Here is a 143,532-nt window from a genome sequence, read left to right as displayed (position 1 = left end):
TGATGCTGGAGACAGGACGAGGAAGAGGTTTATCTGGACGAAAAGAAACTTCATCACCCACTGCTTTCTTCTCCTCTTTACGTAATCAAAATTCACGAGTTCACATACAATTTGAGGGGGTAAAGTTTAATGCGTATTTGGCGTGCTGTCTGGAGGGAGGACTCCGAGCTAGGAGTTCGGCCCGACTGCTGAGTGTATATATACCTCTTACCATTGATTGCTGGGTGCTCTCCACTTGTGTTAATTATCTGAACGTGCTCCTCCCAAACTTTGTTAATAAAACCTCATTATGAGAGAGTATGCTAGTCAACATTCAACAAGCCGTCTCTGTCATCCACTATGGTCATTTAATATGTGACAATAAGTTTACAATACTATAATAAATTTAAAACTGCTAAGACAAAACTCATCCTGCAATAAAGCCATAAAATGCACCCTGGACAGAAGATAGCAAAGACAGAGCACAGGACATTGCCCTGTCCACACTTATCTCCTTGTCAACTTGTTTGACTTCAACTCAACTTCATTAAGAATGTCTATATATCACATGTGATGTATCTTGTCACTTAGAGAGACTGTGATCAAGAACTGAGTTTCAGATATGATAATGAGCGTTTGCTTTCTGACCAATCACAGCAGAGCAGCTCTCAGAGAGGCGGGGTTTAGAGAGTGTGATCAAGAGCTGAGATTCAGATATGATAATGAGCGTTTGCTTTCTGACCAATCACAGCAGAGCAGCTCTCAGAGAGGCGGGGCTTAGAGAGTGTGATCAAGAGCTGAGATTCAGATATGATAATGAGCGTTTGCTTTCTGACCAATCACTGCAGAGCAGCTCTTAGAGAGGCGGAGCTTAAAGAGACTGTGATCAAGAACTGAAATTCAGATATGATATTGAGCGTTTGCTTTCTGACCAATCACAGCAGAGCAGCTCTCAGAGAGGCGAGGCTTAGAGAGACTGAATCCTTGATGGAAGCGTTTCAGAAACTGAGAGAAAAGAGCTGACGCTGCAGTGCAGATTGTGAGAGAATTAAAGTGTTTTTGACTTTTGATGCATGTGAACCTGTTGTAGGAGAATCTGTTAAAATAGCATAACAGGCGCACTTTGATGCATAATGATAAACTCACATTCAGTCTGTGATACTGGTCTCTGTGTTAATCTACTAAAACATTATTGGATTTTTTTCTGTGACGCACCTAAAATATCTTTATTTCGACATTTTCGGCCATTATTATAATGCATTATAATACACGCTCGGTGGGCGTGGTCTTCAGATTATGACGCGTTGCGCTCCAGAAATCAGGAAGTGTTCTTCCTATGGCATCAAGTCAAGTCACCTTAATTTATATAGCACTTTATACAATACAGATGGTTTCAAAGCAGTTTTACAGCGAAAAACAGGGAAATAATGATCAATGATACAAACAGAGTTCAATTCAGCGGTTAAAAGCAGCTTAAAAAACAATAGTGTCATTATTTAGCTCAAGTATGTTCACTGTTGATTCAGTTTGTCAATTATGAAATAAAGCCAAATTAATATTCAAATCAGTATGACTGAAAATAAATTGTCCCCAACTAAGCAAGCCAAAGACGACATGGTCCAATCCAAACACCATCAGTGACAGAAATGGAGAATTCAATTTTTGTGTGTGTGGAAGAAACCAGGCTACATGGGGCCATTTCTCATCTAAATGAATGAACAGGGTCTGATCAGGTGACGTTAAGTGTTATGTTTATGATATCAGATGCATTGCTTAACAATGACTTTTGAACCTTATTGCATATCAGACATTACTGTGTCCTGAGCAGCTTAAGACATAATACAGCACAGAACTGTGGATAAATCATATATTGATACTTACAAATTTATAATATTGAGAACTGAACAAGATAGTAATTTATTAAAATTTCAGGTTTAGCTTTAGAACAAAATAAGATTTTGCCATGCTTAACAGTGTCTGCAGCGGTTGTATCCTCCTGACTGCCATGGAGTTCTATATCAGACACACCTGGGACAGCTTACCTGTGGATCATGAGCCGGTAAAGATTCGTTTCTCACCTGGCGAGGAAGGTTTGTTAATGCAGGTGAATGCTCCATTCTTCAATGACCCCCCTGCACCAGCCGGACCACCTGGAGAGCCATTCCCTGGTCTCTGGGACTATGAGGGTATGTTCATAAATACTATTAATAAAGGCTCAAATCTGGTTTAGAGATTCAGTTTCTTTCTTTCATATGATTATATAACAGATTTTTGGAATCAACTGATCGTTTTGCATATACGCATGCAACCCTTGACTGTATAGCCAAATACCAGATAAATAAAAGTCTGATTTAACTTTGGTGAGAACTTGAATTAGAAGAAAGGTTTATGAAACACTAAGTTAAAGGAGAACTCCGGTCAATTTTAACATTGAGCTCTTTTTTTTGTACATTTGGAGTGCTGTCAATACAGAGAACAACGACAAAAGTCGGTGTTGCCTACACCGTGTTATCCTCTTTTTAAAATTTGCACCCTGTTGACTTCAATGGGGCAAGTTTTAAACCTGCTTTTAGCCTCTTAACATCCTTGATGTGTCATTACAAGTGCACAGCCAATGTGAGTGATTCCTTCAGAGTGAACACGAGTGAATCTGACTGCAGTAGATGTGAAAGATATGTATAAAAATGATGTTATTTCAGCCAGCGCACATACCTGTATTTTCTTCCTGTTTTCGGTCGAAGTCAAAAGTAGTCGATTGTCGAGTTCACGTGCGTGATCATAGGTAACTAAACCTATGTGTGTGAACTCGACAATCGATTACTGTGGACTTCGACCGAAAACAGGAAGAAAATACAGGTATGTGCGCTGGCTGAAATAACATCATTTTTATTCATATCTTTCACATCTACTGCTGTCAGATTCACTCGTGTTCACTCTGAAGGAATCACTCACATGACCTGTGCACTTGTAATGGCACATCAAGGATGTTAAGAGGCTAAAAGCAGGTTTAAAACTTGCCCCATTGAAGTCAACAGGGTGCAAATATTAAAAAGAGGATAACACGGTGTAGGCAACACCGATTTTTGTCCTTGTTCTCTGTATTGACAGCACTCCAAATGTACAAAAAAATGAGCTCAATGTTAAAATTGACCGGAGTTCTTTAAGATGTTTATCTTTTCCTATATCTTTTTACACAATATTTACAGTTTGTGCTATTGACTTATTTTTCAGTGGTAGAATCCTTCTTCTTGAACAGCAACACTGAGCAATATCTAGAGGTGGAAGTCTGCCCGTAAGTTAAGCCTACTCTGTTTTTCAGGCCGCTGAAAGTTTTGTCATTGCTAATGTGTAACTGAAATAATATTTTGATATCATATTACAGACATGGACAACACCTTATTCTGCTACTGAATGGAAAACATAATGCGTTCATGGTACGCAAATTCACTGTACATCAGTTTATTAAAGGGGTCCCACTTTTTCAACTTTAGTAAGTGTGTAATATTGCTGTCTGAGCATTAAAAAGATCTGCAAAGTTACAAAGCTCAAAGTCCACTCCAAAGGTAGATATTTTATTTTTGTTTTATTGTTCACCACCCTTTAGGAAAATGAACCTTGATTTTGTCGATTATTTTTTGTATTACCATGGTTTTCCAACAAATATCACGATTAAATGGTGGATAACATCATATATAATGTATAAGAAAAAAAAAACATACCACTGTGAAATCCGTGCTTGCAAAGTCCGTGCACGAAATCTGTTCTGCACAGTTCTCCTGTTTGTTAAAGGGGTCATCGGATGCCCATTTTCCACAAGTTGGTATGATACTTTAGGGTCTTCATGTAAAGTTTGTAACATAGTTTGGTTAAAATTCCTCAATGGTTGTGTAAAACAACACCAAGCACGGCGCTACACCGGGGCTAGGGGGCGCTAAAGCCCCGTCAAAAATCTGTGTAGCCCCAGTTAAGCCCACGCAACCAGGGGGCAAAAGACCCGCGCTCTTAGTTCGTACCGGAGTAGGCTACATCTGACCTCAACACGCAAAAATCCGGTGCAGCATCAAAGTATTTGACGAGCTGCACATGACCACATAGCACGTAGCCTAGTTGTATGCATCAAGGGATTTGTACGCTCTAATCATTTCTCTTGTATACACACTTGGTGTCTGAATTAGATAATATATCAGGCCATACAATTGCTGGCCACTTCTTGTCATCCACAATCCAAAGATCGTCAGGTATTATTGTATAGGGATCCGGCAAGATCTCACCATTGCTGAGAGTAAGTTTTTTAATATAATCGCCACGGTCAGAGGTAGGCTACTAAGGCTTCCCACATAATCCATCGTCAAATCTTTGATTTACAGTAAAGTAACGTTATATGTGTGCAGTCATGATATGTTGCAGGTCGTAAAGTAACGTAAACAAGGTTAACTTATATAAAGCAAATTCGGGCTCTATAGTGGCTATTACATTACTAACTTAGTCTAACATGATAATTCATACATGCATCACAGTATGTCCGGATTTTGATTCGTAAACAGTTGGACGTTTTACATAATGTAATATTAATATGAAACACAAACAAACAGATCCAACTCTGAAATGGCAGTTTATTATTGAGTCAACAAGAATAAATTACAAACAATGCGAAATTACGTTAATTACAATGTTCTTTTACAGAACTCGGAATAACAGATAGCTGTTTTTTGCCCAGTTACAGGTACAGGGTGTTTGTTTTTCTTGCTGTGGTGTTGTATATTATTAATTCTATTTTTGACGTTGTGATCCGAATCATTAGACACCGATGCGCGGGTCAATGTATAAACAACACCCGACCGACGTTTTCAAATAACCCGCCCGCAACTCGGGCCGCAGAAAAAGAAAATATTGTAGGTTACCCGACCCGCTTCCTGACCCGCATTTTTTAAAAGTAGGCTAGTAAATGCTCATCGTTGCGTCGTTGAAAAAAAAAAAAAAAAGAATTCAAATTTTGTCAAGAATTATAAAAAATCGTAAATAAGCTCATAATTTGTACTAAAATAGTCTAAATTTTTGGTTTTAACAACAATTTTAAAAAGCTGGCTATGTCTATTTTGATGTTTCTGCGCAAGTTCAGCAGACAGTGAGGTTCGGGTTTGTTCCAATCAGAGCTCGTGAGCGGAGAGCGCATTTCTGAATATTCCGCTCCTCTCACGGTCGCTCCCCCAACACACCTCCGACTAATTTTTTTTTTCTAGTCGACTAGTAGTTGTTCATTTAAGCCATTCGTGGACAAATCGCCCCTTTATATTAATTTAATTACATAGGCTAGCCTACAGGATAATAAGCCGCACGCATAAAACTTGCCACAAAGAACCGGTTAAAGTAATGATTATGAATGTGTCTAAATTAGCAAGGAGACATTTAATTGTTTAGTAATAAACTGGTGTTTTCTGTGTCGCTGCAAAGATGAAGTTGACGATGCGGACTCACCATGAACGCCAGAGAGAAATGCACATTTCATTTGGATTACATAATCAGAGAGTTGCCTATTTATTTGGGTTTGAATATTTTCGTTTAAAAGTAGACATTTCAAACTTTCTGTAATATATAGCCTATATTTCTCAAATCTGTGAGGCACAAGCTGAGTTTCGGCGCCCTCCATTCACGTGCAATGCAAGTGATCGTGCCGGCTCCTTATTACATTGTCTGCTATATATTTGATTCTTATTCATTAAATACGGGCAATTGATTGATAAAACATTGATCAAAATTAAGATAAAATTTATACAAAACGAAAATCTTTTAAAAAGAGTTTTCTATAAAACAAAACTTAATGAAGTGGTCAAAATCATGTTTTACCAAAAACAGCGCCGTAGAAGGGCGCCAGCGGCTCTGCCTCGCGAGTGAATGATAGCCCTGAAGACACCTAGCAATGATATACCTTTAGTGGTAGTATACCTTTAGTTAAGTTATACCTTAAGAGTCTTCGTAGCGCGCTAAGAGACAATGTTATCGGAAAATGCAGCACAGGTATGATGCGTAATGGAGATTCCAAAGCGCTCTTCTTTGCAGAACCATGGAGAGCGATCGCGGATAGGTCCGTCCTATGCACCGAAACTTTTAATAATGTAACAAAATATTTAAAGAGCATCAAGCTATTAAAATCTATATTATGTATACGCACAGTTAATATAACAGTAGGCTATATTAGTCAGTATTTTTTAAGCAGTGATTGGATAACGTTTTTTATTTAACGTTTTTAATTTTAGGCTTAGTTATTTTGTTGACTATTCTTTGGCCAAATCCAATTAAAGTGCTGTGTATCATAGCTGCTTTTATTGAAAAAACGAGAACCTCTATATTATAGAGTAACTTAAGTAATGAAAATCAATTGTTTTCTTAGCACCCCCACGTATCGGTCTAGCTCCCCATTAGCACCAGTAGAGAAAAAATCCTGGCGCCGTGCCTGAACAACACCCTTTTTATCTCCTCAAAAACAGCTCTGTTCACAGCGACCCGTTTCGGTGCACGTCTCTTTAAATGATAATGAACAACTGCTCACCCCACCCCTCTCTTCCATGGGGGTGTCCAGGGGGGCAGGGTTTCATAAAATACTGAAGCTTCTCCGGGCGCCGCCATTGATTAGCAGTTACCATTCCATTGACTCCCATTCATTTTGGCGTCACTTTGACAGCGAATAACTTTACATCTGAGGCGTTTAAAGACTCCATTTGTCCATTATTTATTTCTAAAGAAACATGAAAATTTGTAAAAGGCTCTATTACCTTGTATCTTACGTTATGGCCCCGTAGATGCAGTTTTTGTAAAAATAGGCTAACGATTGCATCATAACCACGTGACTCTCTGTCGCACAGTAGAGAAATTACCGTATGGACAGGAGGAGAAGCTCGCGGGCAATCGGGGGGACGAGGAGGCAAAATGACAAAGTAATTAATCAGAATACTTAGCAAAAGTTGCTCCTGCTCCTTGCTCATGGACAGCTCCTACTCACACTCTCCGTCTCTGCACGTTTCGGAAGGGAATGATTCAGATTTCTCTTGGCACAGCTTCTAGAAGACAGACGGGTTGCTCACGTCACATCTATGTCGTCGAGCTCAGTTTGAGTCTGCGCAGTCGCTCAGCCATCAGGAAGTGAGTGCTTCTAATTGACTTCACTTTTCTCCGTTGAAACCTATGGGGTCGCTGTGTCCAGTTTATATACTGTCTATGGGGGTGTCACACAAGACACATAAAGTGCTGCCGTCGCAGACGATATACAAATGGCTAAGGGGGAAATATGCTAATACGGGACAGTCCGTTAGCGGTGGTTGGTGGAGCATGAGAAATATGACATCTTATTGCTCTGAAAATCCAAACGGCTTGATTATTGTTTAGGCTTTTTGAGGATAAAAAAAAGGAGCGAATGGATTTTTTTCATTGTATGGTGGTTGTGTCCACACATGGCAAAGACAAATTTATATGCAAACACCATATAAAAGTGAATTTTGCATCCGATGACCCATTTAACATTCCTGAGTCTGAATCAGGCTTGAATTGGTTTGAAATTGACACCAACATCTGAGTAGAGCTCGTGGTTATGGTAAGGGCTGTGTCATTTATTTCCCGAACACGCGCAAATCACAACACATCCAATCACAGTACATTTCGGAAGCAGGGTCTTCAGCGAAACCGGAATTATACAGGGCGTTCAAGACAGATGGGGGACAGAGGTGCTGTAATAGTGTAAAATATGTGAAAAATAATGAATTTTTTGAACAATCAAGCATGAAGGCATATTTTAGTACAGCCCAAAAACAAAATCAAGACTGGGTAAAAGGGCATAATAGGACCACTTTAATGTTTTCAGTTTTTAATAAACATTTACAGTCCCATTCAAAATTTTGGGTGGCGGTAAGTTTTTTTAATGATTTTGAAAGAAGTCTCTAATCCTCACCAAGGCTGCATTTTCTCAAAAATACACAAAAAAAGTAGTGTGTGTGTGTGTATGTATGCATGTATACACACACACACACACACACACACACACACACACACACACACACATATACTTTCTTATAAAAACAGTAAATGTCTTAATATTAAAACTTCAGAAATGCTTAACAAAATAAAATAGTACAGGAGCAAAAAATATATAGAGTATTATAAAAATGTCCTGATATCTTTTTTAACCATTAACTTGTTACCTGTTACAGCAACAACTCCCTATATCATTCAGAGCCAATATAACGAACAAAATATGGGAGGGAGAAGCACTTCTGCCTTGGAGGTATTTCCCTCAGGGCATTAATAAGATGAACTCCTACGCCATCCATGGCTCGGGTGCAGGAAGGACTTACGAGTCTCTGTATCCTGTTCCTAGAGAAGACCTACAAGAAGGACAGGGACCAGACTTGTACGTTTAGATATCTTAACATTATTTTGGTTTCATTGTATTGCATAATTACATCACCATGATCTTAACATTTCTTCTCTCATCCGAACAGTCATCGACTTGAGTATTTTCAAAACTTCACTCTGCAAAGCATCATGGGAGAAGACTGGGTTCAGCCAGAATCTGACCTGTGGAATTTAGCAAGCAAATGGCCATCTGAAAATCACAAACTAAGTCAAGCCTGTCTCATAACCAGCTTTTTAATACAGCAATTACTTGTAATTTGCTTCCATGGCTAAGTTAGAGCATAAACTCCACTGCAGTCTAATCAAAGTTAATGATGTGGCTTGTTTTAATGTGGGTGTAATGGCAATATAATAGCTTTTATTATCACAATTTAATAAATCTTCTATCAGTAATGCAGCACTAATCTCAGCAATTAAGTATTCCATCCAGCACCAGGCTATACAATATGTAGCAGATGGGAAATATGTAAAAAAAAAAATTATACTGAAATTAAATGAATTATTTAAAAATGGAAATGTTAAATGTGGAAATAGAACATTAAATAAACAAATGATAACATTCAACTGTTTTGTAGCTTGGAAACAACAGGTTGCATTGACGATCGCATATTGCTATATGAAATATGGTGAAGATTCTTCCTAGCCTGGTTAAAACCAGACCATTCTCAGTAGTAACTGAGTTATGGTCTGGCAAAGCTGCATTAATAACTCATTTCCAAAGGGGCGTCACCAACGGACGTCGCTCAAATGCCTTTGGGCGCAATTGGATAGACCTAAAACCAATCAGAGCGATCGTCATCGTGTAAAGCACGCCTCAACGTTTCTGATTTGTGCCGCGATTTCGACGGATTAGAAATGGGCTTGAATGAGCTCTTTGCCAGACTACTTGTAGAGCAAATCTAAATTTGCCGGAAGTTGTCTGGGTTTTCCCAGGCTAGATTCTTCCACAAGTTGTATGGAAAAATGTGTAGCTATAACTATCAGTTTTACGTGCCTAACCCTACCATAAGATGATCCTTTTTATCTTTTAGTTGGTCTGTTGCAATATTAAAATAGGTTTCGTGCAACTCTGAATATCTGACAGACTTGACAGTATCTGGAGTAGCTTAAAACATATAGCAATGATAGCCCATAAAACCTCTTCAAAAAACAGCCGAGCTGTAAACTCTCTCAGCAAACCCATGCGTATAATCAATAGGCGCTGCGTAAACTACAAATTAGCGGCTAATAAGACGGAACACGGGTTTATAATTACAGCCGCTGTCTGTTAAATGAATATCAACAGTGAATAATTACCGAGCCGCTGCTCTCGCGCTGCCTTAAAGGAACACTCCACCGCTTTTTTAAATAGGGCTTATTCACATTCTTTCCTACATTTAGATAGGTGGGTAAATGCATTTTTGTCTCAGTGCATGCATTGTTTTAGTTTGACAGGGTCGGCGCTAGGTTAGCTTAGCATAATGAATGGAATCCTTTGTTGCCAGCTAGCATGTCCTGAGTAAAAGTGATAAAAAAAAAAAAAAAAAACACGTAATTACTTCTTGCGGCCTGCGTATTCACAACGAGTTCAAATAGCGATGCAGATTAACACTAGGCGATTTTCTAGGCAGATATTGACCTGGGACTATATTATGGGGAAGCACAGGCGAAGCACAGCTACTTAGGCGAAGCACTGCTACTTGGGCGCAGAGATATCACGCAACACATGAAATCCCACGACTTCCGTCAACATACCGGCGTGAATAGTAGCTGCCTGGCTATTGGGAGAATATGCCGACTGAAATAGAGTGTCGGTGCTGTGGCGAGTGGGACAAGTTGCTGCCATCGATGACGAGGCTCAACGCGTCAGATCAAGATGAGCGTGCCCGCAGTTGTGTCACAGCTACCGAGGATTTCAAGGCGCTGATCCATCCTGCAGTACTCGATTTTTTTTTCCGGTGTGATAAAGTGAAAAAACGCCCCACGCCGAATGGACCAAATGGACAGCTGTCCACACAGAGTGAGTGATTATTTTAAACATGACACATGTATAGTAAACTGCTTGTAGCCTTGTAGCCTAACTCGGTGAGAGAAATATAGCTAACTTAGCCCTCAGTCATTTCATTTTACAGGTAACAATAACAGCAATTTTTATTTTAGTTTGGTTGTTCATGCTAAACAGGTTGAATTCAACAAGAGGTTATACTAGAGGAGGCTAACGTTATTTGAACCGTAGTCTATATACAGCTTCTCAGCATCTATCTTACAACCGAATAAAGACACAGATTAACATAAGGAAGAGTAATAAAAGACAACTTACATGTGCACTTTGTTCTGCCTGTGCTTTGAAAATAGATGGGATGGGACGGCCGTATGTTTCAGACGTAGTACCGTCTTTCTGGACCCATACTCCATTTTTTCAAAGTAACTTAGTCCTCCGGTGCAAAATGCTCTTCGCAAACACAATACTGTTTGATTTTGTAGAGAGGCGTTGAAGTACATATCTCCAGAGCAGCTAGTCATTTATTTCTCAATTCCACATTTTATGGAATTCTGTGAAACATTACATTCGTGTATGTCCTTTGCTTGTTCTCACAACCTTTTGCTACGCAGGTAATTACCATGCTGTAACTATAGCTGTAACTTCTCAAAATAAACAATCCAAAAGCGTAGACACTCGGTGCAGGTCACGCTTGTTCTTCTTCTTCTTCAGTGTTTTGACTCGTTTGAATGCCGGTATGTTGACGGAAGTCGTGGGATTTCATGTGTTGCGTGATATCTCTGCGCCCAAGTAGCAGTGCTTCGCTTAAGTAGCTGTGCTTCGCCTGTGCTTCCCCCTAATATAGTCCCAAGTCAATATCTGCCTAGGAAATCACCTAGTGTTAATCTGCATCGCTATTTGTACTCGTTGTGAATACGCAGGCCACAAGAAGTAATTACGTGGGTTTCTTTTTTTTTAATCACTTTTACTCAGGACATGCTAGCTGGCAACAAAGGATTCCATTCATTGTGCTGTGCTAAGCTAAGCAAGCACCGACCCTGTCAAACTAAAACAATGCATGCACTGAGACAAAAATGCATTTACCCACCAATCTAAATGTATGAAAGAATGTGAATAAGCCCTATTTAAAAAAACAGTGGAGTGTTCCTTTAAGAACAAGGACCATGACGCCGCCCGGCATGGCGCAGCCGGGGCCCCACCCTGGAGCCAGGCCCGGGGTTGGGGCTCGCATGCGAGCGCCTGGTGGCCGGGCCTCCCCCCATGGGGCCCGGCCGGGCTCAGCTCGAAAGAGTGACGTGGGGCCGCCCTCCTGTGGGCTCACCACCTGCAGGAGGGATCATAGCTTAGTGGATCGGGCGGCAGTCGAAGGCGGGGCCCCGACGACCCGATCTCTGGACACGGAAACTGGCTCTAGGGATGTGGAACGTCACCTCGTTGGTGGGGAAGGAGCCTAAGCTTGAGTCGGGCTCATCTCCACGCACAGCTTGGGATCTGGAACCATACTTCTTGAGAGAGGCTGGAGAGAGGCTGGACTCTCTACCACTCTGGAGTTGCCTATGGTGAGAGGCCATATCGGGCGAAGTCATGGTCCTTGTTCTTAAATCGATCATAAACAGTTTATGAACCGCTCTTAGTCTGACCCGTCACCTAGAACCTGTTTGCCTTGGGATACCCTACCAGGGGCATATAGCCTCAGACAACATAGCTGGTGTGGATTTGCTTATAGCCCCCCAGCTTAGCCGCCAAGTGTTGGAGTTCACCCCGGTGAACGAGAGGGTCGCTTCCTTGCACCTTCGGGTCGGGGATAGGTCTCTAACTGTCGTGTGCACCTACAGGCCGAATGGCAGTACAGAGTACCAGGCCCTCTTGGGGTCCCTGGGAGGGGTGCTGAATAGTACTCTGACTGGGGACTCCGTCATTCTACTGGGGAACTTCAATGCTAGGGCTGGGCGATATGGGCAAAAAAAAATATCACGATAATTTTTTTATATCAGTCGATATCGATAATTATCACGATAAAAGTCAAATCTTTATTTCTTTCAAGTTTAAAGGCATATTTTTGCTCCTAAGTAAAAGTTGTAGAAACCAAAGCGTTAACTGTGGTTTTAAACTATTCTTTATTGTCAGAACATATTAGGGCTGCACAATATATTGAATTTATCGAAATATCGCAAATGTATATATCATGATATGCATATCGCAACGACTTGCAATAACTGGGGTCATGAACAAAAGAGAAAATCACTCACTGCTCTTGGCTGAATGACTTTTGTAGCTTTAATAAGAATCAGTATATATTTAATTCATACAGTGAAAACTAAGCGTTTTATTTTTACATTTGATTATTCAGTTTCTGTTGTTAAATAAACCTAATGTAGGATAACCTGAAACCCTAAAGCCCGTGGTTTACACTGATGTTAAAATAACACTTCTTATGCTACAGTAAAACACTGCTGTTCACTTTCAGAAGCAGTAGGGATGTTTTCTTGTCACAAAAAGAATGTGAAACACGTACAGTAATGTAGGTTACATCATTTTAAATATATTTTAAAGATAATTTAAGTTTACTTTACACACTTTTTAAGCATTATCGTATCATATCGAATATCGCATTATTTAATGAGTTATCGCATATCACATTTTTCTTCAATATCGTGCAGCCCTAGAACATATCATGACAAACACTTGCCAAACAGGTGAACATTGCACAAATCTGAGGTAGAACATTCAAACATTTGTCATTTTTCCTTAACAAAATAAATATATTTATTGGACAATTTCTTAGTTTCTGCATGTGCTAATTTTTTTTTTTTTTTTTTTTTTGGTAAAATGTAACATTCTGAATGTTTGAGTTTTATTAAACTTAACTATTGGTCCTCCAGTATCATGCATTTAGATCATGACAACCACAGATGAAACCAGGCACAGCCTGTAGCACCTCACTATCATGGCAAAGTGTAACCAGTGTTGGGGAAGCTACTCTGAAACTGTAGTTTGACAAGCTACAAGCTACTCGTAAGTTAAAGTAGTTAAACTACAGTCAAGCTACCCTTTTGGAAATGTAGTTAGCTACACTACAAGTTACTATCAAAAAGTAGCTAGCTACATTGAAACTACTTTTGATTTTTTTGAACAACGTATATTATAAATAACTGAATAAGTGTCTGATATTTTTAAGTAAAATACTTAGTGTTTAAAACAATGCAATACAATTATGATTTCAAAGAGTATTATTTTATTACACACAACACTCAAATATCTCAGACTGTTTGTCAAAAGTGCAAAATTGCAACAAATACAACATTGCAGAAAATACATTGAACAACCGCTCACATGTGGCACTGGCAGGGAAAGAACTATCTGGTGTAGTTGCAGTAGACAGTCTCTTTGAGATACATGAACTTGGACAAATAAGGCCATGGGTAATTAACGTTAGTTGTTTCTCCATCTCCATCCTCCAAATCTGCCGCCACGTCTTGCTCCATCATGGATAATATGGGTGTGTCAACCCGAACCCACTTGACTTCTGTACGTCAGTGAACCGTTAGCCGCAAGATGCGTGATTAAACAACAGGTGGCGGTAATGGCAAAAAATTAGTTTGTAATCTAACAAGAAGATGAATATCCTTGCATCGCGCTGATTCGCGCAGGCTCGACAAAACGCAATGTAGCTTTTGCTCGCGCTACACCACTACTTGCTGCAAAAAGTAGTTAGCTACTGGAAAAGCTACACTGTATAAAAAGCAACTGAGCTACTGCCAAGCTACTGAAAAATGTAGTTAAGTTATGCCGAGTTCAGACTGCATGATTTTAGCCCCGATTTTGGCTCGCCGACAGGTTTTGAGAAATCGCCGACAAATGCCCGAAATCACAGGCAAATCGGTGCTCGTTCACGCGAGTGACAATCACGCAGTGTGAATGAGCAAAGACACGATCTGAGAGAATCACCGACGAGTCGCCGACGCCCGTGAGATATTTGGCATGCTAAATATCTGGACCTGTCGGCGATTCAAAATCCTCCTGTGTGAAAAGTGTTCTGACTGAAAACTACATCGGCGATGACCGACAGCCAATGAGAGAGCAAGATACAGAGCAGCGGGGAGTTCGGGGAGGAGTTATAGACCACAATATCAGTATTTTAATAGATATATTTACAATTATATCAAACAGAAACAAAGCACAAATATTTGCTTGACCAGCAGCAACAGCAGCACATTGCAACATTATTTATTTACCCCAAACTCTCTTTGCAGAACACACAGTCCTTGCTCCCCCTTCCCAGCCATTTCCTCACGCATAATGTTTTTCTTTTTCTCCTTTTCGCTGCAAATCAGTGCACAGACAATTTGGATCGCAAGCTTCTTGTAGGCTATCATTTTTAATAACAATTTCAAACTCGCGCGAGAACTGCGGTCTTACGCACGCGGGATTTTGCGTTATTTCCTTATCACTTCTCGCGTGTGTTTGGTTGCAAAACGTAGTTTGCGGGCCAGACAGGAGTTGTCTGAGATTCTTCCTCCTGAAAGTCATGCAGTGTGAAACCTCCTGTCGCCGATGCATCGTGCAGTGTGAACACACCAGCAACTGAATTTTACCCTGGATAGTCACGCAGCAGTGTGAAAAGAACAGTGACCCGACTACTTTGAAAATCGTGCAGTCTGAACTCGGCATTAGTAGCGTCGCTACTTGTAGTTAACTACTCCCCAACACTGAGTGTAACTTTATGGTTTCTATGGTATTTGTATGAAAAACAGTAGCCTAAATACATTATTAAATACTGTAATTTAGGGGTGTGCGATATGACGATTTTTGATCATGGACGATTAAAATGTCTCCACGATCTGCTTTTGAAGAAATATCGTAGAATCGTGCAGTCTAGTTGCTGTTCTGGCGCCTCTGTCCCAACATACTGAACAACGCGACGTATATTCACATGAAATGTTAACGCAGCGGAACGGGACTGCAGTTCACAAAAGTTCATAATTTGCATGTGCTTTAATGCCTTGTCGGTTAAACATTTAATTTGCGCGCTGATGCGCTGTTCTAACGTGTGCGTTTCTCAGCGCGTACATGTGAAGCTCACATGCACTAAAAGCCTGTCTACCAGCGCCTGGATACTGGACTAAGTTATCTTTCGAGTCTTATTGTACTGTTAAATACACACAAGGTTTACATAAACAAAGTCGGTTATGTCTAAAGTGAAAGCAAACTTGAGAAAATTGAGAGAAAATCTGCTTGTCAAATGCGTGTACATTAGACGTGTCGCGCTCAGCTCTTAAAGAGACAGTAGCAATAGTAAACACGCTGCCGCTTGTCCTTAAAGGGATAGTTCACCCAAAAATAAAAATTATCTCATTATTTACGCACTCCAATGTTGTTCCAAAACTGTATTAATTTCCTTCTAATATTTTCTAATATTAATAATTTGAAGAATGTGGGTAACCAAACAGTAGCTGGTCCCCATTGACTTCCAAAGGAGAAAAATATACTATGGAAGTCACTGTGGACATCAACTGTTTGGTTACCCACATTCGTCAAAATAACTTTTATTTTCAACAGAAAAAAATTATTCAACTTGAGAGAGTAATGACAATTTGAATTTTTAGAACTATCCCTTTAATGTTAATGAAACAACAAAATGCAAAGAGAAAATTACTCACTGCTCTTGACTGATAACTTTAATAGTAGCTTTGATAAGTATCAATTTATAATTTATACAGTGAAGTCTGTTTTGTTTTATTTTCATATTTGTTAATTTAATTACTTCAATGCTACTGTTAAATACACCTACTGTAGCTGAAAACAAAACAATCTTTATTTCATTTGTATATTAAGTTGTGTATGTGTAATGTTTATTATCTTTGATCGGAATTTGTAGACGGAAAAGCCTTCAGACTGTATCGCTGCGCACAGTGTTTCTCCTGTTTGTCAGCGCTGTTTCATCTGCCTTTAAACTGGTTTAAATCACGGAGACATTTGTGTTCTTCGCTGAACTCAAGCGCTTCTCACTGGATTTCGTGACCGAGACCGATCAGTAAACGCATCTGCTCTAGTGAGCTCGCGCTCGCGCTGCCGTTTGGACTTTGAGCCGAGCGGATAAATGGTCCGTGTGGCGCGCGGTTCAAATGAGTTTCGGTCCGCTTTTGGCGCATAAACATTATCGAACATTTATCGACCTCTTGATATCGTTTTATTGAGAAAAATTATATCGCGATAATTATCGTTATCGTTTTATCGCCCAGCCCTATTCAACGCCCACGTGGGCAGTGACAGTGATACTTGGAGGGGCGGCCCCCCTGATCTGAACCCGAGCAGTGTTCTGTTATTGGACTTCTGTGCTAGCCACGGCTTGTCCATAACGAACACCATGCTCAAGCATAAGGGTGTCCACCAGTGCACGTGGCACCAGGATACTCTAGGCCGGAGATTGATGATCGACTTTGTGATCGTTTCATCCAAACTCCGGTCATATGTCATAAGCGCAGGTCTGCAGAGCGAAGGCAAAAATATTCCCTAACCCTAACCCTAAAACTAACATTTTCAGCCTCTAACATTAATTGGTGAGTTGGAGTTTTATAGAAAGGTCACAGTTGAAGATTTCGAGACACTGTGTCCACAGAAGAAAAGTTTCCCATGGCTGAATGACGACGTTAGAATTTTAAATTGATAACATTTTTGAGACATATTTGTAATAGCTCTAATTAGTCCCGGTTTCCAGAAAACGTTCAAACAAAAAGCTGCAAAAAGGGCCAAATTTTATCCCAAAATTTCACTGTCTGCGAGTCTCTATTTGCCCCAATGGAATAAATGCTTTAGTGGGATCTCCATATCTCAGCTCTGGAAGGCTCTAGAGTCTCCAATCATGCACTCCTGTCTGTGCCTCAGCACCCTCTATCTGAATCCAGAGTTTCAAGAAGATCAGATAAACTTTATTTTGCGACCCAAAATATCTATAAGGGGTACGCACACCTTATAGTTTTTTTGGGTCGAAAAATAAAGTTTCTCGGATATTCTCGAAACCGTGGATTCTGTTAGAGGGTGCTGAGGCGCAGACAGGAGTGCATGATTGGAGACTCTAGAGCCTTCCAGAGCTGAGATATGGAGATCCCACAAAGCATTTATTCCATTGGGGCAAATAGAGATAATTTGCTATATTACTATACACAATAATACTATATTAATTAGGGATGAGTCACGATTTTCGAATATTCGATTAGCTGATTTTATTATAGAATAGGATGTGCGGGATGATTGTCTTTAAAAAATCCCCATGTTTTAGTTGTGGTTATAAGTTGCAATCCTAAATTCACATAATTTTTTTTTATACATTTAATAAATATATTCTTAATATTTGATGTTTTTGTTTCTATGTTTAAGCGTATATATCTCAATATTAATAACAGTCTGGTTAATTTTGAGTCTTGAAATGTAAACTCTCAAGGGTTGGATTTCTAAATATATGTTGGTTATGTGTCTATTCAGAATGACTTCTGAGCAGCAACCTTTTTAATGTGGGTATGTCATGTATGCAGCACTTGCCAAAATTGGGGCTGACTAGTAAGGGGTTAAACGTATATAAATGAAAGGTTTGTTTAAGTTTTTTTAACTTATATTTAAGCGTCACACCGCTTCGCTTTACTCACATGCTCTGGGGCCTCATTTACAAAACGGTGCGTAGGATCCTTACTAAAAGTATACATTTTTATAAATCACAAATAAAGCCAAAAATGTCATCAGCGTAAGATTGTGCGCACATTCGTCTCCTCCCCGAAATAACCATATATGGAGTTTACAACGCCTAGTTTTACTATGCATATCCTCATCTGAATATCATTATTCACGTGAAAACATGTTTAAAGGGTAACTAAACCCTAAACCAATTTTTTTTAGTTAATGATCTGTAAGAATGGGGCTTTATTAGTGCTGTTCATTGATTCGAGTAACTTTTTTGACATTTGGGTATAAAGCAGGGGTGGGCAAACTACAGCCCGCGGGCCACATGCGGCCCGTTAGGCTGTTTAATCCGGCCCGCCGAGTATTTAAAAAAATTGTCTTAAAGGGGAAATGAAGCAGTCAATCAAGTTTACATGATTTACAAGATGGATTTCCACTTTAATCAACAATTATATAAGAAACATGACAAATGAAAACATATAAAAGAAAAAAAAGAAAAACCGCTATATCTTTTGCTGCCAGGGCGCTGCCATTGTGTGCAGTATTCTAAAGTGTGACGTCACGGGGTTGGTTGGCTTTAATAAACCCGGCTGAATGTATTAATATCACGACGTCAAACTGTCTACACCACGGAGTTTTGACCGCGATTCGCGAACAACTAATGAAGTCTAACATATGTTATATACAGCAGATGGACTCTGACACGGTGGGCATCGCATTACAACAGCCACACGCGCTGCAACTTACCAACCCGCTCTTCGCCCAAAACCACCACCGGCTGTTCGACATAACAACGTAACTTACCACTGCTCGGTTCCCACGCCGTATCGGCTCAAATGCATATATTAATACATGCTAACTTACATGGTGTTGTTGACAAGAGACATGAATATGATGGCAGACATCGCGAACAATGTTTCCATGTGCAGTTTGTTAACATAACGTTAACGTTAGACGTCGTCTTTTTGTCTGGTACTAATAAACTCCACTAAAGTTAGCTAAACACTAAGTTAGTGTTAGCTAGTTCATGCTTACAGCTGTTAGCTAATAATGACTGTACCTAACGTTAGTTGTTCGCGGTCAAAACTCCGTGGTGTAGACAGTTTGACGTCGTGATATTAATACATTCAGCCAGGTTTATTAAAGCCAACCAACCCCGTGACGTCACACTTTAGAATACTGCACACAATGGCAGCGCCCTGGCAGCAAAATATATAGCGGTTTTTCTTTTTTTTCTTTTATATGTTTACATTTTTCATGTTTCTTATATAATTGTTGATTAAAGTGGAAATCCATCTTGTAAATCATGTAAACTTGATTGACTGCTTCATTTCCCCTTTAAGATCGCATTAATTTTGCCTTTTTTCTTGCAATACTTTGCGTTATATATATATATATATATATATATATATATATATATATATATATATATATATATATATATATATATTGCGTTGCATATATTTGACAATCGGAATATCAGATATTGCATGCCATAGCTAACAAATGTAAAAAAGGAAAAATGACATAAAAGCAGATCATCATTCATTCAGCGCTGTTGTGGCTGCGGTGTGTCACGTAACAAGCAATGACGCGTCACCATGGAAACCAAACAGACAGCGACTTAAGCGCATAGACTTGTTGCACGTTAATGTTTTTTCCTTTTTTGGAAACTCAATGAGAAAAAAAATGTTTGGTAACCGCTTGCACACCTTACGCCCGTTTCACACATACTCCGTGTGCAGTGCGTATGCGGTGCGTGTTGCAGTGCGTATGCAGTGCAGGAGCAGCACGCGCAATAGTGCTTTCACATATGCTGCGTTTGCAGTGCGTAACTGATCCGCTGCTGTAGGCTATACCACAAATACATACTCACTATTTGTATTTCAAATCCAGAAGTTATCAGCAACTTTTATTTAAAAAAAGTTTTTTTTCAGCATTGTGATTCTCTTTGTACACATTGTACACGTACATTTAGTGGACGTATTCACGTTTAAACACAATTTAAACAACATATTATTAAATGCATTAGGCTACTTCTATATAATTATATATTAAGTTGCTCAAGCAAGTGGTAAAATATTTTACCATGTACTTCGCATAGCCTACATTTTAAATTAAAACTTAAAATTGACAAAAACAGCAGACTCATATCCTTTCTTTTGCATAATTTAAATCTTTATACAATAAATCTTACATGTCACAAAGAACTTGTTTTTCCACTTCCACGAATGAGACGAGTGTTGTTCATTATGTTGCCTTCTTGAAGTAAATGGTATTTTCCCTTGATTTACCCCGGTCTTAACGTCTCAGCATTGCGATTCTCTTTGTACACACTCTTTAGACGTAGGCACGTTCAAACACAATACGTCAGCCTATTATTCAATGCATTACTTCTACTTATATTAAGTTGCTCAAGCAGGTGGTCAAATACTTAACCATGTAGTTATATTAAATCGCAAACATTTTAAATTAAAACTTAAAATTGACAAAAACAGCCGACTCTCATGCATTTTCTTTTTCATTAAAATTTTAATAGGCTACAATAAATCTTGCATGTCACAAAGAAAGAACTTGTTTTTCCACCTCCACGAATGAGTTGTTCATTATGTCGCCTTGTTGAGGTAAATTGTAGCTTTCCTGGCTTTACCCCGGTCTTAAAGTGAAAAAAGTAGTATCTATTATGGTGCGATTACTACATTTTATTTAATTAATCGCGTTTATGGTGAAATTACTACATTGTCAGGTCAATCTGTGTTCATTTTGACCACGAAACATGCGCTGTCACTTTAATTCAGCGCATGCAGCACAGCAAAAATAGACTCGGTGCGGAAACGATCTCTGCACTGCTGTACACGCACCGCAACTGGAACGGATCGACGGACTGCAACCGCGTGCAGTGTGAAAGCTCTAACCTGTTAACATGGGTACGGAAAAAAATACGCACCGCATACGCACTGCAAACGGTTACGGAGTATGTGTGAAACGGGCGTTAGTTTTTCCTTTCATTTGTCTGCTATTTAGTTTCTTTGCTCCTCTGGATTTGTGGATGTATCCTGCCCGATTCCGTTTACCGACCTTTATCTTCCGGCTTTCGACTACGCTCCCCTGTCTGCCATGTACAGAACCCTTTTTTTTTCATTAAATGTTCTGATCTCCCTTTGCCTTTTATGTTTTATTTTATTATTCTTAAAATAAATTTGTATATTCGTTTATTTCCACAAATGTATGACTTTTGGAAGTGCAAATTGCCATTCAGTTTTAATAAAGTTGAATTAACGTAACCTGTAAATTTTACTCTTCTAAGTGTACACTTGCAGATGTTTTGTTTCTAATTTACTGTTAGGCCATTAAATAATAATAAGGATAAACAATATTTAAAAAGTATAGGCTATAATTATCTAACATCTTTAAAAATTAACATCAAAACATAACATGCTAAATGGGGGATATCTAGCATAAAAAAATTATTGTCAGAATGTCGTCTCTCAGTTGTTGAATTTCGCAGACATTGCCACAACATTGTCTGTTTGCTCAGCCCGATCTTATGAAAGTGCGAATACCACAAATTGTATTTGTAGTGCATAATATGTTTTCGCGTGCATATGATATGCACTTTATGGCGTGTAATAGGCACGCACTCCACACCACTAATCCTAACCAAGGGGTTTACAGTGTGTAGCATGCACGCAAAAAAAAAAAAAAAAAAAAAAAAACATTTTTGGCATATAAATGGCACGAGAAATAAAATTTGTGGTATAGATACGCACTTTCATGAGATCGTGCTTCATAATCTGCTACTGGGCCGGCCCTCTGTCAAATTTTTAAAACCCAGTGTGGCCCTTGAGCCAAAAAGTTTGCCCACCCCTGGTATAAAGTGTTTTAATTCTACAATAAATGGTGTAAAAACGTCTGAGTGCTGCCCTCTTCAGGTTGAACGGTGGCTACTGCAGTCGAATTTTCCTATTGGATGTTGTGGTACTGCGTGACGTAAGCGGTACTGCGTGACGTAGGCAGGTTCCAGGCTCACCACGCCCTCCCTTGGTACGAGCTACCACGCCCTTGGATGAGCTAGCGTAGACAGTGTTGCCAACTTAGCAATTTTGTTGCTAGATTTAGCAACTTTTCAGACTACCCTAGCAACTTTTTATTCAAAAAGCACCTAGCAACAAATTTAGCAATTTTTTTAATTTATTTGGCAACTTTTGGAAAGTGATTCTAATCCAAACAACACACGTACAAGCTAGCTAAATAGACAGAGCAGTTCATTCATAATTCCTTAAGATCGCTGTGGAAATGTGGAAATCGCCAATTCGCCATAGACAGTATAAGAAATCGCTGTGAAAACCGGAAAACAAAAGACAATGAGCGCAGGGGTGGGGCTACAGGCACAGAGGCTGCTGGCGGCAGCAGTAGCACGCATTTCACATTTTTGGCAAAATAATTTAAACACATTTCATGTTTCACTGGTTGATAAGAAAATAGCCTACGTTAAATGTAATTGTAAAGTGTTTAACTGTACAACATCAATGTTGTATTTAAAAATGAAAAAATCTGATCATGAAAAAGTGTTGTTTGTATTACTTTTACAAATACTGTAGCCTATGCATGTATGTATACATAATATATTTTTGTATTTTTTTATTTTTTTTTACAAACAAATCTAAATTAGCATTTCAAATAATATCTACGTATTACATAATGGCGTAGTGTTGCATTGCGATTACGTAATGACGTCATAGCACAATGACGTCACAACATCATTTAGCAACTTTTAGCAACAAATTGATCTGCCTTTAGCAACTTCCCCTGAAAATTAGTTGGCAACACTGATTTATCTGTATTTAGTACAGTGGTAGGTGTAGTACAGTCTATGGTGTAGTGTTGCTGGGTGCAACAGCACTGCTAGACTGCATAGCTTTCCAGCTGACTTGGAAATTAGGCGCCAGTGTTTGCATGCACTTGGCCTGGAAGACCGTGAGTGTAAAACCTGCATTTTACGCGGAATTGCTTTTCCAACGCAATAGAGGTGGAAATGGGCTTCTCCACACAGCTCACGCTGAACAGCGACGCAGTGCCAAACGCTGCTCCTCGATCCTGCATGGACTCCACCACCGCAGCGGCGTCTTGATGCATGTGTGAGTGATCATATATATTTTAATCACAATTTATGGTTAAGCTAAAGTTAATCCTCTGGGGTCGACAAACGTGTCGGCGCATTTTGATGGATTTTTTCACATAGCAGCGGCAAAATATGAATATGCATATAAGCGCGCGCTATTGACATCAACTCGATAAACCTCATCAGATGCATATTTACGTCGTCTAGCGACCCTGTGAGCAAACTCTCCATTTTAGACAGTCTGACAGCAGGACTCTCAGGTGCACGCCCCCCCGCTCACGGTTCGTCCCCTGTATCTCCGCTGGGGTCTGCCCACTTTTCTCAGTAGCACCTCAATGCAGTACACAAGATCCGAGGGGAGGAGTCGGATCTTATATAAGGGGTGGAGATTGGTAGGTTTAGGGATGGAGATGGGTAGGTTTAGGGGTGGGTTTAGGGATCAGGGGGTGGAGACGGGAAGGTTTAGGTATATGTAAGGTGGGAGGAGTTGGATTTTATCCAACTCCTCCCCCTGGATTTTATGCTCTGCATTGAGGACCATCTCACTTTTCTAGCATTTTTCAAATATTGCCAGTGGGTGGAGGCTCTGACTAGGGGTTTAGTTACCCTTTAACGGTACCAGACATTAGGAAAATAAGACATACGGATGTGCCGTTACAGTACATTTCATTAATAAAAATAATTTGTGTGTACATTGAACAGGCTTTGCCCAACTTGTCTGGGAAAAGGGAGTTACATGGCTTTTTACATTTGAGGCTAAATGGATAAAACACCTAATTTTTACCTCAGTATTACTGAACTACATTACTAAAATTACATTTTTAATGATTAAAGCAAAATTTTAATTTCAAGAACGCAGCTTCCTGGTAACTGACAAAGATTAGCCTCCGCTGTACAGTTAGAATCTGTGTTCATTATTTACATTGGTTGTCAAGGAAACGGGAGGTTTTCTAACGTTATGATTAGTACTCCTGCTTATTTGCCGGTTTAAAAAGTAAGACATTTTGCGTCAAATGTGCAAACAACAAAGTTGGAAACAATGTCTGTAGTACTTATACGATTTTATTACATGACCTCAGCAAAAAAAAAAAAAAAAAAACGTACACAGCTGAGAGGTAAGTATTAAATTTGTAATTTCGAGGTCCGGCCCACCGCCTAAATGCAAGGCGTTTTCACAAACTTCCTCTGTTCTTACCTTACACACCACGCCGGTGTGTGTCTCTGTCTCGATGTCTCGAAGACAAGTGAATAAAGTGTAGGCTACTTTTTCTAACAAAAATGTCACTTCAACTCTTGACGTTGATCTCCGTCGTTGTGTTCTTAACCACAGGAGCTGTTTCAGGTGAGTTATTAAAGTGTTCATGGAAATAACACGCCGTTCATGGCAAACCTAAACAGTGTCAGTTTTACTAACAGCTTCCTCCAGTGCAAACTCTCTTTTGGCGTTAAAAAAAAAAACTACTGTCATGATTTAATAAAGACACGCTGTGAAAAATTAGCTCTAAAAAGGATGGACAGGGATATTTTGCGGTGGACCTTCATTATTGCATGAGTTTTCCTTTTAGGCGCAACATTTATGACGGGAGGAGATTATTTAAATGAATCACACAAGGTGATTTACTGGTAGATTGTGTTGGTCATTATGGAAATGATCTGTTCTTTCATTTGCACGTCGTCAGTAGATCACTCGCTAAACTTTACACACTCATCGGCGCTGTTTTGGGATTGCGCGCTCACGCTAATTTCCACTGTTTAGTAAATCTGCCCCTATAAGTTAGTTATATAACTATTATAATAGTATTGTATTTAATTATCTAATGACGGAAGAGACTGAAGAGTTTCTGTATTGACCTTATTTTTATTTTCTAATTTAATTTACCATCAAGCAAGGGCTATATATGTTCACTTCCTGGAAATTACCCAGCTAGACTAGACTTTCTTGTTGAATGTTGACTAACATACTCTCTCATATTTTAATTATTAGGTACAGAGGTGGTGAAAGCAGTGGGTGGTGAAGTTTCCTTTGGTCCAGATAAACCTCTTCCTCCTTCTGTCTCCAGCATCACATGGAAACACATTAAACATGGTGAAACTGTTAAGGCGATTGAATGGGAAGACAGAGAGATTACAGCCCCGAATCCGAGATTCACAGGCATCACGACTCTTAATACAGAGACCGGACAAATCACGATTACTAATCTAAAAGTCGAACATAGTGGAGATTATACCATTGACATCAGCGGTAAAGAGCAGGCACAAAGATTCACATTGACTGTTATGGGTGAGTGGATGCTGATTATTCATTAATATTAATATTATAAATGCATCATATTATTATTATTATTATTATTATTATGGTTGTTTTTTACTTGGCCTCACATACAGAAAAACAAAAAAACAATGTAACTGTACAATAATGGCATCAGATTGTAATACCATGATACTTTGATTAATACCGTGGTATTTACGTGGTACTCCAAGATACTTTCAAGAATACCACCTGTTAAAAAATCACTGTAGTATTATAGTACTTTTTCTGTAAGTTATGGTTTTGTGTAGTAACTGGATTTTACCCTCTAATACCATCTTTGTACTATGGTACTGTCACAGTACTTTTTGCAATGCTAGTGTAGTTGTGATTTCATTGTGTTTCTTTATAGACTGAATGTTCATATGTTTTCTTTCACAGAACGGGTCCCCAAACCTGTGATAATAACAGTGAAGACTGATAACCCTGATGTTGTGTATTTGAGATGTGAGTACAGTGAAACAATCATCTGGAAGAATTCTGCTGGAGAAACACTGAAGGGTTTGACAATCACCCCGAAAGGAGAGTCCATTAATGTCACAAAAGGAGGAAATCCAGAAATCTTCTACACCTGTACACTCCAGAACGCAGTGAGTGAGGAGACCAGTGATCGGGTCTATGAGAGAGATATGTTTAAAGGTGAGACGCTGTACGGACACTAAACACAACCTGTATGCAAGAGGAATGTACTTTAGATTATGCAATCATTCAATAATGCAAGATGCATAAAGCAACACTAAAGATAATTTTTAACCTTAAAATAACGTTTCCAAAATCGTTTCAGTGGTTCATCAAGTCATAACAGGGTTCTGCATTCGCTTTGCGGCCCTCTATCAGCTATCAGGGTTTCCGGGGGATCTTAAAAAGTCTAAAATTCTGAACTTTAAATTTAAGGCCTTAAAAAGTCTTAAAAACTGACAGATTTCCATCCTAAGTCTTAAATTTCATTTAGTCAGGTCTAAAAAAGTGTTTACCCTCGTTCATTTCCAGAAACGCTGGCCGCAGAAAGTTATTACAAAGTAACAAAAAAGTAGCGAGTTGTAGCCTACAAAGCGGAGCCCTAGAGCAGGGTCTCCAACACGTCGCTCGCGTGCTCCGCGCTATTTTTTTTACCAGCCGCAACGAGAAAAATCTAAACTTTTCAGAATATCGCAAACGCACCGCTGGTCATGTGACAAGAACCAACCAATCACCCCTTTCCATAACATTGAAAGCTCAGTCAACATGAAGGATGGGGGTGTACCCAAACACTACTAATAAATATAAGCTAATGTGTAAATGTCAGTCATTTTTCTTTTTTGACTCATTCTTTTTATAAAAACATTATTTAAAGGCTGAAATATGAGGTTTATCTTTGTATAAAACCTTTTTTGTCAAAACTTTATTTGAACTTGTACATATTAGTAGATAACATGTTGCAAGACACTCTTTTAAAATCTGGCCATCATTTTTAATGGTATTTTAATGTTTACGTAAACAAAAAGTGCATATTGATGCTAATCAATTTGTTATTTGCTGTTTTTTGACATAAAACTTGTTGAATTGACTTCATTCTTTAGTATTAGTACTTTTTGTACAGGATTCTGTGATAACCGTGATAGTTCTGGTCACTTTAATCATCTCATCATTTCCTTTCTAGTTAAGATCAACTATGATTAGCTAAAATTTATAGCGCTTTTCACAATACATATTGTTTCAAAGCAGCCTAATGGACAATTCCACTTCCAACCTGTAGGGGGACCGAAGAGGGAAATTTCTTTGGTTTTGCTTTAATAATGCAAGATATCATTTAATAAACTTACTATGATAATTTAAATATGCTTCCCTGGAATTGGTTTTATAACATATTTTTCCCCCACATTAGCATCAAACAAAGGATGTGTCGTCGCAGCTGTCGTTCCTTCACTCACTATGATGATCATTATAATCCTTTTCCTATCATAGCTTTTCAAGGTAAGACAACTGTTGTGTTTAATCTTTTAAAAATAGTCAAATATGTTTCCATTCTTTCATCTGTGCTTATCATTTGCTCAAAAAAAAGTGTATGTAATAAATGTATTAATAAATATTCACGTCGACTGTAAATTGTAACGGCCACCTGATTTGTGATATACCTTTAATGCGGGAGACAAAAGATTAATCTTATTTAATTTATATGTGGAAAATCATTGCTATATGTTTTATAATATAAATAAAACACCTGTTTTCCCCCAGAAACAGCATCTGTGAGTGTGTGTGATGCCACACACTTCTGCTCATCATGGACTCTCTGAATCCCAGCTTCACTGAGTCGACTGCAGCTCTGAACCGTCTGTCTTCAGAACTGTGTCTGTTTCTCAGCTTTCACTGTTGCTCTTTGACCTCTCTGTCTGCTGGTGTTGGAGTTCATCCTCAGGTTATGAATATATGAATGTACTGTTAAATATGCAGATATTTAATTTATTTATTACTCACTGTCACCAACGTAAACAGTTTTGCAGGTGAGATTGTGTAGAAATAAATTTGCTTCTAAAAATTTATATTGTTCAGGAAAACATTGAAAAAAATACATGACAATACATTTTTTACAGTAAATGTTCTGCTTCCTTTTTCTTTTGTGGAGGAAAGTAGAGAAGGCTTTTTATTCTATTTTATTTAGCTACCAAATCAAAGGGATTGTTTTGCACTAGTGCCAATGTGAAGAGTTTGATGCAGGGCAATGTAAACACAGAATGCACTGTAAATCACTTTAAATAAAATCCTCTGTCAAATGTTAAATGTGAATGTATTCAGTCAAGACTTATATTTGAAAACAACTATTTAAATTCAGAAGGAGATTTGTGCCAGTAGTGAAGTATTTTATTTTTATTATTATTATTATTATTATTATTTATTGAGTTGAATCAATTACAAATTGTGTCCATCACAGTTTTGTTTGTATAATTTAATTACATATTTACAATAAATAAAAATATTGGTGTCAGGCTATATCCTACTGTAAGTCAGATATTATAAAACAGATACTGTTTTTGGGAGCACACTCCAAATATTCACTCTAAAATTAATGTCTGGGCAAAAAAGATCCAGAACACAGATAGTTAACTTGTGTTATTATAGTAGTTTATGCAGTGCACTTTTGTTATGCAGTGGTTATTTTTCATGTGTGTTATGTATGTAGTGGTCAGGGTTGGTCGTCTTGCTGGATAGACACACACTTGTGCCAGACACTGATATCAAACATTTTTTTGTGTGTGTGTGTGACAAATGCATTATGCTGTCACAAAGACCCCAGATCCATCAATTAAGCAAAACAGAAAGAATGGGTCACCGATGTTTTATGAGATGTTTAATCGGCCCAAAAAGCATGTCAGTCTTCCAGATGACCATGCAGTCCACTCCATCCATAGTATTTTCTTTACTGTAGAAGTCAATGGGGTCCATCAACTGTCTGGTTCTGACATTCTTCAAAATATCTTCTTTTGTGTTCAACAGAAGAGAGAAACTCTTACAGGTTTGTAAGTAAGTTTACTGAGTAAATGATGACAACATTTTCATTTTTGGGTGAACTATCCCTTTAACCGACATCTTCAGTTTATGATTCTGTCAGTAAACCGCCAACTCTCTGGTCGCAAACAGGACATTATTAGTTTCCTCGAGACAGAACCATGGACAGAACCACTTCAACCACAGCCACAGAACCGGAAGTGAGGGGCGGGGCTTAAACAGACATAGTTGCGCTAGACACTTAATCTTCAAATGGATTTTGATCGGATCCATGTCTACAATATTTAACAACAATACTTCTAAATAAAACCACTTTTCCATTATACGATATCATGATGTTGAGCAAAATTTTAAAACATAGCCTGTTGATCGTGCTTAATGTCAATGAATGGATACAAACACAGTAGTTTATACTTCAAGGATAGGCTACAACTATACACCGTTATTAGCCTATTTCAAATAATATTAATAAATGAGTAACATGTTGTAAAGTGTTTCCCATTTGACTGTATGTTTGATCATATTATTTCTTTCATGTTCATGATGATACAAATAATACTTAAACAGCGACATATTTAATGTCAAATAAAAAGAACCATTTAATACAACGCCAGAACAAGTGAAACCTGACTCTGTATGAAAACAAATAGGATTTGAAAAAATAAAAATCTAAAATAATAGGTTTAAAACATATCTTTTGAAAACTGCAAAGATGTGAACAGATTCAATATTTTTAGCAGATTAACACTCAGTATTTGTAACGGTCACCAGCTGGAGTGCCCTTGAGAGCCACCAGAGGGCATGCCACACCAGACTATCATGTTTCACTACCCCTGCCTGTTTTGTTTTGTTTGTTTTTTTTGTTTGTTTAGACACAAACAAAACTTCGCCGTGAGTGTTGTTAATGAATGCTGATGAGTCCAGGCAGAGAATGATGGGAGATGTAGTTTGTGAGTGAAACATGAGAGTCGGGTGTGGAGTGCCCTCTGGTGGCTCTCAAGGTGGCTCTCAGCTGGTGACGTTACAGTATTATCCATTAACCTGGTAATTTAAAAATAAAATACTCATTGTAGCCTACATCATGCTATCTAATGCATATATGAACAGAAAAGTGACTTTATTTTATATTGTAGACATCCGATCAAAATCCATGTGAAAACAGCTTAGCCTATATTTAACAGAAGAAAATGAAGCCCCGCCCATCACTTCTCATTCTGAAACTGCGGTTCTGCTGATACTATTGGATTTCCTTAATAGGCTACTTTTATATCCACCAAACTCTCTAAACGCAAAATCTTGTTCTCCAGTTGATTGTGAAAAAGTTTCTTGAACATTTGCTGTGTTCAGAAGAGCAATGAGCTGCCAATACAATCTCTTGTTTTTATTCCTCTGTGGCTTCGCTGCACTCTCTGGTAGGTTCTGACTTCATTTTGTATAGATATGTTAATAGACTAAAGTGGAGTAACAGTTTTTCTATATTTTGTAAATATATATTTTATAGTTATATAAGATTTTAAGAATAGTAATCCATATTAACATTTGTTTTCATGCAAACTGCATTATAATAACTCTAAAATTCATCTAACATCTAAATTGTCAGAAAAAAATATAGTTAAGGCCATTTAGTGTCAGATCAAGAAAAATATGTCCTTAAAGCAACACATGCACTTTATAGTGACCACTTGAACAAATGCACTTATACATATGCAATGAGTGTTTGTTCGTGTCGGTCTTTAATAGAAGACACTCACAGAAAGTCGAACATTTAGATATGTAGTCAAATTATAGAGTTACAATAAAGGTTCTTTATTGGACTTTATGTTTCTGTGAAGAAGATTTAAACATCGATGGAATATCTTGGAAACGATGGAAAGTGGAAAAATGTTCTTTAGATTATTAACATTTTCTTCGAAATAAGAAAGAAATGCTTTTTAGAGCTTTTGACTGAAATGTTCTTTGCTCACTTTTCATAGTTCAGCACAAAGTCTGTATTTCAGGAACTATTTTGAGTCTTGTTTTATCAAGCACTGATTTGTTGGTTTCAAACATCTAGTTCAAAACAGTCTGAAATTATAAGAATTTGTGAAGTTTCAGTATCATATTATTTTTTGTCATTATATAACAAATGCAGATTTTAACTCAGAACGGTTTCTTTATAGATATATAAATATCAGGTCAGGGCATATGTGTTGTAATTTTACACAGATTTAAGTTCTGTTGACCATAACAATGGTTTGGTATTTTTAAGTTACCGTTTACCTTTCAGCTGTTTTTATAATAATTTAACTAGTTCTGATTTAATAGGCTGTCTTATGCAAATCCCTGTTTGTGACAACTTACCCCGTACAGTGTGACGACAGATCCTGTTGTTGTTAGGAGTCAGTGTGTGTTAAAGTAACTTTTTTATGGCGGGAATATAATATTGAACTGTGTTGTCTAAAGTTAGTGTCTGAACCGACAATGACTTTTAAAAAGAAACTCACCCTGAGAATTATTCATTCTCTGTTTTTACGCTTTTTTCTCAGAGTGAACCAAATATGAGCAGTTGAACCCTGTTGAGTTTTATTTAATACTAATCTAATTTTTATTTACTATAGTCCTAACAGAGACATGTGGAAAAGATCTACTAGAGGGAACGTCCTGCATCATTAAGCTGACAACAAGAAACAATGAGAAACCTTCTGAGATTAGATGGTTCCATGACACACACGGCATCATTCTTCGCTGGAAAGGTGGGAAAATCAGAGAAATATCTGAAGGTGTATCTATGGAAGAAGATGGATCATTGAGATTTTCAAGTGTTAGTCTGAAGGACACGGGCAAATATACATTCAACGCATATAATGCTGATGGTACAGAGATTGGTAGAGGAGAAGTGGAAATTAAAGTATATGGTAAGATGACAAACACTTCTACCCTTCCAGCACAATAATAATAACAAAATCAGACTGTATATTTCTATAGTAGTTACAGTATTAGGAAATAACCTAATAATTAGGAAAAAAAAAATATTAGGAAAAAAAATTTGTGAAGAAAAGACTATCGTCATAGTTTGGTGCACATACAAGTAGTTGGGAAAGTTAAGAACTACTATGACATAGCGACCTGTAGAGTCTGCTTCAACCATCAAAATCTCAATTGTTTTTTTTTTTTTCAAGAATAATAAGTGTGCAGATTATGTTATTTCAACACCTAAATAAAACGTCTCACAAAAGTTGCAGTTTGGTCTGGTTTTGTATTGACCACTTTAAGAAAACATACCAGGTTGATATTTTGACAACGTTTCTAAAATGTTTTATATTTGTAAGACAAAACTCTCATCCTGACTTTTCTGTCTCTGTTTCTGCCTGTTTTCTCTTCCTCTGGTCTTTAAGGCTGCGAGGGTTGGCAGGGAGTGAAGTATTTGCTTCTCTACACACATCTGTTATAAAGTATTCTCCATGTGTGTGTCTTGGAAACCGACCCAGATAAGACACGGATTTGGTCAGATGCACTTCTTCGAAATGGACTTGTTTTTCTCTTTGTCTTGCATTTTATATGATGTAATGTATATTCTTATTGGTTGGTTGCTACATCATCCCAGGACATGTATAAAAGCCAAGTACAGAAGGAAAAGCTGAGGATGTTTTGTGAACAGATTGGCTTCATGATCATGTCTCTCTTTCCAGGCATGCAAACTCTTTTCAGTGAGTAAAAAAAAAAGGGAAAAACACTGAGAATGAGGCACAGGAAAAAATAAATAGAGATAAAATAATCTAACAATACTTTATTTTTAAATTTTAGGTGTGGTTTCTAAAAAAGTTTGTTGTTGTTTTTTAAACATGGTATTGCAAAATTACCTAATTGCAACCAAAATACAACGATGTGAAAAATGTTTTGTTTGCTTGGTAGATATTCTCGTGATACCTTGTCACATTAAAATACCAAGCATTACTTTCCTAATTTACAGCTCATTCAGTCAAACTCACGGATAATGATTATTTGTAGTGCAAGCTTATGATTAGAAATGATTTGGTTCAGTCTTTTTGAATGGAAGTTCCCCAAACAGGAAGTGTTGCACATAGTTCAAAACACAGTACGCTCGTCAGGAAAAAGTTGGATACTCTGTCCCCCGCCGACTCCGACACCGAACACACTTCCTATCATGTATGCCTATGAAAGACGACCAAGCCAATCAGATTAGGGATAATAGCTATCGATATAGCTGTGGTAATACCAACACTATATGTTTAATGATTACAGTATTCATGTAACGTATAGGCCTATGATACTCCAAGGTTTTAGTTATAATGAAAATAATGTTGTACTATGTCGAAATTCCATGGGTTGTTGGAAGTGATGCTGCCTGGAAATGACCCAGCTAGCCCAGACATGTTGAATGTTGACTAACATACTCTCTCATATATTATTCTTTAGGTGATGAGGTGAAGAAAGCAGTGGGTGATGAAGTTTCTTTTCGTCCTGTCACCAGCATCATATGGAAACACAGTAGTAGTGATACTATTGTCAAGGTGATTGAATGGGATGATCACGGTGCTCGTATCCCAAATCCAAGATTCAAAGACATCACAACTCTTGATACAGAGACGGGACAAATCACTATTACTAATCTAACAGTCGAACATAGTGGAGTTTATACCATTGATATCAATGGTAAAGAGCAGGAACAAAGATTCATCTTGTCTGTTATGGGTGAGTGCATATGATATTTCCTTCTTGTTCTATACTGTTGTGTATGTGCATGCACATAGTGACGTCATTGGTTACTGTGGGTGTCACCGGGGGTGTGGTGCTAGTGTAGTTGTGTTTGATTTAATTTTGTTTTGACTGAATGTTCTTACTTTTTCTCTGTTTCTTTCACAGAGCCCAAACCTGAGAAGAGCGCTGTTAACCCTAATGTTGTGTATTTAAGATGCGAGAACAGTGATAAAGTCATTGGGAAGTGTTCAGCATTCCACCTGAAAGGAGAGTCCATCACAGACAAAAACGAAGGAAATCCAGAAAACTTCTACACCTGTACACCCGATAACAGTGCAAGTCTGTCTGAGACCAGTGATCCGGTCTGAGAGAGAGATCTGTTTGTTTAAAGGCTAGACAGCAGAGAGTCTCTTAACAAAATATAAAAGTAACTATATGAATATGCTTATGTTTTTTTCTTTATATGCAATAATTCAATGCAAAATGTAATTTACTAACCTAATTCTGATCATTTAAAGCTACACTGTAATTTTTTAAGTTGATTCTTAGCAAAAAACACTTTGTTCTTTCAAAATGATATGTGCTCATTAATGTGTAATCACTTCTACCAACTAATCAAGTATTCTTGTAAGCATAGAATCTGCTATTCAGAATACATACGAGCGAGTCGCTTGAATGGCGGCAGCCATGTTGCGCCTCCATCTTGAAAATACATTAGCCAAAGAGGGACATACCTGGAAATTCAAGCTTTGCCTTTCGCATTTTACCACTCAGTGCATGGCGGCGTGACAAATGCGAGGGGGAGATTACTCGCGACTGCCGGCAGATTTGAAATAATACGGCGACCGTAGGAGTTAAAACGCCCTCGGAATGGGAGGGGCTAGAAAGTAATATTCATAAACAATTTCACCGCTAGATGGGAGAAAATCCTACACAGTGTAGCTTTAAATGTGTGTCTCAGGACTGAATTTTTGTTTTGTTTCTTCATTAAATTCAAGCATGGATTTGTTGTTGCATTCCTTCAGTCACTGTGATTTTTATCATCCTTTTCCTGATTATAATTCCTTTTCACTGTAAGACGTATTTAAACATTTGAAATGTGTGTTGGTTTCTTTCATCTGTGCTTATCATTTGCTCAAAATCCAAAACAAACAATCTAACCATTTATGCTGAATGTATCTATTGTTACATATGCAGATAGTTTATTTTCAAGGAAGAACAAGATGGGACTATCTTAGGCACCAAACAGAATTGCATATAAATAAATAGCTACTAAAATTTAGTATTATATTAAGAAAAAGAAAAAAAAACCTGTCACAGCACAAGGGAAGTGTCGTATGTGTTCCGTTAAGTTAATTTTCTGTGTCGTCTGTATTAATTCTCATTAGTTGGCATAGTCTCTGATTTAGTCCAGCTGTTGCTGTTAAGCGTCCTCGCATGTGTGTATATACACTCCATTTTCTGTTCAGTCCCTTGTCGGTTCTTGTTTGCGTGGTTATCATCTTCTGAGTGTGTAACTTGAATGAAAACGTTATTCTCACCATTTCCTTCGTTGTGCGCCTTACTCAACCACCGAACCGTTACAGAAGAACTGACCTCTCGAAAATAGAGATGGGAAACCGATGCTTTCACTCCGTGCATAATAGCACCAAATTAATAAAAAAACACAATATATTGACTCGCGTTCTGTTTTCTATCATGTGCCGTGCACGTTTGCGATGACGTAAGATGCACACAAACGCACCACCAGGGGCCGGTTTCACAAAGCTATTTTAGACTGGTCTATAGTGTTAGACTAGTCTAAAATTTGCTCATAGATTAGTCTAATGCAAGTTAGACTGTTTCACAAAAATAAAGACTGACTTAATTTAGACCAAAAAAATGAGACACCTTACCCCCAGGCCAACTTAGGTCTAAAGGCCCTTTCACACTGGACGCGATTTTTACGCACGAATAATTCGCGCGATGGTTTTATTTTTTGATCAGCCGTTTGTGTAATGAGTGCTTTCACACCGAACGCGAATGTGCTGCGGTGAAAAAAATACTTTTTTTTTTCCGTTTCGATGTCGATTTTTTTTTCCTTTTGCGGCGACAGAAAAGACTTCAGCCAATCATATACTACAAGGACAATGATTGTGTGGCGTAGCATTGCCAACCAACTCGGTTATCACGACTGTGAGTATGTTGTGTGATAGTTTTAGTTGTTGTTTAGTCCTGTGCTGTGTAGGCTAGCAGGCTAAACTACATTTGGGATAGAAAGCTAATCGTCAAAGATAGAGATAGAGACCGTGTTTGCGCGGCTCATGTGATGGGTTTTGACGCGAACTATTCGCACACGAACTATTCGCTTTTTCGTTACGCATCCGGTGTGAAAGGGCCTTAAGACTCTATGTTACCTTGGCAACCAGCAGTAACAATCAGTTACATTACAAACTGTCAAAAGAAAAGGGAAAATGGCTCATAATTTAAACATTTCTTCTTACTACATTCCCAAGTAAAATGTCTAGCGTCCGATCAATTTTTGTTCCGACGGAACGCCTGAGACGTTTTCGCTGCTTGGGGGAATGTACTTTAAATATGAAACCATAGCAACGCCCATACACAAATTCTCGCCGCCGAGTTTCCATTGGTTGCTGCCCCGCGTTTTGACGCTCTCATTTGCATAAAGTATCCACCGAGATACTTTTTTGCAGCGACGCTGTTGACCAAATCGACGCGACGCGACCCATCATGCTTTGACCCATCTATGAAAATGAACTAGACGCGATAGACGCGAATTTGACGTTCTATTCGCGTTTGGTGTGAATGCTGCATAATAACAGGCTGCGATGTCAAGATCGCAATGCTGGAATGTGTGTGTGTGTCAGAGAGAGAGAGAGGCATGGGCGCGATCAAACAGTGGAAACATAAAAACATACTCCGTCATTTATACTCCTCCAACAAACACATATTTTCCGCTGGGGTAAACTGCACTGAGCGGTTGAATGCGCTTACTCGATCCACCATGTTTTGAAAAGTGTCTTATTTTACCCAGAATGCATTGCTGTGTAGTCCTACTTAAGATAGTCAGAGTCTTCAGTGCTTTGTGCAACGGTCTGATTTAGATGTCTATCTGAAGTCTGACTATCTACTATATCTAAGCCACAGTCAAAGTCTATCTTTGAGAAACCGGCCCCTGGGTTCGATAGAATCAAGAGTGTGAAACCAGGGGCACGTTCAAGTTCAAAACGGTGCGCAACGTTTTGCTACGGTTTCCGGGTTGAACGTCATGTTTCCTGGAAACGGCGTGCACCGGTGTGCAACGGGGTTTGAGATACATTTTCTCTTGTTTGGTGGGTGTGTCAGAACTGCAGTCCAATCATGGTATATAAAGCACGCGGTATTAAAGTGCACTCGCACAATGGGTTCAAGGAAAGTAATTTACAAATGTGTTCGATGCAACAACTGAGGATATTAGAAGACATGTTTGTTATAAGTTTTATTGTAAAAATATAGGATATCAACATAATGATGTAGTTGTTTATATTTTTTGCTTCATTGCAAGTGTATGACATTTGGTATAGAAATAAACAATGGTAGCCTAATTAAGTGCTTTTCCTAAAAATGAGAAAGAAAATACAGGGTATTAAAACAGTATGAAACAAAATAAAGTCAGTATGTGAGGCTAAATAGGCGTGTTTTAGTCTGAATTAAGTAAGATGTGTGCTTCCATTTCAGTTTCCACAAATCCCTTCACTCGATTGGGATGTTCTCTTCTGGGCGGCAAGTGCAGTAACTGTAACATCAGTCATCAGGCATATTTTGTAGTATTAAACACATATTTATACCGACTTCAACAGGCTCCGAAAATTCTTCACAAAGAACACAAAGAATGGCCTTCTCAGCTGCCATAGTTGCAACTCTTGCGTCATCAGAACAGTGTGTTCAACGCATCACCGTTTCTTTTTAAAAAACGTTATGCAACGTTTTGTCGGGGCTGAACGCAGCCCAGACCAACGCTGCGGGGGACGCCGGGAACAAACGCGCTCGGACCGCAGCAAAAAGCAGCCTAGGGTGCTTTCACACCTACCTCATTGAACCGAACATGTCACCGTAGAAAACATCTTATATTTAGTAAAAGAAACTGAAGCCCCGCCCTGTGGCTGTGGTTCTGAAACTGCGGTTCTGCTAATACTAGTTGATTGTGAAAAAGTTTCTGGAACATTTGCTGTGTTCAGAAGAGCAATGAGCTGCCAATACAATCTCTTGTTTTTATTCCTCTGTGGCTTCGCTGCACTCTCTGGTAGGTTCTGACTTAATTTTGTAAAGGAATGTTAATAGACTGAAGTGAAGAAACAGTTTATCTTATATATTTTGTAAATATATATTTTATAGTTGAGATCAAAAGTTGCGATCAATGGATATTAAGAATAGTAATCCATATTATTTTTTTTTCATGCATAGGCTACTGCTTTATTTTATAGTCTACCAACTCAATATTCTAAATCATATTAGAACATCTAAATTGTCAGAAAAAAATATAGTTAAGGCCATTTTAGACATTTCAGTGTCAGATCAAGAAAAAATATGTCCTTAAAGCACTTATAGGCTACTGTAATTTTTGGACACTTTTAAATGCAAATCTATGATGTTTACATGCAAACGGCTGCAATGAGTGTTTGTTTGTGTCGGCCTTTAATAGAAGACACTCACAGAAAGTCGAACATTTAGATACGTAGTCAAATTATAGAGTTACAATAAAGGTTTAATGGCATTTGTTTCTGTGAAGAACATTTAAACAATGATGGAATCTTTCCATTTCACAAAAAGTTTTTTGAAGTGGAAAAATGTTATTTAGATAATAGCAAATCCCCATTTGTGACAACTTACCCGTACAGTGTGATGAAAGATCCTGTTGTTTTTAGGAGTCCGTGTGTGTTAAATTAACTTTTTTATGGCGGGAATATACCGTAATATTGAACTGTTGTCTAAAGTTACACTGTAAAAAATTTGCTGTAGTTTTGCAGCTGTTTGCCAGTAACTTACTGTAGATTTAAATTTATGTTATTTACTGGCAACAGTTTGTTCAAAGTTAAATGAACATTAAACATTAACAAGTCTTTGTCTTTAAAGAATAAAATAATAAAATAACAATCTAATGCAAAGCATTCTGGGAACCAGAAATCTTCATCAACCTTTTTCTGTTTTTTTCCTTCAGATTTTGGTTCCAGAATGCTTTGCATGAGAATGTTATTTTAGTTTTATTCTGTAAAGATAAAGACTTGTTAATGTTTAATGTTCATTTAATTTTGAACAAATTGTTGCCAGTAAATAACATCAATTTAAATCTACAGTAAGTTACTGGCAAGTAGCTGCCAGTAATACTGTAATTTCTACAGATTTTTCTAACAGTGTAGTGTCTGAACCGAAATTGACTTTTAAAAAGAGATCACCTTGAGAATTATTCATTCTCTGTTTTTATGCTTTTTCCTCATAGTGAACCAAACATGAGCAGATGTTTGGTTCACTATGAGGAAATTAAATCTGTAGAAATTACAGTATTACTGGTATTACAGTATTATTTTAATAAATATTAATATGATTTTATTTATTATAGTCTCAACAGAGACATGTGGAAAAGATCTACTAGAGGGAACGTCCTGCATCATTAAGCTGCCAACAAAAAACAATGAGAAACCTCCTGAGATTAGATGGGTCCATGACACACACGGCACCATTCTTCGCTGGAAAGGTGGGATTATCAGAGAAATATCTGAAGGTGTATCTATGGAAGGAGATGGATCATTGAGATTTTTAAGTGTTAGTCTGAAGGACACGGGCAAATATACATTCAACGCATATAATGCTGCTGGTACAGAGATTGGTAGAGGAGAAGTGGAAATTAAAGTATATGGTAAGATGACAAACACTTCTACCCTTCCAACACAATAATAATAACAAAATCAGACTGTATATTTCTATAGAAAATATCCACCATGTTTCTGTTACAGAAAAGGCCCCTAAACCTGCTGTGAAGATCAACTGCACAAAAGATGGGAATGCGACTCTCACCTGTGACATCGGAGAAAGAAAAGATCTGACTCTATCCTGGTATAAAAAAGACACAATTATCAAGAATGAAAATAAACCTCAAGTGTTCTTGTCATCTACTCAAGTACAGGAGAATAAACCGTACTCATGCGAGGCACACAATCCTGTCAGCAAAGGCAAAAGTGAGAGTGTTACAGTGTCATGTAAGTATTTCTCATTTCACATGCTTTTTATTCTTAATGTTCTGATTTTGTGCTATTATTACTTAATCTTTATCTTTTAAAATACTAAAATAAATGTGTGTGTTGTCTCAAAGACAAGATAAAACGTACTCGGTTACTAACGTAACCTCGGTTCTCTCTAGAAGAGGGAACGAGTACTGCGTAAGATATCTTACGCTAGGGGAAAATCCTTTTCCGCGAGATATTGAAGCCAAAAATTATCCTTAATTTTGTAATAATGCAAAACGCGTTGCAGCAGCAATGCAGACATAGGCGAGACAGCTCGCGCGCCTATTGGCTGCTCTGCGGCAACTGCAGCAGCCTATCGAGCGAGGCCTGGCGTGACGTCAGACCCAATCAGGGACTTCGCGCCCGCTGCGTCACGTCCCACCGAAACGGGCGTGGTCTAGGCCTATAAATATCGCTCGCAGGCAGCTATTATCTGGTTTTTCATCATCGAAGCAACCAGAGCGTGTGCATGCACGGCAAGATACGCAGTACTCGTTCCCTCTTCTAGAGAGAACCGAGGTTACGTCAGTAACCGAGTACGTTCTCTTACGAGAGGTCTCTCGTACTGCGTAAGATATCTTACGCTAGGGGACCCAATGTAAAACGCCGTGTATGCTGAGATCTGACACCAAAGACCCAAGGGCGAAAGCCCGGGGTACATATAGTGCACAATCACTCAGTGAACTCACAGGGAGTCCGGGAAGAAGGAGGGGTGCAGCCTCACTTTTCCACATAAAGTAGCGTCGATGGGACGCGAATTTCATCATACAGACAGGGCGGGGTACGGCCTGAACTGATGGGGAAAAATGTGGGTCTTACACAGTTTGCCCAGCTTTATACTGTCGAACGCTGAGCTGTGCTCAGCAAACGCAGCATTCTGAGCTGAACGCATCAGGTCAGATAATACTGGTAGTTTAGACCGACAGCAGCCTGGCCTGCAGGGCGGGAACCTCTAGGTTATAAAACCTTATAAATGTAGACGGGGAGGCCCAGCCTGCCGCCATACAAATATCTTGCAAGGCAATCCCACTTGACCAGGCCCATGAAGAGGCCATGCCTCTCGTGGAGTGCGTTCTGACACCCAAAGGGCACTGCATGCCCTTGGAGGCGTATGCCAGCGCTAAAGCATCAACTATCCATCTGGATAGGCTCTGTTTCGACGCGGCTAGTCCCTTAGAACGCCCGCTAAACGAAACAAAGAGCTGTTCCGTCTGTCTGAAAACAGACGAGCGAGACACATAAGCTCGTAATGCCCTGACTGGGCAAAGGAGGCTCGCGTCTCTTTCCTCATCAGGGACCGGCAGGGCTGACAGAGAGATAATCTGCGCCCTAAACGGTGTGTTGAGGGATTTTGGAACATAACCGTGCTTAGGTTTGAGTATAACTTTTGAGTCATTGGGCCCAAACTCCATGCACGCCGCGCTCACAGAGAGCGCGTGCAGATCCCCTATGCGCTTCACTGAAGCGAGAGCCTGCAAAAACACCGTTTTGAAAGACAGGTGTTTCAAATCGATTGACTGTAAAGGCTCAAATGGCGCACCTTTCATGGCTTCCAGAACCGTAGAAAGGTCCCATACGGGGACTGAGGGAGGTCTGGGAGGATTCAGTCTCTTAGCTCCTCTAAGGAAGCGGATGACTAAATCGTTCCTTCCTATTGACTGACCAAGCGTTGTTTCTGAGAACGCTGCTATAGCCGCCACATAAACTTTGAGCGTGGAGGGGGCCCTGCCCCCATCCAACAGCTCTTGTAGGAAGGAAAGCACCTCCGTCACATCACAGTTTGTGGGTGACACACCACGGGCTGTGCACCAGCCCGAAAACACTGACCATTTCGAAGAATAGAGTCGCCTTGTAGACGGAGCTCTAGCCTGCGTGATCGTGTTTAATACTCCTTTAGGGAGTCCAACATGTACCCGTTGATGGCCCAGACATGAAGGGACCATAGCTCCGGGTGAGGATGCCAGATCGAGCCGCGGGCCTGTGAGAGGAGATCTCTCATCACTGGTACTGGCCACGGGGCAGTACTTGCTAACTGCATCACGGCTGGAAACCAAGGTTGGTTTTTCCAGAACGGTGCTACCAGCAGTACTGAGCATCCTTCTTCCCTGATCCGTTCTATCACCTGAGGCAGGAGAGAGACGGGGGGAAAAGCGTAGAGCGGGCGGTGGGGCCACACATGGGCCAGCGCGCTCATGCTCTTGGAGAAAAATTCTTGACAGTGAGCGTTTTCTTGAGACGCAAACAGGTCCACTTCCGCTCTGCCGAATTTCTTCCACAGCAGTTGGACTGTCTGTGGGTGTAGAGACCATTCGCCAGCCGGAACATTGTTCCTGGACAGTCTGTCCGGTCCTAAATTCAAGATCCCTGGCACGTGCGCCGCTCTGAGCGAGCGCAGGTTGCACTGAGCCCATACCAGGAGGCGTTCTGCCAGCCTGTACAGTTTCTCGGATCTGATGCCGCCCTGGCGATTTATGTAGGACACCACAGACATGTTGTCCGAACGGACCAAGACGTGGTGACCTTTTATTTGGGGACAAAAACGCGTCAGCGCGTTGTCTACTGCCAGCATTTCGAGGCAGTTTATGTGCAGGAGCTTCTCCCGTTCTGACCACTGGCCAAAGAACGGTCTGCCCTCGAGCAGCGCTCCCCATCCCGAGGTGGACGCGTCCGTGGACACCACTTCCACCCTCGAGGAAGTCCCCAGGCTTACACCTGATTGGTACCAGTCGTTCGCTTTCCAGGGTTTCAGAGCTGTGACGCATTTCTGATTGACCCTGAGGCGAAGCAAACCGGGTGCCCACGCTTCGCGTGGGACTCGCGCTTTCAGCCAAAACTGCAGCGGGCGCATGCGGAGCAGACCCAGCTGGAGCACTGACGATGCTGAGGCCATGAGACCTAGCATCTTCTGAAATTTTTTGAGCGGGACAAACGCGCCGCAGCGAAAAGAGTTCGCTGTGCGTCGAATGTCTACCGCGCGCTGTTGTGATAGTCGCGCTATCATGGATAGTGAGTCCAGTTCTGCGCCCAGGAAAGATATTTTCTGACTGGGTGACAGGGAGCTCTTTGCCCAATTGACACTCAGACCTAAATCCTCGAGGTGATCGAGTAAAATGGTCGTGTGTTCTATGAGCACTGCGCGAGATTGCGCTAGAATCAGCCAATCGTCCAAATAGTTCAGCACTCGTATGCCTCTCATTCTGAGGGGTGCGAGCGCCTCATCCATGCACTTCGTAAATGTACGGGGTGCTAGGGACAAACCGAACGGCAGGACTGTGTACTGATATGCCTGGCCCTCGAAGGCGAATCTCAAATATCGCCTGTGACGTGACGCTATCTGTATTTGAAAATACGCATCTTTCAGATCTATTGACACAAACCAATCTCCTTGGCGAATCTGCACAAGGATTTGCCTGGTCGTGAGCATCCTGAACTGCCGCTTCACAAGCACTTTGTTCAGTTGCCTTAGATCTAGTATGGGTCTGAGACCCCCGTCTTTTTTCGGTACCAGGAAGTATCTGCTGTATAGCCCTCCCTCGCTCTGGTCTTGAGAGAGAGAGGTTCTATGGCCCCTTTGCTGAATAGTTTCGTCACTTCGGGTCGAAGTAGATGTGCTACTTCTGTTTTCACCGTGGTCTCGACGCGCGCCACATAGCGGCGAGGGCGTCGGCGAAACTGCAGCGAATAGCCTCTTTCTACAATGTTCAGCACCCACTTCGAGACCCCGGGTAGCTTTGCCCATGCGTCTGCATGGATAGCTAGGGGTCGAATACGAAGCACGCTCCGCTCACTCAGCGATGGAGAAGCTTCGGTGTGCTGTAACACTAGCGTGTCGCTCGTGACATTTGAGGCATGGGGCGCGCTGATGACAGCGGGCAGATTGCCTGCGCTCGACTCCTCTGCGGTGGTTAACCGCGAGGGGGAGGGCTGGGCGGTTCCCGTGGGAACTGTCATGTCTATGTGTGGATGTGGGCGCGGGACAGCGGGCACATTTATCACACCGAAAACATCGTTCGCTTGCGTGAAGCGAGTGCACGTTGGTTTCGTTTTTACAGAAACCGTGAGACATGCATAACGTGGTGTTAGTGGGCACTGGGTAGTGGGCACGTTCACCATGTTTGAAGCGCAACCGATCTGAGTCGGTTTTATGTGCGCGAGCCCTGGGTGACAGGCTGTGCTTATGTGTAGGGATGGGCACTGGGCAGTGGGCATTCTTACTACACACGAAACACCATCGGCCGTGGCCGGGACACCAGAAAATACACTCTCTTGGGGATTTATCTGGGTAGCCGTGAAAACGGCATTTGTGTGCAGGCAAGCGGGTGACAGAACCGACTTGTTGGCTGCAGAAAACACTGGAACAGTCACATTTTCTGGAACTGGACGAGCGAATAGCTTTGGTGTGAGTCCGGCCGCAGCGGGACTGGAACACCGTCGTTTTCCTAGCTGTGCTAGGACGACTTCGGGGCCTCGGGCTTCACCGTGATCCTAGGTCGCGGGCCGCGTCCTACGGGGCGGCGACCGGATGAGCGGGAGCGCGGTCTCGCGCTTCTGGCCTGGCGGCGCTGTGAAGTGGAGGCAGTGGACGGTGGCTGTGAGCTCTGAGCCGACGTTTCGCACGGCCTGCTGCAGAGCTGGAGCGCTTCGGGAGGAAGTGCTTCATAGCCTGAGACGCTTTCTGTACCTCTGCGAATCTCTCCGCGAAATCCTTGACGGAGGATCCAAAGAGGCCTGTAGCGGAAAGCGGGGCGTCGAGGAACGCGGTGCGTTCAGACTCGGCCATTTCCGAGAGCGTCAGCCAGAGGTGTCTCTCAGACACGGTGAGAGAAGCCATAGTCCGTCCAATGGCTTGTGCTGCGGACTTAGTAGCACGAAGAGCGAGGTCCGTGGCACTCCTTAAGTCCGGCACGCAGATCGCGTCAGGTCCTTCCTCGTCCAGCTTACGGAGGAGATCGGCCTGGAAGATCTGGAGCGTTGCCATGGTGTGCAACGCTGACGCAGCTTGCCCGGCGGCGGAGAAAGCGCGGTGGAGCAAGCTTGACGTCGTGCGGCAAGCTTTAGAGGGTAGGGCCGGCTTAGCGCGCCGTCCAGCGGAGGGCGGGCATAAGTGGGCCGCTATCGCCTCTTCAACCGGCGGCAGCGAGAGGTATCCTTTGTTATCCTCGCGAACCGGCGAGCTTTGGCGGCTGGGGGAGGGTTCCGGGGCCCGCTGGGCACGGCGCTTTTTACGGCGCGACGCCGCGGCGGGCGGGGGAGCAGTCTCGGTGAAGAAGGCTAGGCGAGTCCTCAGAGTCGCCATTGCCATCAGCTCGCAGTGAGGGCATCCGCCGTCAGCGAGCGCGAGAGCTGCATGTTCCTTACCCAGGCAGGAAACGCAGATCAAGTGGCGGTCCCCGTCGCTGAGTGTGGCTCTGCACGAGCCGCAGGAAGGCATCTTAAAAAAGACGCTAGCTCTTTTAGAAATGCGTGTCGCGGCGGCGACACACACACACAGAAATACAGTGTAATAAAGAGAAAGGATATGAGCGCCGGAAAGCGCAGCAGGAAGGCAGGAAGGCGGCGCGGCCAGCGACTTCAGTGACTCGTCCCGCTGAAGGTGCTCTCTCTCGACGGCGCGGCTTCTAATCCAGCTCCAGCGATGCGTGTGCTTCGCTTGAAGGATGAAAAATGAAGGATGAAATATCGCCTGCGAGCGATATTTATAGGCCTAGACCACGCCCGTTTCGGCGGGACGTGACGCAGCGGGCGCGAAGTGCCCTGATTGGGTCTGACGTCACGCCAGGCCTCGCTCGATAGGCTGCTGCAGTTGCCGCAGAGCAGCCAATAGGCGCGCGAGCTGTCTCGCCTATGTCTGCATTGCTGCTGCAACGCGTTTTGCATTATTACAAAATTAAGGATAATTTTTGGCTTCAATATCTCGCGGAAAAGGATTTTCCCGTAGCGTAAGATATCTTACGCAGTACGAGAGACCTCTCGTAAGAGAACATCTAAACCATGACCTTTAAGAGTTTTGAACATATCTGAAATTAAATATTGATGTTAAACATAAACATGTCTGTAAACTGTCTGTGTGACTTTTCGTGGTTTCACTTTAGTCTCATAGTATATGCACTGGTTTCTGGGCCATTTCCTGTTTTTGTTGCTGACCTTTAATCATGAATCTATGACAGTAAAATAACCATATTTTGGTGCTTAACCGCAAAAAGGTGGTAAACTGTGAACTTACTGAATCAAAAGTGTGGACACATTTATTTATTCACAATTAGCTTTTACAACTTAAAATTTACCATTAGAACAACTTCCCTAGAATGAACTTGCTGAGATAACTCAAATATCCAAGTTGTCACTTAAAGGGGGGGTGAAATGCTATTTCATGCATACTGAGTCACTCGTTTTTTTCCGGAAAGACTCGGTACAGCCATCTTTCTTTTAAAAATGTAATAAAACAAAATACTTTTTGGAGATATGAAGGATGCAATATTACTCTATAGGTACTCAAGATTAACAGGAGATTGAGTGAAAATGAGTATTTCACCCACCCCCCTTTAATACAGTTTCACAATTCAAGTTGAATAACTTAAAATTAAGGCAGCACAAACACTTAATAATGTTTTTTATTAAATTTCAAAGTCATGGAAACTATGAAATGACACAAGTCTGGGAATTATGTAGTCACCAAAAAAAAGTTAACAGATAAAATGAATAGAAGAAAATGTTTCCTTTATGTTGATGTCAAAGGTTATGTTCATTCAGAATCAATGGCATTTGATTTTGCCAACATGCTTGACGTTCCCTCATCTTTACAAGGAAAAAGACTATGCAAAGTAAGAGAAAATACAACCCAGATAAGGTTAACTTGGTACTGTATTGGGTCGCACTGTAGATTCCAGCCTTTTAAGCATTATTGAACGAGGAACATGCATGTTGCATCTAAGTTTTCTTCAATACCTGTTTGAGTCTGCCCATGTCTCGACCTGTTTGAACACTATCACTTGGGAATAAGGTCTCTAGTGCTCCACTAAACACTATCACTTGAGATCTCTAGTGTCTAGCCTGAGCAATAATCAAACAGACTCCAGACAATGCCTTCGAATGTGCTTTAATCACGGCCGGAGAACCTCAGGCCAATCCCTGAGAGAGAATCCCTCCACCAAAAAGATTACCACAGTTTTTATAGATTAGAAGCATGGCAAAGGTGACATGATTCATTACATAATTTTTCTACAATATGATTGGTTCTTCATGTATAATTCAGAAAAGCCTTCTGTTACAGCAAATCTGTATTTCTTAATTACATGTTATTCATAGTCATGAGTATATATATTTAGACATCAGTTTAATTTCCCCTTTTGTTATATTCAGATTTGATTCAGACACACTTTGGCCAAGTTTTGGGGATATTTAGTTTTCAAAAGCATATAAATGTTAATCCTGCAAGAAAAATAAATGTTAGTTATGATTAATTAAAAAAATCCATCACAGTATACATTCACACATCAAGTTTTCAGCTCAAATTGTTTTTAAAGTTAATTAAGAGCAAATTCAATGAAGTGTGTCCAAACATTTGACCCCCTCATGAAATAATGTTGGATCTTACAGTATGTGATAGATTTTTAATAGAAAAGATAGTAACCTAGTTTTTGGAACTAATTATGTTACTAACTATACAAATCTGACTTTAGATTTCTTTAACCTAATTATAAACTTTCACCTGACTTCCCATTTGGGTCTAATGTTATGACTATCTTTTACCTGACTTCCCATTCTAGATCTAACAATATAACAAAATAAATCTTACTTCCTTTTTTAGATCTAACCTTCTGACAATTTTTTGACACAATGTAACCTTGGATAATGTAACCTTGGAATTTTATCAATTTAACCAATCATATTGATAGAATGTGACATGCTAGTCATGCTGATTCTATTTTGATGTGTCTGTCTTTATCCTATAAAACCTGATGTATGTTTCTTTTTGGGTGAGGTGCTTTGGAGAACTTCTCTGAGATCTCCCGGCCGTGATTAAAGCATTTAAAGGACATTTACTGAAGTCTGTCTGTTATTATTGCTGCAGCAAGTTAGTTAGCACCTTAGCGGAACAAGGTACAGGTTAGACACTGAAGACCTTTTTCCCAAGTGATATTGTCAATAGGGAGCGAGACGTCGTTCGACTCTTTGTGAGGCTCTTAGGCGGGGTTGGATTGCGGCTTATAGGCGTCAACCCGTGCGTTCAGAGGTAACTTAACTGAGTATAATATTTTCAGGTGTCAAGGACACCCGGTTCAACCTAAGTCAGGTACGTAGGGGAAAATCTACCACAAGTATTACCCATGATGCAAATTGTAGGATTTTAAGCAGCTAAAAATAGATGTTTTTTTAATGATCCACTTGTCTGTTATTGATTTCATGGCCATGTCTTACAGGTTCAGATCCAGGTCTCAGTAAAGTTATTTGCATTGATTTCTGGGTCATGGTAAGCATCCTAGCCGGCGGAGGAGCCCTTCTGCTTCTGCTGATCTGTGTTCTCATCATCTGTGCGTATCGAAACTGTCGGCAACGTATGAAGCACCGATAAGGTTAGCAACGTCTTCATCACCTCTAAAATAAATCAATGAGCATTTGTGTTTTCAACAAAAGATCAAACTGAAGCTGTAGTTGTCCTTGTTGAGCTTGAAAAGTTCCCGGCACAATCATCAACGTATTTCAATGCCAACTCTTAAATACAGTAATTTAAATAAAATTAAACATATCTGAATGTTCCAGGTTTCTTTGTCTTCAGAGACCGCATTGTGTGTGTGTGTGTGTGTGTGTGTGTGTGTGTGTGTGTGTGTGTGTGTGTGTGTGTGTGTGTGTGTGTGTGTGTGTGTGCTACACTGTCTGTCCACTTTGGGAGTTGGAATTCCAGTTGTCAGTGTGGAGAAAGTTTCTCAGAGTGAGAAAGAGAGAAAAAAAGACATCATGTCGCAAACAATCAGGAGATGCGTGCCTCTCGAGATGTGTGTTTACGGCCCATCGCTGTTAATTATATACATGAGTTCTGCTTTGATTGTATGGGGGAAGAGCATGGCAAGTGCGAGCACTGTGAGTTTTTCTCCATTAAAGTTCAGGCAGAGGACGCTGCATCACTTTGTTGCTGGTGCTGCCTCCGAGCATTCCTCCCAGCTAGAAATCCGCACTCATTCAAGGATGTGCATGTATTGCATGGACGGAGAGAAAGCACTGACACCTGCAGGATTTCATCTGACAGTACGTTTTATTTAACACTAAAAAGTTAAATAAGCATATACTGTATAGTCTTGTCCGTGAGAGCAACGTTAACGCAGAAAGAGTGTAGCTTCTATATCTATAGACTTTTTAAAATCTGAACTCCAAAAAGCAACGGAATTGTCAGACATCCATTAGTTCACAGAGGAAAACAACTGAAAAACAGCGCTGGTTGTTCTCTCGATACTCGACAATGAAGTAGGTACTCGAAGGTATAATGCTGATGTGTTTATTTATAAGTATGAAATAATCCCGAAAAAAGCACAAACACGGCAGAGATGCCAAGTTCAGCAGCTGAGATTAGCTGAGGTAGTAACGTGATGCTAACAGACAGCAGACAAACGGCTAGCAGTGACAGCAGCGGCAATCCACCTGTCACTCAAGTGACCACTTTAATTATGCAGAACTTTAAGGCTTAATATAATTTAAACGGATGAGTTATAAAAAAATTCACCCCTCTCACAGTTGTCATGAAGGGCAAAATTAGGTAGATAGACCAAAACCACTTTTTGCACCAGGCTGTAAAACACATTTTTTTCTGCTGTAAAGTTTGACATTTAACATGGGGGAGATACAGATTTGACTCACTTTTGCATCCAGCCTCCAGCGGTCAGTCGATGAATTGCAGTTTAAGTCACTTCCTTGTTGGTTTCAAGAGAGTGACAGGGAGGTTGCCACTCGGTTACAACTGTAGTGGCCACAGGAACAAGATACCCCCAAACGCTTAAAGTTAGCCTACATGACGAGTTAACTCGTTCATAAAAAATATATGACCTCAACATCAACCTATTCGGCTATTGTAGGTGCTAAGGCCTGCGGTTGTATGATGTTGCCTCAGATCGAAGAGACGATCGTGGGCTATCTCTCCCCTCATCATAAAAAGAAAAAAGAAAAAAAAGAAGCATTTCAGTCAGCGAGTCAGGCTGGTACTACGCTGCACACCATGGCAGTGTTACAGGCATACCAGGCTGATCTACTGAAAGATTTAATTATGGCCTTTCATCTAGACCATGTTTACTTGTCTGGTTGATATTTGGCTGCATTTAATGCTGAGGTATTAAATGATAAATACTCATCTGATTTGAAGTTAGATGCTTGTATTAATATCTTGTCTTGCTGTTCTCTGGCTACATTTCATTATGAGGAATTAAATAGTGAAATAGCCATCTAAAAAAAGGCCTTTGAGAGCGCCACCTCCGAGTGCTCTTCCTGCAATTATAAAGTGCATGAGAAGTTACTCGACAGATTACAGCTCGACTGACCCTTCTTTGAGGACCTCCATGATGTTAACTCGCTCAAGGGGGGAACCTTATTCTTCGTATGCGGTCGTAGATGGCCATTCAGCCCAAGGGAGGTCATCATCTCAATTGCCTCGAATTGATGGCTGTATTTCTGGCCCTGAAGTACTTCCTCCAGCAGTTAAGGGGCTACCATGTCCAAGTGCCTGTTGACAACACCACAGTAGTCACCTACATAAATTGCCACGGCAGACTGTGTTCGTGCCATCTGAAAAGGCTAGCACAGCAGGTTCTGGTTTAGGACAAATTCCTGTCCTTTAGGATGATTTACACCCCTCTGCATTTTAATGTGGGAGCAGATTTGGGAAAGATTTTACGAAGTAGAGCTGACCTCTTCGCCTCTCAAGGGACTTTGCAATATCCCCTCTGCTTCTCTCTGAATTACCCAGCCTGTATCAGAAAGAATATTCTGAGTGCTAGGGCTCCCTCCACAAGAAGAATCTATGCCCTTAAATGGGGTGTCTTTGGAAGGTGGTGCACTGCATGCCGTGCAGACCCAGTTCTCTCTAGCTTCACTTCTAGGAGTTAGTGCTCATTTTACCAGGGGCGTTGCTTCCTCCAAAGCTTTGGCATGGGGCGTCCCCTTGCAAAAAGTATGTGATGTGACAGGCTGGTCCTCTCCGCATACATTCATCAGATTTTATAGTTTGGATGTTCATGTGACTCAAGGCTCACATGTCCTTGAGTCTCACATCCCAAGCTCATCCGTCCTTCGGATGAGACGTTAAACCGAGGTCCTGACTCTCTGTGGTCATTAAAAATCCCAGGATGCCCTTCGAAAAGAGTAGGGGTGTAACCCCGGCATCCTTTGCCCCTTGGCCTCTATCCATCATGGCCTCCTAACCATCCCCATATACTAATTGTTTTCATCACTGTCTCCTCTCCACCAGTAAGCTGGTGTGTGGTGGGCGTTCTGGCGCAATATGGCTGCCGTCGCATCATCCAGGTGGATGCTGCACATCGGTGGTTGTTGAGGAGATTTCCGCCTTCTATGTAAAGCGCTTTGAGGTCTCAGATGAAGCGCTATATAAATGTAACAAATTGTTATTATTATTATGTCTGAGAACTTTCATGTGCTTGTGAGCACACTCTACATAACGGTGAGGGGTCCAGACACTTCCAGTCTGGCGCTGTTGGTATTCTCATTCCCATAGCGCTAGCAGCGCAGCATTTAGAGAAGCTTTTGAAAGGGTACGTCTCTGGTTACTTGACTGTACTTGACCCTGCTCCCTGAAAAAGTAGGAACGAGATGCTGCATTACATTGTCGCACTGAGGGTTTGTCCAGACGTCTCTTCGGACAAAGTGATACCTGAAGGCGCACCTGTTTCACATCTATTTATAGCCTCTAAAAAAAACAATTCCAGTGACGTCATCGTCAGATGTTATCTGAGGCCAAGTTCCTTGGCATGTTTGCACACATGCTTCACAACCAGTCACACACAAAGGTGTTCCCAAAGCGCAATCAAGTAACCCGAGACATTTTCTAAGAATCCACACTTTCAAAAATTATTAGAATATCTGATCATCAAATATATCATATTCACTGTCTACTGTATGTAGATTTAGTATTACTTGGTATTAATTTGAGAAAATATAATTCCCAGTGCACGCAAACTTACCAGATTACTAAACACTCTGTTGATATTTTCCAGATAAAAAGGAGTTCAGGCTAGCAGAACTTACCCCAGGTCATACCAGTACAAACAACTCCAAATAGACCACTAGAGGGCAACCGGCGCCCCCATCCTGTAAGAAGACCCCATGCCCTGCAGCCCATCTCCGCAAACCCCTCCTCGAACCCAGACTCAACCCAAAGCCCAGATCCATGCTCATTTCTTTTTTTCGTCTTAGGCAGAATGTCCAAGCTGTTCTTGTCCATAGAAAGAAAGTAGTTGGTGATTTATAAGCTTAACTTTAATACAAAAAAAGTCTTTACAACTTGTGCGTTGTACTCCAAGTGTTCTGAAGTCAATTTTTCATGATTTACAATACCACTAGTGGGCACATATCTTTCACTTTACTGATACCCATTTCCCTTTAAGACCATGCGCTTCATACACCGCACATGCTTGGTCAGGATAAGCATCTAAACTTTAAAGCTGTGTGCGTTCATGCAGAGTTTATTTCACAAAACAGAATTAAGTCCCAGCACTGCATTAAGCAGAAGGAGATGGAGCTGGAGAAAGCGTGCCTCATTGCATCAGTTCTTCGAGAATCAGAGACTGAAAATACAACAGCTGTTCCCACAAACCAGAAGTGAACTTGACCCAGGGCAGATAGAGACTGATATACTCTGTTCACAGAAGGTAGAGTTTGCTCACATACATACACATACAGCTTTTTTCACAATGCACATCATTTCAAAGCAGCTTTACAGAATATGAGTCCACATTACAATTTAGAGTGATCTGTAATCAGAGGAAACTGTCTAAGTTATGTATTTCAGAAATGACATATACAAAATCACAGTTAGCAAAAAAGGTATTAATTTAAACAGTGTAATAATTTAATGCAGAAACAATGAGCTAATTGAAGTAATGAATACTTGTTTGTTAACAAATGATCATGACATTTAGAAAAATGTAGCATTGGTGCATGTTGATTCATGTTGACACTAGAGCAGGGGTGCCCAACCCTGCTCCTGCCGATCGACTGTCCTGCACAGTTCATCTCCAACCCTAATCAAACACACCTGCCTTTAATTTTCAGAGTTGGATTCCCATGCTAAACATGGATAAAGTTTCAAAAACTAAGTTGTACGTTTGAATGAGTATTTTTGTTCCAAAAATACTCCTTCCGGTTTGTCACAAGTTTCGGAAAGTTTTTTTCGAGTATGGCTCTGTCTTACGTAAGATAAAGCGGAATTTCCTTATATGGGTCCTAAGGGCACTTCTCCGGGAGGACGCGGGCGCGCGCGCACTCGCAGACCAGAGCAAGAGAGCGAAAGCAGTTCGCCATCAAAGCACCCTGCCCGGCTTTTGGGAAGTCAATGTCACCAAAGAAGTGTGTTTTTGGTTGCCAGGGCAAGACAACCCTGCACAGATTCCCAAAGAACCCAGCGTTAAGGGACCAGTGGATGGAGTTTGTTTTCCTGAGCATAAACGGAGTTGTGTAAGACTGTTGTTCCCTGCATTTCGACGATGATTGTTTTATAAACAAAGCCCAGATCGTCGGATTTGCAGATCGTCAAATGCTTAAGGATCGAGCAGTCACAATGATAAAGGTTCGCGGTCGTGCGTTGGAACGGTGAGTAAAACTGTTGAACAAATGTATCTGTGTGTTGTCACTAGCTAAGCTTCGCCCACACGGCCCGCCCCCAGCCGCTCGTTTTTTTCCCGGAAAGACTCGGTACACCCTATCTTTCAATTAAAAATATAATAAAACAAAAGACTTTTTGGAGATATGAAGGATGCAATAATACTCTATAGGTACTCAAGATTAACAGGAGATTGAGTGTAAATGAGCATTTCACCCCCCCTTTAATTGGTTGCTTCAGGTGTGTTTGATTAGGGTTGGAGATAAACTGTGCAGGACAGTCGATTGGCAGGAGCAGGGTTGGGCACCCCTGCACTAGAGGCATATGCTTTGCTGGATGATGGTTCCAAGCCGACTATTCTCCTTTCTTCCGCTGCACAATATCTCCAGCTACTGAAAGAACCAGAAACACTCTCACTGAGAACTGTACGGCATGAGGTCGTTCACCTGAAAGGGGCATCCGTTTCTTTCGAAATTTCCCCAACTGACAACTCTAGACGTAGATACAAGATCCATCATGCATTCACTAATGATGAACTGGGTCTTTCCTTTTGGGACAACCTGCAGTCCTTGTTGTGCCACATAGAACAACAGCGAAGGCTGCGAAGAAGTTCAAAGGTCTATAGAACAGCCATTCTATGTTGACAATGGTTTGCAAAGTCTTGACTCTACAGAGAAGGCTCGTTAGCCTGGGAAAACCCAGACGAACTTTCGGCAAATTTAGATTTGCTCTGCAAGTCAGTCTGGCCAAGAACCAATTCAAGCCCATTTCCACTCTTTCCAAATCTTGGCACCAATCACAAACGTTGAGGCGGGCTTTACACGATGACGATCGCTCTGATTGGTTTTAAGTCTATCCAATTGTGCCTAGAGGCATTTGAGCGACGTCCATTGGTGACGCCCCTTTGGAAATGGGATGTGAATGAAGCCTCCCCAGACCCACTCTCAGTTACGACTGGGAAGGGTCTGGTGTAAACCAGGCTTGTAACCTCATCGACAGTATGCATAGTCTTTTGTCTTCAGGGGCCTCATTTATAAACGTTGCGTACGCACAAAAGAAGGTGTACGCTGCTCTCTACGCAATAATTGGTATTTATAAAAAGCAAACTTGACGGGAAAATGTGCGGTCCTTCACGCATACTCTGACCAGGGCGTACGTACAAAAACGGGTGAAATGAGAAATGGCAGATGGAAGAAACACGTGAAAGTGTGTGAAACTGTAGATCGTTGTGTAAAAGAAATGGCAATACTGCCTCTCATAAATAACATGAAGACTTCACAAAGCAAGTCTTACAATTAACAGCCTACACAAACACCCGTTTGATCGATCTGCAGTGTAAAACAAACAAAATCCAATGAAGATTACAACAGAAATGCAAATTAACACATATTTGCAAAAAGATATAAATATGTTCTACAATAATATTAGCATATTATGCACATCTGTAGCTTGTCAGATGCAATCAAATGGACGGTAATAAAATGCCATGATGCCATCACAAAGCGTAATGACGCACAATGGCTGATCATGCGCTTCACGCTTGCGCGTGAGTGAAGTTACATTTCTTGGTTTTCCTCTGTGTTTGCCATGATTTCGCAAACTATGAATATTAACTTGTGGGCGTTTCATGGACTATTTATGGGCAACTATGGGCGTGACATGAAGCCGCAAAAGCTGTGCTACATTTAGAATTGATTGTGATTTATTAAGGGAAAACTGCATAGGATGTGCGTGCGCACGGTTTTATAAATCCGAATATTTCTGTGCGTACGCACATCCTATGTTTCATCCGTACGCCACTTCTGACGCAAATCCTACGCAAAGTTTTATAAATGAGGCCCCTGGAGTCTTTGAAATCCACCAGTGGGCCAGTAATGTACCTTCTGTAGTAGAACACCTCCCAGTTGAAGCCTGAGCAGCCAGGACAGAATTGTGGCGTACTGAGCATAGTTCAGATCCACAAGAGCTCTAGGTCTTCGTTGGAATTGTCTCATTGACCATCTTGGATTCAAACATCACCAAGTTGTCTACTCCGAACCCACGTTATGAAATGTGTTCCCAGAAGAGGTGGACACGCTGATGTATTTAAGATGCGAGAACAGTGATAATCATCTGCAAGGAGAACGGATCAGCATTCCACCTGAAAGGAGAGTCCATCACAGACAAAAACGAAGGAAATCCAGAAAACTTCTACACCTGTACACCCGATAACAGTGCAAGTAAAGAGACCAGTGATCCGCTCTGAGAGAGAGATCTGTTTAAAGGCTAGACATCAGAGAATCTCTTAACAACATAGATATAAAAGTACAACTAGATAAACATGTTTATGGTTTTTATCTACATAATGCAATAATTCAGTAATGCAATATGTAATTTACTAACCTAATTCTGTTCATTTAAATGTGTCTCAGGACTGAATTTTTGTTTTGTTTCTTTCTAGGATTTGTTGTTGCAACTGTCATTCCTTCAGTCACTGTGATTTTTATCATCCTTTTTTAATTATTATTATTATAATTCCTTTTTTACCGTAACACTGCTATTAAATTTAATCTTTTAAAACATTTCAAATGTATGTTGGTTTCTTTCATTTGTGCTTATCTTTTGCTCAAAACCCAAAACAAGCATTCTAACCATTTATGAATAACATAAATGTTCTGAGTATATCTAATGTTACATATGCAGATAGTTTATTTTCAAGGAATAACAAGATGAAAATATCTTACTGACACCAAGCAGAGAGTTATGTATAAATAAATAAATATATATAAAACATAAGTGTCACGTATATGTTCCGTTTAGTTACTTTTCTGTCTCATCTGTATAAATTCTCATTAGGTGCCATGGTCTCTGATTTAGTCCAGCTGTTGCTGTTTAGTGTCCTCATTTACCATGTGTGTGTATATACTCCATTTTCTGTTCAGTCCCTTGTCGGTTCTTGTTTGTGTGAAAGTGGTTATCATCTTCTGAGTGTGTTACTTGATTAAAAACACTGTAATTCTCACCATTTCCTTCATTGTGCGCCTAGTGGTGGGAACAGGTGAAACAGGTGATAACATGCATAAAAACACCTTTTACAAATCTATTGCACAATTTTAATTGAGAGTCAAATCTTTCAAGTTCAATTATCTAATCATCTTATAAGATTATCAAGTGTCTATATGTTCTTTTATCAATTGTCAGGGTTTGTTTTGTTTGTTCTATGAATGGCTCAGCTAAACGGGCCAATAAGAGACTATTAACAATCATTATTCATTTTAATTATAGGCTATTAATGTCTAATTAAAATGTCTACAAATGTATAAAACAGATATCAGGTAACACCCACAGACACTTGTTCATTTACAGAGTAGGCTATGGCTATTTGATGCCAAATATACGTTTTATTTTATAATTTAAGATAAACATTTAAAAAAAAAAAAAAAAAGTGCAACATGTACAATGTGACAGATGGGGAATAGTGCCAGTAAAGGTTACAAGCATTTTGGTACTTTTATAACAAGGTATTCCCAAAGTATATTGAAAGATTACGAGTAAACGTCTTTCTATGAGTGTTGATAAAGTAAAATAATGCAAAATGTAACATATTTGCACATAAGAAATGCTCTTCTTTTATATAGTAATGATAAAGAATCAGGACATTACATTACATGGAAATATAAGAGTTTTTTAGCCAAATATGTCAACCACCCATATATATATATACACACACACACACACACACACACACACACACACACACACACACATAGAAATCATAGTTAATTGTGACACTTAACAATAAGGTTATCTTAACATTAGTTAATGCAGGCCTACCTAACATGAACTAACAATGAATCTTTGTTAATCTTTGTAGCAGCACATAAAAACTATCTAAAAACCACTAAGGAGCTGAGTGCAGGAATAACTTCTGTGACACACTTATCCTTAAAGCTTGCATGTGGTTTTCTTTTGTACAGGTTGCACGGTCAACAAAATATGTGGTCACATGACTTTCCCATTACATGGCTCCTACAATCTTAGTTAATAAAAATCCAGCTGTTCATTGTTTGTTCATGTTAGTTCACGGTGCATTAACTAATGTTAACAAATAGGCCTACAACTTTTGATTTCCATATTAGTAAAAGTTGAAATTAACATTAACAAAGTGAAGTGAAGTGACCAATAGTGTCTGGCTGCAGACTTGCACTCTCTGCACTTCCTCTGCAAGGGGAAGCAGAGAGTTTTTTTTTTTTTTTTGCACAGTAAGTGCTGGTGTCTGAGAGTGCAAGTCTGCAGCCAGACGCTATTGGAGAGGTCAGTCCATCTCAGAGCCAGGAGCGGACCTGGACCTGATAAATCTGTGGTCCACGGACCCAGTTCCCACCCTTGAGTCTTCATCTTCCTCGCCGCTGTTGTGTCGAATTTCAACTTGAGTCAGTACCTGATTGCCTAATCCCCACCCCTAATCATAACCCCTTCCCCACAACTAATCCTAAACTTCCCAATACTAGGAGGGTAATAATTTGGCGGGGGTCAGAATTCGGCAGAACACCGGACCCGTCCGGAAATAATCTTCTTCAGCCTGTATCCCTGCCTCATCACTTCCGGGGCCCGAATAAAATTGAATTGAATGAAATCATCTGTCAAATGTAAAATTTCTTAAGGCATTTTTTACATTTTTAAAACAAAATTTCAAATTCAGATGGAGATTGATGTGTCTTTAGGAAGTATGAACATCCAAACATGCAGTTTAAAAGTGTTTCCTTCATTAGATCAACTCAATACCACATGTTTGTGGTCTCTGTTTTTGCACGTCCTCAGTATTTCCTGTTCTTACACTTTGTCTCAGGAGTGTAAAAGACATTCTGAGCTAAATATAGAAGTGCATTAATGTATACTTTGTCTAACAGAAATGTCACATCGATGCTTGCTGGTCGCCATCATTGTGTTCATCACCACAGAAGCTCTTTCAGGTAAGTGAAGTTTATAATGATTTATTGAAGATGACGCAGCATCTCTTTTTTTTTTTTTTTTTTACCTAAAGCAGTTTAGTTTTACAGTGTTGTTGAGGGTAACGCAGTATTGCAAGTTAAGTATTCAGATTAACTAGCAGCACATTACGTTTAAAATTTACAACAAAATGTCTGAGTTACTTTTTCAAATAAGTAACACAAGTTCCTGTTTTCCCATTGACTGACAGCTCTCCTGTCCTCATGCTGAGAGAAATTGGGAGTAAAGGCTGAGGTGTTGTGTGCGCTGTGTGATATTAAAGTTTTTCATTTTTCATTTTTATTTCGTTTTGACTTTTTGTTTTCAAATTCAGTTTAGCTTTAATCAGTTTTTAAAGTGGTTTTACAATTTAGTTTAGTTTTTATTTTATGAAAATGCTTAGTTTTAGTTTAGTTTTTATTAGTTTTAGTGTTAGTTTTAGTCTTTTTTTTTTTGTAATTTGGGTTATTTGTCAGGGGCCAGATTAAAAAAGGCCATAAAATGTATTGTGTAATAATAACTCAACAAAAACATCATACAATTTTAGAAATATGTATTCAACAATAACACCAGTTCATAAAATGTGTGTGCCTACATATGGGCACAAGTAACCCGTCTACCCAAGACTCCACAGTAAGTGCAAAATGTGTAAGTGACGTGTGCCAGGAAGAAACCTAAATAGCCAACAGACTAAAGAAGACATACATGAACAGCATGTATTCAACCCATTTTTGAGCCACACAAGACCTTGCTGTCAGTGTCAGGGAGCTCAATCTGAGAAAATAACATGAAAAATGAAAATAAACTCTAGTGTCAACACATTTATATGAACCATCTCAAAATGAATAGGCTACTCAATGAATCGGACTGCCCAGCATTAGATGCATGTGCTGCAGCTCTATGGCAAATCATTGCAGTGAGCAATACAATACTGCATATACTTGACATCATTAATTAACAGTGAATATTTTGAACACTTTATATATTTATTGTATTAAAATTTAAATGCAAAAGAAAAGGCATGAGAGTCTGCTGTTTTTGTCAATTTTAAGTTTTAGTTTAAAATGTTTGTGATTTTAATATAAGTACATGGTTAAATATTTCACCACTTGCTTGAGCAACTTAATATATAAATCTATTTAGAAGTAATGCATTGAATAATACGTTGTTTAAATTGTGTTAATGTAAATACGTCTATTAAAGAGTGTATAAGTGTATAAAGAGAATCGCAATGCTGACAAAACTTTTTTTTTTTTTTTATAAAAGTTGCTAATAACTTCTGGATTTCTAATAAAAATAGTGAGTATGTGTTTGTGGTACAGCCGTGGATCAGTTACGCACTGCAAACGTATCATGTGAAAGCACTATAGCGTGCTGCTCCTGCACCGCATACACACTGCACTCCGTGTATGTGAGAAACGGGCGTTAACCGCTTTCTCGTCTTACACATCACACTCCACTGTTATGGTGGCCATTTCAGTAGATTTACTCACTAACATTGTTGTGGAAACATAATAAGCATGGAAACTAAAATATGGTAGTATCGTGCACAGCGCACATTCTGCCGTTCTGGCGCCTCAGTCCCAATACTGTAAAACTCGACGTACATTCACATCACATGTTAATGCAGCGGTAGAGTTACACTCACAGGACACTGCACTTATTCACAATCACAAAAGTTCATTATATGCTTGTGCTTTAAAGCTTTGCCAGGTAAACATTTCATTGGCGTTCTGTTCTGACATGATGCCCTTTTTCTGAGCGCGTACGCCCCGAAGCGCGTACTGTCAAAAACAAGTCACTTTGAAACGTTGTTGTTTTCATGAATACAAAAGTTGGGTGACCCTCCCCTAGACTAAAAAAAGTGGGATGACCCTCCCCTCAACAAAGAATAAAAAGACATGACCCTCCCCTATTTTCCTCCGGTGGTCCATTCCATAAATACCGAACAGTCCCTTAGTTAGTTTTTGCCAAACACACATTACAGTTTTAGTTAGTTATCGTTTTTTGTAATGCCTCATTTTTATTTTTATTTCAGTTAATGACAATGTTTTTCCCACCTAGTTTTCGTTTTTTCGTTCGTTTTCGTCAACGATTATAACCTTGGTGTGAACATGATGCTAATTGTCAGCCTGATGTAATGAAATGCGTCTCTATAACACACATTGTTTATAGTGCAATTTATACGTTTCTTAAGTTATAAAATGTGTATCATATGCACGTGAAAACTGCGTGTCAAAACCATATACTGACAAAAAAAAAAAAGACTTTTTTTAAAGTCAATGGTTTTGACACGCAGTTCTCGCATGCATATAATACGCATTTTATTACGTGTAATACGCACGTTCCCCACTACTCAAACGTATAATACGCACGTAGGCCTACCTCACACACAAGGGCTTTACAGTGTGTATCATAACTAGTTTTTGCGTATACATTGCACGATATACACAATGCGTGCTATAGAGACGCATCTAATGAGAACGCATTGTTATGGACTAAATGTGAGCATGCATTTTCTCATCTCACATGTACAAAACAAATGAACTATTCCTCAAAATGAATAAAAACAGTGAAATGCAAACGCAACATTGTAACGCATTTCTTTTAAAAGTAACTTTCCCCAACACTGTAGTTTTAAATTTTATTATAATATTGTAACCTAATTGTCAAATATGAAATGACTGTAGTGGATGACAGAGACTTTCTTGTTGAATGTTGACTAACAAACTCTCACATAATTTAATTATTAGGTACAGAGGAGAAGAAAGCAGTGGGTGATGAAGTTTCCTTTGGTCCAGATAAACCTCTTCCTCCTTCTGTCTCCAGCATCACATGGAAACACATTAAAGATGGTGACACTGTTAAGGCTATTGAATGGGAAGACGGAGAAACTCAAAGCCCGAATCCGAGATTCGACGGCATCACAACTCTTGATACGAAGACTGGAAAAATCACGATTGAGGAACTAAAAATCGAACATAGTGGAGTTTATACCATTGACATCAGCGGTAAAGAGCAGGCACAGAGATACACATTGACTGTAATGGGTGAGTGAATATTGATTATTATATTAATATTATTACAGTAAAAGCATCATATTGTTATTATGATTTTTACTTAACTATATAGCTAGTAATTCTTTCAACTTTTTTTAATCTATATTTGTGAAATAAAATGTATTATATAAATGTTAATATATGTAATTGAACTGTTATTACACACACAAAATCTACCACACTATCATCATGTGTTTTGAACAGTACTGCAGTGTTCTTTGACATACCTTGAACTACAGTAAATACCATGATATGTGGTAATCATTTAGTACCAGGTATACTGTATACTTACCATCACTGTATTTTGGCAGTACTATGGTACACTGATGATATCAGATTTTGAAACCATGGTGCTTTATAAGTACTTTCAAGAATACCGTGATACATGTCCAAAAACATGAAGTACAATGGTTCTTTTTTTAACGTTATGGTTCGTATTAAAATTGTAGTGAATATGCCATCTGATACCAACATGTAAATGTTTTCTTTGTTTATTTCTTTCACAGAACGGGTCTCCAAACCTGTGATTAAAAAAGAGAGTGATAACCTTGATGTTGTGTATTTAATATGTGAGTACAGTGAAACAATCATCTGGAAGAATTCTGCTAGAGAAACACTGACGGGTTCAGCACACCAACCGAAAGGAAAGTTCATTACTGTCACAAAAGGAGGAAATCCAGAAATCTTCTACACCTGTACACTCCAGAACGCAGTGAGTGAGGAGACCAGTGAACGGGTCTATGAGAGAGATCTGTTTAAAGGTGAGACAGCGCTTTAATCACTGATTATTATTTAAAATTGATTTTTAATACTCTCAGTTGCTCTCTTCCACCCAAGGACTTATCTTGATGTTTGTTGGTTTGAGAGACAGTAAGCAGGTTTACAGTAATTTGAAGAAGAGATGGAGCTCGAGATCTGATCCGCCATCATCTGCCGTGGTCATTTTTCATGCATTATGGTCGTGGTTAATATTCTTGCTGGACTCAGACATTGATATCAAACATTTGCAATGAACGTAAACAAGATGGCAGCTGTAAATCTTGCTTATGTAAAACCAACACATTAATGCTGTTTGTTTGCGGTTTCTGTTTGTCCTGATGTCTGTGATGAAATGTGTCTCTATAACACGCATTGTGTTTATCGAGCAATTTATACGCTAAAATGAGTTTAAGTAATATAATTCGCACGTAGGCCTACCTCACACACAAGGGGCTTTACAGTGCGTATCATAACAAATTTTCGCATATACATTGCACGATATACACAATGCGTGCTATAGAGACGCATCTAATGAGAATGCGTAGTTATTGTAGTTCTGGACTAAATGTGAGCATGCATTTTCTCATCTCACATGTACAAAACAAATTAACTATTCCTCAAAATGAATAAAAACAATGAAATGCAAACGCAAAATTGTAACGCATTTATTTTAAAAGTAACTTTCCCCAACACTGTAGTTTTAAATTATATTCCCAGCCAGCACAGCCATGTGGGGCCCAAATGGGTTTGACCTGGGCTATCTAACTGGGGCCCAGCCAGTTTTGTCCTCGGTTTCCATGTAGGCCCCACATGGGTTTGCCCAGATGAAATGAACACTGCTTAGTGTGCACAGTACAGGCTGTTAAATGTAACACTGAATCAGTGTTGGAGGTAATGAGATAATTAAGTGATTGAATAATGATAGTGCATTAATGATGAACACCTGCTGTTAACAAGCAGAATCACTGAAGGAAAGAGAAACACAAGAACTACTTCCAGCCACAACCTTGGGTGAAATCAACTGAAGATAAAATACATTACATCTCTCAAGATCTGATTAAACAACTCCACAAACAGCATTACCAGCTTCACTTATTAGTAACCAGACTGACTTTATTTCTGTCAGACATCTAGAGAAGTTCTTATTGAGAATTAACAAAGGTTTAGATGTTGATTATTTATTTGAAAGTAAGTAGTTTGATTTGATGTTACCATTGTGGCGATCAGTGTGTGCTTTAGTCGGGCTCTTGACTTTTTAACATTTGTTTTTCTCAGGCAGCTGTGTCTGTTTGTTATGGTGAGAACAGCAAGAGAAAAGATATTCAGATGCTGTAAGCTGATTGATGATAAGAATATAGGAATCGTCATGTAGTGGCTTAACTCACTGATATTACGTGTAAGGTTTGTACGGGTAGTATGTCATTCATTTTGTTTTATTGTTGTGATTCTACAGCAAGAGATCCAGCAGAGTTTAGTCAGAACATCAAATGATTTTTAAAACCCCATTTGGACTACTGAAAGTTCTACTTGCACACAGACATCAAGAATCAGCATATGAATCTCAACAATGGTGACATGCTTCATGCTGCAATGCATTCTGAGAGCATCATACGAAACTTATCCATGGCTCCCAGAATGCATTGCACCATGAAGCATGTCACCATTGTTGAGATTCATATGCTGATTCTTGATGTCTGTGTGCGAGTAAATCTCACAGGAGCCCAAAATATGTAAATGGTGTGTTAAAAATCATTTGACGTTCTGATGAAATTCTATTATTTTTTTGCTGTAGAATCACAACAATAAAACAAAATGAATAACATACTACCTGTATAAACCTCACACATAATCAATGAGCTAAGCCACTATATGATGATTATACTCTTATCATCAATCAGCTTACAGCATCTGATTATATTTTCTCTTGCTGTTCTCGCCATAACAGACACAGCTGCCTGAGAAAAACTAATGTTAAAAAGTCAAGAGCCTGACTAAAGCACACACTGATCGCCACAGTGGTAACATCAAATCAAACTATTACTTTCAAATAAGTAATCAACATCTAAACCTCTTCTTAATTCTTTTCTGTAGATGTCTGACATAAATAAAGTCAGTCTGGTTAGTAATAAGTGAAGCTGGTAATGCTGTTTGTGGAGTTGTTTAATCAGATCTTGAGAGATGTAATGTATTTTATCTTCAGTTGATTTCATCCAAGGTTGTGGCTGGAAGTAGTTCTTGTGTTTCTCTTTCCTTCAGTGATTCTGCTTGTTAACATCAGGTGTTCGTCAATAATGCACAATCATTATTCAATCACTTAATTATCTCATTACCTCCAACACTGATTCAGTGTTACATTTAACAGCCTGTACTGTGCACACTAAGCAGTGTTCATTTCATCTGGGCAAACCCATGTGGGGCCTACATGGAAACCGAGGACAAAACTGTCTGCGTCCCAGTTAGATAGCCCAGGTCAAACCCATTTGGGCCCCACATGGCTGTGCTGGCTGGGTTATAATATTGTAACCTAATTGTCAAATATGAAATGACTGTAGTGGATGACAGAGACTTTCTTGTTGAATGTTGACTAACAAACTGTCTCCTATTTTAATTTAGAGGTGAAGAAAGCAGTGGGTGAGGAAGTTTCCTTTGGTCCAGATCAACCTCTTCCTGCTCCTGTCTCCAGCATCACATGGAAACACATTAAAGATGGTGAAACTGTGAAGGCGATTGAATGGGAAGACGGAGAAACTCAAAGCCCACAGCCGAGATTCAACGGCATCACGACTCTTAATACAGCGACCGGACAAATCACAATTACTAATCTAACAGTCAAACATAGTGGAGTTTATACCATTGATATCAGCGGTAAAGAGCAAGCACAGAGATTCATATTGACTGTTATTGGTGAGTGAATATTGATTATTATATTAATATTATTACAGTAAAAGCATCATATTGTTATTATGATTTTTACTTAACTAAATAGCTAGTAATAACTGTTTTTAATCTATATTTGTGAAATAAAATGTAGGCCTATTATATAAATGTGAATGTATGTAATTTAACTTATTACACAAACAAAATCTACCACATTATGGTCGTGGTTAATATTCTTGCTGGACTCAGACACTGATATCAAAGATTTGCAATGAACGTAAACAAAATGGCAGCAGTAAATCTTGCTTATGAAAGACCAACACATTAATGCTGTTTGTTTGCGGTTTCTGGTTTCCAACTTCCTCTATAATCTCTGTTTTTACACTGTTCTTACACTATCACAGTTTATTTTTAAAAATGTAATTCTGATTATTTAAAATGTGTTTCTCAGGGTTGAATTTGTTTATAACCATAATATATGTTTTTTTTTTTTTTTTGCCTTAGGTTTTGAAAAACACATTTTGAAAAACAAGTTTGTCATTTGGATTTCCATTGTTTTGGTCTGCTTGGTTTTTATCCTCCTTTTCCTGTTTATACCAACTTTACATGGTAAGAATATTGTGTTTTAATCTTTTAAAACATTTGAAACATATATCTGTGCTTATCATTTGCTTAAAACTCAAAACAAACATTCTAACCACTGGGTAATCTGCCATTTGCAACCTGTTTACTTCCATAATATGACATTGTTCTGCAAAATCAGATATTCAGAAGAAAAACAAATTAATTTTATTGTTTATTGTTTTAAAACAAAATCTAGAATGGAGTAAATTTTGCAACAGGTTAACATTAAAAAAAGGAAGAAAGAAACAAAGAAAGGCAGGCCGTTTATTTACTTATTTTTGCGGTTGGATCCCGTTAGCGCTATATTCTCTACTGCATGCTTATGCTTCTCTTTAATGGACAGTCTGTTCAATATTTGTGGGAATGATTGGGCATGATGTTTCAGGCCTATAATAAAAGTTTACCTTTTAGTAGTGTGTGACGTGCGTGTGTTTGCGTGTAGCAGAGACAGCGCGCATCAGAGAGCGCACGTCAGAGAGAGCTTAAAGTGATTTTGATATTGGTCTCGGGTCGTGTCGGGTTCGGGCTGAAAAATTGCAGCCGTTGTCGGGCTGAGGCCAGGTAGGGCTTGAACACCACGGGCCAGGGCCGGGTTAGGGCTGGAGTTTTTGGCCCGTGCAGGGCTCTAGGGTGTGGCCGCTGATTACCACTCATCTGATCATCAGCGCCAGCCGGCGACTGATCAACCTTGTCTATTTATACTCATGTCTACTGTCCTGTTGTCAGATCGTTGTTTGGATTCCCCTGTGTCGTGTTTATTGTCTTCTGACTCCTGAGTGGTCGCATCCTCGTGTTTGGCGTCAAGTTGCTTTTCTGCACGTTTCGTCCTGGTTTATTCTCTCGTCTGGAGACCTGTGGACCACGCCCGATTCCTGGATTCTGTTCTCCGCGTCATCCAGAGAGATTGGGTTGTCCTTTGAACATCCCTGCACCACCCAGATTGACTGTTACTTGCACCATATATATTCTGACTTGTTTATCTCACTTTGCGGTTAATAAACCTACTGTTTATTCGCAATTGCATCTCCTGCTTATCTCCATTGTGACAGAATGGTATATCTGACCATCAGCATGGATGCAGGGAATCCAACCGAGTTTTTGTCCCGGAGCGTGGCCCGTATTGATCAACAGGAGGAACATCTAGCAAACACGGGCCGCGCAGTACAAGCTCTGGTGGCACAGGTGTCCGAGCTCACCAAACAGATTCAACAACTTCAGAGTCCCACTGTGCCACTCACACCACCTGTTCAACTCACTCCTCCGGAGCCCAGTCGTCAAGCTTGAGCCACGTTTGCCCACCCCAGAGGCATATTCAGGAGAACCAAACTTCTGTAGAGCATTTCTTACAAAATGCTCAATGTTTTTTTCACTGCAACCTCACATATTCAACAAAGAACAAGTCCAGATTACCGTAAGGCCCTACAGAGGTTTCTGCTGTTTTATTCGCAATTTCAGTCAACTAGCCACTCCTCTGACTGCCTTGACCTCCCCCAGAATGATGTTCAGGTGGTCTGATGCAGCTGAAACTGTATTTTCCAAACTGAAAAGCCGCTATGTTTCGGCTCCCATCCTGATAGCCCCTGATCCTTCACGTCAGTTCATGGTGGAGGTCGACGCGTCAGAAGTGGGGGTAGGTGCGGTTCTTTCCCAACGCTCTTCCACAGATGACAAGATGCACCCTTGCCTGTTTTTCTCCCATCGTCTATCACCCGTCGAACGTAATTATGACATTGGTAACAGAGAGATGTTGGCAGTCAAGTTAGCATTGGAAGAGTGGCGTCATTGGTTAGAAGGGTCGGGGGTAACTTTTATCGTTTGGACCGATCACAAGAACTTGGAATACATTAGATCTGCCAAAAGACTCAACTCCAGGCAGGCTTGGTGGGCACTTTTTATCGGTCATTTTGACTTTTCTCTCTCGTACCACCCGGGCTCTATAAACTTTCAAATTTGAATTTGTCTCCACACTCACATGGGAGATCGAGTCAAGGGTCAAGACGGCCCTAGAAGGGTAATGCCTCCGCCCGGTTGCCCACCGAGTCGGCTATTTGTGCCGGAGGAATTACGGTCCGACGTCATTAGATGGGGGCATTGTTCCAACAAAGCGTGCCATCCAGGAATAAACCGTACCAGTTTTTTGGTAAAACAACGATTCTGGTGGCCATTGACATTCGCAATTTTGTTTTGGCTTGCTCGGTTTGTGCCACTGGTAAGACTTCTAATCAACCCCCAGATGGGCTACTCCAACCGCTGTCTGTCCCTTCGAGACCCTGGTCCCACATAGCACTAGATTTTATCACCACCCTCCCACCCTCTCAAGGCAAGACGGTCGTTCTGACCGTAGTGGACCGGTTCTCGAAGGCTGCACATTTTATTCCCTTGCCCAAATTGCCTTCAGCCAAGGAGACGGTGGTGACTGTCGTAGATCAAGTCTTTCGCTTACATGGCCTCCCGATGGATGTGGTTTCCGACAGGAGAAAGAGTTTTGTAGATTACTGGGAGCGACTGTCAGTCTGTCTTCAGGGTTTCATCCCCAAAGCAATGGCCAAGCGGAGAGAGCCAACCAAGATTTGGAGAGAGTGTTGCAATGTTTGGTATCCAAGAATCCTTCCTCTTGGAGTCAGCAACTCTCAATGGTTGAGTACGCACATAACGCATTACCAGTGTCATCCACGGGCCTGTCTCCATTTGAGTGTAGCTTAGGGTACCAGCCACCAATTTTTCCTAGCCTGGAATCCGAAGTCGCGGTCCCCTCCGCCCGGAAGCAGATTTCAGTACCTGGTGGACTGGGAAGGGTACGATCCAGAGGAGAGAAATTGGGTACCTGCTAGAGACATTCTCTTATTGATTATTACAATAAACAGGTAAGTTCCTCTGGGAGCACCAGGAGGTGCTCCTAGGGGGAGGGGAACTGTCACGGTTTAGGAATTCACTGACTCTTCCTGTGTGTATGTGTGGGTGTGGCCGCTGATTACCACTCATCTGATCATCAGCGCCAGCTGCGACTGATCAGCCTTGTCTATTTATACTCATGTCCTTTGTCCTGTTGTCAGATCGTTGTTTGGATTCCCCTGTGTCGTGTTTATTGTCTTCTGACTCCTGAGTGGTCACATCCTCGTGCTTGGCATCAAGTTCCTGCTTTTCTGCACATTTCGTCCTGGTTTATTCTCTCGTCTGGAGACCTGTGGACCGCGCCCGATTCCTGGATTCTGTTCTCCGCCTCATCCAGAGAGATGTCCTTCGAACATCCCTGCACCACCCAGATTGACTGTTACCTGCACCATATATATTCTGACTTGTTTATCTCACTTTGCGGTTAATAAACCTACTGTTTATTCGCAACTGCATCTCCTGCTTATTTCCATTGTGACAATAATGCACTCGTTAATTGTTAATTGTAATTGTTGTGTATTAATAGAGTAAATAGGCTTGATTGTGTTTTCATATTGACTGTATTTGACTGATCTTGTCCCTGTTGTTCTTTAAGGCTCTTGTGCTGCTCGCTGTGGGAGACAAAAGACTTCCAGAGTAAGTTTATTTAATAAGTTTATTTATATAAGTTTGATTCCTTGTGGGAAATCATTAATATGTGCAATATTACAAATCAAATTAATCTGATCAACCTGAACTGTTTTAAAATATACATTAAAAATGAGTATTTTTCCCATCAGAAATGACATGCATGAGTGAATGACTGATGCTCATCATGAACCTCCAGACTCTTCAAATGCAAAGCCACATGTGGATCTTCTCGACACGTTCACCTGATCATCGGCTCTGAATCCCAGCTTTACTAAAGCCTCTGCTCTTAACCGTCTGTGCTTCATAACTGTATTCATAACTGTCTGTGCTTCATGATCTTTCTGTCTACTAGGCCACACTGAGACTTTTGAAGAAACATCCTTAGGTTATGAATATATGAACCTGCTGTAACACATATTATAGATGAGAATCCCTTTACTAAACTTTCTGCTTAGTTTTTATCTACTGCTTAAAGGCTGTATCAGCGATTGTGGGTGATGTCACTTACATTTACATTTATGCATTTGGCAGACGCTTTTATCCAAAGCGACTTACATTGCATTTTTAAGTACACATTTACATTCTTATCAGTTTTTCACTTCTGTTTGTGTTTGAAGCGAGATCCCAAACAAACCAAGTTAGCTCGCCCCTCCCTCCCGTTTCGTGCATAATGTCGCCTACGTTAGCTAGATCTACCCAAGTTTACTCGAGCTTCGCTCATATTTTTTCAAGAAGGATATTTTCCACACAGAGTTCACTTCCAAACAAGTCAGCACTAGCAGCTTCTCACCTGTCCAGAAGAAACAGTGGCGTCCGATTTAAAATTCAGTTCTTTAAGTTCTCTCCACCTTTCAAAAGCCTTCTCAATAACGTACTCGGTTACTAATGTAACCTCGGTTCTCTCTAGAAGAGGGAACGAGTATTGCGTAAGGTTAGCTTACGCATCGGGAAAGTCTTCTTTCTTCGAGATCTGAAGCCAAAAAATTATCCTTAATTTTGTATTCATTGTCAACGCAGTGCAGCAGCCGACAGACCTAGGCAGGCTGTATAAGCGTGCTCATTGGCTGCTCGGTGGCAACTGCTTAAGCCTATCGGTGAGCGCTCTGAACGCGGCAACCAATGAGCACACCCTTCTAACCGTCAGAATGGGTGTGGCCAGCGTGTATATATTCAGCGCTCACAGGCTAAAATTCTGGTTTTCGCAGTCTGAAGCGCAAAAGCTCGTGGCGCGACACGGCAGGTTACGCAATACTCGTTCCCTCTTCTAGAGAGAACCGAGGTTACATTAGTAACCGAGTTCGTTCTCTTACGAGAGGTCTCTCGTATTGCGTAAGGTTAGCTTACGCATCGGGAACCCTTTGTCAACGCCGTGTGCGCCGAGCATCCAGCCCATGAATCCCAGGGAAACCGGGGAAAACACTCTGCTGGGAAATGTGGCCGGTCAGAGAGACGGGCCAGCGCAGTACAAGCACTTCATGCAGCATATGAAATAGAGCGGCGCGGCCAGTTTATAAACATATAACAGTACAAACAGTAGGGCCGGCAGAGCGAGCCCATACAGTACATAAGCACTCATAAGGGTAGGAGAAAAACGACATAGTCGGTCTCACATGAAGGGAAAAATTCCCACGCGACAGAGAATAATACGGGTGGCCAGCAGCGCGGGTCAGCACCGACAACAGCGCGTAACGGGAAATAGGAAACAGAGCGGATCAGCCGGTCTGAGTCAAACACTTCACCCAGAATAGCGCCAGCATATGAACGCCAGCATATGAGCGCCAGCATATGATACTATAATAATAGTATAGTACCAGAATAGCGCCAGCATATGAACGTAGTCTGCACACGAGAAATGGGCAGAGCATACATGTCACTTATGCTGACAGTATTTTTGCCTGTAGGGCAGGAACTTCCAGGTTATAAAACCTCACGAATGTTGACGGGGAGGCCCAGCCCGCCGCCATACAAATACCGTGATTAGGAATTCCGCTGGACCAGGCCCACGACGAGGCCATGCCTCTAGTGGAGTGGGCTCTGATGCCCAGAGGGCACTGCAGGTGTCTGGAGGCACAATATCCACCTGGACAAGCTCTGCTTCGAGGCGGCAAGACCCTTGGTGCGTCCGCCGAAGGAAACAAAGAGCTGCTCTGAACGCCTGAAAGCGGTGGAGCGCGTGATGTAAACTCTCAGCGCCCGGACAGGGCATAGGAGGTTATCACTGTCCCCACTATCGGATGCTGGCAGAGCCGAGAGGGAAATGACTTGTGCCCTAAACGGGGTTCCAATCGCTTTGGGGATGTAACCGTGTCTCGGTCTGAGAATGACTTTCGAGTCATTCGGCCCGAACTCAAGACATGCAGGGCTAACAGATAGCGCGTGCAAATCACCCACTCGTTTGACTGAAGACAGAGCTATCAGAAAAACGGTTTTAAGCGACAGATACTTTAGATCCGCGGATTCAAGCGGTTCAAAGGGAAAAGCCTCTAGGGCCGCTAGGACCAAGGACAGATCGCACGAGGGAGCCGAGGGGGGCTGCGGGGGATTCATCCGTCTAGCTCCTCTGAGGAAGCGGATAATGAGCTCATTCCTTCCCATTGCCCGGCCGCGCGTCGTCTCAGCGAACGCTGCAATAGCGGCCACATATACTTTGAGCGTGGAAGGGGATCTGCCCTTTTCCAACAGCTCTTGTAAGAAGGAGAGCACCCGCGGGACCCCACATGCGCGCAGATCCAAATTTTTAGTAGCGCACCATTTAGAAAACACCGACCATTTAGACGCGTAGAGCCGTCTCGTGGAGGGGGCTCTCGACTGTGTGATCGTGTTCACGACCCCTTCTGACAGGTCAACAGGTATATGTTGATCACCCATGCATGCAGCGACCAGCGCTCTGGATGGGGATGCCAGATCGATCCACGGGCTTGGGAGAGGAGATCCTTTCTCACCGGGATCGGCCATGGGGGTGAGTGCGACAGCCTCACTAGCTCTGGGTACCAAGTTTGGTTTTCCCATCGCGGGGCTATAAGCAGCACTGAGTGGTGCGTTTCTCTGATCCTCGAAATGACCTGTGGCAACAGGGAGATCGGAGGAAAAGCATACAGCGGGAGGCTGGGCCATGTCTGGGACAGCGCATTCCTCGCTCTTCGAATAAAACTTTGCCCATTGAGCATTGTCTTTCGACGCAAAGAGGTCGATTTCCGCTCTGCTGAATAGGCGCCAGAGAAACTGGACTGTCTGGGGGTGCAGAGACCATTCTCCCGGGGGAATGTTGTCCCTGGACAGTCTGTCTGGACCGACATTCAGGTGGCCCGGCACGTGCGCGGCTCTCAGCGAGCGCAGCGAGCGGTAAGCCCACACGAGAAGGCGTTCTGTCAGCCTGCACAGATTCCTGGATCTGACACCGCCCTGTCGGTTCACATAGGATACCACGGACGTGTTGTTCGAGCGGACTAGCACATGGTGATCCCTTATGAATGGGAGGAAGCGCCTGAGCGCGTTCTCGACCGCTATCATCTCCAAACAGTTTATGTGGAGGCATTTTTCCCGGTCTGACCATAGGCCAAAAGCCGATTTGCCCTCGAACAGAGCGCCCCAGCCTGAGGTGGAAGCGTCCGTCGAGATAACTTTGCGGTGTGAGATAGCTCCCATTGTCACTCCCCGCTGGTACCAGTCGGCCGCTAACCAGGGCTTCAGAGCTGAAACGCAGCTCTGAGTCACTCTGATGCGAATACCGCCGGAAGCCCATGCTCTGTGAGGCACTCGGGCATTCAGCCAGCGTTGAAGCGGGCGCATTCGTAAAAGACCCAGCCGAAGCACTGCTGAGGCCATACAACCCAGTAACCTCTGAAATGTTTTGAGAGGTACGGTGCTGCCCGGCCGGAGGGACGCGGCCAGGCGTGGAATGCAGCGCTCGCGCTGTGTCGACAGGCGGGCCGTGTACTGATATACCTGACCGTCGAAGGCGAATCTCAAGAATGGCCTGTGACGGGGTATTATCTGGATCTTAAAAGCACGCGTCTTTTAGATCAAGAGATATAAACCAGTCCCTCCGGCGAATTTGCGCGAGAATTTGTCTGGTTGTGAGCATTTTGAACGGTCTTCTCATAAGAGCCTTGTTCAAACGTCTCAGATCCAAAATTGGTCTGAGAGCTCCGTCCTTCTTGGGAACAAGGAAATAACGGCTGTAAAAGCCCGACTCGCTCATGAGCACAGAAGTGTAGCTATTTCTGCTCGAAGTAGATGTGCTACTTCCCCATTCACTCTGGTCTCGATTCAAGTGCGGAGGGCGGCGAGCGAACTGCAGAGTATAGCCCTGTTTTACTGTGCTTAGCACCCGTTCTGATGCGCCTGGAATAGCTTCCCACGCTTTTGCGTGTGCAGCCAGGGGCAGAATGGCCTCCAGGCTCCGATCGCCGCGCATCGCGGGCTCGAGAGCCGAAACGGAGGGGCGGGCGCGGCGCGCGCGCTCTTGGTGCTTAGATACGGCGGATCGCACGCAGCGATAGCTGGCCGTTTCACACACAGTGTCCCGGTGGCTTTAGACGGGGAACATAAAGTGTGAGGCGCGATGGCGGCGTCGGGGGCGAAAATGTTCATTAGTATGTGTGAGCGCTCGAGGGCGGGCACAGGACTTACATTCAGAGGCGGGCGCGGCGCGCGCGCTCTTGGTACTTAGATACGGCGGATCGCATGTAGCGATAGCTGGCCGTTTTACACACAGTGTCCCGGTGGCTTTGGACGGGGAACATATAGTGTGAGGCGCGACGCCGGCGTCAGGGCGAAAATGTTAGTTAGTATGTGTGAGCGCTCGAGGGCGGGCACAGGACTTACATTTAAAACATGACCGGTCGTGCGAGGCCGTGTGACAGAGCGGGCAGTGAGTAGGTGTGGGCACGGAGAAGTGGACACGTGACCTACTTTTAACACTAAAGCGGCTTTTGCCTGCTTTATGAGAGTGGGCTCTGTGAGAGACACGGGATGTATAGTGCTTGTGTTCAGGGGTGAGCACAGAAACGTGGGCACATTCACTGTACTAGAAACACATACGGCGTCAGCCGTGCAACCAGACATTATGCTCTTATGAAATTTCTCTGGGTTGCCGTGAGAACGGCGGATGAGCGCAGGCGAGCGGGTGGATATACCGGCTCGTTGACTGCGAGGTAAAAACGTGGTCAAAAAATTTGCCTGCGATTTATTCTTTTTCAGTTTCAAAGATATTTTATTCAGTTTCAATTTATATTTTCATTAGTTTCTTGAAAAGTTACGTTCATTATTATTGGATCAAAATTAATTCCATACAGTGTGAGAATATCTCCCAGGCAAGAACTCACTTTCCTGTTTCCTTTCCGTCCAGCGAGCATTGGTCTCACAGCGGACGGAGTGAGAACTTTCCCAGTGGAGCACTTACATTTTCTCTTTCATCCAGTGATGCAGTGTGAGAAAATCTCCCGGGCAAGCACTCACTTTCCTGTATCCAATGAAACACTGGCTGTCTAAATTTCCCAGTGCATGTTATCGTTGGAGGGGATTTTAATATCACTCTTAATAACCAAATTGATCGCTGGCCCCCTGGTAAGGATTCTTCGACAACTAAGCAACTAAATCTTCTTTTAGATAGATACGATTTAATAAATATTTGGAGGGAAACATTTCCAGATGATTCAGGATTCACTTGGTCCAACAAGAATCTTAGTAGCTGCTCACGCATTGATTTCTGGTTGATATCAAAGGACTTAAATAAAGAAGATATCTCAGTTTCTGTTCACCCGACTCCCTTGACAGACCATAAAGCAATTATGATATGAATAATTTTTTTCGCACTAGACAAGGGAATCAGAACGTCTTATTGGAAGCTCAATAATTCGTATTTAAAAATGGAAACTGTTAAGGTAGAAATTAATCGCTTACTTGATTGCTATCTAAAGAAAGCTATTTCAGAAAATTCTTCTTCGAATAATTGGGAGTTATTTAAGTACGAATCCTCAAAATTTTAAGGTCTTTTAGTAGTTCCTATATCCGGGCTGGAAGGGCAGAGGAGGATACTGTTATTTCAAGCATTTCTTCTATTATGGAAAAGGGGTTAGATACACTTACAAATAAAGATCAATTAAGTCTGGCACATTTGCAGAACAAATTAGACGAGATCTATAAAAGGAAAGCTGAGGGCGCTTTTATTCGCTCCAGAAAGAAATGGCTCGAGGAGGGGGAGCAGAATTCTGCTTATTTTTTCCGCTTGGAAAAACAACGTGCTAATTACAATACTATACACCAAATCAGTATTAATGGCACCGTTACCTCTGATTCGAAGATGATTGCTAAATTCTGCTCAATGTTCTATAGTAAGCTTTATACCTCTAACTCTGAGCAATCAACATCCTCCTTTTTTGCCTCTCTAGATTAACCTAAGAGTATACTACCAGAAGATAAAGATCTTTGTGACAAACCTCTAAGTATTAAAGAAATAACAGATTCAATTGTTCGATTAAAAAATAACAAATCTCCTGGGACGGATGGGCTTACTGGAGAATTTTATAAGTGCTTTGCCCCAAAACTGACGCCGTTTTTATTTAACGTATTTAATGAAAGTATTTCCGTAGGCCAGCTTCCACCAAGCTTAAATCAGGGTCTTATTACTTTGATACCGAAACCAAAAAAGGATTTATTATTTATTGATAATTGGCGTCCTATTTGCCTTCTAAACAACGACTATAAAATACTTGCGAGTATTTTTGCTGAGAGAATTAAGACCGTCCTAGATTCGATTATTGATCAAACACAATCTGGTTTCATGAAGAACAGACATATTTCCAATAATATTAGATTAGTTTTAGATGTTCTTGATTATTCTCATCTGATTTCGGATCAAAGTTATATTTTATTTTTGGATTTCTGCAAAGCATTTGATACTCTTGAGCACAAATTTATTTTTCTTAGTCTGGAAAGATTTGGTTTTGGCCCTTTTTTTTGTGATGCAGTTAGAACTTTATATTGTAATGCCAACAGTTCAATTAAACTAAAACATGGGACTTCTAGATTTGATGTTAAAAGGGGTATATGTCAAGGTTGTCCTATATCTCCCTTTTTGTTTTTATTAGCAGCTCAACTCTTAGTAGACCATATTAAGCAAAGCAACCTTGTAGGTTTCTCAATTGCAGGCAGGGAGGTGATCATCGGCCAGTTGGCTGATGACACCACTCTCTTCTTAAAAAATAGTGATCAAGTTGCAGTAGCTATAGGGGTAATTGATGCATTCTCTAAAGCTTCTGGTTTATTTCTTAATATCTAAGTGTGAGTTATTATTACAGAATGTGATATTTCATTCATTTGTAATATTCCTGTTAGAGAAAAAGTCACGTATTTAGGAGTTGTTATAACTAGGAATCAAACTACACGGTGTTCTAAAAATTTTATTCCTGCTATTGAAAAAACCCGTAAAAAACTCAACCAGTGGCTCCAAAGAAATATTTCATTAAAAGGCAGGGTCTTGCTTACTAAAGCTGAAGGGTTATCTAGATTAACATGTGCAGCAATAGCTTTATATTTGGACAATAAAACTTGTAAAAAGATAGACAATCTTTTATTCAATTTTCTAGATTTTAAAACGTTAAATTACACTTTTAAAATTAATTGGATGAAACACTTCTTAAAATGCCCCTCTTCAATTTGGAACTTTATCCCAAATTATATATTTTCCCTGTGTGGTCTTCAATTTCTTTCGTTATGCAATTATAACATTGAAAAATTACCTGGAAAGCTCTCTTCATTCCACAAACAAATGCTTCTGGCTTGGTCTCTTATTTATAAACACAACTTTTCCCCTCATTCATATTTCATATGGAACAATCATAATATTCTCTATAAAAACAAGTCCTTATTTTTTCAAAACTGGCATGATAACAGTATTACGTTAGTGGTACGTGATCTTTTTAATGATGATGGATGTCTATATACATATGGCGAATTCCTGGAAAAATGTCATTTTCCTGTCACGCCTAAAGAATTTGCCATCGTTTTCGATGCTATTCCCACAGGTGTTATTACATTGTTTAGAGGTTTGGATAGGACTTTGTTTACCACACCACCTATTTTTGATCCCACTCAAACAATGGTGGGCAAGATTTGTTTAGATCAATATTCTAGCAATAGGTCCATTCGTGCTCTCTTTCAGAAAGATATTATTACCAAACATTATGTAATTACCTATTGTAGCAATTTTGTGGATATTGTGGACTGGAGAAAAGTTTGGTTATTGCCACATAAATACCTTATAGCAGGGGTCGGCAAGTAACTTTGGCCGCGGGCCAATATTTTTTTTAGCCAGTAGATGGCGGGCCAGCTACACAGAGTAGGCCTATGGATACAAATTAAATACTCTTATATAGGCCTATAATTGCGGAATATGATGGGTCCGTCACCGTCCGTGGATCATTCATTCAATCGTTTTTTTTTTTTTTTAATTAAAACCAAAAATAAAAAGATGAAAAACGACTTGTTTTTCCATTATTTATTTCCTAAACTGAAACGAAAAAAAAAAAAAAAATAAGGACGGGTTTTCTGATTTTCTGATTGTGCTCAGATCAAAAATAGAAAAAATGAATTACTGGATTAGACAAATTTAAATTTTGATTTTTAAGTTTTAATTTAACACCTTATGCATATATCAAGGAAACCATTTTAAACAGATCAAGTAGGCTACTATTGTGGTAACATATTACAGCCATTTTAATAAAGGTGTGAATAGCAATCATGCCTCATTCCGTACAGTCCGACTTTTGAACTTTATTCCTTTTTTATTATTATTATTTATTCGGGGACACACACATACACACCTAAGGTTTAAGGAGGTCTGCGTGGGACTGTTTTTTTTCGTCCCGCTCCCACAAGGTTCTATTCAGCAACCGCTTAAAATACACTCGGTGTTCACCCGCTTTATTTCCCGACCTGACGGGTCCACAAAATTTAGATCTCGTTTCCATAATCTCACATTCAAATGTCTCTAATGGAAAGAAGGAGATTGGAGTAGCCTATAATAATTATAAATGCTATACAAAAATTGTGTTCGTGTCAGTATAAATATTAGGCTATTTTAACATTGTACTGTCAGCAGAGAAAAAAAATGTCACAGAAAAAAAATATGAAATATAAATAACATGAATTAAATAGGACAAAGCCTATCACTCAAGTTTCTAAGCAACATAAACGAAAATCATATTGCCCTACTGACGAAATGAAGTAGGCTATTTTCTGTCGAACTATTTCAAACATCCTTGCAAAAAAAGAATGTTGTTGACTGACAATGGTTTCAGTACCAAACAGCTCCTCAGAGCTAGGTGTACAGGCGGTCAGAATTAAGTGCGGATACGCTGTCAAAAGATGTCGGGAGTTGGCTATTGTCAGTCAGACCGCACGCTCCGTCCAAAGTACACCAGAGTTCTGACCGCTACCGTCTTTTGACGCGCGAATGGACACAAAGTGGTCAAGCGTATAACTAGACGCGGCAGGCGCGAATTTGACGCGCTATTCACGTCCGTTGTGAACGCACAGTTATACTTTAAAACGTAATCCCGCGCCGCATTATTCCCTAAGGGCGTTTCACACAGTATGCGGCGGTGAAATCGCCGCGCGACTACGGCTTTTCTCAAGTAGTGGAAGAGTTTTGTACAGCATTTAGGACTGCCAAAATAATCCGGCGGGCCAGAAAATATTGCTGACGGGCCAGTTTTGGCCCGCGGGCCGCCAGTTGCCGTTCCCTGCCTTATAGTAAATAAAGTCAGAGAAGTCTCTTTTAAATTAATTCATAGATTCTATCCAGTGAAAAGTTACCTAAAAACGTTTAAATCTGACATTGATATAAAATGTGATTTCTGTAATGCACAAGATGAAACTGTACACTTGTTTTGGGACTGTAACTATACCAAAATGTTTTGGAAGAACTTTTGCAGGTATATTATTGATTTTGTGTAGGCCTACCCTCATTTTTCCTTATTTTGGAAACATGTTATATTTGGATTCATTAATACGGAGAAAAACTTTGAGAAAGAATTTTACTTTATAAATCTTTTACTTCTCCTAGCAAAATTTCATATTCATAAATGTAAATTTTCCAATCATAAGCCATTATTCAAAGTTTTTCTCAACGAATTCCATCAATACCTTCAAACGCTTTCTGTTTCAGAGAAGAACAAAGCAAGGAAAACATTGTCTTGTTGTGCTCTCTTCAAAATCCCCCTTTAAATTTTGTCACATTGTACTTTCCTAACATGCCCTAATTGATTGCAGGGTTCTCAAGTTTTATCAAAATCTTGGAGTGAGATCACATGCGGTTGGGGGAGGAGCCCTAATGGAGCCCCGCCCCCACCTGTCCCCGCCCCCCAATTTTACCCATTGTTCATAATTAACCAGCACAAATTGAAAATAACAATTGGTAAATCTGATAAATGACAGAGCAATTAATCACATCAAATATACTCTTTAATGTTATATTTCAAAATTACAATTAAGTTACAAAAATTACAAAAATATAACAAATTGCTCCAAACAGTTTGGAAAAACTAATATTTTTGCATTTTGAATGTGTCTAGTCGAAATGGTATAATGATTTATTGTGTGGTGGGACATTGAGAACAAATGACATATTATTAAGGTATGTTAGTGTGTGTGTGTGTGTGTGTGTGTGTGTGTGTGTGTGTGTGTGTGTGTGTGTGTGTGTGTGTGTACACAAGAGTACACACTCCAGCTTATGAAATGTGTTTTGTGTTGCAAGTGTTTGAAAAATACAAATGCATGGCAATCAATGATTAAAGTAACGTTATGTTTTGACAGGATATAAAATATTACCCAGAGCACAGTACTCTGCTTTAATATGTATGTAGCCTTAATGTAACTCGAAATACTATTAATACAGTATAATATATAATATAATTTAAAATAAAATAAATACATTTATATTTATTTAAAATAAAATGAAGAAATACATCTTCATTCCTTCCCATACCCACTAACATTTCCCTTAGTTTCAGATAACGTAAGCTAGCCAAAGCTTCTGGCCTGGTTGCAAAGTAGTTGTAGAGTTTTTGACTGCATCAATAATAATGCAGTGTTTCCTTTAGGATTTTTTTTAGCAGTGGGGGCAGGTCTGTCCGAACATCCCCCCCCCCCCCACCCACACTGAATTGACACTTCGCTGCAACACAAACAAATATATTTATTCACACATAATGAGGCAGATTTTCAGTTGCGATTGAACTGTAACCTTAAAAAACCAAAACCTTAAGTACAAGTTGGCAGCTTGCATTTAATTTTTCGTGTTTTTTGGAAAAATAACTCCAAGGCTCGGTTATAGGGGAATTCGGAAAAAGGTGGCCCATTGATGCTGAGTGGCATACATGCTGCTAAATGGTCCCCCTGTAGCCTGTTCATAGCTATAAAAAAGCAGGGACAAAAAGTAGCATTAAAAAGTTTATTTTAACTAATAGTCTTATTTTCTACTATCTACAATTGAATAGGCTACCATTCAGTTGTAAATGCTGTAGTTTATTAAGGCTAAATCTTGCTAACCATATAGGCTGTACTAAAGGGGGTAAGCACACCTTACGTTCTTATTTTAAGGTGTTCTGTAATTTTTTTAAACACTTTACAATATGGTTTGATTTAACATTAGTTTATTACTAACATGAACCATGAGCAATACATGTTACTGAATGTATTCATCTTTATTAATCTTGATAAAAATACAGCTGTTTATTGTTTGTTCATGTTAGTTCACAGTGCATTAACTAAATGTTAACAAATACAACTTTTGATTTCAATAATGTAGGCTATTAAATGTTGAGGTGAACATTAGCAAAGATTAATACATTCTGTAGAAGTGCAGTTTATTAAAAGTTAATGTTAACTAATGTAGTTATAACTAGAGTTTAATAAATGGAACCTTATTGTAAAGTGTTACCGATCTATTATACACCGATTCACACGTCTCGTGAGTAGGGCTGGGCGATATGGACCAAAAGTCATATCCCGATATATTTAGGCTGAATATCGATATACGATATATATCGCGATATTTTTTTCCCTTTACTTAACATGAATTGTAAGAATATGACTAATAGTAAAGACTAGTAGCCTACTAATAAATAAACATTAGGCCTATGCTAAATATATTAAATAGCAGTCCCAAACTAGTTTTTGTTAATACAATGTTGGTATGAGCCACTACAGTCATTTAAAAATATAAAAAAATAACACAAAGAAAAATAGTGGCATTTTGGGGTTAATATGGAAACGACAGTTGCCATGGTGAATACACAATATTAACAATAACTGTTAATGAAACATGGAAACTGCTCCTGGTGAATAGAATGAAAATCATACCTGCATTACTTTTATTTCGTGTAATTTACAACGTAACGGCGTTGCATGCTCGTAGTTTCTTTTGCACTTGATCAGTGAGGCAATACACAGCGCGCGCTCCGAGCACAGGATAACGGCTGACAGGACAAGAAAGTCAGTTTTTCTGAGGTGAAAGACTTTATTTCAGCGTACACTTATGTCACTGCCTGGTAGTTCCTATTGTGCTGGGTTTTCTGAAGTAGCCTAGTCATGATTCGCCTCTCGTAACATAACATGCTCTAAACACGCACGCAAAGTGGAAAAGGAGGAGCGGAGATGCGGGGAGCAGAGCGCAAATTTGAACTATATCGATGCGATATGGTCTAATTTCATATCGCATTTAAAAATGTATCAATATATTTTTTATATCGATATATCGCCCAGCCCTACTCGTGAGTTCAGTGTTGGAAAGATCAGTCGTTTAACCATTCATTAAAACATGGAACCTTGCTTCGCAAAGAGAGTGCTCGCGCGCACGCGACCAGCTCTCTCTCTCTCTCGTTCTTTTAAACATGCGCCCAGCTGTCACAAGCGCAGCAGTTTCTACATTACACACCGGTCAAATAAGACTTTGGCGGGACAAAAATTCGCTTTGGCGGCCGCCAAAAAAAAATCTTCGATCGGGTCAGTTGCACAAGTGCGCCTAAATATCTTTTCATGGTCGCACACAGACATATTTAGGCGCAAATGCGAGTGAAATGGTCGCACTGTAGAGCCCTAACGTTACCGTGGCGGCAAAAATTTTGCCGTGGCGGGCCGCCATTAACTAATCAACATAGAGGAAACACTGTAATGTATACGATGGGCTATATATTAAATCTTCTAGCCTAAAAATGTTAGACGAGCTTTCGTCCAACTTACCTTCTCCATCACGACGTGTGTTCGCGCGATGTTTTTGGTTACCTAGTAACGAACGTACGGTGGCCGAGAATGTTCCGTCAACTTCCGTGTGTTCGCGCATCTATGTTGCCTATTAACGAACGCAATCTGGCCGCGAGATACGTGCTGGCGGCAGGAAACTTCACTTTGTGTGCCCGCGCCTCATATACAACGTTATATATAAAGCTTGTAGGACAACTTGGTTGGCATTGCCTTTTCAGCGTGAGAAATACACGGTGTGGCGTGTGAGCGTGTGAACTGGTTGAATTGCGTGTGTCTCACGGCCAATGCGTGAGACTTGAGAACCCTGGATTGTATCTCCTTCATTTATTTGCTTATATGGTCTTTTCTTATATTATTGTCATTATTATTATTGTTGTTATTTTTGTCTGTTTTTCTTATTTATTTTTTATTCTTTATTCTTCTTCTCTCCTCTGGTGTATGTTCCGTTTCGTGTTTTCATGTTGAGAATTCATTATATGTTGACTTTTGTTTCTTTATATCTTAAAAAAAAAAAAAAAATCTGGTTTGAGTCTGTTTGAGTCTGCACGTCAGTAACGGAAGTGCTAAAAAAATCGCTAAAATGGGCTTCACTTGTCTGGTTCAAATGAGATGGCTCTGTCCACTTCTTATACTGTCTATGTTAAAAACACTAGCGAAAGCGGTATGTAGAGAGAGAGAGGCCACGCGAAAGGCCACGAGGCCTTTGGACCCGGAAACACTCGGAGAGTGTTCTAAGTTGCTAAGCAACGATGCAGCCACAACAAAACAATAGAAAACACGGAACACTTGTTAAATTACACTCGAAGACTGAGCGACTGTATTTTACCTGAGATAAACGCCAGCAATTGGTTAACAGATTCGAAGAACTGGACAGGTAACATTATTACAAATCAAAACTCACATATTTAAAGAAAATAACAGTCCCAGCCAGGTTGCCAAAAAGATGTGGGTGGGACAATCATGTGTTCTGTCCTGCTTTATTTTGTACTTTTCATCATACATCACCATAAAGTGCCTTTGCGACTTCAAAAATGTAACTTCATATGTGCTGTATTAAGGAGACACTATAGGCCGTTAGAAATGCATATTGGTCAAGCTCCAGCACTTTTTATAAATTAACTGCAAGCTGACAATATACGAGCAAACCATAAAATATGTCCACCCTGTCATGGACAAATTCATAGTAGAATAAATAAATTTTCATTGCATAGTGATTATAAAATGTAGATCTGAGGAAAGATAATGTGTCTCTTTCCCAACAAAACACTTTAGTTAATGGTAAAATTATTTTGATAATAATGAAGCTACTGCTTAAATATGTAGGACCTGTGCTAAATGAAAGAAAACAAGTTGACAAAAAGATTGAATCAGTATTTGGTGATAGTAAAGCATAACGAGAGATTTGCAAGCTATTTTAAAGGATTTTATTTTATTTTTTACCAAATTAGGTAAAGGATTTTCAGGTAAGTGTACCCATTAAGCCCACCAAAATCTAAGTCTAGGTTTTTTCATAGATATTGACAAAATTTACAAAAATTTTTAATTTTGAAGAAGTAAAACATCAATATATTTATTCAGTGACAGGGAATAATAATAAAAAAAAAAAATCCTTTTTCTAATGTTTGATTACACTGGGTAACTCCTTCATGCCCAGAGTCCAGAGCCCCAACTCGGCTTGGGTCCCGAGTTTTACCCGGACAAAGCTGGACAAGAAGTGCCGGGCGGTCCCAGGGGCTCAGGACTATGGGGAATGTAGGGTCCCTGTAGGACCTCTCCATGCCCAGAATCTCAAGCCTTAACTTGTCAATTTATATTGAAATTCATCAGACTAACAGTTCGAGAGATATGCGAATAACAGACACACACACACACACACACACACACACACACACACACACACACACACACACACACACACACACACAGACAGACGTTTCTGTAATTTATAGATATATGTGTCTGTCAATGTCAGCCTGTTTCCTGATTTTATTTGTAATCTTCACACTGGTTGGTTCCTCGCCTGATCTACACAGGTGTGTTTAGTCGTCATAAGCAGTTCAGTCTCTCATGCTGTTGTGTGTTTTCCAGGATCCTTTGACTCTCTTTATGAAGTGGGAAAGAAACTGGCATCGAAACCCCATGGCATTGTCCATGAAGGAATTCGAAAATCAGATGGCACACAAGTATGTTGCTCTTTCTGGATACAGCAAACGTTTTCCCTTTTGTTTCCTTCTGTCTTTCGAGTCCTGACATAAACTTCAGTGGTTACAGTTTTGATCACAACATGTTTTAAAAAAGATTGCAGATTATCATGTAAACAACAAAATAGAGTCAGTTCACTTACGTTTGCAAATATTTTCTTTTTTTTTTTAGGTGATCATCAAATTTGTTAAGAAATGCCAGTTTGATTTCGACGTAAGTTGACACGATTTTGTTCTTCATGAAATTTACTATTAAGAATTATTTATTGTCATAAATAACATATTGTTATTTATATGTCAATCTCTTCTTTCAGATGGAGGATTCCATACTTTTGTGTCGAGAGGCAGCTATAATGCGGATGGTGGAACGTAGCGACCATGTCGTAAAGTTACATGAATGGTTTGGCATGGAAGATCACGACATCTTAGTTATGGAACATCCAGGTACCAGCATAACCTTGGGTGATCACATCAAAGCATACAAAGATGGTCTGGGTGAAGAAGCAGCAAAAGACATCATGCGGAACCTCATCGCCACGTTACATCACTGCAGTATACAGGGTGTTTTTTACAAACACATCAGCCTGAGTAAAATACTCATCAACCCAAACACCAGGCAGATCAAGTTAACCGGCTTTTACAGTGCACTGGACATCATTGAAATAGGTGAGCTTGCTTTTTGACCACAAGTCACTGATTTATTATGCACAGGAAATAAGGGCGTTTTACTGAAAACTGAAAACTTCTGCTTACAGAAAGAGAAAATTGTGAATTGTCAAAGAGGAAAATTTTCTCTATATTAGACATGAATGATGACTTATACAGAGTGCTGAAGAAGATGGTCGAACGAAAAGGTCTTTTTCGGAGAAATACACACTTGTCCAAAGGTGAGACCAAAAACAAGAACGAAATGTAAATAGCATTGCTTGAAAACATGTAAAGCTCTTACACAAGTGACAGTAAAATTACCTTGATGACAAATAAGCAAAGTGTAAAACACCGCGGATTGACAGTGAATGTTTAGCCAAGGCATAAAGAATAAATGGCGTTGGTCTTGGATAGAGGAGGTGGGTAGAGACTAAAAGCCCTTTGGAAGCTGGTGTCAAAAACTCCGGGGGCGCGCTTTCATGATCTCCGTGAATTGGAAAAACATTGTATAGACAAGCCTCACAGACTTGAGGAATATAGCTATCTATATAAAGCTTATAAGAAAATGTCCACCAATGAAAAAAATCCAATCGAAAGCAAATACGTACGGTACCATCTGATTATGTAATCCTGTCCGTAAGAAAGGCGCATCTACTTTACAGCGGAGATGAATGGAGATATGTTTGCAGGCGGCCTACACTGATTTAGAAAAGACTAGTTCATTAATAAACAATTAAAATGCTTCGTTATTTTTTTTCAGACACATTTATTATCATTAGCCTACTTTTGCTGGTGCTTTGCGGCAAGTTTTATGCATGCGCTTGAGCGCGGAATATAAGCTATAGCCTACATGCACCCAGGATTGAATATAAACGTGCGATTAGTCCTAATTGCTTAAAGTGTAAGTTGCAGGTTAACCACCACAACCAATTAATGTGTAAATTAAGTGCTCAATATGTATATATGTTGTTATGTGGTGGTGCTTTAAATTGCGAATGTTAATTGTTCTATCTGAGATCGCAGGTGCAGTCATGAATGACGTCATGGGAAACCCCGTATTTAAGCCGGTCCGGAATTGAGGCTGGGGTTCTCTCGGCTCGTCTCTCGGCTCGCTCTCGGCTCGCTCTCGGCTCTCTCTCGGTTCTCTCATGCTCCCGCGACGCTCGCTGCTCTAGCTGCCTCCACCCTTCTGATCAGTGACAGCTGGGGTTTCTTACCACATGGCGAGCAGTCCACGATCTTCGCCTCGGCTGTTCCAGATCATGGACTGAGTTTTATTTGTTATTTTCAAGCCAGGTAGTGGGTATTTTCTTTGATCACTTTTATTATTTAGTTAACACAGCGTAGGAAAGCAGTGGCCCGGAAGACTCACTCTGTTTGTTGTTTTCTTCGGGAGTAGATAAGATCTTGCTTACAGAGTTAGATAGTCAGGCTTTCTGTTTTCCTTTTGCTGCCCTACCTGTGCTATTAGTTTGATTTATTGTTTATTGTTGGTGCGCTCTCTCATGTGTTTCATTAAAAGAAACAATACACTTTGAAACCTCACCCAATCGTCTGTGATTCTTAATATGTACGGTCCTTGTCTTACATGTGTTTTAACGAGCCAAATTAGATAAAGGGCCGTAACATATTTGGGCGCTCGTCCGAGAGCGAATTTTGTGTGGCTTTGTTTGATCTTTTGATCTGCTCACACTTTGTATTTGTTACTTGATTAACTTCAGTAACTTTGTTGAATCACAGTCGATTGGTGTGTGTGTATATTTTCTCGTGTAGTGCTCGTTAAATTTTTTTCCTTATAATAACCAGACGTTATTTTAATCATGTTTGAATTAGCGAACTTTATTGCGAAACCGACGCAAGCTGAGCTGTTTCAAATTAATAGAGTGGATCTTACGAAGATTGCTGCTCATTTTAAGGTCAATTTTCGTAAGACTTCAACTAAACATGAGCTTCAGAGTCTGCTTGTTGATTCATTGCATGAACAAGGCGTTTTTGGTGATGAGGAAAAGATGACGGATTATCCTGATGTTGAATTTGAAGGTAGTTCCGAAGATCTTGCGATGCAGATTAAAAAATTGCAGTTGCAAGCTAAAGAGCACGATATAGTTTTGTTGAGAGAGAGAGAAGGGTGGGAGCGTGAGAGAGAGAGAACTAGAGATCGTGAGAGACATGAACTTGAACTGAAAAAGCTCGAAATGGAGCAAGCGTGCCGTCTAAAAGAGATTGAGTTAAGCGCTCGTGAAAGGGGTTTATCTGACACTTCTGATTTCGACGTGAGTCGTAATATTCGTATTGTTCCTCCTTTTCGAGAACAAGAAGTTGATAAATTTTTTGCTCTTTTTGAACGCGTCGCAGTCAATATGAAATGGCCGAAGACTTTTTGGCCCATGTTGTTACAGTGTGTTTTTGTGGGTAAAGCCCAGGAAGTTTTTTCCTCTTTATCAGTCGAAGACTCTCTTAATTATGAGCAAGTGAAGACATCTGTTCTCAGAGTGTATGAGCTAGTCCCCGAGGCTTATCGTCAGAAATTTCGTAATTTACGGAAAACTGATGAGGCTTACGTTGAGTTCGTTCGGGAGAAAGAATCACTGTTTGATCGTTGGTGTGCTTCCATGAAAGTAACCACTTTTGAAGAGCTTCGTGAACTGATTATTTTAGAGGAATGTAAAAACTGCTTACCAGAACGCGTTGTAATCTATCTTAATGAGCAAAAAGCTTCTAAATGTTCTGTTGCTGCGACATTGGCTGACGAATATGTGCTCACACATAAGAACGTGTTTAGTGTTGCGCCGAAGTTTCCTTCAGCTAACAGCACTCGGTCTTCTCAGCGTAATTTTGAACGCCCCCTGCCTGTTGATAAAGCGGCGCTAAGTTCTGATAAGTCTGTGTTCTCACCCGTTTGTTTCTATTGTAAGAAACGCGGACACATTATTTCTGAGTGCAGTGTGCTCAAAAAGAAAAACCGTGTTCCTAAACCGGTAGGTTTATTGATGACGTCCATGCCACAAGTGGAAGGACTTGAGTTGTTAGCTTCGGAAGCTGACATGTGTGAAAATGAGGGATATGTGCCGTTTTTGATGGACGGATTTGTATCTTTGTCAGGTAGTGCTTCGCGCAAACCAGTCAAGATACTTCGTGATACAGGCGCTGCTCAGAGTTTTATTCTGGAAGGAATATTGCCGTTGTCTGATGAGAGCTCTGTTGGTTCAAGTGTCTTAGTACAAGGATTTGAGATGGGCTTCGTTAAGGTACCTTTGCACGAGATCGAAATTGAATCTTCCCTTGTGTCTGGCCGCGTTGTTGTTGGAGTGCGACCATGTCTTCCCGTTCGAGATGTCACGTTTATCTTAGGGAATGACTTAGCGGGAGGAAAAGTTTTTGCTAGCCCTGAGGTAACTGATGATCCTTTTCTGTGTCTTACTGTTGCTGATGCCTTAGCTCAGGAATATCCTGAGGTTTTTCCCTCATGTGCTGTTACTCGCGCTATGACTCAGAGACTAAAAGATAAAAGCCTTAGTGAATCAGAAAGTGAGTGTAATTTTGATTTGAGTGATACATTCTTTTCTAATTCTGATTTTTGTGAAGTGAAATGTTCAAATTTTGTTGACGGTTCAGATAGTGCCGTTAAAAAATTAGGTGAACATATTATGGGGCCTACTAAATTGTCTCTGTCTCGCGAGCAACTTATTGTTGAACAGAGGAAAGATGATAAATTGTCACCCCTCTTTGAAGCGGTTGTTCCTGCTGAGCAACTCGAACACGTATCGCAAGGATACTTGGTAGAAGATGGAGTGTTGATGAGGAAGTGGAGACCATCTACTGCATCTGCTGATGATGAGTGGCAAATCGTCAAACAGATAATAGTTCCCTCCTCGTACCGCTCTGAAATTTTGAGTCTTGCGCATGATAGCCCGTTTGCCGGTCACTTGGGAGTAAATAAAACGTACGATCGAATACTCCGAAATTTTTTCTGGCCTGGCCTGAAAACTGATGTAGCAAGTTATTGCAGAAGCTGTCATGTGTGCCAAATGACGGGAAAACCGAACCAGAATGTTTCACCTGCTCCGTTGCATCCTATTCCAGCTATCGGTGAACCATTTGAGCGTGTGATGATCGATTGTGTCGGTCCTTTGCCTCGCACGAAGTCGGGAAACCAATATCTGCTAACTATAATGTGCACGTCAACGCGTTTTCCAGAGGCCATTCCTCTGCGTAAAATCACTGCACCAGTGATTGTAAAATCACTTATAAAGTTCTTTTCACTGTTTGGACTTCCACGTACTATTCAGTCGGACCAAGGCACGAATTTTATGTCCCGTGTGTTCAAGCAAGCTTTAGATCAGCTGCATATCCAACATTGTACCTCAAGTTGTTACCATCCGGAAAGTCAGGGAGTACTTGAGAGGTTCCACCAGACTTTAAAATCAATGCTGCGTGCGTTTTGTCTTGAGTTTCAAAAAGATTGGGACGAAGGAGTGCCTATGGTCATGTTCGCAGTGAGAGAAGTAGTGCAGGAGTCGTTAGGTTTTAGCCCGGCCGAGTTAGTGTTCGGGCATACTGTTCGTGGCCCACTGAAGCTGATCAGAGATCATTGGACTAGTGATATACCTCAAAATAACCTACTTGACTATGTCTCAGGCTTTCGGTTTAAGTTGCATCGTGCATGCGAATTGGCCAGAGAGAATTTGGAGATTGCACAGCAACGAATGAAGCAGCGTTTTGATCGTTGTGCTAAACTTCGTAGCTTTACTCCTGGTGACAAGGTGCTTGTGCTGATGCCAGTGCCTGGGTCTGCCTTGCAGGCTCGTTATTATGGTCCCTATCGAGTGAAAGAAAAGGTGAGTGAGCTTGATTATGTTATCTCGACGACAGACAGAAGAAAGAAAACTCGTCTCTGTCACATTAACATGCTTAAGCCATACTTTGAGAGATCGCCAGATTTGTCTGGAAAAAAGTCGGCTGTGTTAACCGTTTCACCAACAGACTTTCCGGTGGCCGGAGGACAGAGGCTGTCCAGTGCTGATATACCTGACATCGAGGCGCTGTCCAGTCCTGAATCTTCGATCCACCCATTGTGTTCTGCTGTATCGGACAGCGGTGATGATTCTCCTTTCGATGAGGATGTAGAGTTTCCTTCTACCGAACTGGTTGCGGGAAGATTGAAAAATTCTGAGATCATTCGAACCTTAGACTCGCACCTTTCTCATTTGACCGTTGCCGAACGAGCTGATGTGACTAATATTATTCGGACGTACAGTAATTTGTTCTCTGATATTCCATCTCGTACTTCGTTAATAGAGCATGACATCGATATTGGTGACTCGTTGCCTATTAAACAGCACGCATATCGGGTAAGTCCTGAAAAGAGAATGTTGTTGCAAAATGAGGTGACCTTCATGCTTGAGAATGACATCGCAGAGCAAAGTTTTAGTCCTTGGAGCTCACCCTGTTTGCTCGTAAAAAAACCGGACAGTACATTTCGTTTTTGTACTGATTTTAGACGCGTTAATGCTGTGACCAAACCAGATAGTTATCCATTGCCTCGCATGGAAGATTGCGTGGATCACGTAGGAAATGCTGTGTTCGTTACGAAGATCGATCTGCTTAAAGGATACTGGCAGGTGCCGTTGTCAGATCGTGCGAAGGAAATCAGTGCGTTCGTAACACCAGATCATTTTCTCCATTATACCGTAATGGCTTTCGGTTTACGAAACGCCCCGGCAACCTTTCAGAGACTGGTCAATCGCGTCATCGAAGGCATGCATAACGTTGAAGCATATTTGGATGACTTGGTCCTTTACAGCGCGTCTTGGTCAGAACATGTGGAGCAACTCGATGCGCTTTTCAGTCGTTTGTCTCAAGCTAACCTTACGGTTAATTTAGCGAAGTGCGAATTCGGCCGAGCTACGGTCACTTATCTGGGAAAGATTGTTGGTAGCGGTCAGGTTCGACCCGTTGAGTCTAAGGTAGAGTCCATCACTCATTTTCCCGTGCCCAATACACGCCGTGAGCTTCGTCGATTTTTGGGGATGGTTGGGTACTACAGAAATTTTTGTAAGAATTTTTCTGTAGTTGCTTCGCCCTTAACCGACCTTCTTAGTCCTAAGGTTCCATTTAAATGGTCTGAGATTTGTCAATCGAGTTTCGAGAGAGTTAAAGCCCTTTTAGTTAATTCTCCTGTTTTGTCTGCTCCTGATTTTACCACTCCGTTTTCTCTTGCTGTTGACGCAAGTAACACCGGTGCTGGAGCTGTTCTCCTTCAATCAGATCACACTGGCGTCGAGCATCCTGTTTGCTATTTTTCACGTAAGTTTAATAAACATCAACGACGTTACTCGACTATTGAGAAGGAGGCGCTCGGCCTTGTTCTTGCTATTCAACATTTTGACGTTTACGTTGGTTCTGTTTCGTACCCACTGACTGTTTACACGGATCACAATCCCTTGATTTTTATTGATCGGATGAAAAATAACAATCAACGTTTGATGCGTTGGAGTTTATTCCTACAGCCTTTTGAGCTTGACATTCGTCACATTCGGGGTAAGGATAACGTGGTTGCGGATGCTTTATCTCGCATCTAAATTAATTGCAGTCTCTGAGGTAAGATATATATTTTCACCCTACAATTAATTATTTAAGGGTGAGGGTGTTATGTGGTGGTGCTTTAAATTGCGAATGTTAATTGTTCTATCTGAGATCGCAGGTGCAGTCATGAATGACGTCATGGGAAACCCCGTATTTAAGCCGGTCCGGAATTGAGGCTGGGGTTCTCTCGGCTCGTCTCTCGGCTCGCTCTCGGCTCGCTCTCGGCTCTCTCTCGGTTCTCTCATGCTCCCGCGACGCTCGCTGCTCTAGCTGCCTCCACCCTTCTGATCAGTGACAGCTGGGGTTTCTTACCACATGGCGAGCAGTCCACGATCTTCGCCTCGGCTGTTCCAGATCATGGACTGAGTTTTATTTGTTATTTTCAAGCCAGGTAGTGGGTATTTTCTTTGATCACTTTTATTATTTAGTTAACACAGCGTAGGAAAGCAGTGGCCCGGAAGACTCACTCTGTTTGTTGTTTTCTTCGGGAGTAGATAAGATCTTGCTTACAGAGTTAGATAGTCAGGCTTTCTGTTTTCCTTTTGCTGCCCTACCTGTGCTATTAGTTTGATTTATTGTTTATTGTTGGTGCGCTCTCTCATGTGTTTCATTAAAAGAAACAATACACTTTGAAACCTCACCCAATCGTCTGTGATTCTTAATATGTACGGTCCTTGTCTTACATGTGTTTTAACGAGCCAAATTAGATAAAGGGCCGTAACAATGTAAACATTTCTATCTTAAAATGCGTTAAAATAACATTTATTAGGGTTTTTTCAAAGGTAGCGCGTTTTTACAGCAACTGGGTGATGACGTCATAGAAGGAAGTTGCAGCCATACTCTGCTAGACTCCTAGTGTTTGTGGCTTGATTATGGAGAACGACTGGGAGACTGAGGAGGTGGGAAACTAGTGTTGTCAAAATACCGGTACTATACTGAAAATGTGACGTTACCAGCATTTCTGTAGCACCGGGTATATTCGGTAACCAGTAATAGGCAGCTGCGTTCAGTCGCTTCCATGTTTATCTAAGCACGGGGCTCCAGACTAACTTTTATTACTATGAGCACTGTAGCCGATATATACCACGAGTGTCTGTGTATATTAAACTGCAAAAATACTATTTAAATTTTAACCTTGCATGTTCTGTTTGTCTCTGTGTGAATGAATGGCGCAGACGCGCGGTGTCATTTACCTCACACCCACACACACACACACACACTGAAGCACGAGTGATGCGCTCACTGTTTTCAGTCTAGCTGCTGCCACTCACGATATGATGACATGATGAAATTCATCTCCAGAACCACTCTTAGTCATTTATACCGTTTCATTTGAGAAAAACTATCGTCATATCATAGCTACACACACAGAAACTCAAAGGTCTTCGCGGCAACCCATCAAAATAAAAGTTCGGTTTAACTTTGTGTGCATGCTGCCTGAACCTGTTTGTTTTGCGAATAGCTTACTCTCATTTCAGGCGGGATCACGGTCCTCTTGAAGCCAGCACACACAATTATGTTTACAATTGAGTTATTTCAATATAACTGCTAGCCTACTTGCCATTAGACTACAGTAACTCTAGGCTTGGAGTTCCTCTTATGACGTCACGCACAGCCTAGTGGAAGGGAGAGGGAGTGCTTAAAACCACTAAAAAGTACCAACTTTTCATATTATATTCAGCATTTTGGTATGAAAAACATACAAAACAGTGGTGGGCGGTTCTTATCTTTATGTTTATTGCATTTTCTTCGTGAAAATTTTTACCTGCAACTTACACTTTAAATGAATGACTACTAGTCTAGAAAAAAACATATGGCAACTCTAATCAATAGCTAACATTTAATATTTGACATTATTTCATTAGTAATTAGCTCTTTACATTAAATTAGTTGAGTTAGCATAATTAGTAAATGAACTAATAAAATAATCAAATAAAGTTTAAATTAAGATACTAACCATTCTATAGCATTGCTTATTCCACCACACAAACAGGCTGACTGTTTATAAGGTGACAATCCATTATACTTGTGAAGATTGTAGGCTGTATCTTGAAGATTTTTGTATTGTATTGTATTGTATCTTCTGTTTTAAAGACGAAGATTGACATTCCGTTAATTAAAGAAAATAAGAACACAATGTTGTAAAAAATAAACAACTTAGGCTATATTCTGTTAGATGTGTTTTGACTACTTTTTAATTATATAAGATATAGCCTATTTACAAAAATAAATCTTATATATATTATATAAAAAAAACACGTATAGGCCTATATAAAATATATTTAGAAAAAGGGCCTCATTGATTAATTTTGCCTGATTGGGGCTGCTACTATTTGCTTAAGCTTTTTGAACGTAGAAGTGTGATAAAGGCGTGATAGGCTATCAGTTTTATGTGGATAAAGGCATATTTTGTACATGACTACACAGGTCCTTATAAGGCAAAGAAAATATGTCGTTTTAACGACATAACATCTCGTTATCATGAGAAAAAGATGTTGTTTTAATGACATAAGATCTCGTTATTACGACATAATTGAGGGGGAAAATAATATGTATGTGGCAGCAATGCATCACCGTATTGTTGCACAGTTAGTTTAAAAAAATATATTTAAAATAAATGGTGCGTATTTATCTCCTTATTCATGCCCTGAAGTCAATGGTTAGGCTACTAATCAATTCCTAGTTTACTTTGGAGTATTATAATTGCCACCCACTGACCTTTCTTGGTATGGCTGTAGTGTCTGTAGTAAGTATGAATAATACAATAAGTATTCAGGTAAGTGACTAGTTAAAAGCAGTGATGGATTAATGAACAGGCCTACCAGGCCCAGGGTCCCAGGAGTTCTGGTGCTCTACACAAAGATGCTACTGTAATATAGGCTTGTATTGGGTTTGTTCATCTCATGTCTGAATGATGTCCATTTATGTTCACAAAAGTCACCAGAATCTATCATTTAAGGGACTATTGATCAAAAGGTTCTCCCAGGGAAGCACACCCCTGGATCCCGCTTGACAATTATGTTAATCAGGGCATATATCTTGGCTTCGGGGCCTGCTTACCTCCCAGGGAAAAAAGTTCAGGCTCAGGATTTTTTTCTACTATCACCCCTGTATAGTAACAGCAACATTACCTTAAACCACATATCTCAAAATCAAACCGGACTAATCATCTCTCTTCTGAAAACTTTTACAGAATGCCTGGATCTACTTCGGAAATTTCGTCACAGAGAGGATTGGGTCTTCTTACTGTGCATTTTAGATCATGACTGGTTTAAAGAAACACCAGATGCAATCGAGTTTGAGCCGACAGGCGGTGAGTCTCTAGTATTACCTCTCTGATTCATGTTTCTGATGTTAGGCAACATTCAGAAAGTAAACATCATGCATGCAACTTTCCCCAAAGGAATAGATCGCTTCCACTGGGACAAGTTTGAAGATATCTCTGGGCTCTTTTCTCTTCACTTCAATTCTCCTTGTGTGTCTGACTTCGAGCCTTTGCAGGAGCATCCACAGGAGCATCCACAAACACTCGGACAGGAGCTGACAGACCGTGAGTGTCCAGTTATCATGCAGTGCTGTAGTCTAGTTTTTTGTAACGAGTAAACAGAGATTTCTACACCCTTAGTTCTAGAGACAATTCAATATAGCAACAGCCCCCTGCTGCTCCGGTTACGGTTACATACCTGTATTTACTTCCTGTTTTCGGTCAAAGTCCACGGTAGTCGATTGTCGAGTTCACGCACATGATCATAGGTAACTAAGCAACAGTGGAGAACTCGTCAATCGACTACTTTGGACTTAGACCGAAAACAGGAAGTAAATACAGGTATGTGCGCTGGCTGAATTAACATCACTTTTATTCATATCTTTCACATCTACTGCAGTCAGATTCTAACATGGCTGTGCACTTGTAATGACACATCAAGGATGTTAAGAGGCTAAAAGCTGGTTTAAAACTTGCCCCATTTAAGTCAACAGGGTGCAAATTTTAAAAAGAGGATAACACGGTGTAGGCATCACCGATTTTTGTTGTTGTTCTCTGTACTGACAGCACTCCAAATGTACAAAAAAATGAGCTCAATGTTAAAATTGACCGGAGTTCTCCTTTAAGAGAACGGTGAGAGCCGGTTCCCGTCTGAGAGCTGTTTTCCCTTTTTGTATTTTTGTATGTTACTACAAGTAAGGATAATATGATTATCCTTTCGCTACACTTGTCTGCCACACGACAGGTAGTCACTCGCTTAATGTTATTTTGATGTGTTTTCATCCTTAATATCAAGTCAGAAAACAAGAGCAGTAACACAAGCAAACAAAGTAGCGTTTGAATGCATTTCAATAACAGACAACTCAAAGACAGAACGTAGAATTTGTCAGGTGGAACTGTCATATCGAGCAGGGACGACCTTTAACTACCTTATAAATGTGGTCTGTTTTATGTGTGATGTGCTTACAAGGGTTTTATTTTGAAAAGTTTAATTTAAATCAAATTAATTTGGCAAATGCGTTTCCATCTCCCACTATTCACATTAATCCTTTTTCGCACAAGTCAAAAACCACCTCAAGCGAGTGTGTGAACTTTTTTGCGACTTAAGGGATTTTTTCTCATTTGCCGTTTCTGATGCCTTCATCAGACTTCAAAATGTGCATAAAAAAACAGGCTGATGGAAACATAGCTAATGCTTTCATCTTTCATTTCCCTCACTCTTTAATTAAGAGATTTGAAATTAGCGAATGTTTTGAACCGCATCATGAACCAAATCATGGATGCAGGGCGTTGCTGCAGGTATAGGGATGGCTAGTGTGACGTCACGACATCACTTCCGTGTCCAAGCCGCTGCGTCTAATGTAAACACAATGGCAGTAGCTAAGGAACCGGTCACTTTTTTTACGGTGACATCGTATTTTGCGGACACCCCAAAGTCCGTGAAAAAGGGTTTGAACTCGTACAACTCCAACAGAGTTGTAAATGTTAGTGTGCTGGCAGGTGGAAGTCTGAAAGGGAAAGTACAGGCTTCAATGAAAAGTAAAGTTTACGAGGTTGAGGTGAGGTCCCGACTCTTGAGTGACTCGTCAAATGGCACAAATTTCTATGACTTTTGTTGTTTTATATGAGCATAAAACAAATTGTTAATCAAACATTAAGCTGTCGCCCTTTACCATAAAAAGATTGTACATTTGTCACGGTTCAAACGTTACAAGTTTTTAGTAGCTACCGTTACCTCGCTAACATAAGGCTGTCGGCCACCAAGCTAACTTTACTGTACAAGTGTAACGTTAACTATTGTACTTAGCTATGTTAGAATAAGTACCTATGGTTTGTTGACAACTTAAAACTCTGGAAAAGTATTGCTCGCCCAATACAGATTAGACGTTACCTAACTAGTTGTTGGCTCCACCTAGTGCAACACAAAGATAAGAAAAACCTTTATTGATCTCACAATTCACTTGTTACATTCAGCTCTCAATATTTTGAAGGAGTAACACCGCACTCACGAAAGACAAGGTGTCAGACAAACAAAACTGAAGATCTCAAAAGATAAATAAAACTGTCTGCACACTTGAATCCTTACAGCAAATTTAATAGCCAAGCTTTCGGTCAGACGACCATCCTCAGGGCATACAAACAATCAATGTAACAATCAACTTAACTGTGTTCAAACACATCAGGACAATTAACAGTGATTACCACACCTGTGGAAGCCAGGTAGGAGAGTTGTAGTCCAATGGTGGGAGTTGTAGTTTTTCTTTAACCTACCCAACATATTGAGTCATCTACATAATTTACACATTTACTCCCCATAGTGAAAATCCCCAATACAAGAAACAAACATAAGTACAAATATACAAAAATACAGAAATACAAGCACATATATACATACATGCTGTATAAGTACATGGAGACTGCAAGGACATCAGTAAAAACCTTCATAAACTGCAGTATTCAAGACTTATAAAAACAGTACAGCTGTGACTATAGCATGACACTTATGTCGAAATCCACATTTAAACCTTTGGGATATAAGGCATCCAAAGTATGAATCCAGTACAGTTCCCTTTGGCATAGCACTTTGTCAATGTTGCCACCTCTAGATAATTTAATCTGCTCAATTCCCTGAAAACGGAGAGAAGAGACTGAGTGAGCACACTCTGTAAAGTGACAGGCCACAGGGTAGTTAGGATCAGCACGTCTGATAGAGCTTTTATGCTCACTTATCCTCTGTTTTAAACTACGTGTGGTCTTTCCCACATACACCATGTCACAAGGACATCTTAAAATGTAAATAACATTCTTAGTTTTACATGTAATAATGCCCTTCACATTGTAGCTCTTACCGGATCTGGGATGTTTAAAGTTACAGGTCTTGTGTGTATTATTACATTGGGCACAATTGCCACAGGGATAGTTACCATCCCTAAGAGGTGCTAAGAGTGTTTGGGTAGGAGCTGATCTTATGCATGCTTTTATTAGCCTGTTGCGGAGGTTAGGGCCCCGTCTGGACACAAACAAAGGTGGATCCTTAAATTTATCCTGAAGAGAAGAATCATCAGATATTAGGTGCCAGTATTTCATAATGGTGTTTTTAATAATAAAGGATCTTGGAGTAAAAGTAGTTATGCAAGAGACAGAAAACTTTTTATCCTTTTTAACACTCTTTTTCAAAAGGTGTGGCCGTGGTGTGGAGAGGGCGATATTATATGCCTCTTCAATACTTTTAATGGGATACCCCCTGGCTAGAAATCTTTGCTTCATATCTATAGCATTCTCCTTGAACTCTTCAATTGAATGGCAAATCCGTCTAAGTCTATAGAATTGACTCTTAGGCAGGCCGTTTTTTAGGGCACTGGGATGCGAGCTGCTTGCCAAAAGGAACGAATTGCGATCCGTCTCTTTACGATAGAGGGTTGTGGTCAATCTACCATCTTCTAGTTTGATCCACATGTCTAGGAAATGCACACATTTGGAGTCAGATTCTACAGTAAATTTTAGATCTGAGCTCATCCTATTGAGGTGAGTAGTGAATTCATTCAGCTCATCTTGGGACCCTTTAAAAACACACAAGACATCATCTAAGTATCTGAAATATCTGATGATATTACTGTAGAAGGGATTTCTGTCCTCGTTAAAAATAAACTGTTGTTCAAAGAATCCAACATACAAGTTCGCATAACTGGGGGCAAAAGTACTCCCCATACTTGTGCCTTTAACTTGGAGGTAATATTCTCCCTGGTGGAAGGCAAAGAAATTTAATCTGAGAATTGATGATGCCAGATCACAGATGAAAGTATTAGGAGGATTAACATCCTCAGGGCGATTCTGCAAATAATATTCTAGTGCTGTAATACCTCGTTCATGGGAAATATTGGTATAGAGACTTTCTACATCAAATGTAGCTAAAATGGTATCAGGAGGGAGATCCCGAAGTTCAGAGATTTTATTAATAACATCTGTAGAGTCTTGTACATAAGCAGGCAGATTTTTTACAAAAGGTTTGATGAAATAATCCACAAAGTTTGATAATGGCTCTAATAGTGACTCGTTACTCGCAACTATGGGTCTGCCCTTGGGTTTAGTAAGGCTTTTGTGTATTTTAGGAAGCATATAGAATGCCGGAATGACCGGATGTTGTCTATTGAGATAACTGAATTCTTCTTTGGTTATCCAATTTTGTTCTAGGGCTTGAGTAATCAGCTCACTAATTATTTTTTGAAAATCAGCCGTAGGGTCACACTTAAGCTTCCTATAGAATGTTTCATCATTCAGTTGACGATATGCCTCAGTTACATAGTCAGTTGTATTAAGGATAACAATAGCCCCTCCCTTATCTGCTGGTTTTATTATAATGTCTGTATCTTTAGCAAGCTCTTGAATGGCATTTCTTTCATCCTGACATAAATTTTGCTGATGGGAGTAAGGCGTAGTCTGTAGCTTCTCAAAAATCTCTTGTTCAACAACCCTACAGAATGTATCGATCGAGGGGTGGTTTACATGAGGTACAAATGTACTTTTAGGCTTAAACCTAGGTTTAATTAAACTCTGGTTTTCATTCACAGTCCCAAAAAGATGTCTCAATTTAACCCTTCTAAAAAAAAGGAACAAATCAGTCTTAATTTCAAAAGAGTTTGTATGGCTAGTGGGAACAAAGCTCAAACCCTTACTTAGGGCCGAGAGATGTTGAGGAGTAAGTACCTTATCAGACAAGTTCACGACCGGACTCTGGCCTGTTGGCGTGTCACTGGCCCCATCTCCAGTCCGTTTCTTTTGTCCTCTCCTCGTCTTCCTTGGTTTCCTGTCTTGTTTTTTTGACCGTTTTTCTGTGACTTCCTTCCCTTGTTCCATTGGTCGTTTTTTGGAAACTGGCGTGTTTGAAAGCGATGGGCACTGCGGGAGGCTCTCATTCAGCTCTCAAGAAAACACTCAGGGTGTGCAGAATAGACAGGAAACGAACAATTAAATAGTAAATATAGGAGGTATCTTATACAGTGACTACCAGACTTCAGGGGGCAAAAAGTATAAACAATAAAAAAATAAACATACTATAATAAAAAAAAGTTAGCAGTGCAGGCTTACAGAGTGCACTACAAAGCTTTGCCTCTTAGCATTGTTAAGAGTTTTTTGTGAGGGTTAGCAAAGTTGATTTCACTCAGGTACACGTTGAGGGACAGGAAGTGAAGGCAAGTTCTTGCTCTTGTGCCATCGGGAGGTCCAAGTGCCACCATGTTGCAGCCCTCCTCATTTGGGCTGAGAAGAACTTCACCCGCACGGATGTCGAGTGTATGTGGAAGAGGCCCACGACACCCAAAACAGAGCAAATCACGGCCAAGAAAGTGTCTGTGATTGCACCTTCCACATCACAAGGTTAGTTCTTCGAGTAACTTGGAAATATCTGTCATGCTTTCTGTTTTGTTATCATTGGAAAAACAATGACCATATGTTTTCTTTTCATAGTAAAATCTAAGCCTGGGTTAGATAGCAGTTACCATCATATCCTTTATGCTATTTTTTCAGCTGGAATTAAACGCCCTGTCACCCCGGAGGACAGAGAATGGGCATCGTCATCTCTGGCACAGCTTGACCGTTTTACAGGTCTGGGTTGGATATTAGCTCCAGAACCTCCTGCACTGCCTCAGGTTTGACTTGTGTTTTGTTGTTTCATGTCCTGCTTTATCAGAAACTTCACATGTACACAACATTAAATCAGTTACAAAGATTGACGATATCCCTAGTAAGATGGTAAATTTAGTTTGACATATCCACAGATTTAAATTGCAAATCAGACATAAACCTGTTCAGACTTTAATTTTAACTTTATTCAAACCGCGCATTTCGTACACAAGGCAACTCAATATATGTATGTCTGTGAACAATGTTGACATGAAGGGATCTAATTGTTGTTATTCTGATTCAATGATATTTGTTGGGACAGACTTTTGACCCCTGCCATCACGTCAAAACTTTTGATGGGATATTGGCCAACTCCGGGTATTGTGAGGACAAAGCTCAACATCTCCTTTCATCCCTTGCTGTGAGCCCACAACAAAAGGAAGCCATCGAGAGGGCCACAGTTGGGCAAACTCAGAATGACTTATGGTAATAATACATACAAGGATCGATTGATTTCATGTGTACTAAAAGTCATTAGTGACTGTGAGGTTAACTGTTGTGTGTTTCTTTATAACAGGATGGCATATCGCAAGAAGAGAGTTACAGCCAGCAACTTTGGTCTTGTGTTGGCGGCAGTGAAGAGGAACTCTTACCCTCCTTCATTATTCAAAACGCTGCTTGGTCATTACAACTTCAAGCAAGGAGCTCATGTAAGTGATGGACACAAAGTTCTTTTAACCCTTGGGTACTGTAATAAAACATATCCTTTAGTTATATTTGTTATATGCTATCACACTCCTGGATCTTCCAAAGACTTGTGAAAACATCTGCTTTGGCACATTACTTTTTCTGCAGCATCAAATTTTAAGTAATACTCCCCAGCAACTCCCATTATAACCACAATTTTTCATTCAACCATGACACTGCAGTGAAATCACATATGAAAGGCATTCACAAGGTTAAAATCCATTATTTAAAAACAAAAAAATAATTGTTTTGATCAGGTCTGAGCTTGATGAATAGTGTTTGGGGAAAAAAGGTTGATCAAATTTTTTTATCAGAGGTTTTTTCAGCTGTAATGGTTGTGGCTTTTAAACAGCCAAAACTAGGTTTGAAAGGGTTGTAAATTTGCCCACAGTGTATTTTAGACCGTTTACATTATTTTTTATCACATATTCAAAATTTATGTACAATTAAGTTTCTTCACCAAAAATGTTTTTACTCTCAAATACAGTGAAGGTTATTGTCAATTAGTTCTACATATCACCCTTTGGTGGCAGAAAAAACCCACATAGAGACCCTAGGGTAATTTTTAAATCAAACAAGTGTAAACAAAGATTGTACTACAAGGGTTGGGCTGATATTTCTTTCCTTCTCTCCCTTTATAAAGCACCTTGTGATGCCATTGTGTATGAAATTCCCTTTCAACCCCCAGGCTTGTGATTGGGGAATCGTTCATGAGCCAAAGGCTAAAGAAGAGTACATGAAGCGCACTGGTGTGACCATCCAGGAGAGCGGAGTGTTTCTCTCTGACAGTGGCCTGCTTGGTGGCTCTCCAGATGGGACAGTATCTGCTGACTGCATCATTGAGGTGAAATGTCCTTATGCAGCCAGAAACAAGACCATAATTCAGGCAGCAGAGGCAAAGGACTTTTATCTCAAACTGGATGAAGTTACTGGCCTACTGAAAATGAAGCCGACTCACAACTACTGGCATCAAATTCAGGGCAACCTGTACCTTACGGGAGCTGGCACATGCCACCTGGTGGTATGGACTCCGCTGGATGTTGTAATTCTGTTCATCCATAAAGATCCAGCTTGGGCAAACAACATTAGTGTTTTAGAAATATTTTATAAGGACATTTTCCTGCCCCATATTCTCTCCGATATTAAATGATTAACCCTGCATTTGTTTACATGTTCTAAATAGGGATGTCAGGATTCAAATATATATAAAAAAGTAATATAATAAAAAGTAAACTTATAAATAGGCAGTAGAATATCATTATTATTATTATTATTATTATCATTATTAGCAATACCTATACCGACCTAGCTAGCTATAAGAAAGCAGATTTATGTGGATGTTTTTGAAAGATCTATGTCTTTCCATGTGCTTACACGGTTCATGTCCATTTTTACGTGACAAACGCGGCTGCACATGATCCTTTTTTTTTTTAACTCTTCCTTTGGCCGCTATGAAAATAAGATTTTCACATTTAACTTATGAACCTGCCATTGACTTCATGCGTTTGAGTGGATTTATGGACCGCGGTTATTGTAAAAATCAGTTAATCTTGACATTCCTAGTTCTAAAGCATTATTTTCAGTTTGAATGTTGTAGCCTCTCCCAGTTTGTATATATCAATATCTGTGCATTTGTACCAGTTAAAATGATGTTTGTGTGTTTTGTTGTTTTATTTATTCTAAAAAAGAAAAAGAAAAGCAGTAACATGCAGTTCAAATAAATTGAGTGGGAGCAACATAATCAGTGTGAAGACTTTTTAATTGTCTTGTTCAGCTTCAGTTGCATCCAGGCTGTCAAACGGAACAAAATTATTCATTCAGCTTATGGAGGATCAAACACAGTTGTGTTGATAATATGTATAACAAACCTTTAAAAAAATATAACATTTAACATGTGAGTTTAGGAAAATTGATTAGCAAGTAAAAAACAACATTGATACAGTTCATATGGAATACAGTTAAAGAAAAATTCAATGCTGATGATGGCATTGTGGCAAACAGTGAGAGGAAATTCATGCTATTTCACGGAGGATGGGTGTCTGTAAATTTGTGAGAGAAACACACACTTTCAGTATCTTGTTTGCATGCTTTTTATACTGGTACGGAATGTATGACAAAATGTGAAATGTTTTCAGGCGCTGAATAGAACGCTCCACATGAACTCTTGCACTGGCAATAAGTCTGTTGTGGTTGATTTCCTCCATTGTGAACTGTCCGTTGACAAGGAATGTTGGGATGTTCAGTGAAACACCTGCAGGTAAAATGTCACGAATAGTGAAGCCCTTGTCAGCCATCACCATGTCACCTGCTTCTAGCTGTTGAAGTACTCCGCAGTCTGCTGTTATTGCTTTGTCCGATGTGCTTCCACCATACAGGTCACTGGCGAAGGTAATGAATCCATTAGGTGCCACACCAATCAGAGCCTTAAGCGTGGTACCTCCTTTGTAATGACTGTACAGATGACTTTGGGTGTCCAAACTTTCTGTGTTGGACACAGGTACTTCAGTACAGTCGAGCACAATCCGACAATTGGGAAATGGTTGGAAGCAATGTGGCAGGGAGGTTTGGTTCTTGAATCTGGAAGGAATTTTGTTTTCCATCATGCCGACATACAAAATGTCATACAGGGCACTGGAGATGGTGATAAAGATGTTGGTGACTGTGGCCCGGCAGCAGTTAAACCTCACAGAAAGGTCAACAAGACCACAATTCAGTCGGAGTTTCATCAAAGTCAAGAGCAGCTGATCGATTAAGGGCATTTTTTGGACGTTCCAATCAAAGTGATACTGGAGATCAAATTTGGAAAGAAGGGTCTCCAAAAATAAGACTGTGGCAGCATCTGGCAAGCCAGTGTAATAGTTGACTATGTCTGGGTGGGAGGATATTTGACTAAATGAAAATGTTTGTTTTTGTTTCTCCAATTCTTTCTTCAGTTTGTCATTTTCTTTTCTGAGCATCTTATTCTCAATTTCAAGCACCAAAACACTTGAACTACTTGGGGTCTTCTGAGCAGTGTCAAGGTGACTTGGGCCTGGTTCAGCTCCTCCTTCGTCCTCTACAGTCGCCGGGAGCATTTTCTTTTGCCGTTTGGTCGGCTGGCTGATGTGAGGAAAAGCCTTTCCCTCATTCCAGGCAAACCGTGTGGGCCCCGCTGCTTTGCCATGTGGAAAATGCCATCCACAGACCCTTGAGTTGTAGTTAGGTGTGAAATCTTTACGCCTGGATAAAAGAAAAAAACATTACATAAAGAACTCTGTGGCGATAAACAAAAAGAAGTAGGTTCTGCCAGTGCAGAACCCTTGTCCCTCTCACCCCTGTTCCACAAAAGCAACACAATTTGGCAACTGTATATACATAAATAGTGACTTTTATATTGTTAATGGCTTCATTCTCAAAAATGTAAATACTGACTTTATTCTGGTAAATTGTCACGTAAATCTAAAAAAAGGACTTGTAAACGACTTAATTCTGTAAAATATTACGTATATCTCGTAATTAATCTCGTTCATTCTTGTAAAATGTTTGTTTTTTGTAAAAAAGTTTAATATCTTACAATATGACTTTTCATAAATAACTAGCTAAGTTAGTTGATTCTCATAAATAACGACTTTAAACTCAGTCACATTAAACTAGTAAATGGCAACTTTATTCCCGTAAATAATGACTTTAATCTCGATTATTTTATGTGGCCCCACTCCATCGTTAACAGCAACAGGTAACGTTATCTCGGCTAACGTTTAGCGCAAATACTGGCGCTAGCCCGCACTTAAATGTATTTTTCATGGTTAGATATCCAGCTTACCGTATCAGTTTAAGCCATCTCCTCTTCTCGTTGTCATCCAAAAGAAAGCGGTAGTAACTAATCGTTTTATTGACATCATTTCTGTTGTTACAACTTGGGACACAGCACTGCACCATTCTAGCCCAATTCGGTTTGGACACGGAAGTGACGTATTTGGCTACGATGACGTAGGCACTAGCCATCCCCATAAGGGTTTTAAATACCCAACACCCATGCTAGAAGTACTGATCAACGCAGATCACCTGCATATAAAATATCCACACATTGCCGAAAAATACATCGAAAGAGGTGAGTTGGCTTTTTGAACACAGATCACTGATGCAGGGATTAAAGTTCTCCGTCGCTACGACGGATTTCCGTTAATTGCAGCAAATTATGACGGATTTCCGTTTTATTGCAGGGTTCCAGTCTGTCCTTAAAGTCTTAAATTCACTTTTCATAATTTTAAGTCCGTAAATAGGCTTTCATTTCTCAAATACTGTAATAAATGTCTTAATTTTAGTTTGAATAAGTCTTAAATTAAGGAAAGACGAGGTGTATTCACCCTGCTGAGGGGGATGTGATCAAAGCCTGGAGTGGAGCAAAAGCACGTTCCTCTCTCCACTCTAAGCACTCTGTAATCACTTCGCTCATGGTCCACTCCGGGTTTTTCAATTACCGCTCACGGAAAGAGCATGTCAGGCTACAGCTGAGCGCTGAGGTAGAACTATATGTGACACACTTATAATGCAGGTAGGGCTGGGCGATATATCTACCAGGCAGTGACATAAGTGTGCGCTGAAATAAAGTTTTTCACCTCAGAAAACTTTCTTGTCCTGTCAGCCGTTATCCTGTTCTCGTAGCGCACACTCAATTCCACGCGCAAATGTGGCGGCGCGCGCTGTATCGCCACTGATCAAGTGCAAAAGAAACTACGAGCATGCAACGCCGTTACGTTGTAAATTACACGAAATAAAAGTAATGCAGGTATGATTTTCATTCTGTTCACCAGGAGCAGTTTCCATTTTTTATTAACAGTTATTGTTAATATTGTGTATTCACCATGGTAACTGTCGTGTCATTAACCCCAAAATGCCACTATTTTTCTTTGTGATATTTTTTATATTTTTAAATGACTGTAGTGGCTCATACCAACATTGTATTAACAAAAACTAGTTTGGGACTGCTATTTAATAGCTTTAGCATAGGCCTAATGTTTATTTATTAGTACTAGTCTTTACTATTAGTCATATTCTTACAATTTATGTTAAGTAAAGGGGAAAAGTACTTGTGTGTGTTAACAAATTTTGTATAAACGTGTTATAATTTGCCTATATATATATATATATATATATTATATATAGGCAATTTATAACACGTTTACACAAAATTTGTTAACACACACAAGTAGGCTACTTTTCCCCTTTACTTAACGAAAATTTAAGTAAAGGGGAAGGCTTAGTGAAATGGGGGGAGAATGGCAAGCCTTTTAGTTCGTGGACTAAAAAAAATCAAACAGCCAGGTACATGTCTTTGCACAGTATGTCATAGGAGACTTCAATATGGCAATAATGGCAAAAAAAGTGCTAGGTCGCCATCAATCAGAAGCAAGTCACAATGCTACCATTCATGCTCTACAGTATGCTCCCTGCCTGGTTTTCATTGATTAAAATAGCTTTTAAAATACGCCTACTGGCAATATTACAGCGGCTTTAAACATCTCCCCTTAAAATGCTATTGGTCTCGACTATTTAAAAAGTTAAAGGAATATGATATGACTTGGCCTAAAAAAAAAATTCAGTCATAAGAATTTTTTTCACTTTAATCCCTGCTGATGACTGGTGATGTTTTACTAAACACTGGAAATGTATTGCTTGCTTGAGCTACAGAGCTGTAGTAGTACTGGAAGGTTATGGACACAGTAAGATCGATAACAAGAACGATGTGGAAATAACATTGCTTGGAAAACATATAAAGCTCTGACACATGAAGTGATAGTAAAATGATAACTGTCAAACCTTGATGACGAATGAGCAAAGTGTAAAACACGGGACTGATAATGAATGTTAGCAGTGATTAAATGTTCATGTCATAGTAACAGCAACAAATTAACAGAAACTGCAACTGCAATTTAACAGTAAATATGCCTTTTTTTCATCAAAAGGCTGCCTGACAGAGAACCTGCCATACCTGATGTGGAAGAAGGAAGAAGCCAAAAAAGTAAGAAAAATAGATGGTTTTTGTTTTTTGTTTTTGTTTAATCAATTCAGGCCGTTAAATCAAAAAGACATTATTTGAGATAGAACAGACTAAGACCTGCCAACCTGTACGCATTTGACCTCAAAGTACGCTGGTACGATTTGGCTTTAGTTGTTATTGTAGCTCAAACAGTAGAGCGTTGGCGCTAGCAACGCCAAAGGTCATGGGTTCGATTCCCAGGGAAAGCAAGAACTGATAAAATGTAAAATGTGTACCTTGAATGTAATGTAAGTCGCTTTGGATAAAAGCGTCTGCCAAATGCATAAATGTAAATGTAAATGTAAAATGTAAATGTCACTCTAAACTACGCAAAAACCTGGTGCACGCGCTGTACTCAAATCAGTTCGACCGATCATAGCGCTGGTTCATTCCCCAAATAGCAATCCAGGATGATTGACAAATGTGTAGAATATAAGAATATAAACCGCACTAAGGATTGATGAGCTGCCGGGTTCATGAATATTAATCACTGCATTTGCTGATTTCGCTCAAACTGATTTGCTGAAATCAAAACGATGAGATTGCTGTTTGCGCATTAGTTTCTTGCTCATAAAGGCTGAATAATTTAAATGAACAGCATTATTTTTACAGGACAATACAAATAATATCGTTTACATGTAGCACGTCAATGGACTACTTGCACAACTACTTCTGCGTTCTAGTTAGTACACATCGGGAGTTTCCGGTTAGAGCGTTCAGTGCACCTCCACACATGAAAATGCAGATTATAATCGCTATGTTTTATAGCTGTCAATTGATTAAAACAGTGAATAATGATCTCTCTATTAATTATCTTGAGCCTGCTGAAATGTTCCTATAAATATATTTTCTTTCCAACTGTGCATTTGCAAATAAGAACACGCCATCGGTGGACGCAGATCCTGCAGATCATGAGTCGGTGTGTGAGCCAGGTCCCTCCAGGATCAAGCAAACGCCGGACGCAGATAATGACTGGGGGTGTTTGCCAGGCCAGGTCCAGTAGATCTGGAGTTTCTGTGGTTCCCAGGTCCCTCCAGGATCAAGCAAATGCCGGACGCAGTAGATCCAGTAGATCTGGAGTCTCTGTGATTCCCAGGTCCCTCCAGGATCAAGAGCTGCCGCCTGTGCCAGATCTCTCCAGTTTAGATGACAGTGAGTTATTATTACTTTGGTTCATGTTATTTCTGTCATTTTATATGTTCTATTATTTTTGTTATTACTTTCGGTTATAAATATGATTTGACATCGCATTAAGGAAGGTCCGTGTACTTTTTGATCATTTCATTTCCTGTTTGGAATGGAATAACGAGAAATGAAAACAAGCTTGTTTATTCGTTTTTTAGTTTAGTTTAAAAAACGAAAAATGAGATTTTGGCTCAATTTTAAATTTTTTGTTAGTGGTTTACAAATCGGTTTATGGGCTCGATATTTCATTTGCACACGTGGGCGGCGCTGAAACGCCCCTTTCATCTGATTGGTCAAACCGCTCCGCCTTCAGTAAGCTACGAGCTTTTCTTTCTGTACAGGCAGAATAAGAGTCAGTACGAGTGCGGCACAGACAAATCATACACTAATAAAATAATATGTCTGAAACCACCTCACTGACTGTTAAATACGCACAATATTAAGCAGAATATGTTGCTGCTCACGTAATTCGTGCTGCTGCGACTTGCAAGCGACCCCAATAATAGCCACAGTAGGCTATAGGCTATGACAGATTATTTTAGCATGATATATTTCCCATTGATAAATACAGTGCAAATAGTCCCGTCACTTTGGATAAAAGGGAAGTGAAAAAAAAAATCAAATAATAGGCATGATGTCTGTAACATGTCCGTAGATGACCTACCCATAACTGTTACATTAGAGTTAGTTATAACACAGTTACAGTATAAAAAATATGTCTAAACTTCCCATAAAACATGAAAACGCAACAACCCAATGGGAATATAGCCTACTGCTGTGTAAAACATCTGTTCAGAATCTGTAATCACACCATTCCAATACGAATATAGCACCGGGAGACGTCTGGAATAACTGCATTGATCAAAACGCATTTTTAAGACAGCAAATTTTACATTAGGCTCATATTCAGAATAATATGATAATTTATTCAGAATAATATACTTCTCATATAACGCCAATGGCCGCACAAATGGGCTTCCTTTGTGAAATATAGCAGACCACCATTTTAAATAACAGTTTAAAAAAGATGGTCTGTGATAGATAGATGGCATTTATTTGTCATTTAAACTGATGCAAACAGGGAAAGAGAGTAGAAAACACTTATTATCCTGTCGTCCCCTCTAGTGGACAGCATTAAGTATTACGGCCTTCATTGCTCAGATAACGCAAGTCAATGGATTTTTTGGGAAAGTCAGTCTGACCAGTTACTAGTTAGAAAATATATAAGCGAGTCAGACCAGTCTGAACGTCTGAGCTGAGTTTGGTGATGCATTTAAGTTCTATTTCTCATAATAATAATAATACATAATAATAATGTTTAAATATCTGCTGGCTTTTTCAAGCCAACATAATAAAGAAAACTCAGAGAAACATCGACCATTTCAGTATGTAATAAAAACTGTATTAGTTTTATAATAAAACTAATAACATTTTAAAGGTATGCCGTGCTCTTCAACCAACATGATTTAATTAATCCCAAACCCTGCTAATTTTGTCAGTTGGCCTATTAATGTAGGCTACGTTCACTTCTAGCTTCTCTCTTTTCTGTCTCTTTCTTTTCATGTGAACGGAGTAGGCTACACATCATAAATATAATCTTTATTTCTATTCAATTTTCAAAATTATTTATACGCCACACACGCCTACCTGCCCTTTGATGTAAATGGTAAATGTTACGGACATTCATCGATTTTTATTTCCACTTCCCTTTTATCCAAAGAGACGGGACTATATGCACTGTATGTATCAAAAGGAAATATATAATGCTAAAATAATCTGTCATATACTGTGGCTCACAATAATGGGGTCGCTTGCAGCACGAAATACGTGAGCAGCAACATATTCTGCTTAATATTGTGCGTATTTAACAGTCAGTGAGTGGTGGTTTCAGACATATTATTTTATTAGTGTATGATTTGTCTGTGCCGCACTCGTACTGACTCTTATTCTGCCTGTACAGAAAGAAAAGCTCGTAGCTTACTGAAGGCGGAGCGGTTTGACCAATCAGATGAAAGGGGCGTTTCAGCGCCGCCCATGTGTGCAAATGAAATAGAGCCCATAAACCGATTTGTAAACCACTAACGAAAAATGAAAAATAGAGCCAAAATCTCATTTTTCGTTTTTTTAAACTAAACTAAAAAACTAATAAACGAGCTTGTTTTCATTTCTCGTTATTCCATTCCAAACAGGAAATGAAATGATCAAAAAGTACACGGACCAAGGAACTGCTTAACAATCTGAAAATGACTGACGTTCTCAACTACAATTCAGAGTTGTCTGAACTACAGAAATCTGTTTAGAGTTATCTTAATGAATAATGCAACAAGGACGAAGCATGAACAACTGCGTTGTTTGTTTATTCAGAATGGAATGGATCGCAAAGCCTGGTTTTCACATTCATTCCCTGTGAAGTCTTGTGCGTGTGACACTGCATTTCTGAGCGTTTCCACTGTTTTTCACGTTCCTGGTTTTTGTTATCTGCCTGTGTCCTGGTTTTCCCGTTCCTGTCTCACCCTCTGGATTTGTTTGTCTTTGTTTGGACTGATTACCCTGTGCTTTTGACCACTGCAACAATACAGCACAATACAGCACAGCCGAGCCGGCCCGGAGTGATGCGTGCGACTGGAGGAGACGCTGCGCATGACGTGACGTATTGCATTTTGTATCTTTGTAGCCTAACTTGTGCAACTTTGTACACATTTGTTACTTAGGCCTACTTTGCTTAAGATGTGTGTGTGTGTGTGTGTATATATATATATATATGAAGAGTTCAGATGCAAAAGCCTCTAAATGCCATCTGAAATTTTCATATAGAATGATAATTTTTATCAAGCTCGTATATTTAAGTTCAGTAATTTCACTTAAATGATAATTAATAGGTAATCTTCATTGCCATTTAAGTGAAATTATTGAATTTAAATATACGAGCTTGATAAAAATGATCATTTTATAAGAAAATTTCAGATGGCATTTAGAGGCTTTTGCATCTGAACTCTTCATATATATATATATATATATATATATATATATATATATATATATATATATATAATATTTCTGATTATTGCATAGCTTTCTCCCCACCCAAATGACCCTTCGCTAAGCCCCGCCCTCCCTTAGTTACTGTTGCTACGCCTGACAAGCTTTCGCGCCTGGCACGTCTATTACTGTATGTATGCATATAAATCAAACAGCTTACCCATAAGTCTTGTGGAATAAACACAAGACATTACCCTGACCACTTTGCAATGATAAGTCAAGTCATCTTCATTTATATAGCGCTTTTAACTATGTAGATTGTTTCAAAGCAGCTTTACAGAGATAAGCGTATAATTTATGGTAACAGAGATTGTTTTGGCTTTATAGCGGTTCTTTAATAAAGTTATTTTCCAGCTAAAGTTATTTTTGATTGATTCGCTTCCATCGCAACGATCATTTGCTATTAAATTAGGGTCCGCTAGGACGACACCATTCTCTCTACACAGACTTTAAACGCGAACCTGTGAGAAACGCTGATGGCGTTCACATGCACATTAAGAATTGGTTCTATAGTTATGTGCGTTTCAATATATGTGCGCAGGTTTGTAATTCCCTACAAACCAAGCCTGAACAAAGTACTGGCCTTTCCTTATAAATTTAGATACAGAATTTTATTTTATCACTTCGGGGTAAGTACGCGAAACGAAATTCCCGAAAACGCTTTATCTGTAGAGTGGTAAAAGGATCCTCCATAGGGAGAGGCTGAAGAGGGTTGAAGAGGCTGAACTAATATATGCAGCCTAACATTGAATTATAGAAGTCTATAATGTATGATGTGAATGCTAGGTCAAAGAGATGTGTCTTTAATCTGGCTTTGAACTGACAGAGTGTGTCTGCTTCCCGGACAATGGTAGGAAGACTGTTCCAAAGTTTTGGCGCTAAATAGGAGAAGGATCTACCGCCAACGGTCGATTTTGATATTCTAGGTATTATTAACTGGCCGGAATTTTGAGATCGCAATAGACGTGAAGGACTATAATGCGTTAAGAGATCGCTCAAGTACTGCGGAGCTAAACCATTTAGTGCTTTGTAAGTAATCAGCAATATTTAAAAATGTATGCGATGTTTAATAGGCAGCCAGTGCAGTGTTGACAGAACCGGGCTAATATGGTCATACTTCCTGCTTCTGGTAAGACTCGAGCTGCTGCGTTTTGAACTAGCTGTAGTTTGTTTATTAAGCGTGCAGGGCAACCACCCAGTAGAGCATTACAATAATCTAGCCTTGAGGTCATGAACGCATGAACTAATTGTTCCGCATTTGTCAATGAGAGCATATGGCATAATTCAGACATATTTTTAAGATGGAAAAATGTGGTTTTACAGATACTAGACACGTGACTTTCAAATGAAAGATTGGTATCAAAGAGCACACCCAGGTCCCTAACCGATGACGAAGACTTGACAGAGCAGCCATCAAGTGTTAGACAGTATTCTAGGTTAACACGTGAGGAAGTTTTTTGTCCAATAATTAGAATTTCTGTTTTTTCAGAGTTAAGTAGTGGGAAATTACAAGTCATCCAATTTTTTATATCAGCTTTGCATTCCATTAAACTTGTGAATTGGTAAGTTTCGTCTGGGCGTGAAGAAATATAGAGCTGAGTATCGTCGGCATAACAGTGAAAACTACAGGCAAAAGAATGTTAATTAATGCTTTAAAAGCAACTGTTGTGCTAAAATTGACTTATTGTGTATAAAATAAATATATCTGCAGAGGAGCTGTATCAGAGACGTGTTGAAAAAGCAGACATTTTTAATTTCTGTCATTTTTTTTTCACATATACTGGGTGTATTTAATATCTTAAACACAAATACTGACAATTTGTATGTATGATTTATGTATGTATTTACTTATTTATTTAATGAGTGTGGCTCATAAACTGTGGTCTGGCTCATGGGGGGGCGGCGCCCTAGCGCCCTCTATTGGCCAGCCGCCCCTGGGTAAAAGATTCCCACCCCCTAGCGCGCTTTCATGGTCTCAGTTAACTCATTAACGCTTATACACTGGCCGGGAAGCCGGTCGTGGCCAGGTCGGGTTCATTCACAACTTGCGCCATGATGTCATTTTGGAATGATATGCTAAAGCGTTACCTGCGGTGTCAATCCCCCTCCTTCCAGCCACCAATCAACACGCCCCTCATTTGCATTATTAAAATGACTGTCCACGACAGCCAAAATATCGCATCAGATCTCGCGAGACAATAATGCCTTCAGAAATAAGGGTCTGAGGAGCTCTGTGTTTATTTTTTTTCCACGTTTATTTTTTAGAAGGGCCTGAAAGACTATAATAGAGCATTGGGTATCCAAGGTAATACTAGGTTATGACTCCTTTAATATTGGTAACATATGATAAGCCTCAAAGGTGATATATATTTGACATATGGGGAGAGAGATGTGGAAGGCCTATACTTCATGTTAAACATAAATATATAGCAGCAAAGACAACGTCGGCAGTGTTGACGGCAAAATAGGCTATAAAATATTTCGTTCTGTATTGAGAGGTGTAGTATTTGAAAATCGATAATATTTTTTTTTTTAAATTACATTTAACCTAGAGACTTTCAAACATCAAAATGTCATTTATTAATATGTATTCGTGTCAAAATGACACAGAAACATCTTATCCTATTCTATTTTGCCTGGAAACGCTTCCAACACGCTTGAAAAATAGGCGTCGGTTCTATTTCTAGCATGCACGTGTTTTCCACGCGGCTCGTGCGCGCGTCACGCAGGCAGTGTGCAAGCTCTAACCTGTTAAAGGGATAGTTCGCCCCAAAATGATATTTAAGCCATGATTTACTCACCCTCAAGCCGTTCGAGATGCATACGTCAATCTTTTTTCAGACGAACACATTTTCAGTTATTTTAGAAAATGTCTTAGATCTTTCAGTGGTTATAATGTGAAGCAATGGGGTCCAGCTGATTCAAGTCGGAAAATGAACATGCATCCTTCTCAAAAATAATCCATCCGGCTCCAGGGGGATAAACGAAGGCCTTCTGAGGGTAATCCGTGCGGTTTTGTCGTAAAAATATACATATTTAAAACTTTATAAACTAAAATAACTGGCTTCCGGTGGCGGTCGGTGCGCGTTCACAGAGATGAATGCTGGCGTATGACGTAGCGTAAGCGTCGCGACGTAGAACGAACGTTGAGTTTTGTTTTGCTCTGCTCTCTGGCTCCGCTGTCACGTTCGTTCTGCGTCACGACGCATTCATCTTTGTGAACGCGCACCGACCGCCACCGGAAGCCAGCTATTTTAGTTTATAAAGTTTTAAATTTGTATATTTTTACGACAAAACCGCACGGATTATCCTCAGAAGGGAGCCGAAATAAAAACAGACACGCCACGCAGCTGAGACGCCACGCATCCAGTGTGTCGCCGGCCTTACAAATCTGGAACGCGGACATTCTTAGAAGTATCGATACTAATAAATTTAGCAATCTTCACGTTTTTAATTTCTGAGAATCGCAATACTTTTGAAGTATCGGGGCACCGTGCAACACTACACTGGAGCACTGTCTATGAGCAGAATAGCGTCTGCGATTGTGGTATTCTGTTCTTGGGTCTTATAAGGAACACAGCAGTCATTTTGATGTTCCTAAATCCGAACCGCTGAAGACACAGTGGCTGAGTTTTGTTTTTGGGAATATGCCCTACACATGCAATTAAACGGCGTGCTGAAAACAGAGCTGTTTTTGACCAGGTTAAATGAGTGTTTTCTTACAATACTAATGAGAGTTTTTAATTAAAGTATATTACAAACTTTTCATTTAGACCCTAAAGAATCATATTAGCTTGTACAAAAATGGCATTATATGAACCCTTTAATCGTCCACGATCGAATATTGTGATATCGCTCACCCCCAAGTGTCCCACTGTTATTTCATACAGGTGAGTAATGATTTGTATTAATGTTACCTGTCAGGATGTTCTGCGCAGACACATCTGTTGAGCTGCTGCGATCCATTCCTTCGGGGAAAGTTGCATGCATGATGTTTACTTTCTGAATGTTGCCTAACATCAGAAACATTAATCAGAGAGGTAATACTAGAGACACATTTCGTTCTTGTTTTTGGTCTCACCTTTGGGCAAGTCTGTATTTTTCCCAAGAAGACCTTTTCCTTCGACCATCTCCTTCAGCACTCTGTATAAGCCTTCATATATTTCCATTAAAGCGTGAATTCTCCAAACTCCACTTGATTCACAATCGCCTCTTCCTGTAAGCAGTAAGTTTTCAGTTTTTAGAAAACGCTCTTATTTGGAAGGACAACAACTATCTTCTCTTTGAAGGCTTTTTAAACCACTTATGATGTAAGATGCCATCTAAGGTGATCCACCGAGGCGCTCTGGGATTAGTTTTCCGACGAAGATCCCGGCATTCTGTCAAAGTTTTCAGAAGACAGTTGATTAGTCACGTTTGTACTTGTAGACACTCATAAACAGATTTTGAGAAATGTAGTTAATGTAAGGTATCATGAAAAACACAGCATTTCTTGCTGTTACTGTGATATTCTCTGGATTCCCATGAATATTTCTTCATTGCTAAACATTCATTGTCAATCCGCTGTTTTACACTTTTGCTTATCATTGGCACTAATAATTTTACTGAGCTCTATATATTAGAAATGTTATTTCCATTTCGTTCTTGTTGTTGGTCTCACCTTTGGACACCTTTGATTTCCTTGGGGACCATTTTTCTATTCGTAAGACCAGGAGTTTCAGCAGTTTGTGTATGTTTTCAATCATATCCCTCTCAATCTCTATTCTGCCAAACGCAGAACGTGGTTCATAAGCACCTGTAAGAATACATTTCCAGTGTTTAGTAAAACATCATCAAACACATCAACAGGGAACCGTGTGCGAGAAGTCGACTCACATGTTCTGCCGGTTTCGTCGGCAGAACTCCAACAAGATCATGCTGTGATCATGATGTGGATCTTCCAGAACCAGGACGTCTTGATCTTTCAGGATATACATCCCATATAACTGTCTGATGTGTGGGCTAGTTGGAGGATATTGCAACATGTGCATTGCAGCTGCCTCTTGACTCATAGGAAAGGGAAAATCAGGCTAAAGAAAAGAGATTGACAGAAGGTTAGTTGACTCCTAACTAATCTCTAATCTCCTTAACTAAACGCTTATATCTTATACTGTCTTCATACAGGTGTATCAATTACCAAATTACAATTTAATAAAACGATTATTGGAGAATTTCATGAAGAATAAAGTTGTCAACTTACCAATTTCACCAGCTTCTCAGACCATCTCTTTTCAATACAACGGATGATCACCTAAAAAATGAAGAAAATTGTTGCAAACGTAAGTAATCTGATCCATTTTTGTTAGTGCGCATGGTAATCTACAATCTTTACATTTATTTACAAAAAAAACTGTAAACACTGATTTTTATGTCGGGACTGAAAGACTAAAGATAAAAGGAAACAAGAGGGGAAATTTTAAGCAACGTACTTGTTTGTTATCCGAGAGTCGAAATCCCATATAATCCCTGCGATTGCATCTGGATTGCACAATCCATCCCACCTCATAAAGAGCTTTAAAGGATTCTGAAAAACGCACATTAGCATGTTAATTTACAGCATGTGACTGGATTTCAGCAGCAAACACACCTGAGATCAGGTGAGGAACCAACAGGAGAAGAGATTAAACTAAAGCCAGAAGCATCAGGCTGAAATGGAGATGAATCAGAGTGATAATAATAAACACTCACTGTCTGTCTGTATGAAGTTGAGCGGGACTGTGGAGCTGTTGGCCTGGACTCGAGAGGGGTGGGTCTGTCGGCCTGGACTTGAGCTGGGCGGGTCTGTCCGCTCGACACTGGGTGTGTGTGGAAGCTCCTGCGATGGCACAAAAGCACATTTTTGGAAGAGACGTTTCCCCGAATTCCAGATTCTCAAGACGGCAGCACAGAACTTCATCCATCTAGATTGCTTTTCTGCAAACAACAATATTGATTAGAAACATGAGTTTTATTAGCAAAGTGCAAACAGCTGCTTTATGTTGCAAGTACAAAACAAATGGGGGAAAAAAATTGTGGAGGTCAAGAATGCATGAACTAACTTTTCTGCATCAGAAACAGATAGCATGTTACGTAGCTTGGCAATGTTTCTAAGGTGGAAAAAGGCTGTTCTTGTAACATGAAATATGATTTTCAAAAGACAAGTTGCGGTCTAATATAACACCCAGGTCTTTTACTGTAGAGGATAAAGTAACAGGACACCCTTCTAAATTAAAGTTGTATTGTAAGAGGTTTTGTGGGCAGTTTTTTGGACTAATAAGTAATACCTCCGTTTTATCTGAATTTAATAGCAGAAAATTACATGTCATCCAGTATTTTATATCTTTAACACACTCTGTTAATTTAGATAATTTATTGTTTTCATCGGGTCGTGATGAAATATATAATTGAGTGTCATCAGCATAACAGTGGAAATTAATTCCATGTTTTCTTATAATATTACCAAGTGGTAGCATATATATTGAGAATAGCAGAGGGCCTAACACAGATCCTTGCGGTACACCGTAGTTTACTGACGTTATCTTCGATTTTTCCCCATTTACGTAGACAAAATGGTAACGGTCTGATAAGTACGATCTAAACCAGTTTAATGCCTGTCCCTGAACACCAGTGTAGTTTTGTTGTCGGTCTAAGAGTGTTTTGTGATCTATAGTGTCGAACGCAGCACTAAGATCGAGTAAAACTAGTATTGAGATAAAGCCTTGGTCAAAAGCTAGAAGTAAATCATTTGTGATTTTAACGAGCGCAGTTTCTGTGCTATGATGCGGTCTGAATCCTGACTGAAATTTTTCATAGATATCATTTTCTTGCAAGAAAGAGCACAGTTGAGCGAACACCACTTTTTCTAGAATTTTAGACATAAATGGAAGATTTGAAATGGGTCTGTAATTTGCTAGGTTATTATGATCTAATTGTGGTTTCTTAATGAGAGGTTTTAGAACTGCCAACTTGAATATTCTTGGAACATGACCTAAGGATAAAGATGAGTTAATAATATTGAGAAGAGGCTCTTCCACTACAGGTAACACTTGTTTCAGTAGTTTAGTGGGTATAGGATCTAATAAACACGTTGTTGGTTTAGATGCAATGATAAGTTTATTTAGCTCTTCCTGTCCTATAGTTGCAAAGCGCTGTAATTGTTCTTGCAGGGTGATAATTGAGGCTGAATCATAAGACACCATTAAAGATTGTACATTTTAGGGATGGGCATTTTTCAAAAATATTGCATTCGAATAATCGGGCTCATAAAATTCAAATATTCGAATATTCGTTTATTTAAATGACGTTTAACGAAAAAGACGTTATTTTTTACGTTTTTTTTTTGTCACCATTTCTGAAGAAGCTTACGATTAGGCAATATACACAACAAGCTTGCAATATACACAACAATCGTACAATATACTGTATGTTAAAGTTTTCTTTTAATTGAAAACATTAAACAGTAGGCCTATGTGTAAACAAAAAAATATAAAGAACAAAAGGATAAGCTCAAGCAGCGCGAACGGAAAAAACGCCTAATAAAGCAGAGTAGCAGATTGCGCCAGTTATTGTACAGAACGTTACACATACACTCAAATCAGCATATAATTATCGTGTTTATATTGTTTCACATTTATGTTGAGAAAAACAATAATATCCACATGGAGGGGTGCCGCCAGCAATTTATGCTCGAGTGAGAAAACGCGCTGGCTGACAGACAAAAGAGAAACAAAGATAACGGTGATCTAGTTCTAAGTTCAGGAGCGGGAATTTTCTTAGCAATGTTAAAACCAGTGGCGTGGCGTGGGGAAAATTTCTGAGGAAGCCAATTAAGACACAACCTCTAAGCTGTGTGTTTTAAGGGGTGGGGGCAGAAAATCATACGTTACCATTTATATGTTGCTATTTGGATGAACTATTAGAGCACCCAGCATCATCTTACCGGGACTACGCTTGTTACAATCCAACACTTTGAGCACGGACGCGCTCTCTCTCTCTCTCTCTCTCTCTCTCTGTCTCTCTCTCTCTCTCACACACACACAGTCAGTCCTCTTAAACATCTTTCATGGTGTTTTTTATTAAAACATTCGCAGATAGGAAACGCCAACGGTAAGCAACAAGAAGATAACCTTTTTCATTTAATACACCCTTAAAGAGCAACTTGCAGGTTAGAAGACCCAACAAGTCAATGTATAGAAAAATAATGTAGGAACTAGATTTTCTTTAAAAAAAACTTATAAATATGCTACAGTGGCTTCTGGAGTCGTTTTTGTGAGAAAATTTTACTTCCGCATCTGAAAATGGGCGTGACGAGCGAGAGTCGTGACGTAGCACGAGGGAGAGCGGTCGATTCACACAACAGGGAAATATGGATTGCAATGACATTTCGGACGCTGAGGAAATTGTTTACGGACCACAGCCATACAATTATGAGCCTGCTAGGCTGCCAAGAGTGCAGGGACAGGCCAGGATTAATGTTAGACAGAACATATTGGAACTTACAATAACAGAAACTAAGCTTTGATCAGGCGTTTGTCATGCTCATTAATATCCGCCCAGACTAACGTTACGTGATATAACTTAGCAGTTTCTCATGGAGAGACAGAGAGATATTTATTCCTGATCCATTTTTTGTTCCATAGGTGCTTGTGTGGGAAATGCGAGGCAATGTTTACAGCTGAGGAAAGTCAGTGTTGCAGGGAGGTGGATGCATACTGGGCCTTAGTGGAAAATGCCAAACTTCCATGGTTGCAGTTAGTGTTACTACAGTAAAGCCATGGTGAATGTTGCTGATCTATGGACACTGGATAGTTTGTTCATTCATTGCACAATGTTTATTCCTGGTTTTCACGTCAGCGCTGTTTGATTCGTTAATAACGGAGAAATGTGAATATTTCTCACTAGATCTCGCAGCGATGTTATTACTTCAGTGGCAAATTCTTTATTTACTGGATCCCTCGCAGTTAGGCTACAGTGTTGCTTGATCAGGCTCGCGCTGCACTGGTCCAAACTGATAAACGGTCCACACAAACACAATAACGAGTAACTGTTAGCTCAGTTTCGTTCCGCTTACATTGCGTTTGCCAGTTGATGTTGTGCTCGCGCCTACATCCAGCGGGAGAACCCGAAGATGCGTGCACTGAAGGAACCGCACTAGCTCTGAGTCTCACCCGGTTCTTACTTCGGTATCCCATGTTGAACTCCTTCATATCGCCGGGACGATAATCCTCCGATCTGAAGTGAACGCTACACACGACCGCGTTTTCCGAAGCCGACGCGGAAGAGAAATCCCGTCTCTTCACCTGCACAACCCGCACCCAGGCACGAAAGATAGCACCGTCCTTTTTCCTGTTAGGAAACCGGTGGACTAGATGTCCTGACAGGCTGGAGTTTTTGCAAGCTCCACAAACACATAAATTTACCATGACGATGATAAATTGAAATACAAAAACTACTGAAAACACACTGACTCACGACCGCTCTTACTGAATACCAACCTACTTACTCTGCACTGAGCTGCGGCAGAGCACAGCACACGTCTCCCTCGTGTGACGTAAAATGACGCGATGTTGAAAAAAAAGCGGTTTGTACGAACAGTCAAAGAAACGCTTACTTTATCTACTAAATTGGTGTCATTATGTCGTTTTAAAACATTTTAAATCCTGCATTATCTTTTCATATGTTATTTTCATACACGGTTATATATTCATTTAGATTTTTTTTTTACCTGCAAGTTGCTCTTTAAATCGGTGTGACGCTCATGTAAGGATATATAATAGTGGTTATTCACAAACAATCACAACAGTAAACAACAAAGTGCACTCACATGCTGCTTAATCAAAGCACGCAAGAAACAGTAAGAAGAACTATAATCACATTAAAAAAATAACACATCGCTAAATGGGCAGTTCAGACCAGACGCGCGCTCTCTCTCTCTCGCTCTCTCTCTCTCTCACACACACACACACACACACACACACGGAGCATTAGTTTTGGTGTTGGCCTGTCATCGGATTTAATTCTGAGTTGCTGAAGTAGAGGCAGTTTAGTTTTAATAATTATTAATAATTTTAGCTAACTAGCTAAACAAGATGTCAACACAAATCCACAAATCTTCCGCTATTTCATTCATTCATTCATTGACGATGATAACCTGATGTGATTGGCCTGATGCCAACAAGTTCATGGCTTCCCTTGACACTGTCCTGACCAATCACAGGGGAGCAGTGTCGTGACAATAACGTCACCTGATTGGTTAATCATTCTTTTTTTTTTTTCTATCAAGGGATGCCAACTCAGCCTGGCCTCCTCACAGACACAGGGTGCAGTACCATGTTTTCAACGCTCATTCACCATGTCACTTTTATAGGGGCGCTGTTTTACACATCATAAAACGCTCAGTAATGAATGAAGAGAGACGATGAGGAGATGACAGAAGGATTACGTAAACTGTGAAAACAAAAGTGTTTATTAAATGACGATTATATTCTGAAAAAGTGAGGAAGCCTGGCTTCCCTTGGCCTCCGCAAGAAAACGCTACTGGTTAAAACACACGTCAACCGATCACTTGTTTAGCGTTCATGTAAACACTACATTCAGATTCACCGATCGGAATGAATTCAGTTAGATTGAAACAAGAGGTGTGCATGTAAACTATGAATGGCGACCGCAGAAAGCAAAAGCCGAATCCCGGACATTTTGAACAATCTCGCTCGCCGGACAAGTCCGGGAAAAGGAGGATGGTAAACCCCTACTTACTCAGCTTTCTCCTACTACTCAGCTTTCTCCTACTACTCAGCTTTCTTCACAGATCAAGAGCCTGCTAGCTTAGCTTCCAAAGAAAGAGGCTGACTGTAGCTGTGTCCCAAAGTGAAGGCTGCGTCCTTCGAAGGCCGGATTTGAAGGCCGGATGGCCGTATTTGAAGGCCGATTGCGTCACCGCGGCGAGACAAAACGTCACAGCGGCGCGACGAAGGACGTCCCAATTCAAAGGCTGCATCCTTGGAAGGTCGCATTTGAAGGTCGCATTTGAATTGCGTCACCGCGGCTCGATGAAGGCTGTCCCAATTCCTGCGAAGGCCGTATTCGAAGGACGGTTGCGTCATCGCGCCGCGACAAAGGCTACCCTGATTCAAAAGCGACGCCAAATGCGCCCTTCGTTTCCCCGTGAAAAGAAGGATACATAAATGGACACTTAGCGGCCTATTCTACCCCATAAGCAGGGCCGGATTAACCATTAGGGCAACTGGGCACTTGCCCAGGGGCCCATGACATCTAGGGGGCCCTGACAGGTAGGAAATACACAGAAATTTAATAAAGTTATCAAACTCTTTACGATCTTCTTCACTGCATAAAGTGCATCTACGCGGGTTCACGCGACTTTCCTCCCTCCCCGCTGAACGCCAGCGATTACTAATTCGTGAAATGCACTCCCGCTGGTTGAGCGCGGTAAAGTTCGTTTCAGTTTCGATATTAGCCGGATATTTGTTCTATAGGGTCGGTAGTCTAACAAAGATATCAATAGCAAGATTAGTTTTAACATTATGTGACCATTGTATATCGACATGATGAAATATTCGTTCAAAATCATTCGTGCATTAATGCTGCATAATTATACCTGAGAATGCTTTGACGCGTTTCCACAGCGCACGATGCTTAAGGGAACGTCTGCCAATTCCACCAACTGCGGTAAACGTAGTCTATAATTTGTATTATTTAAAATTACTTTTAACATTTAAAAACAGACGTTTTCAAATTCCAAAGCTTGCAGAAGGTTCCTCATGTCAATACTGACTTTACAGCTATAGCCTACAGCTTTCCTGGTAGCCTTGAGTAAATTAACATGTCTAAGAAAATGATTCATAAAACGTATAAATATCAGTTGAGCCTATGTTTATTTTCGTCACTGACACAGACGAAAATTAAAAGACTATCAGTCAAAGTTCAGCTTTAGGAGAGGTAGAAATAGGCCAGTATAAGAATACTGAGAGAATAAGAAATATGAAGATGAGGAGAGAGCAGACAAATAATCTAATGACAAGGTTTTAAAGCTAGCCTATTTCTTATAATTTTTTGGCCTTCAAAAGTCCTAAATTGCACATATGTAGGTCAGAGAAATCCAAATTTTCTCGGGGGAGCATGCCCCCGAACCCCCCTAACTACGGGGGGCCTTGAGTCTTGTTGCCCAGGGCACAGGTAATTGTTAATCCGGCCCTGCCCATAAGTCATTGCGCGCCGCTGACGACAGGCCGGCGGCCGAGACTAGAGATCGGTGGTGGACAGCAAATTCACATTTAAATGTAAGTATTATGTTTTCATTTACTCAAATAGCTAGCGAAACCACAGTTAAAGTTTATTGTAAACTTCATCTTAACTCCTTCGTCATCATTGCATGGCTTCATTTGTAATGTAGTTTTAGGCAAAACTTGTCGTAATAAAGTTAACGACCTATTTGTAATATTTGCACTAGTCTATCTCACTTGTGTATTATAAGAAATATCACTCACCCTATAAAGCCTAAAACAACCAACCCCCAAATTTGTTTTTTAATGTTGGTCTAAATTGGTATTGATGTGTCATATATTTCGCAGTGTTAACAATGCACTTAAGGCCATGTCCACACTAATACGTTTTCGTTTGAAAACGCATCTTTTTCTCTCCGTTTTGGCCTTCCGTCCACACTGAGACGGCGTTTTTATTAAGGAAAACGAAGCTTTTTGAAAACGCACTCCAAAGCGTATACATTTGAAAACGCCGTTTTTGCGTTGTAGTGTGGACTGTGAAACCGGATAGATTTAAAAACGATGACGTAATTTTAGTCATGTGACGCATATTGTACCAATAGGTATTCACGTTTATACCAGTATTGTGCCTGTTATGTGCTATTCACTTTCACACTATTGCTAAAAATATTCTACATTGCACACTCTTCATATCACAGTCCTGCAAAGATGACAGAATTTACTCACATTTGCTGTCCTGCGGTAATACATGAGAACAGTCGCGTTTTAGACCAAACATATGGTGTCTGCGTGCGACCTGGACGCATCAGTGAATGGTGAGATATTTTACTAAATAAAATTATCCTGTCAGAAGAATTGCGCGATAACTTTATTATTTATTTTTCCATCTGAATCATATCAGTGAGCGTTTGTGGGGTTTTACACATGCGCAGTAAAGGTGAATTTCGCGTTTTCAGGCGTTTTTCAAAAGTTTCTCATCCACACTGAAACGTCCGAAAACTCTTGAAAACGCTAGTGTGGACGGAGAGCGTTTATAAACGAAAACGCCGTTTTCAAATGTATCCGGATTAATGTAGACGTAGCCTAAGATTGCACCCCTGTGTTAAGTAACCTTTTTCTGCTTTTTTAGAACAGTTCAGTGAAAAATGGGTCTGGGGACTCCCATACAGGCACAAAATAATATATATATATTATTTTGTGCCTGTATGGGAGTTACATTCCCCAGACCCATTTTTATATGGGTATATAGTTTTTTATATATATAAGAAAATTAATACACACATCTTTGCTGAAATGTATTGTGCTGTTGTATTGTGCTGTTGTTGTTAACAAGCCGTGGTTAATTTGCTCTGCCTTAGATTGCACGTGTCCTGGGACAGGAGAGGGTGTGAGTGGGAAACCCACTGCTGAAACTTGGCCCTGGTTTGTCCTCATGGATGAGGTGTTGGGACAGAGGCGTTGCACCAACCCCGCTGTCCTCATGGCCTCAATCCCTGAGGACACACCAAGGCCGAGTTCAGTAGTGTGTGACCAAGAAGAGGAGGAGCCAGGGGCAGCACCAGCAGCACCAGCACCAGCAGCACCAGCACCATGAAGAAGGCGAGACAGAGAGGACGAGTTTTTGGACTTGATTAGAGAAGACATGGGACTGCAGAGGCGAGGAGAGCACAGGAGAGTAGGGAGAGGATGGACAGGCTGTTTTCTCTTCTTGAAAGAATAATTGAGAAATATATATATATATTCTTGTTTAACTTTTTTTTCACCTATATTTTTTAAATGGAAAAAAAAATCTGTACATTTATTTTTATGCAACTTTAAATGTGTAAATAAAAGAGAATTCATTGCTCTGGACATTGTTTATTTTTGTAATGATAGTCATAATTTCTACATAAAACAAATTCTTCTATACCGTTTTTCCCCCAACTATTTACAACATAAGTTAAACACATCAAATTCAACATAAACATTTAAATTTACAGTACATAAAATAAGAAAAATGATGTAGACTTTTATTCAGCTGAGTGGGAGACCCTGGTGTGCTGCTGGACCGGGATGGGCTCCACAATAGAGACCCTGGTAAGGCCTCCTGCTGGTGGGACATCATCTGGGATGGTCTCCAGAGTGTTTGACTGCATATTTTCACTATCCACTAGGTTGTCTACCAACAGGTTTACTGGGCTGACTCATGGAATAAATATTGAGATACTTTATTACACTAAAGTACTTTTAATAACCACTAATACCAAATTGGCGAAAAACTACTAATCATATATTTTAAACCTTAGTTAAGCAATATTTTTTCATTATCTTGCATACTCTAATGTACTTAAGGCATCAAGAGTAAAAGTAAAGGAATTCTGCATTTCTATTACTGCACTTACTTTGCATTTTACTTCAGAATATTTTCAAGGTTGATACATTTAAACTATATACTTTTGTGTAGTTTAATGTAAAACAATGCATCATATTGTAAAATAACAGTTTTATAGTGTTGCTGTCCCGTGTGGGAAAATTACTGCGAGTATTAACGAAGTATGTAGTTCCTTATTGTGACAATAGGCCTACATTTTGTTACTTTAATTTTCAAAATAACCAGTGGTGGTATGATACCACCACTGGTTATTTTGAAAATTAAAGTAACAAAATGTAGGCCTATTGTCACAATATTAACAAATTGTTGCTAACTACAGCTCCGTCCCATTTCAAAGGGCGCATCTGAAGCGCTCGGACCGGTCTAGCCTACGGAGGATTGTTCTTGTCGCCTAGCAACAGTGACTGACAGCTGCCGAGGACGAGCGGGAGTAACATCCGCACTCGACTGTTTATATTCAAATGGGTTTTATATTCAAATGAGGTTAAAAATATGTGTAAATATATTTACCATGGTCCATTTATGTGCATAATAAAAAGAATACACTAGCCTACAAAATCGCATCAAGGTAAGATATAAATAAACATTTGAATCTTCGGCTAAGCCGAAAGTATGACCTGAAACATCCTTAATACCATGTCCTCCAGTAAAATATAAAACATAAAAATGACAATTGCCAGTTCTGGCTCCATAGCATATCAAATGAATTGTCAGGATGGCAGAATACTCTCGCACCGTTGCTTGGCGCCTGGAGCGGTAATCGGGAACACCTGGCTGCGCAATTAGGAAATCCTACGGAGGCTGCATGGTGCGTCCTTCGGAGGACGAATAGGCTGCATCCTTGAAGTCTTCAGTCCTTCGAAGGATGCAGCCTTCACATTGGGACACAGCTTGTGTGTACATTATGTGAGTGAGATCCCACCCTCAATGGGCGGGTTGAACACATGCGGGACAGCGCCTCCTACTGGCTGTAGTCTTTAGCCTCTGGACAGAAAATCCTCCGATGACGCAAAATGACGATTTTTGCGTCATCTGAGGATTTTTTCCAGACAAAAAATACATAAATCTCTCCTCTCAGGGGGATATGAGGGTGGAAAGCAGGGTAATTCGAAAATACTACAGGTTTTCTACTAATACAAAGCTTAATGCTAAATCCTGAAGTATCCCTTTAAGTGCAAGGGGCAATATTCTAATCTGAAAAATGAAGCCTACCCGGAAGTGCGAAAAGCTGTAATACATCGAAAATCCACTAGAGGGAGGTCCCAAAAGGGAGCAAATGTGCTCCCTACTCTAAAGGGAGCCTACTCTAAATATAAAGAGTAGGTTCAGATTTATACAGATGGATCAAAGGATCCAGAAACAGGAAAGACTGGATCTGCAGTTTACATTTTTAATCAAAGAGGTGAGATAAGCAGACGAACGACAAATGATCTGAGTGTGTATGCAGTTGAATTATACGCTATTATGATGGCACTAGAATGGATTGACAAAAACAAAATTAAAAAAGCTTTAATTGGAAGTGATTCAGTGTCAGCTTTATACAGTCTCATGACTGGTATATCTAATAGTCATCAGGATTTACTGTATTCAATATTGATAATATACACAAGAATGAAGGGAAAATGCTATGAGATTCAACTGACTTGGATTCCTGCTCATATTGGCATTGTGGGTAATGAGAGAGTGGACAAGTTAGCCAAACAAGCTGTTAAAAAAGAGAATATTGAAGCAAATATTAAGTTGTCAAAGTCTGAAGGAATGAGTGTAATATGGAAAGAAGCCATTAGAGAATGGCAACATCAGTGGGAATGGAAACTAAAGGAAGACATTTGTATGCTATTCAATATAAAGTAGGGGTTGTGAAGAATAGGGGAGGGAATAGAAAAGAAGAAATATTTATGACAAGATTAAGGATAGGTCACCGTAATTTGAATAGCACACTACACATTATAAGGAAGCACCCAAATGTTTTTTGTGGTTGTTGTCAGGTTGCAGAAACTATAGAGCATGTGTTGTTGAGTTGCAGACAATATGAAGAACAGAGGAAACATATGATGGAAGAGTTAGGAAAAGTTGGAATAATAGGGACAGGAGTGAGGGAAATACTGCAAAGTGGGGAGAATGAACAAAGCAGAGAAAATATTTTCTTTTTTTATCAAGAACAGGTCTGATGAGAAGAATATGATGTAAATGGACATGAGAGGAAAATAAATTCAGAAGATGGCGGTAGTGCAACATTAATGGATGCAAACTGCCGCTAAACCCTAAAGAAGAAGAAGAAGACAACAACGAGCATAGGCAAGGAGAATGACTACATAGCACCATTTTTTAATATACATTTGAAATATACTACTACTGTTTTTGTATCATGAAATGTAGTTTTAAGAGTTTTTCAGGTGAGAATGTAGTTGTTTAAAGCTCAAATCTGTGGTTTATTTATAAAGATTTATGAAAATGTTATCCAGGTTGTGAGATCCAGGTGATCAGCGGACGCTCAACGCTCATGTACCCCTGGAACAGCCTTTCCTCGGCTAGTCGTTCAGACGTTTGCCGCTGACTCTGGCGTCTCTGTAGAGGTTAAACTGGAATAACCATATGGCAGGACTTTTACTTTCTGACCCCTGGACTTTACACCGCTGCATATTTGAATGTGATTGATGCATTAGAATCGGATAATAAAATATCACAGCAAGTGTCACATTAGAACGACAGCACACGCACACTTTACCAGGCAAACATTTCACAGAAAGAAGTTCTGCCGATTCATTTTGACATTTTAAAATTGATTTTTAATACCCTCAGTTGCTCTCTTCCACCCAGACTTATTTTGATGTTTGTTTGTTCTGAGAGACAGTAAGCAGGTTTACAGAAATTTGAAGAAGAGATGGAGCACGAGATCTGATCCGCCATCATCTGCTGTGGTCATTTTTCCTGCATTATGTAGAGGCTGATATATTATTGCTGGACTCAGATACACACTTGGGTCAGACACTGATATCAAACATTTGCAATGAACGTAAACAAGATGGCAGTAAATCTTGCTTACGAAAGACCAACACATTAATGCTGTTTGTTTACAGTTTCTGGTTTCAAACTTCCTCTATAATCTCTGTTCTTACACTGCATCAGTTTATTTAAAAAATAATAATTCTGATCATTTACATGTTTTTCCCAGGGTTAAATTTGTGTTATAAGCTTAATATTTTTTTTTTTTTTTTTTTTGCATTAGTTTTAAACAATGAGTTTGGCATGTGGATTTTCATTGTTTTGATCTGCTTGGTTTGTATCCTCCTTTTCCTGTTTATACCACCTTTTTTATGGTAAGAATATTGTGTTTTTTTATGGTAAGAATATTGTGTTAAAAACAATTTTGTTTTTGTGTGTGTTTTTCTTTTCAAACATTGCTGTGTCCTCGGCCCACTGCCTGGATGCACAGGAAACGTGTTTATTATTTTCACAGCACACATGTCTTCTAGAAAACAGCCTTCTGCCCTCTGTTGTAACCCCGTGGGTGGAGGGAGGGAAACCTCTCTGTGAGGCACTGGGGGAACTGGTGCAAACTTCACAATTGAACTGGTCATTGGATAACTTTTTCCTGTGAACAATTCCTGTGTCCAATGCCATCTCTTGGCGGGAGGGGGAGAAAATGACCGCTCTTTTTGAGGGAGGATATCAACAGATACTCCGTGAGTGCTGTTGTTCATCCCTTTTTCCTGAACATAATGAAGCATTAGGTTGCTCGCCGTTTCTTGCTTCCCTGAGGGTTTGCTGGTCGGTGTCTGGTGGAGATGATGTGCAACTGACAGCTCAACAGGAGGGGAATTTGACATCCCTAACTCCTCCATGTTATCCACATCCAACCTAGAAAATCCTTTTACAGGAACCCTGTGTGAAAAAGGCTTATCCCAGAAACGTTCTCTGAAACGCACGCTGGGACCGCTGGAATGAGTTGTTTCACTGGTGGGGCACGTGACGGCAGTCTCCTGCCATCATAGAGATCTCTCTCTGCCCCCTGGCCCGTCTGCTGCGACGGCCAGTCTATGGAGAGTTTAGCCGCCGCCTTCTGGCACATTTTCAGCAGGTCGAGCTCCGCCTGAGCTGGGGAGGGTGAACCTTTGCTTAACGCGCTGCCTGGCCGGAGTAGTTGTTTTGCTAGTAGCCATAGCAAAAATAGTAGGCTAACGTTATCCAAGCTCACCACAACGTGCCACTCATAAAGGAATATCTAAGAGAATTCACCGTAACACGTTAATTCTCTTAGTAGACCAGAATCAAATCAACTCACTGTTACAGTGAAAAAGACCCGCTAACAAAAACAGCTGCGTTCGGTGACGTACCTTGACGGCTCGCCTCAGAACAGTTAAAAAACTCTTTTGAAAAACAGGTCCTGCTAAAAATATCTTCCAATTTTGATCTTCACGGGGAAGAGAACGAGAATGGAGTAGGGACCATCGGCAGTGGTATATATAAGGGAGGCTGGACTCCCCCATCACTGTCGTGATTGGTCTGTCAGCTGACAGACGTGGTGTGATTGGTGCTTCCAGGTCTGTCACGCCCAGAGGCGTTTCCCATAGTGAGACACCGAGCAAATGTTTGAAAGGGAACAATGTAGAGCCCTGCGCGGGACTGGTTTCATCATCCCGCTCCCGCCCGCGCCCGCCGAATTTCTGACCATTACCGCCCGCTCCCGCAACGTATGTGTTTCACTCCCGCCCGCTCCCGCAGTCCACTCCCGCCCGCACCCGCAAAACTCTGAGAATTTATTCCCGCACAATAATAGAGATGCATTGATTTTGTGTCTTCTCCCGTCCCGCAGGAAAAAACACATATTTGTATTGCTATTATTAAAGAGATTCATGGGGTTGTTTGTTTCGTTTTCCTGGCCGGCATAGCCTACTGGACACATACACACAGGATAAAGGAGGAAATCGAGTGTGCTGTTTTTGGATGGTTTTGTTTTCGTTTTTGCTGTTTTTTATTCAGGATACTCTGTCTTGCGCGTGCAATGATGACGCAGTGAATAGTGATGCTTCTCTCTGAACAATCAGCAGTCTGCCGTGTTTTCACGTCACATTTTAGTATCGCCTAAGCTCGCTCAGAACCCCGCCGGAGGGGGTACGAAAAAAAGTACCTGGAAGCAGATACAGTTACAACTTTTACACAGTGGAAAACCAAACAAAGGCGAGTCGAGTCGAGCCGAGCCGAGCCAAGGCGAGCTGGTACTGTGTAGTGGAAAAGCGCCATTATTGACATCTCCATCATGTTGCAAGGCTACCTCCCGATCCCGCAGTGTTTTTTTTAGCCGCCCATTCCCGCCCGCAGCAAAGTTCAAACCGCCCGCTCCCGCGAGATTTGCGTCGGGTCCCGCGGGACCCGGCGGGACTCAATCCCAATGCAGCCCTCTAGAACAATGGCTATCTGATATCTTTGCCAAGTGCAAACCAGTACAGAAGTAGGCTAATTAATAAATTATCTGGGAGGGTCATGCCTTTTTTTCACAATCATTTTGGAGGGTTATAGAAAAATTTATTGCTGGTGAAGGGAGGGTCAAGTCTATTTTGACAATAGATCTCAAACTCCTCCGCCGCTTAAATAAAAACGAACAGTCCCTTAAACAGCGAGTAGCCTAGCCTATGTGACATATTTAATGTAAAATAAAAAGAACCATTTAATACAAAGCCTGAACAAGTGAAACATAATACATGAACAGAAAAGTGACTGATCTTGTATTTTATTTTTTGTATAGGCCTATTTATTTTTATGATGTTGTTGCTTTGTTGTCATGTAATGTATGTTAACTTCTTTGCTACTGCAGTAAAACTAATCGCCCCTTGGGGACAAATAAATGTTTTGGACTTGAACTTTATTTAAAAGTATTGTTGTTAAATATTGTAGACATCCGATCAAAATCCATGTGAAAACAGCTTAGCCTATAATTAACAGAAGAAAATGAAGCCCCGCCCATCACTTCTCATTCTGAAACTGCAGTTCTGCTGATACTATTGGATTTCCTTAATACTTTTATAACCGCCAACTCTCTGCTCTTCTCCAGTTGATTGTGAAAAAGGTTCTGGAACATTTGCTGTGTTCAGAAGAGCAATGAGCTGCCAATACAATCTCTTGTTTTTATTCCTCTGTGGCTTCGCTGCACTCTCTGGTAGGTTCTGACTTCATTTTGTATAAAAATTTTAATAGACTGAAGTGAAGAAACAGTTTTTCTTATTTTGTAAATATATTTTATAGTTGAGATCAAAAGTTGCGATCAAAGGATATTAAGAATAGTAATCCATATTAACATTTGTTTTCATGCATACTGCTTTATAACAACTCTAAAATTCATCTAACATCTAAATTGTTGGAAAAAATAGTTAAGGCCATTTTTCAGTGTCAGATCAAGAAAAATATGTCCATGAAGCAACAAATGCACTTCTACTGTAGTTTTTGGACACTTTTAAATGCAAATCTATGACGTTTACATGCAAACTGCTGCAATGAATGTTTGTTCGTGTCAGTCTTTAATAAAAGACACTCACAGAAAGTCGAACATTTAGATATGTAGTCAAATTATAGAGTTACAATAAAGGTTATTTATTGGACTTTATGTTTCTGTGAAGAAGATTTAAACAATGATGGAATCTTGGAAACGATGGAAAGTGGAAAAAGGTTCTTTAGATTATTAAAATGTTCTTTGAAATAAGAAAGAAAAGGTTCTTTTTAGAGCATTTGACTGAAATGTTCTTTGGAGACCCAAAATGTTTTTTCTGTCGCTGCTGAAACTCCCTTTACTTTCATAGTTCAGCACAAAGTCTGTATTTCAGGAACTATTTTGAGTCTTGTTTTATCAAGCACTGATTTGTTGGTTTCAAACATCTAGTTCAAAACAGTCTGAAATTATAAGAATTTGTTAAGTTTCAGTATCATATTATTTTTTATTACAAAGGCAAATTTTAACTCAGAACGGTTTCTTTATAGTTATATAAATATCAGGTCAGGGCATATGTGTTGTAATTTTACACATATTTAAGTTCTGTTGGCCATAACAATGGTTTGGTATTTTTAAGTTACCTTTTACCTTTCAGCTGTTTTTATAATAATTTTACTGTTTAAGTTCTGATTTAATAGGCTGTCTTATGCAAATCCCCATTTGTGACAATGTACAGTGTGATGAAAGAATATAATATTGAACTGTGTTGTCTAAAGTTAGTGTCTGAACCGAAATTGACTTTTAAAAAGAAACCCACTCTGAGAATTATTTATTCTCTGTTTTTATGCTTTTTTCTCATAGTGAACCAAATATGAGCAGTTGAACCCTGTTGAGTTTTATTAAATACTAATCTAATTTTATTCATTATAGTCTCAACAGAGACATGTGGAAAAGATCTACTAGTGGAAACGTCCTGCATCATTAAGCAGACAACAAAAAACAAAGAGAAACCTCCTGAGATTAGATGGGTCCATGACACACGCGGCACCGTTCTTCGCAGGAAAGGTGGGGCTATCAGAGAAATATCTGAAGGTGTATCTATGGAAGGAGATGGATCATTGAGATTTTCAAGTGTTAGTCTGAAGGACACGGGCAAATATACATTCAACGCATATAATGCTGATGGTAAAGAGCTTGGTAGAGGAGAAGTGGAAATTAAAGTATATGGTAAGATGACAAATATTTCTACCCTTCCAACACAATAATAATAACAAAATCAGACTGTATATTTCTATAGTAGTTACAGTATTAGGAAATAACCACCATGTTTCTGAAACAGAAAAGGCCCCTAAACCTGCTGTGAAGATCAACTGCACAAAAGATGGGAAAGCGACTCTCACCTGTGACATCGGAGAAAGAAAAGATCTGACTCTATCCTGGTATAAAGAAGACACAATTATCCAGAACGAAAAAAACCCTCAAGTCTTCTTGTCATCTACTCAAGTACAGGAGAATAAACCGTACTCATGCGAGGCACACAATCCTGTCAGCAAAGGCAAAAGTGAGAGTGTTACAGTGTCATGTAAGTATTTCTTATTTCACATGCTTTTTATTCTTAATGTTCTTATTTGGTGCTATAATTACTTAATCTTTATCTTTTATAATACTAAAACAAATGTGTGTGTTGTCTCAAAGACAAGATAAAACATCTAAATCATGACTTTTAAGAGTTTTGAACATATTTGAAATTAAATATTGATGTTAAAAATAAGTATTTCTGTAAACTGTCTGAGTGACTTTTTGCGGTTTCACTTTAATCTCATAAAGTATATGGACACACTTATTTATTCACAATTAGCCATCACAACTTAAAATTTAGCATTAGAATAACTTCCCTTGAATAAACTTGCTGAGATAACTCAAATATCCAAGTTGTCACTTAATATAGTTTCACAATTCAAGTTGAATATAACTTAAAATGAAGGCAGCACAAACACTTAATAGTGTTCTTTATTCAACATCAGAGTCATGGAAACCATGAAATGACACAAGTCTGACACAAATTATGTAGTCACCAAAAAAGTTAACAGATAAAATTAATAGAAGAAAATGTTTCATTTATGTTGATGTCAAAGTTTGTGTTCATTCAGATCAATGGAATTTGAATTTGCTAACATGCTTGACATTCCCTCATCTTTACAAGGAAAAAGACTATGCAAAGTAAGAGAAAATACAACCCAGATAAGGTTAACTTGGTACTGTATTGGGTCGTACTGTAGATTCAGTACTGTAGATTTAAACTCTACTAAGTTTTCTTCAGTACCTGTTTGAGTCGGCCCACGTCTCGACCTGTTTGAAGTGAACACTATCACTCGTGAATAAGGTCTCTAGTGCATCCCTGAACACTATCACTTGAGATCTCTAGTGTCTAGCCTGAGCAATAATCAAACAGACTCCAGACAATGCCTTTGAATGTGCTTTCATCATTAATTAATTCATGAAATAATGTTGGATCTTACAGTATTACCCATGATGCAGATTGTAGGATTTTAAGAAGCTTAAAATAGATGTTTTTTTAATGATCCACTTGTCTGTTATTGATTTCATGTGGTCCATGTCTTACAGGTTCAGGTTCAGATAAACTCATTTGCATTGATTTCTGGGTCATGGTAATCATCGTAGCCGGCGGAGGAACCCTTCTGCTAATCTGTGTTCTCATCATCTGTGCGTGTCAAAGCTGTCGGCAACTTATGAAGCACCAACAAGGTTAGCAACGTCTCCATCGCCTCTAAATAAATCAATGAGCATTTGCGTTTTCAACAAAAGATCAAACTGAAGCTGTAGTTGTCCTTGTTGAGCTTGAAAAGTTCCCAGCACAATCATCAACGTATTTCAATGCCAACTCTTAAATACAGTAATTCTAGGTTTGAACCTGAACGTTCCAGGTTTCTTTGTCTTCAGAGACCGCATTGTGTGTGTGTGTGTGTGTGTGTGTGTGTGTGTGTGTGTGTGTGCTACACTATCTGTCCACTTTGGGAGTTGGAATTCCAGTTGTCAGTGTGGAGAAAATTTCTCAGAGTGAGAAAGAGAGAAAAAAAGACATCATGTCGCAAACAATCAGGAGATGCGTGCCTCCCTGTTCACGGCCCATCGCTGTTAATGATCTACATGAGTTCTGCTTTGAGTGTATGGGGAAAGAGCATGACAAGTGCGAGCACTGTGCGTTTTTCTCCATTAAAGTTTGCGAGTCGATCTGAGGAGCGAGAGACGGGTCTGTTCTGTTCTCTCCAGATCGGGATTTCCTTTTGCCTGATTCCGAAGCGCGGCCCGGGGCTTCTTCGGATCAGGCAGAGGACGCTGCATCACTTGTTGCTGGTGCCGGCTCCGAGCATTCCTCCCATGATGATAAAGTGCAGGAGGAACTACTCGAGGTGATGGCAAGGTTACAACCATAGACTGTAAAAAATCTGGGACATGGGTGGATCTGAGGTGCCTGGTTGCTGAAACCACACCCGCCTAGCTCGACTTGATCAAGTTAACTCAGGCTAAGGAGCTAATGCTATATGCTACTGGCAATACCAAGTGTGCGACCACACAGGGCCTCGTACTAAAGTGACAGCTGACTTATAGTTCATGTTTTTTCCCTTTGAAATACTATAAATAGTTAAAGGGCACCTATTATGACTCTTATCACAAGATGTAAAATAAATCTCTGATGTCCCCAGAGTATGTATGTGAAGTTTTAGCTCAAAATACCTAACAGATAATTTTTTACAGCATGTTTAAATTGTCATTTTTTGGAGCTCAGAAAAACATGCTGTTTTATCGGTTTATCCCTTTAAATGCAAATGAACTGCTGCTGCCGGCCCAGGGGGCGGAGCATCACGAGCTCGCGCTCAGAGCCAGGACAATCTTATCTGATAATATCAGAACAGAAACTCTCAGTTGCGGTGTTCATTTCGACTCGGAGTCGGACAATAATGCCCACAGAGCCAGAGAATATATGCTGTATAGAGATAGAACAGGTATAGTTTAGTTTAATTATGGTTATAACTTATTTGTCATCTGATTTTATCCACTATTAATACAAGCCTGCTGTAGCAGACCCTGTCCGAATGATGACCAAAATATACTGACGAGTTCAGTGAAGTTTATTGTACATCACACAAAAGATGAGCGTTAGTTTTACTCCAGAGAATCTCTGTAAGAGCTGAATAAACACAGTAAAAGAAGTGCGCATTAAAGTCTTATCCATAAACTCTCTCTCTCTCCCTTTCATTATCATCAACATACACAGCGAAGTACACAAAACACTCGTTACAACTAACAGTAAACAAATATACACACCTTTTCAGTGGGTGCTGAATAAACTGGTAAACCTTATATCCGTAAAATGACTCGATGAGCTGTCATAAAGTGCGTGCTCTCACTTTCATTTCTGCCGTGATCAGTAACGTTAGTCCTGTCGCTCCTCCGGAGACCGTAAGCTGGTTCACGAACAGTACTGATCCATCCTTGAGTAACAACGGGAGTAAATGAAGACTGCTATGTTCATTCTTACATCCATCAACAAAACACTTCAATCGCTTAGGAGACATTCTTGTCTACAGCTGCTCAAGCGTCGAAACAATGGCGGACTGTGTCCAGCTCACTCAGGGCGGGTCTATGCTCAAACTGCAGTGTCAATCAACCGTCGTGGGAGGGGCCTGTGCAAAGTGACGTCACATTGCCCCGAATCTGAGAACAGCTAGTTCTGAGACAGTGCTTATGATTTATAAAAAAAGCACTGGGTGGATTTTGATCATTATAGGGTGGTTGTGTACACACACTGCCAACACACATTTATGTTCAAACACCATGTAAAAGTGAATTTTGCATAATAGGTGCCCTTTAAAAATGAGACTGTCTGTATTGTGATGTTGTATTATTCAGATTTTTAAAAATGTATTATGCAGTAATATTGCTCTGAGCGTGTGACAGTGATTCATGCGCATACATGTCAGTCCTTTATTAAAGAGCTTTATTAAATCCATTTACCTCCGAAGTTCAAGTAAATGCGCTAGAAATCCGCACTCATTCAAGGATTTGCATGTATTGCATGGACGGAGAGCAACGTTAACGCAGAAAAAAAGTAGCTTCTATATCTATAGACGTTTTTAAATCTGAACTCCAAAAAGCAACAAAATTGTCAGACATCCATGAGTTCACAGAGGAAAACAACTGAAAAACAGCACTGGTTATTCTCTCGATACTCAACAATGACGGAATCAAACGGCGTGGGCGAAGGTATAATGTCGATGTGTGTATTAAATTGTATGAAATAATCCCGAAAAAAGCACAAACACGGCAGAGATGCCAAGTTCAGCAGCTGAGATTAGCTGAGGTAGTAACGTGATGCTAACAGACAGCAGACAAACGGCTAGCAGTGACAGCAGCAGCAATCCACCTGTCACTCAAGCATACCAGGCATACCAGGCTGATCTACTGAAAGATTTAATTATGGCCTTTCATCTAGACCATGTCTATTTGTCTGGTTGATATTTGGCTGCATTTAATGCTGAGGAATTAAATGATAAATACTCATCTGATTTGAAGTTAGATGCTTGTATTAATATCTTGTCTTGCTGTTCTCTGGCTACATTTAATTATGAGGAATTAATTAGTGAAATAGCCATCTAAAAAAATGGCCTTTGAGAGCGCCTCCCGCAATTTTAAAGTGCATGAGAAGTTACTTGAGGTGGTGATTCATGCAGTGGCCAGATTACAGCTCGATTGCCCCTTCTTTGAGGACCTCCATGACGTTAACTCGCTCAAGGGGGAGATGGCCATTCAGCCCAAGGGATCTGGAGAGGTCATCATCTCAATTGGCACATCAATTGCCTCGAATTGATGGCTGTATTTATGGCCCTGAAGTACTTCCTCCAGCAGTTAAGCGGCTAGCATGTCCTAGTGCCTGTGGACAAGACCACGGTAGTCACCTACATAAATCGCCAAGGCAGACTGTGTTCGTGCCATCTGAAAAGGCTAGCACAGCAGGTTCTCGTTTAGGACAAATTCCTGTCCTCTAGGAGTTAGTGCTCATTCTACCAGGGGCGTTGCTTCCTCCAAAGCTTTGGCAAGGGGCGTCCCCTTACAACAAGTATGTGATGCGACAGGCTGGTCCTCTCCGCATACATTCATCAGATTTTATAGTTTGGATACTCATGTGACTCAAGGCTCACATGTCCTTGAGTCCACATCCCAAGCTCATGTCTGAGAACTTTCATGTGCTTGTGAGCACACTCTACATTACCGTGAGGGGTCCAGACACTTCCAGTCTGGCGCTGTTGGTATTCTCATTCCCATAGCGCTAGCAGCGTAGCATTGAGAGAAGCTTTTGAAAGGGTACGTCTCTGGTTACTTGACTGTACTTGACCCTGCTCCCTGAAAAAGTAGGAACGAGATGCTGCATTACATTGCCGCACTGAGGATTTGTCCAGACGTCTCTTCGGACAAAGTGATACCTGAAGGCGCACCTGTTTCACATCTATTTATAGCCTCTAAAAAAAAAAAAATTCCAGTGACGTCATCGTCAGATGTTATCTGAGGCCAAGTTCCTTGGCATGTTTGCACACATGCTTCACAACCGGTCACACACAAAGGTGTTCCCAAAGCGCAATCAAGTAACCCGAGACATTTTCTAAGAATCCACACTTTCAAAAATTATTAGAATATCTGATCATCAAATATATCATATTCACTGTCTACCGTATGTAGATTTAGCATTACTTGGTATTAATTTGAGAAAATATAATTCCCAGTGCACGCAAACTTACCAGATTACTAAACACTCTGTTGATATTTTCCAGATATAAAGGAGTTCAGGCTAGCAGAACTTACCCCAGGTCATACCTGTACAAACAACTCCAAATAGACCACTAGAGGGCAACCGGCGACCCCCATCCTGTAAGAAGACCCCATGCCCTGCAGCCCATCTCCGCAAACCCCGCCTCAAACCAAAGCCCAGATCCATGCTCGACTCCCCCCCCCCCAACCGCCTCAGGACGAGGACGATCCGCCTAGCTTACCTCGGCCGAGGAACATACAGCACCGAACCAAGAGGAATCAAGAGCCGTCCCGACCAATGGAATGAGACTGAACGAGAGTATATGGGACTTTCCTAGAATGGTTTTCATCGACTAAAATCCATATTTTGATGGTAGTTTAGTGTCATTAAAGAAAGAGTTTTATAAAAATGAACATTCGATCATACACTCAGCCTCATGTTGTTCCAAACTATTAGCTATTATTACTAAACTATTATTTTCTTTTTTTCGTCTTAGGCAGAATGTCCAAGCTGTTGTTGTCCATAGAAAGAAAGTAGTTGGTGATTTATAAGCTTAACTTTAATAAAAAAGTCTTTACAACTTGTGTGCTGTACTCCAAGTCTTCTGAAGTCAGTTTTTCATGATTTACAATACCACTAGTGGGCACATATCTTTCACTTTACTGATACCCATTTCCCTTTAAGACCATGCGCTTCATACACCGCACATGCTTGGTCAGGATAAGCATCTAAACTTTAAAGCTGTGTGCGTTCATGCAGAGTTTATTTCTCAATACAGAATTAAGTCCCAGCGCTGCATTAAGCAGAAGGAGATGGAGCTGGAGAAAGCGTGCCTCATTGCATCACTTCTTTGAGAATCAGAGACTGAAAATACAACAGCTGTTCCCACAAACCAGAAGTGAACTTGACCCAGGGCAGATAGAGACTGATATACTCTGTTCACAGAAGGTAGAGTTTGCTCACCACATATCGCATAGTCAGGTGCTCAACCTTTCTGCCTAGACCATATATGTCTCAGGATTCCACAGGGACCAGCTATGCCCAGCCACCTCCTTTTGCAAGCCCAGTCCAGTCTCAACCTCATCCTTCAACAGGTCAGTTACATCAACCTGTTAGGCAACTGCAGTTTGACCCACAGCTATTTTCAGCTGCTGTGATTTTGTGACTAAGCCTCTTGCATCAGAATAAATATCTTTTAAAATACAATTTGATTCTTGGTGTCTCTTATGCAGTGATGATGATTGTTTAATGATTGTTTTTGCCACAACAATTGGTATCAGAAGTTGGGATTCCATGGCAGTTTCTTCTGGCCCTGAGTAAAGCGGATTGACGATTGATCATCCTGAAGCACTAGGCTTTAGTCTTACCTCGCAGAATTGAGAGAGAAGAGCCAACTGCTATCAGGGCCGGGAGGAACTCCACTGGAATCAGAAAGAACCCGGTGGCAATAGAAGCATCTTTGGTAAGAGACAGTCAAATTTATTTTTTGTGGTGGTGTAATTTTAGTATGACTGTGAGTGAACCATAGGAGCTGAGACTATTTCTTTGGTGCGGGCATAGAAAGTTACCGGCGGTCCGGTAACTAGCTCGTAAAAGTGGACAGAAGAGCCACACATGATTAATTGGGTGAACCAGAATCAATTGAGCGCTGGAAAGTGCTCACAAAAAGATTTTGATTAAGCCGTAATTACAGGGCACTGGAAAGTGCAGACCTGGCCGATTTTGGGTTAAAAAATCGTATCTGTCTGAGACGTCTGACAGATTAGTAAGACGCGTGTCGAAGAAAAATCCAGGGAAAGTAGAATCAGCCAGTATGGGGTCATCTCACAGTAAGCATGATCATTTTTAAACACCAATTTTCTGTCAAATGAAAAAGAATTATAGACATAAATGTATGCTGGACATACAAAAGCTGATCAAATATCATGATTATCCCAAAGAGGGAACACTGAGCAAAATAAGATTGAATGTGGTAAAAGGGTCAGTTGAAAAGAGCAGTGAAAAGAGACAGGGTTGTTGCGGCTGTGTTCGTCATGTGTGCAAAGAATGTGAGCAGACTGTGGGTTGTTGGATGGAGGAAGCAGACAGGAGAGAACGAAAGAAAATGCAGAATGAATTAGCAGCTAAAAGCAAAGAAGTGAAAGAGGATGTGTGTGAGAAAACAGCTCCACCAGAGCAGAATGCTACTAATGAACAGTGTGTTTGTGTTTTCCCACATGCAACCGAGATCGTGTCAGCACCGCCGGCATATAATCATCACTATCCTGTGGTTGGAACTGAAAGCCCTGAAACTGGACCACGATCTCGACTTCTTTCCGATCAGAAGACCAAGACAACCACAAGCACAAAGACAATCACAAGACCAAGCACAACAGCGGAGGGGGGCAGAACCATCAGCGCCCTCTGGCACAGCCCGCGAAGAAGAGGAAGAGAAATAAGAGGAAGTTTTCGGGGATGCGTCTGAAATGGTTCCCGACACCCCTGATCCGGAAAGAACGGACCCAAGCAAATGACTTGTTCTAAATTTGAGCCGCAGTCGCAGTGGGCTTACGAATGGCAGATAAAAGATGTTGATTGGGCAGAAATGATTTTGACATTGGCTAAGGATCGAACAAAACCAGTCAACACAGAGTTTATGGTGCCTGATAGAATGCATTGCACGTCACATGTCATAAATGACTATTTCTGCCTCAGACATTGATATTTCTCTGGCAGACATACCTTCAAAATTGTGGGCAAAACACAAGTACGATGTGGGTTTGATCAAGGGATGCGAACCGGTTGTAATCACCCCAAAATCTGATTACAGACCAAAATTGACTGATTAAGTCATTTTTATCAAGTTTTTTTTTTTTTTTTATAATTCCTTTTTTACCATAACACTGCTATTAAATTTAATCTTTTAAAACATTTCAAATGTGTGTTGGTTTCTTTCATCTGTGCTTATCATTTGCTCAAAACCCAAAACAAGCATTCTTACCCTTTATAACATAAATGTTCTGAGTATATCTATTGTTACATATGCAGATACTTTATTTTCAAGGAAGGACAAGATGAAAATATCTTACTGGCACCAAGCAGAGAGAAAAATAAATAGCTACTAAAATTTTGTATTGTATATATATATATATATATACAGCATATCACGGCACAAGGGAAGTCTCACGTATATGTTCCGTTTAGTTAATTTTCTGTCTCATCTGTTTTAATTCTCATTAGTTGCCATAGTCTCTGATTTGGTCCAGCTGTTGCTGTTTAGTGTCCTCATTTACCATGTGTGTGTATATACTCCATTTTCTGTTCAGTCCCTTGTCGGTTTTTGTTTGTG

General features: G+C 40.1%; 9 protein-coding genes across 16 annotated transcripts; 8 read left to right on the top strand and 1 right to left on the bottom strand.

Moving 5' to 3' along the window:
• Window positions 1–1,942: 1,942 nt before the first annotated feature.
• Window positions 1,943–8,944, top strand: LOC308688566 (UPF0462 protein C4orf33 homolog; the record flags this gene model as incomplete). The annotated part of the gene is made up of 5 exons (XM_081361701.1): window positions 1,943–2,165; window positions 3,211–3,271; window positions 3,362–3,413; window positions 8,178–8,377; window positions 8,469–8,944. 5 exons carry the CDS (start codon window positions 1,943–1,945, stop codon window positions 8,653–8,655), a joined length of 723 nt encoding a protein of 240 aa, XP_081217827.1. The 3' UTR covers window positions 8,656–8,944.
• Window positions 8,945–24,309: 15,365 nt separating this feature from the next.
• LOC308688155 (CD48 antigen-like) lies at window positions 24,310–28,224 on the top strand. The gene is made up of 5 exons (XM_081361075.1): window positions 24,310–24,501; window positions 25,144–25,440; window positions 25,849–26,106; window positions 27,332–27,420; window positions 27,682–28,224. Exons 1-4 carry the CDS (start codon window positions 24,438–24,440, stop codon window positions 27,409–27,411), a joined length of 699 nt encoding a protein of 232 aa, XP_081217201.1. The 5' UTR covers window positions 24,310–24,437; the 3' UTR covers window positions 27,412–27,420; window positions 27,682–28,224.
• Window positions 28,225–30,147: 1,923 nt separating this feature from the next.
• On the top strand, window positions 30,148–34,652 carry LOC308688797 (uncharacterized protein). 2 transcript variants are annotated; one of them, XM_081362180.1, is made up of 4 exons: window positions 30,148–30,362; window positions 31,548–31,682; window positions 33,367–33,642; window positions 33,814–34,652. In XM_081362180.1, the coding sequence occupies exons 1-4, from the start codon at window positions 30,305–30,307 to the stop codon at window positions 34,014–34,016; spliced, it is 672 nt and encodes a 223-aa protein (XP_081218306.1). In that variant the 5' UTR covers window positions 30,148–30,304; the 3' UTR covers window positions 34,017–34,652. The 2 variants fall into 2 exon arrangements, with proteins under 2 accessions (XP_081218306.1, XP_081218305.1); XM_081362179.1 differs by having other exon boundaries at window positions 31,548–31,844.
• Window positions 34,653–37,543: 2,891 nt separating this feature from the next.
• LOC308688799 (T-cell surface antigen CD2-like) lies at window positions 37,544–48,481 on the top strand. Its single transcript, XM_081362182.1, has 4 exons — window positions 37,544–37,930; window positions 39,245–39,541; window positions 39,639–39,881; window positions 48,329–48,481. The coding sequence occupies exons 1-4, from the start codon at window positions 37,873–37,875 to the stop codon at window positions 48,478–48,480; spliced, it is 750 nt and encodes a 249-aa protein (XP_081218308.1). The 5' UTR covers window positions 37,544–37,872; the 3' UTR covers window position 48,481.
• On the top strand, window positions 48,345–69,992 carry LOC308688796 (uncharacterized protein). 4 transcript variants are annotated; one of them, XM_081362176.1, is made up of 8 exons: window positions 48,345–48,481; window positions 58,614–58,676; window positions 61,446–61,742; window positions 62,258–62,512; window positions 65,124–65,414; window positions 65,892–65,996; window positions 69,499–69,539; window positions 69,683–69,992. In XM_081362176.1, the coding sequence occupies exons 2-8, from the start codon at window positions 58,616–58,618 to the stop codon at window positions 69,686–69,688; spliced, it is 1,056 nt and encodes a 351-aa protein (XP_081218302.1). In that variant the 5' UTR covers window positions 48,345–48,481; window positions 58,614–58,615; the 3' UTR covers window positions 69,689–69,992. The 4 variants fall into 4 exon arrangements, with proteins under 4 accessions (XP_081218302.1, XP_081218303.1, XP_081218304.1 ...); XM_081362177.1 differs by having other exon boundaries at window positions 48,444–48,481; window positions 61,522–61,742; XM_081362178.1 differs by lacking the exon at window positions 48,345–48,481 and adding an exon at window positions 49,117–49,151 and having other exon boundaries at window positions 61,522–61,742.
• An 8,552-nt stretch (window positions 69,993–78,544) lies between these two features.
• LOC308688456 (uncharacterized protein) lies at window positions 78,545–101,230 on the top strand. 2 transcript variants are annotated; one of them, XM_081361491.1, is made up of 7 exons: window positions 78,545–84,982; window positions 85,173–85,214; window positions 85,315–85,666; window positions 85,756–85,887; window positions 95,427–95,546; window positions 95,637–95,783; window positions 100,880–101,230. In XM_081361491.1, the coding sequence occupies exons 3-7, from the start codon at window positions 85,315–85,317 to the stop codon at window positions 100,888–100,890; spliced, it is 762 nt and encodes a 253-aa protein (XP_081217617.1). In that variant the 5' UTR covers window positions 78,545–84,982; window positions 85,173–85,214; the 3' UTR covers window positions 100,891–101,230. The 2 variants fall into 2 exon arrangements, with proteins under 2 accessions (XP_081217617.1, XP_081217616.1); XM_081361490.1 differs by lacking the exon at window positions 100,880–101,230 and having other exon boundaries at window positions 95,637–95,906.
• LOC308688455 (uncharacterized protein) lies at window positions 100,738–103,719 on the top strand. Of its 2 annotated transcripts, none has more exons than XM_081361489.1 (5): window positions 100,738–101,090; window positions 101,241–101,362; window positions 101,659–101,822; window positions 101,914–102,046; window positions 102,772–103,719. In XM_081361489.1, exons 1-5 carry the CDS (start codon window positions 101,009–101,011, stop codon window positions 103,231–103,233), a joined length of 963 nt encoding a protein of 320 aa, XP_081217615.1. In that variant the 5' UTR covers window positions 100,738–101,008; the 3' UTR covers window positions 103,234–103,719. The 2 variants fall into 2 exon arrangements, with proteins under 2 accessions (XP_081217615.1, XP_081217614.1); XM_081361488.1 differs by having other exon boundaries at window positions 102,727–103,719.
• Window positions 103,720–103,831: 112 nt separating this feature from the next.
• LOC308688383 (uncharacterized protein) lies at window positions 103,832–116,646 on the bottom strand. Of its 2 annotated transcripts, XM_081361399.1 has the most exons (3): window positions 116,408–116,646; window positions 116,244–116,339; window positions 103,832–105,302 (listed from the first exon to the last, which is right to left on the bottom strand). In XM_081361399.1, exons 1-3 carry the CDS (start codon window positions 116,493–116,495, stop codon window positions 105,139–105,141), a joined length of 348 nt encoding a protein of 115 aa, XP_081217525.1. In that variant the 5' UTR covers window positions 116,496–116,646; the 3' UTR covers window positions 103,832–105,138. The 2 variants fall into 2 exon arrangements, with proteins under 2 accessions (XP_081217525.1, XP_081217524.1); XM_081361398.1 differs by having other exon boundaries at window positions 116,244–116,646.
• Window positions 116,647–133,006: 16,360 nt separating this feature from the next.
• Window positions 133,007–140,798, top strand: LOC308688798 (T-cell surface antigen CD2-like). The gene is made up of 5 exons (XM_081362181.1): window positions 133,007–133,111; window positions 134,309–134,605; window positions 134,718–134,960; window positions 136,004–136,144; window positions 140,227–140,798. Exons 1-5 carry the CDS (start codon window positions 133,054–133,056, stop codon window positions 140,289–140,291), a joined length of 804 nt encoding a protein of 267 aa, XP_081218307.1. The 5' UTR covers window positions 133,007–133,053; the 3' UTR covers window positions 140,292–140,798.
• The last annotated feature ends 2,734 nt before the right edge of the window (window positions 140,799–143,532 follow it).

This window comes from Scardinius erythrophthalmus (genome assembly GCF_964197995.2).
Source record: "Scardinius erythrophthalmus genome assembly, chromosome: 3".
NCBI classification, from domain to species: domain Eukaryota; kingdom Metazoa; phylum Chordata; class Actinopteri; order Cypriniformes; family Leuciscidae; genus Scardinius; species Scardinius erythrophthalmus.
Note: the sequence above shows the minus strand (reverse complement) of the source record. Positions and strands in the feature narration are given on the sequence as shown.

What these genes read in the sequence shown, in the direction of transcription:
- LOC308688797 (XM_081362179.1), top strand. Translation starts at nt 30,305, where the DNA reads ATGAGCTGCCAATACAATCTCTTGTTTTTATTCCTCTGTGGCTTCGCT. An exon ending in TGGCTTCGCTGCACTCTCTG is followed by an intron (nt 30,363 to 31,547) that starts GTAGGTTCTGAC and finishes TATTTACTATAG; the next exon opens with TCCTAACAGAGACATGTGGA. An exon ending in AGTGGAAATTAAAGTATATG is followed by an intron (nt 31,845 to 33,366) that starts GTAAGATGACAA and finishes ATTATTCTTTAG; the next exon opens with GTGATGAGGTGAAGAAAGCA.
- LOC308688799 (XM_081362182.1), top strand. Translation starts at nt 37,873, where the DNA reads ATGAGCTGCCAATACAATCTCTTGTTTTTATTCCTCTGTGGCTTCGCT. An exon ending in TGGCTTCGCTGCACTCTCTG is followed by an intron (nt 37,931 to 39,244) that starts GTAGGTTCTGAC and finishes TATTTATTATAG; the next exon opens with TCTCAACAGAGACATGTGGA. An exon ending in TGAGAGTGTTACAGTGTCAT is followed by an intron (nt 39,882 to 48,328) that starts GTAAGTATTTCT and finishes CATGTCTTACAG; the next exon opens with GTTCAGATCCAGGTCTCAGT.
- LOC308688455 (XM_081361488.1), top strand. Translation starts at nt 101,009, where the DNA reads ATGTGGAAGAGGCCCACGACACCCAAAACAGAGCAAATCACGGCCAAG. An exon ending in TGCACCTTCCACATCACAAG is followed by an intron (nt 101,091 to 101,240) that starts GTTAGTTCTTCG and finishes CTATTTTTTCAG; the next exon opens with CTGGAATTAAACGCCCTGTC. An exon ending in ACTTCAAGCAAGGAGCTCAT is followed by an intron (nt 102,047 to 102,726) that starts GTAAGTGATGGA and finishes CCCTTTATAAAG; the next exon opens with CACCTTGTGATGCCATTGTG.
- LOC308688456 (XM_081361490.1), top strand. Translation starts at nt 85,315, where the DNA reads ATGGAGGATTCCATACTTTTGTGTCGAGAGGCAGCTATAATGCGGATG. An exon ending in ACTGGACATCATTGAAATAG is followed by an intron (nt 85,667 to 85,755) that starts GTGAGCTTGCTT and finishes TTCTGCTTACAG; the next exon opens with AAAGAGAAAATTGTGAATTG. An exon ending in CGAGTTTGAGCCGACAGGCG is followed by an intron (nt 95,547 to 95,636) that starts GTGAGTCTCTAG and finishes CTTTCCCCAAAG; the next exon opens with GAATAGATCGCTTCCACTGG.
- LOC308688155 (XM_081361075.1), top strand. Translation starts at nt 24,438, where the DNA reads ATGTCACTTCAACTCTTGACGTTGATCTCCGTCGTTGTGTTCTTAACC. An exon ending in AACCACAGGAGCTGTTTCAG is followed by an intron (nt 24,502 to 25,143) that starts GTGAGTTATTAA and finishes TTTAATTATTAG; the next exon opens with GTACAGAGGTGGTGAAAGCA. An exon ending in TGAGAGAGATATGTTTAAAG is followed by an intron (nt 26,107 to 27,331) that starts GTGAGACGCTGT and finishes CCCCCACATTAG; the next exon opens with CATCAAACAAAGGATGTGTC.
- LOC308688383 (XM_081361398.1), bottom strand. Translation starts at nt 105,157, where the DNA reads ATGCTCCCGGCGACTGTAGAGGACGAAGGAGGAGCTGAACCAGGCCCA.
- LOC308688798 (XM_081362181.1), top strand. Translation starts at nt 133,054, where the DNA reads ATGAGCTGCCAATACAATCTCTTGTTTTTATTCCTCTGTGGCTTCGCT. An exon ending in AGTGGAAATTAAAGTATATG is followed by an intron (nt 134,606 to 134,717) that starts GTAAGATGACAA and finishes TTTCTGAAACAG; the next exon opens with AAAAGGCCCCTAAACCTGCT. An exon ending in ACTTATGAAGCACCAACAAG is followed by an intron (nt 136,145 to 140,226) that starts GTTAGCAACGTC and finishes GATATTTTCCAG; the next exon opens with ATATAAAGGAGTTCAGGCTA.
- LOC308688796 (XM_081362176.1), top strand. Translation starts at nt 58,616, where the DNA reads ATGTCACATCGATGCTTGCTGGTCGCCATCATTGTGTTCATCACCACA. An exon ending in ATACACATTGACTGTAATGG is followed by an intron (nt 61,743 to 62,257) that starts GTGAGTGAATAT and finishes TTTCTTTCACAG; the next exon opens with AACGGGTCTCCAAACCTGTG. An exon ending in GTTTATACCAACTTTACATG is followed by an intron (nt 65,997 to 69,498) that starts GTAAGAATATTG and finishes TTGTTCTTTAAG; the next exon opens with GCTCTTGTGCTGCTCGCTGT.